Raw genomic sequence first — 110,215 nt, 5'->3', positions numbered from 1 at the left:
TCCCTTTTGCTTTCCTCCCCCATCTTCCCCTCTGGTAACCACCAATCCAATCTCTGTCTCTATGTGTTTGTTGTTGTTATTATCTACTTCTTAATGAGTGCGATCATACGGTATTTGACCTTCTCCCTCTGACTTATTTCACTTTGCATTATACCCTCAATGTCCGTCCATGTTGTCACAAATGGCTGGATTCTTAACATAATAAAAAGTGAAATAATTTTCTTTTAGGGAAGCCAAAACTGTAGATGAAATATTTGGATATCAAAGAGGATAATATTTTCTTTTCTTTTCTCAAACATGATAAAATAACATCACTCAGCTAAAAATTAAATGTATTACAAACAATGCTGGTCATTTTTCACTTGTCAATGAGCCATTAGACACTGCATTATTTTATTAGAGTCTGTTGTTGTTATTCTATGGTACTTAGGTTCCTAATAATTCTTCTTTGCAGTTGACAGCTAGTGCCATCATTCTCTGAAACAAATGATAATTGTAACTCTTTGGCAACGAGTGTATCGTGATCATACTTATCCTTTCTCCTGCCTTTCATTAACATACCTCTCCTCTGCAATGCATTAGCAGAACACAGAAGAAGAATGACCTGATGTTTACAGAGTGTAACTTGAAGGACAATCAGATCTACTTGTGACGTATTCAGCACTAATTGAAGCTACAGCAAATTCTTCTTATTTGGAATGACATTCCTACTGTTATATAGGGCAAACTTTATTGTAGTTAAAAACCACTCTTTTTATCAATAAAACCACTCTTAAAATATACAAGATGTTATGGAGTATCTCAAGATCATATTTTAATAGCTAGAAGCTAACAGTGAAAATAGATAGTGCTAGATTATGAGATTTTTTGATGCAGCAATGAACATTCAAGTATGAAAAGGAGACTTTGGAGTACAAAATTCTAATATCAGAGTGACTATAGAAGATGTAGGAGGAGGATCAAATCAAACAATCCTTAGTGTGAGGCAACAATATGGGACCAAGAACCACGGTAGAGATATGAAACGCACCTAGAAAGGGAGTTTAGATAAGCAAACTATGACAAAACAAAGAGGTCTGGGCCACATAATAAATAAATAAATATAAACTAAACAGTCTAAAACATTATGAAACAGATGAACTTTAAAACACACAAGCAAGCAAATGTGCCTTGTACAAAATAAATTCCAAATTTAGAAATTGGATTAAGTACAGGGCACGTTTAATATCAACAAAATGTTGTATGCTATAACAAAGGTCCAGATGCATTTCTAAAATGCAAAGAGAAAAATTTTGAAATGCCATTTTGTCTTTAGCTCTTCATGTTAGGCTAACCATGCTTATGTTTTCATTTGCTTTTAAAAATCTCATTTGCTGAGTTATATACATTGTTTCATTATTATGACATACTATTCTATTAATTTATAATAATAGTTTAATCAGTAGTCTCCCAGTTGAAATAGAGATAAATTTTACAATAATTTTTTTAAAAAATAAGGAAAAGGAAAAATGAAAAAAAAATCCATATACAATGAGTTTACTCTCTGGTGGGGAATGTGTATGTGTGTTTCCATTTGAAAAGCATCTATAAATGCTCCAATGTCTTGTATAACATTTTACTACAATATGAAGGTAATATAAGATCACTATAGAAAATTTGAAAAATATGGAAATAAAGAGAAAAAGCACACACATTTCCACAATCTGAAGTCTGTCAATCTTTCATTGTTTTCCTGTTATAGTCTTCTAAAATAATTTAGGAAAACTCTCAAAATAGGGAAGTACAAGGCACAGGAGAGCCACATAGACGAAGTCACCTCTCCTGACTGAAAGAACTTATGAATGCTGAAAAAGGAGACACACAAGCTGTGCCTTGATACCTGGCAGACAGAGGAGGGATAAGTCCTGCAGCCCAGAAAAAAAGTGTGAAAATATCGAGGCAGAAGTAATATTGAGTATAAGGCAACTATAATTACTTCATTTTGCTCTATGTGTAATCTTCATTACCAGAAGGAAGAGTAGTGATGGAAGTTTAGGTATGAAAGGAAGATGATGAATACACACACACACACACACATGTGAAAAAATATGTGGAGGTTTGTGTTTGATCATAATAAGTAAATCTTTTCTAAAGATAGATATTTTTATCTTAAAAATGCAGAAATAAAGTCATATAAATTTGGAATTTCGTTGGGTAACAGGAATATATACTGAAGAAGGACTATGAACAGAAATCCACTTAAACAGTAGACAGAGAAACAAAAAAACAAAGATAGAACAACCAGAGATGGAGGAAGTTGACTAGAATTTTGGAATATTATGGAAGCCAAAGAAAGAGAAAAGATTAGAAGGAATGGAATAATGAACAATGTTAAATACCACAGAGAGATCAATGAAGTAAAGTAAAAAAAAAAAAGTGTCCAAAGAGATTGGTAATATTCCAGGTTTTTGGCAACCTTAGCAAGAACTGTTTCAGCACAGCAGTGAGGACAGAAATCAGGCTGCAGGGGGACATACAGAGAATAAAATGTTATGAGGGAGAAACAGCAAAGCATAGTACTTGCTGAAAAAGCTTGGTTTTGAAGGGAAGGGAACACATAATTCATTCATAGGAATTCACAAAGGGTCACTGACACGTTTACATCAGTAATAGCAAAGAACAACTGGAGAGGGAGAAGTCGAAGAAAAGACTGACAAATGATAAAGCGAGGATTTCCAAGTGATAACAGAGTTAAAAGGAAAAGCCTTGAAAAAAGGCAGGTATATTTATCTAATTGAGGCAGGATAAATTTAACATGAATATGTGGAGGCAAATATATCTGAGGAGAGTAGAGAGAAATTAAAATATTGTGTACCATATGAACAAGAGAAAAAGAGAATTCCAGAGATAATCTCTTTCCTCTTCCTGATACGTTACATTGCAGATGTTATTTCATCTCTCATAGGTTTCTAAATTGTAATTAAAGGCTGATTAATAACAGAGGCTGAGAGAGGAAAGAAACAAAAATCTAAGACTTCCTTGTTTCATAAGATCGACTGAACCTTAAAAGACCCAGAGTAGAGAGCAATTTAAAAGGGCAGATAGAGGCCCTGAAGGCAAAATCACTAAATTGATATCAGGTTGGCTTGGGATCCCTTAGCTCTTTTCAGATTCCATTTCCAGCTGAACTTAACATGTTCATTGTATCACTATTTCCTTCTATCTTTACAAAGTCCTTAATATGTTCTCAACTTGACATTCCCTAACTGACCTACAATTGACATCTGCTGGGACATTCCTGAATGGAGCAGCATTTGATTATTACATGTTTCGTCTTCTTTTTTTTAAATGCTTATTGTGTGTACCATCAAAATGAAGTGTGGAGTAGATGTCTTGGGGCAAATAATACTGGATGCTTGGACACACTTGCCTTTGTACAGATCCAAGTTATGAGCTTGTCTCTTGAGGAAAAAATAAACCTCAGTGAACTAAGACACTATAAATTGAAGACACATGTCTTAAAATGAAACTGGATACCTTATGTTTAAAAAGGTGTACGAAATGTGTTGTGATACTTAAGAGTGATGGAATGTCAAAACAATAAAAGACCTTTTAAGTCCACATTTTCTAGTAAAATATTAATAATTATGTCATCTTTCCTTCTTTCCTTTTTATCTTCTTTCTCTATTTTTTTTCTCTTTCTTTACACTGAGGAAATCAAATACTCAGGATTTCATCAATTGTTCTAAAAAGATTTAAAAAACTGGGTTTTCAAAAATATCCAAATAATATGCCGTGCCAGTCTGACACAACAGACGGACCCCTGATTGAGCTTGGTACCTATCCAGAACGTTATGCCAATATGCTTTTTTTGTGTCTACTTTACACAAAAACCGCTTCAGAATATAAATAAAAATTATACTAGGCTTTTGTGTCTTTGCACTTTGTTACAGTTATATCATCTATGACTTCAGCAATTGTGGCCAAAATGACATCAAACTATCTTACTTTTTAGATTTGAACTAATAAGAAGAAATATAAAGTTCTGTATAAGCCAAAGACTATTCTATGGTCTTGATATAATCATTAGAATTACATTTCAACCCATGATGTAAAAGAAATGCCCTTGAATTAAATCACAAATAATGATAGAGAAAATAAAATGTTAATAATAATTAATATGGAACTTTTAAAACAATTGAAATGAATCAATGAATCAGAGGAAAACAAAGAATAATATTTGAGATGAAATTTGTATGAATCTAGATCACATTTTTAGGTAAACTATGGTTTACCTAAATGATATGGTAAAACATATCAGCATATGTTTTAACATGTTTACAAATTAGGTAAAACATGGAAAAACATAGAAAAATGTAAATCTTTTATTAAATATAAAGGTTTATCTTGAATTCCCTGTTGTATCTTAGATTTGGCCTTCATATATGTATGCAATTTTTATAAAAATGATTATACTAATGAAATTCTATTTCAGGTGGTCCGTGTTTACTAGAAGCATCATCTGCTAAGCTCAAATCAAAATCATATGATAACAAACACAAATAATGCAATTAGGTATCATGAATCAGATATTGCTCTCCTTAGAATTTTTATATAATTAATAAAAACAAATATCCAAGATTAAAGACAATTATTTACTTAGTTGGAGGTCATACTGTACCAAGTATACACTCATCAAATATCAAGGCTAATCTTTCTTCTGTATTTTCTCCGACTTTCATTAGGCACTTTGCTCTTGTAATTTTGACTTCTCCATGCGTCAGGACTTTGTTGAGCAGAATGAGCTGTGTCTAGCTTTAACACTGAACATTAAGCATCAGGTTGATTTAAATAAATGAATCTATTTCATAATATTCTTTTTCTTTGCCTTATTCTGTAGTGGTTTGTCTGTTTTTGTGTAAGGGTTTGTTATACTTATTCTTCATGCACAGCAATAAATTACTTGAGGACAAGGATTCTATTTTGTAACCTCTGATTTATGTAGTCTTAGCAAAATTAGCAGCTCATATTTTTAGTTAAATTTAAGTCCATTCCTTTTAAATGGGAGAATTATGACCTTTTGAACTGCCAGCAAGCATTGTATTAAGTAATTTTTGTATCTTGGGCCCCTCTAGGATGCAATAATGCAGAAATGAACAACTGCAACTATTTCTCTGAAGAAACTTACAGTTAAGGGAGGTACGCCGAAAAAACAACAACTAACCTATAACTAAATGTTATCAGAGTTGAAGTAAACATATAAAATATACCGTGGGAGAACAGAGGAGGAACTGCCTAGTTTTCCTGCAGGACAAAAGCAGACTTCCTTGAGGAAATGACTCCTATCCTGAGACTTGAAGGATGAATAGGAGGATGCCAAATAAACTAAGATAGCACAAATAAGGAAAAAGCTTGTGTAAAATGACAGAAATGTGAAGCAGGATGCAGATGGCTCAAGATAGTTTAAAATATATCAGACTTAAATAATAGTTTGAAGCCAGATGATGATTACCTTTGCATGACATGCTTAGGTATTTGGAGTTTAGCTCATGCATCTAACTCCTGTTCCATCCCACTCCTCCACAAAAATTGTTGTCTAAACAGTCATTCTGCAGGATTATAGTAGCTGTAAGTGGAATAAAAGCGATTCTGGGATTGAACATGTATGATGGAGTGGAATTCTATAATATTAGTATTTACTACCCCAAAACAGACTATCCCTCAACACACACACACTCCTATCTCCTGGGGCTCTGTCTGTGTCATTTGGCTACTTGCATACGGAAAAAGTCTATTAATCCTATTCTTTTTATACATAATGAAGACATGATTGGTAAAAAATAAACAGTAGTAAGCAGGAGGAAATAACCAGTACTTTGGTAGAAAAAGTTTATTGCTATTTTGGGGAGATAGAATGGAGAGGAGGAGGAGATAAGGGACTTACACAAATAAAGAATTACTAAAAGAAAAGAGAAGAATTCCGGGTCCACAAAAGACACTTGACTATAGATTCTTTGTTCCTGATAAAACTCACAGGACTAACGAACAGGAAGCACACTACAAAATACTGCCATAGGAAGTTAGAGAGGCGTCCTTGAAGGGCTTTAAAGAGTAGAATAATCTTATCTAATCTGTGGTTTAAAAATTTGAAATACGAATGGATAAGAGGGTTAAATTTCCAATAAAATCCTTAAAATAGCAACTAATTACATTTTAAACCTCTTTTAGATTATTTTTTCTCATCTACCGTAATATTAGAAAAAAATATTGGAAAATTTCTTTTGCAGGTTGCTTTTCTAGGAAGCAGCCTCTAAGAGGAGTTAGTGTTAAGGGTATTCATTAAGTAGTTACCTCAGGATCAACACCAGGGGAAGGGAAGGGAAGGGAGGGAGGAGAGTTGGGCAGAAGGAGAAGCTGATTGCAATAGAGGCCCAACACTTGCCTCAGCTGACCCCACAGGGAGCTTCAAGGCTAAAAGAGCCTATGACTCTTGTCATGTTGGGCAGAAATGGCCAGCACTTCAGACCTTTGTCTTATTGGTCAACTGAATATGGGCTCTCCTAGACATAGTGTGACTTTGAATGACACTGCTCTTTGCAGCCCTGGCAATCTAGGTAGAGGCTGACTGCTGATGGCTTTTTGCTGACAGCATTCCTGAAAGCTGTAGAACAAGACATTCCTTGAAGGGAGATTTGAATGGAATACCATTCTCATCTCATTACCCTCTAGAAATTTCCTCTTTAATTAGTTGAAGATAGTTACTAAATTACCCAGAAGTCATATTTTCTCCAAAGCAAGTATTCATATCTTTTCTATCCCCTTTGCCTTTTGTATCATTCTTGGTTATGTGTTCTAAAATGCTTTTCACTTACCTCTTCAGTTTAGAGGCCTAAGCCTAGACAAACAATTCTATTAAAAACCAGATCATAAAACATGGTGTAGAAGGCCACAGAGGACATTCATAAAATAAACATTTAGCGTTAATAAACTCTCTTAAGAGATACATATAGAAAATTCCTAAATGAAAAACAGGAAAAAGCAATTATTTACATTGAGCCTAGCCTTTTAAAGATATTTAAGTAGACAGAAAAGATTGGGTTCTTTATAAAAGAATTTGATTATTTATTTCTGGAAATCTGATCCTTGTAAATTCCTTTAGCACATAATCTAGTGGTAGGGCTCTGAAATTAAACAGCCTAGACAACATCTTATTTTAAATATGTGAGCAAAAACTACTGAACTAAACTTGAGAATAAAGTCATGGATCTAAAGAATATTTTCTATGGGATCATATGCTATAGAGTTGGTTGGTATGGTGTTATAGGCAATTTTCCAGAAAAACATATAATCTGAAGCACTTTCCTGTCTGAGGTTGGGCTATATTTATATTACCACTGGCCTTTCTGCAGAACATGCCATCTGCCATTCTGCAGTCATGTAAAAGCTCTGGAAAGGCTTAGCATCATCAAAGCAAAGAAGAGAGGACATTCATAAATTATGTTACCTTTTGATCTTTGTTTTTGAATGTTTCTGGCACTATTTTTTCTCTGCTTATCTGAACTTCTAAAATAAGATGAAGACTTTACTCAAGCTTATGCATGTGATAGAGATTGCTAATTCACTGAATTGGTCAACCCTAACTGTACATATGCTCAGCAGTTTACACAAGTTGCTAGAGACTGCAGCCATAACCTATTTCATCTATTAAAGCACATGACACATGATCAAAAAGGAAAAATACATAAACCAAATACAACTACTGAGATCAAAAACCTTATGTAGTTATCTTCCTCATATTATCTGAACTTTTTTTAATACATCTGGTTTCCATGCCAGCTAAGGGAACAAATATCTGCAGGTGTATCTTTATATTATACATTCAAAAATAAAACTCCAATAAAAAGAAACATGGTTTTCTGCTGTGATTTAAACTTCCCTTACCTAAGTATTTATACCAGGTTTTGGAGACAGACTCACTAAATTTCAACAGTGAAAAATAAATGAGATATGTATCTCTATTTGGTTTACAATCTAATTTGGTTATACTGTTTGGATTTTTAGACCTCTTTTTGAATATAAAGCTTCTGGGTCTAAAAAGCAATTTTTAGAAGTTATAATCAGTAAACAAGGAGATTTCTTCATTATGATGTCACTGAGTCTGGTGATAGTAAGTGAATTCAGTCTTCTTTAGTTCATTTTAGTGCTTTATGGTGTGAAACTTATCTGTCCTCCTCTAATGATAGCTTGACTGCTACACTGGTCTAAACACGTACGTGTAGAAGCTACGGACAAACTGCCATTTGTCATAGATAAAAGACACAACAATGAGTTAAGGATTGTTCACTTTGCCATGATAAATATCAAATAATCTACATGACGAATGCATTCTGCTGAAGTTAAAAATTTCCAATATGATAGAACGGATGGGCTTATTAATGAAAACCAAGAGGATAATGGATATTCATTAATATTTTTATTATTGTTTTCTAGATGAAAAATTCTGGTCTTCTCCAATATTTGCTTCTTCCTTCCATTAATGAGAGAAGCCACTAATCAGCTGTGCACTCTTCCCCAGTAACCACAGAATTAACCCCAATCTCTTTTCTAATCTGGCCTCCACCAACTGATCAGAATTAGGACAAGATTTAAAAGCTATTTTCTATCTTTATTCTACATAATAGCAATAACCAATTTAAAACTGTACTTTTGTTTGAAGCTGGCATATGCAAAATTAGAAAATGAAGTTTATAGCAATTTGTGATTTTCTCCTACCCTTTATCATACAGATTTATTTTTAGCATAGTTAATCTTAAAATTTCATTCCTGTCTCCTTCCATATATACCACTTGGATATCTCTGCTTTTATCACCTGCTTTTTCTAGCTGGTAATCACCATGTCAAATGCAAGATTGCTTATGGAAGTGGCTACTTCAATCTGGGTACATTATAATCACTAGAAGAATTTTATAAAAATATGTATTCTTAGGCCCCTGTCTCCGAAGATTCTGATTTGGCAGGTTGGGTTCCACAAAAAGATGTTGAGATAGAGCTTGCATGCAAGAAAGATATGTGGCAATGCTCTTGAGAACGATAGCAGTAAGGAAGGGAGGGAAGCAGGATGGGCAGAGGGAGCAGCTGAATGGATGCTCTGTAGTTGGTACAGCCCTTCAAAGTTATCCCTAAACGAGGAATGGCACTCCGCCTTCGCATCCCCACAATGACCGGGGATGCTGGCTGTCTCAGGACGGGTCATAACTTAAGGTGAAGCAGCTCCTTTGCTGAGAGCAGTTCCCAGAGTTTCTGATCCTCTCCATTGCTGATGTCTTTCAACCGGTAACCATGATAATTTGGTCTGTTGGACAGAATTGTAATACACAAGAATCTCAAATACTTCGGGTCAGGAAATGAATTGTTACCTTTGTTTCAGATCTCTTAAGATTTGTGCCTATGTGGAGCATAATGTGCCTATGTGGAGCATATCCTGAGGACCTGGGCATAGGGAACTAACTGCCCAGAGCTATCTTCCTCAATTAGGGGCAATGGTTTCTGAAGCATTCGGAACAACTTAGACTTTTCTCCAAGACATTCAGCAATCAATCGCATATAACTAAAAATAATTCTTAAAATGCACATGACAAAAGAAAAGAAACTATTTTTCATCTGAGATGATACAAAAAAATGACTTGGAGTCAAAGATATATTTTCAAATGGCTAGGCCAGTTTATTTGTTCATTCATTTAACAATTATTTATTGAGCACCTATTGTGTGCCATATATGTTACTAGACACTGGGGATACAACATTGACAAGAACAAGTATACAGACAAACCCTTCATAAGCTTATTTCCTAGTGGGATATATATTATTTAAATATGTTGAACCTTAATTTCCTCATCTATAAGAAAGGATAGCTACTTTGCATGGCTAATTTAGGGAGTTATATGTAAAGTACTCAGCCTCTGTTCCTAGTTGCTCCAAGAAAAATTCCTTTAGAGACATTTTTGGTCACATGTAAAAAAAACAATAATAGAAACGACCATTCTCCTATGGAGGAATGGGGTGTTCAAGATTAATGTATACCTTTATAGAAGTACATTTTTTTAAGTAAGCTAATTGCAATTTCCTCTATGTTCTGAGAATCATGGATGGGATATGGGAAATGTGATCTTGCTCAGGGACTAAAGAGAAAGAGGAAATGTATATTTAAAAGGGTCTTTTTCCCCCCCTCAACTCATGATTCTCATACACCAACTCATCTCCTCTTGGCTAAACTGGTGGAATTTTGGAGGACAGAAGACAGCTGGCAACCAAGGGTGAGACTTCTCGAAGATATCAGAGACACTTGAGCTAACAGAGTCAAAGCAGCATCTCAGCAAAGACGAGACTGGAAATAATACAGGGCACTGGCCTCAGGTTTTAAAAGTAAGAAGTAAAGACTAGCTCTTGATCATGCTAAGAAATTTAGAGTTAGAACATTTTTTTTTTTATTTAGGAATAGTGTTTTTAATTTAGCTAAATGATTTTCTTGATTTCTTAGGATCAAACAACAAAACAACAAAATCAAACTATGCTTAATGAAGGTATGAGCTGTGCTGAATTTTTTCTTTTTTTTTTTGTAAAAGTGGAATTCTAGCTTTTTATAGTATCAAGTTTAAGAACACAATCTTCAGGTCAGTCTGACTTCGCAGCTGCTCCTCTTACCGACTGTGTGACCTTGAATATGTTCGGTGACTGTGAACGTTACTTCACCTCTTTAAATCTCAGATTTCTCATTGCACAATGAGCATTTATACAACAACCGTTATGAATGTTGTGAAAATTAAATCAGGTAATTTAAGAGTTGTGAATAACCCAGTTAGCGTCCAACAAATTCTTAGCTATTGCTTTATTACTATTATTATTAATAGTAGCAGTTATTTTTATTAGTATAGTTACTGGGTTTATCAGTTTGTTAAATAATAGTTAGCATATGATTTCTAACTACATTTAATTTATTCCAAATTTGGTAAACACGGAAAAAATAGAAATCCAACCATTTCTATTTTTCCAGCCAATTCTTCATTTCTCTTAAATAAATGGAAAAAGGATATTTTTTTGTCTTTTGTGGAGTTTTCACCCTGCAAAGGAGAGAGAATTATCCAGAAGAGGAAATATACTGCGGCCCCATGCAGTGGATCTGCCCAGATGTCGTGAGTGCTCATAGGGATAATAGAAGAGCGTGTCCTTGTTTTGGTCCTTATCTGAGGTTTTAATAAGTATGTGGTTTAAATAAGCTTGTTCTCTGTTCAATATACTAATTGAGTAGATGATAAAATGCTGTTCTGTCCTTCATGATATGTTTCAAATTCAGAAAATTATTTGTTTGTTTATGGAAAAATATTTGTCTTCCCAAAATAATGAGTCTGATAGCCTTCAATATTCATTCATTATTAAGTCAAAATACCAAGTTACAGAATAAAACTCTGTTTTAGAAGAGAAAGCTAATTACTGAAACTCTAAAGCTTTCTGCACCCAGCTAGAATACTTAATGTCTAATATTCGAGTTTCTCTCTCAGAAAATAAGATAACTGGTTTTAAGTCTCCTAAAAATTCCACCCACAAATGCTTTCTAAATTAAACTATAATCTTTGCCAGCCCCCAACTATTTCTCTTCTTTGTAGAATTCTAAGGGGAACGTTGCTGCACTTACACATGCTAAGATATAATTTTCCAAAGCCTGTGTCCCGTCCAATTTTTCTAATAGCTCTGAGAGCCTAATATAGTTCCTATATTCAGGGTATATAAAGCCTGTCAACATTAAAATTGTCTCTTTATTTCTCTGTCTGCCTCCTACCCCAATCTAACCTCCCTCTCCATTCTTATTTTAAAATGTATCTAGATCTTAGGACATTTCTCAGACTCTTATTCTTCTTAGTATCTGAGAGCCAAGAATTTAGCTCTTCAAAATATTAAACTCATTTAACTCACATTTACTTTGCATTTTAAAATAAATCACTGAATAATATATTTAGATTTCTTTTGATTAAAGTAGAATATTGAAGATGTTTCTCTTTATTAAATTAATATAAACTTTTTAGGGTACTCTGACTTCCATCCTGCTGTATTGATAAATATCTTTTTTGCTTCCTTAAGTTGCCCTCAATAAAAATATATTCTTATAGTATATAATTAATACCAAACATATTCTTTATGAAATTTCATAGGAAAAGCTTCCATAAGTACAAACACACATATTAACTATAATGATTATTTAAAAATATATCTTTACATTTTTTTCTTTTCTGGCTTTCTTTTGTAGTACCAAACAAAAAATGTCAACATATTTTTTCACTAAATATTTTATTTATCACACACTTGACCAGCAATTCCCAATGTCATCCTTTAACAGAACAATAGTGTCAAGAGATGCACTGCAAAATACAAGTAGCATGATCAAGTAAGTGTGAGAAACACCTTTGAATTGTGTAATGCACATTGGCATTATATAGGCTTTGTGAAATATCATAGTCATGACACTAATTTAATCTTGTTTAAATCAGTTTTGTAAACTTATTTAAAGATAGTTGACTTTATTAATTTATCAACAACTAATATTTATTTATTGAACCAATATTTTTAACAATTACTGTGTGTCAAAAAAAAATATGATTCTGGTCCTCAGAAGTTTATACTCTAATAATAATAACAAAAAGGGCTCTTCTTAACATAAGTACCATCAATTAATCATTAAAGCTCAGTTTTAAACATCTTAAAAGACACCTTTTTTTTTTTTTTTTTTTTTTTTGCTGAGGAAGATTTGCCCTGAGCTAACATCTGTGCCAGTCTTCCTCTATTTTGTATGTGGGTCGCCTCCACAGCATGGCCGCCTATGAGTGGTATAGGTCTGTGTCCGGGAACTGAACCCTGAAGCAGAGAGATGAAGTATGTAAATTCTCAAGGCAACAAATTTTATAAGTAATAGAGCTAGGGTTCAAAACCAGATGTTCCACTCCAAACCCTGTGTTCCTAAGCGTTAGACTGTAGCTGCTTACAGAGCATGCCTCTGCAAATACCCCAATTGATTGTAGGTTACTTGAGATCAGAGGCCTGTTCTATCTTGTGGAAAGTTTATCGCTTCTTCCAAACATATTATATTATCAAAGACACTGCCCAATAAGTGAATGAATAACTGAACCAACATATGTTCACTACTGGTCTAAAAGACGAGTAACTGCTGCTTGGTTATTGCTTCCTACTGCATAGAGACGATCAGGTCAAGATTAGCACCTTTCCTATTCTTGCTTTCCTCTTTTCCATCTCCAGGCCTAAAAATTTATCTAAAAACACATTGATTATCAACTATTTGGTTTTAAACGCAAAACCTGTTCAAGACCAATCCCTTTACCCATTCCCACACACAGACCCTTGACCATTCATTACTGTCTTGCTCTTCTTAACATTGACTAGTTCCTCTCTATTGGCTCTACTCTCTTCTCAGTTCACTCCAAATCTGAAATCATACTTCACTGTAAACTCATGTTCTTCTTAAAGGATAGTTCACAATCACCACCTCCATATTTCTTTCTCTTAACTTCCATTTCCAATCTAAACTAAAGTAGTGATGATTTCACATTTTTAAATATTTTACAATTTAATCAGCATCTGTTCATTCATTTACTCAGTTTATCAAACAATACTCTTGAGAGTTTCAGTCCTTCCTCTATCTCACCCTTAGATGAAATAAATAACCATCTATGTAGATTCTCTCTCTCTTTCTTATTAAATCCATCTACCTCTCTGTATTTTCAATATTTGATTCTCTTTGAAGCTACCCTTGTTTCTCTCCTGGAATATTGCCATAGCCTCCCTACTATTTTCATTGCCTTTTCTCTTTCCAGTGATACCCCTCACCCATTCTTCTCACTCTCAAGAGAAGGATATGTGTGGGAATGCGACTGAGACACCCCTGCTACTATTCCTGTCAGAGGAACATGCAGAAGGTATAGCTACATTGTAAAAATAATTCAAAATTGCAAAGCACCATGCTCCATATGGTCCTGTTTCTGGTGCCAGACCCATTTAATCCACATCAACTTTCCTACTAAACCAAATTTGTTTGGGCTTCTGCAGGAAGGAAGAGAAGGAAATTGTCATCTTGAGAATATTTCATGAGGCATTAATACTTTTCCTCCTCCTTTCCCATAAAAGGACAGTGGAATCAAATGCTTCCACCACCTCTGTAGTCTCTTTTACTCATAAATTGAGAAAACTCGACTGAATTTTGATGAGCCTTCACACTGCTGATGGGTCTGTTGCAATAGGGGCATGTAAAAGGAAGAAGAGACACAGTAAAGCTGAGAGTACAGCCCTGTGATTCCCACTTCTTGGTGTGACAAGGGTAGATGTGTTTCTCTGAGGGGCAGAGAGGGTGCAGGAGCACGGAACACTTGCGGCAAGTGGGTATGAGATAGGAAAAAGGTTATAACTTGCAAGAATGTGGTAATATTTAAAATTCAGTGAATATTTGTCCAAAATGAGAGTGTTTTAGAATGTGAAAAATTCATTGATAGAACTACATTTTTTGATAAGTACAGAGATTCCATTAGTCGGCACATTTAAGTTCCCTTGTACCTACTACGCACTTAATGAAATTTCAAATATTAAAGTTGATCTTAGTTACTAGTTTAAATACTATGGCATCCCTGAATTGAGATTAATTAATTAATATCTGTTAGCTCTTCTTTAAAAAAGCAAATATGTATAATACATTCCCTTGCTTATACATCTTCACTGGCTTCCTATTGAGGTTGTGATAGAATCTAAGCACATTTTGTCTTAAAGCCCCTCCACAATTTACCCCATGCCTTTTTCATAAGCTTCATCTTCCTATATCTCCCACATGTTCTGCATGTTCTAACTCTATTGATTTCTAAAAGTGTCTTGAATAGGTCTTGTCCTCATGCCCGAGGCTCTCACATATACTCTTACTTTTGCTTAGAATACTACTTTTTATCCAGCCCACTCTTTTCCAATTTAAAGCTCTTTTCTTATTTTTACTTACACAAAAAGGACGTCCCTGAAACTCCCAGCCAGTTTAGTTCCTCCTTTTCCGTTCTCCTATAGAATCAAGTACATAGCTATTTGTAACAGTGATCATATTTGAAATTACTATTGCAACATCTTTCTTCCCAACCAAACAGTAAAGCAAAGGAACAATGTCAGCCTTCTTTATTATTAAATTCCCACTGTCTAGCACACTGATAGATTGTAAACATTTAATTAATCTTCTGTTTAACAAATTTATTAACTGTGGGAACTTGACCAGTGCTGGTTAACTTGGACTATCAAAGACCGTGCACAATGCATGCTGAAACAGAAAACAAAACAACCAAACACAGCCATCAGAGACCCACTTATCAGGAGGCACCCAGTGAACATACATTAAAGCAACCTCACAGCAAGAAGAATGTCCAGATTTCTTAATACAAAGTGTCATTAATCTTCTCAAAATGAAGGTCTAGAGAGGCACTAGCATTTTGTTGTTGTTGTTTCAAAGGATGTATAAGAAGAAAATGTCCAAGTCATGCTAACTTCTGGGGAAAAATGAGATCACAATAAAAGAAATAAATCAAGTTTTCCTAGATCTTTGTATACACACACATAACAGAGATTAGGATAATGTATAAGATTAGGTAGTTATATGTATATGATTTTGGAAGCAACATCACAATGCCCTTCTAGTTCTCTAGATTTGCCCTGTGTGCCAGAATACAAAATCCTCTAAAAGGCCACTTCTTCCCAAGACCTAGATGTAAATAGATATCTAGAGATACTTATTGTGATAACATACCAAAGAAACCAGGACATATCTGAATCTTAGTTTTACTCAGCTGTAATTACTTACCACATTGGAAATGTTAAATTTATAAACTGCACACAATCATATAGATACGATTAAAAATAAATATCCAAAATGTATTTATTGAACCACAATTTAATGCAAAAAATAAGTCTTCACTGAAAATAAATATCAAAGGAAATATTAGCTAAAGATAATTTTTTCTATTGAATGCTGGGTCTAATCAATCTACTTTTCTGACATGTGGCATTCATATAGCTTTTCTGTCTCTAAGATACTATGTCAAAAGTTGAGATAAAAAGCAAACATCCTCTACCACAGAGTGGAATTAACAACTACCAAGTACCACTCTGCATTTAGTATTCTGGGGGCACTTTACACAACAATGCAATGAAATATTTACATTTTACAAATGAAGAAACTGAAGCACACGGGGTTTAAATCCCAATATAGAGGGAGCCAATTCTACAATTCTTCCCAACATAAGTGAGCCAAAATCGTTCCTACAGTTTATCTTCCCAAACTACAATTTTAAGACCAGTATTTGATTAACATCCACTTTTCCACTTTTCCCACTTAGAATCAAGTGGAAGAGAGCTGATATATACTGAGGCTACATCACACTTCTTTGAGGAAGAAGTTGAAGGGGCTTAAGCTTGATTGCTCTTAGGACATACTATTCAATGCCCTGACCAGGGCCCACTCCACCCAATCAGAAGTATGCCCAATTCTTGAGGATTTGACTTTTTTCCCCTGATGAGTACAGCTGGGAAAATGGTAAGCCCCCAAACTACTTGCCCTTTAAAGGTCCAATAATGTTATAGATTTTATGGCCTGTTATGCAGAACTTCACATCTCAAGAGATTTTCATTGTCTTTTTTGGTATGCCTTATCACCCCTTCATATCACTTTTATGGAATTTTGAAGTATTAATGAGAATACTCAAGATTTGGTCTATTCCTTCGTATCATACATGGGCGTGTGCATGTGTGTGTGTATATGCATGTACAGGAAGGATCTCTGTGTCCTTCATTGTTACAACTTCTCAAAGTTTATGGTACAAAGTCATCCCCCTTTCTGGATTTTGTAACTACAGATTTTTTTGGTAGTTCGTTTTATTTTGTTTTTGTTTTTACCTTCATTGCTGCGTGTGTGTGTGTGTTTTATTATTTATTATGGAAGGAGGATTCAGTCCACTATCTTCACACTTATTGAAATTACATAGAAGACAAAGAATAGAAGAAATGGAAAGAAACTCAGAAATAACTTTGTGGGAGAAAGGGAGAAGCGAGGTGGGAGGAGGAGAGGGAAGGGGAGAGAGAGTGAAGAATCCCTTGTATAGCCAGTTTAAAACCTATTTATGTTCTAGAAAAAAATAGTGAATAATGTCTTTAAAAAGTCACTTTATTTGGCCAATAAAATAGAGGAGAGGAAAATGCTGAGAGCCTTGAAGCTATTATTAAATAACTGCAGGTTATATTAACAAACTACCCAACTATCCGAAGAGAGGTAAAAGGTAAAAGGCCCTTTATTTTGTGTGTGAACAATTAGATTTATAAAAGAGTCTTTCCTATTAAAAGGGCCATCAAAGGGGAGATTTACTGCTAACATGTAAATATGCATAGGAATAATCCCTGTTTCAGCTTGTTTCTGAAAGTCAATTTTTCCATTAGAAAAAAAAAATAGAACTGGGGAGTTGGTATTCAAGTTTTAAATTAAGGATGGTCCAAATGTAGCTTAATGCCTTCCCTCAGTAAATTCTATGGAGACTGTTTAAACAGTTTTTTAAAAGCTTTAAAAACTTTTTATATCATTTTAAATCAAAATTTTTCTTAAAACACCAACATTGTCTCTAGCCAGGACCCACGTAGGTACCTGTCATGTTTGTGAAACCAAAGAGACATCTAAGAATATTGGAAATTTTTAATATAAGACTTGAACCTGCAAGAATACCAGTGTAATGTAACTCAGTTAATCTAAACTAGTCAAATGGTTTTGTTTTTGCTATCTGCATATGTTAAATTCCATTCAGTCATGAATTCCAACATGAAAAGCATACTATTCTATCTTTAGAGAAAAAATAGACATGGTATGGATATTAAAAAAGGAATTATATGAACCAAATGCCATTGTGTGTCATCTTCACAAATATCCTCTTTAATATCTTCATATTATCTTTTTTCTCGTGGTATCGATATACCTATAGCCAAAATTCCTTCCCAGAAGTTTGTAGGGAAAGTTGAGTAGAGTGTAGATAACGTGAATAGTTAGGTTGAATATGAAACTCTACACCCTCTCTGCCTCTTTGTTACATGAAATGTTGATATCATGGTTTGCTTCTACCTTGCAGCTTTTAACTCCATTTGAGATACCAGAATAAACATCTTCATTCTAGAGAGAATTCTTGTCAAATTCAAATTTCTTGCCAGACATTTTGATGATGATGATGATGACAACAACAGTGATAATAACAGTAATAATAAAGCTAACATTTATTGAGTGTTTATTATGGACCAGGACTTTACATATATTATGTCATTGGATCTTCACAGAAGCCTCATGGAAGAGAGTTCTATTGTCATCATTTTAGCGATAAGGAAACTGAGACTCAGGGAAGTTGATTATTTGGATCATAATCACAGTGCTACTAAGTAGTGAAGCTAGAATCTGAAGTTACATAGTCTGATTCAAGACCCTATGAGCCTAACCATTATCCTCATGCCTCCCTATATTTACCAGCCCTAATGCACTTTTCTAATGTATTTTGAACATTGCTAATCACAGAATTCTCAATCTGGAATTTTACCAAGATCTCTTTATACTGACCTGCTGGAAACTTTTGACTGTTACCCTTGCTTTCCTCCCTCTCATTATCAGTCATATGTAAATACCATATCCCGAAAGTCTCTTGTTCTACTAACATGAACCAATATATTAAGTTGCACAAAGCCTTGCCTTCCCCCATCTCACCCTGTGGGTTCAATATTTCCAGCTTTGATAATTTATTTGCAATATAACACAGAGGATACCTATCACTATAAATACTAAAGGTATTTTGATATTACATACAGTTTTACTTTATTTTTAGATGAAAACATTCAAATGACATTACTCATCCTTATTTTAAACATGCAACTTCTAAATGCAACCACTGCAGTATTTGTATTTGTCTTTCAAATGAGTAGACCATATTATTGTTACATGAGAAATCAGTAAGGTAACATAAACTTTGTCTTAAACTTTCTTTATTTAATACAGAGTTGAGAATTGGTAGCTCTGCAGTGGCCCTCAACATAAGGTTTTCAATAATAACTCTCTTCCTTTATTTATAGAAAATGTCCATTCAATTGCTATTGCATTGAAGTTCTAAAGCATAAACCCAATAAGGAGCATTATGGCTTATTAATTTTAATTCAATCCCTTTCACTTTTGATGAATAATACAACTTCTTGTCTACTCTAACACATATAAAACAGAATCTGAAAATATTACAACAGTGAAGTTTAATTCTTCTACTTTATCAGATTTTTTCTTAATTTATATTTCCCCTTCATTTATTTTCCTTTGTTCATTTATCTTTCTAATGCTGCTGAACAGAGTTTTAAAGTATTCCAAAATTGATGCTTCAGTCAAAATCTGTGCTTCTTTCAGCTAATGCTTCACACGTACAACTTTCTAAACCAGCATCCTTTTGCCTCAACTGTCACATTTTAAAATAAATTAGACTCACCATCCACTGGCTGTTGAAGTTCATGAATTAATTGACTTGAATGTTTCGGCTTTCTTTGATCTAAGCTATTTTCTGAGTTATACTGTGATTTACCTGACATTAAAGGGCAAGCTGAGCAATGAGTTTCTGGAACTACACTCGTATAAAATGGCACCAGTATACCAATGAATGGCATTAATTGTGCTTAAGATATTTACATGGAAAGAAGATGCTAGAGATTCAGAGTCAAGATGGCGGCGTAGGCAGACTCTGAACTCACCTCCTCCCGTGGACACAGCCAATTTACAACTACTCGTGGAAAAATTACCCCTGAGACAGAACTGAAAACTGGATAAGAGGAACTCCTGCAACAACGGACAATCCTAACTGGGGTAGAAGAGGCAGAGACTCCCTTCTGGAGAGGAAAAACGCCGCCTTCACAAGCCGCCAGCGTCACGGCCGCCGGGAGCAGCCCACAGGTACGCAGCCTCCCTGGAGGCGCGGGGCCCTGAGCCGGGGAGCGCCCCCGCTGTGGGCATTTTGTGGACCCAGCACAATTGAGACCAGCGGCATAATATCTGACTGTGCCTGCTACTAAAGCATTGGGTAGCACCCCCAGAAAACCCGGTTCACAAAGAAACTAAAACTGGCTCTTAAAGGGCCCGCGCACAAACTCACCCGTTCCAGAAAGCATCCTAAAATCACCAGAAAGAAAGGTGCACAGTGCTTCGGTGACAAGAGACTCACCTAATAGGCCCTGAGTGCATCTCGGTGAGGGGTGAGACCTCTCCAGGGACTGGGACATTGGCGGCGGCCATTGTTGTGGCCTGGTGTGAGCGTGCTGACACAGACGCCATTGGAGTTCTCCCTGAGGCCTGCTAGCCCAGGGTCTGCTCCACCCGCTAGAGCGCCAATCTAATCCAGCTCAGCCAGGGCAGGCAGCCCACCCTAGAGACTAGCCCCACCCAACAACAAGCCCTCAGGCAACGTGTGGGCCTGCATAGATTGGTGACTGGATTCTCTGCAGCCTGGCAACTGAGCTGACTTGAGCGGGGCAGGGTGTGCACAAGGAGCGGGTGGAGAGTGTCGGGCGGTGGCAGAGTGTGTGGGGCTCCCGCCCTGGAGAGACTGGGTCCACTTGGGGAGGTCGGGGCGCTCACATGGGGCAGGACTGTGTTGACTGTGTGTGTGGACCTGTGGGCGGCAGGGCTTCTCAGCCGCAGAAGACTTGTGCTTCTCAAAGACCCACATAGGAGGTTTGCTCCACCTTCCAAAACCTGAAACAATTGGGTGCTCCTGTGCCTGAGGCCAGCCCCACCCAGCTGCAATCCTCAGAGAGCTGACAAGAGACCTAATAGGCTAGAGGCTTACAGCAATTGTAAGGCCCTGAGCCTAACAACCTGCCACGCTGGGGGCCTACTCACTTAAAAGAAATACTGCAACACAAATGTGGTATTAGAACTTGCAGCCAACTGTGCTGGGGCTCCCCACACCTGATAAAGAGACTGAAGGGCCCACAACAACTACAAGCAGCTGAGCATTACAACAGCTGGCCAGGAGCATAACTCAGCCTCCCTGGGCGCCTACAGGGAGAGCAAACAGGCCACAGCAGAAGGATACACGTAGCCCACATAGGGGTCACCCCTGGAACATTGAGAACTGAGGGAAGCACACTGGAAGCCTCCTAAGCCATCACTTACATAAGGTCACCTATCCAAGAGCAGGAGACATAGCTGACCTACCTAATACGTAGACACAAGCACAGGGAAAGAGGCAAAATGAAGAGGCAAAAGAATACATTCCAAGTAAGGGAACAGGACAAAACCCCAGAAAAGGAACTTAGTGAAACAGAAATGAGCAACCTACCCGACAGAGAGTTCAAACTAAGAGTGTTAAGGATGCTCACTGATCTGGGGAGAAGAATAGATGGACTCAGTGAGAATGTCAACAAAGAAATGGAAGATATAAAAAAGAACCAATCAGAAATGAAGAATACAATACTGGAAATGAAAAACTCATTAGAGGGACTCAAAAGCAGAGTAGAAGATACAGAAGAACGGATCTGTGAGCTGGAAGAAAGACTAGAAGAAATTACCCAAGGTGAACAGGTAAAAGAGAAAAGAATTAAAAAGAGTGAGGACAGTCTAAGGGACCTCTGGGACAACATCAAGCGCACTAACATCCGTGTTATAGGTGTCCCGGAAGGAGAAGAGCGAGACAAGGGGGTAGAGAATCTATTTCAAGAAATAATAGATGAAAACTTCCCTAACCTAAGGAAGGAAACAGACATCCAGGTACAGGAGGCACAGAGAGCCCCAAACAAGATAAACCCAAAGAGGCCCACACCAAGACACATCATAATCAAAATGTCCAGAATTAAAGATAAAGAGAGAATCCTAAAAGCCACAAGAGAATGTCAAGTTACATACAAAGGAAACCCCATAAGGCTATCAGCTGACTTCTCAGCAGAAACCTTACAGGCTAGAAGAGAATGGCATGATATATTTAAAGTGCTAAAAGGAAAAACTTACAGCCAAGAATACTCTACCCAGCAAGGTTATCGTTCAAAATGGAAGGAGAGATCAAAATTTTCCCAGATAAGCAAAAATTAAAGGAGTTTGTCACCAAGAAACCAGTGTTACAAGAAATGTTAAAGGGACTGATTTAAGGGGAAAAGAGAAGACCACAAATAGGAAAAATTATCTATTTCCACGATTAGAACGTAATGGATACAAATGCACAAAAAGAGGTTGGATATGATATCAAAAACATAAAAGGAGGGAGGAGGGTAGTTAAAGAGTACAGCTTTCAGACAGAGGTCAAACTAAAGTGACCATCAATTCTGTATAGAAGAAGTAAGGAACAGAGAAGGACTACTAAAACACTGAGGAAAAAAAAAAAAAAAGTTAAAAATGGCAGTAAGTACATACTTATCAATAGCTACTTTAAATGTCAATGGACTAAATGCTCCAATTAAAAGGCATAGGGTGGCTGACTGGATAAAAAAACAAGACCCATATATATGCTGCATACAAGAGACACACTTCAGACCTAAAGACACTCACAAACTGAAAGTGAAGGGATGGAAAAAGATACTCCACGCAAATGGCAATGAAAAGAAAGCTGGGGTAGCAGTACTCATATCAGACAAAATAGACTTTAAAACAAAAACTGTAAAACGAGACATAGAAGGGCATTACATAATGATCAAGGGAACAATCCAACAAGAGGATATAACACTTGTAAATATCTACGCACCCAATGTAGGTGCACCTAAATATATAAAGCAATTATTAACAGACATAAAAACAGAAATAGACAGTAACACAATAATAGTAGGGGACTTTAACACTCCACTTACACCAACGGATAGATCATCCAAACAGAAGATCAATAAGGAAACATTGGCCTTAAACGACACACTAGAACAGATGGACCTAGTAGATATATACAGAGCATTCCATCCAAAAACCGAAGAATACACGTTCTTTTCAAATGCACATGGAACGTTCTCCAGGATTGATCACATATTAGGCCACAAAACAAGTCTCCATAAATTTAAGAAGATTGAAATAATACCAAGCATCTTTTTCTGACCACAAAGGTATGAAACTAGAAATCAACTATAGGAAGAAAATCAGAAAAGCCACAAATACATGGAGATTAAACAAAATGCTACTGAACAACGACTGGGTTAATGAAGAAATCAAAGAAGAAATCAAAAAATACCTGGAGACAAATGAAAATGAAAATACGACATGCCAGAATTTATGGGATACAGCAAAAGCGGTTCTAAGAGGGAAGTTTATAGCAATACAGGCCTATCTCAACAAACAAGAAAAATCTCAAATAAACAATCTAACAATGCACCTAAAGGAACTGGAAAAAGAAGAACAAACAAAGCCCAAAATCAGTAGAAGAAGGGAAATAATAAAAATCAGAGCAGAAATAAATGAAATAGAGACCAAAAAACAATAGAAAAATTAATAAAACCAAGAGCTGGTTCTTTGAAAAGATCAACAAAATAGACAAACCTTTAGCTAGACTCACCAAGAAAAAAAGAGAGAAGGCACAAATAAGTAAAATCAGAAATGAAAGAGTGGTTACAACAGACACCTCAGAAATACAAAAGATTATAAGAGAATACTATGAAAAACTATATGCCAACCAATTCGACAATCTGGAAGAAATGGATAAATTCTTAGAATCATACAACCTTCCAAAACTGGATCAAGAAGAAGTAGAGAATTTGAATAGACCAATCACCAGTAAGGAGATCGAAACAGTAATCAAAAACCTCCCCAAAAATAAAAGTCCAGGACCAGACGGCTTCCCTGGTGAATTCTACCAAACATTCAAAGAAGACTTAATACCTATCCTTCTCAAACTCTTCCAAAAATTGAGGAGGGGGAAGCTCCTAACTCATTCTACGAAGCTGACATTACCCTGATACCAAAACCAGACAAGGACAACACAAAAAAGAAAATTACAGGCCAATATCACTGATGAACATCGATGCGAAAATCCTCAACAAAATACTAGCAAATCGCATACAACAATACGTTAAAAGATTATACACCATGATCAAGTGGGATTTATTCCAGGTATGCAGGGATGGTTTAACATTCACAAATCAATCAACGTAATACACCACATTAATAAAATGAAGAACAAAAATCACATGATCATCTCAATAGATGCAGAGAAAGCATTTGACAAGATACAGCATCCATTTATGATAAAAACTCTGAATAAAATGGGTATAGAAGGAAAGTACCTCAACATAATAAAGACCATATATGAGAAACCCACAGCTAATATCATCCTCAATGGTGAAAAACTGAAAGCTATCCCTCTAAGAACAGGAACCAGACAAGGATGCCCACTGTCACCACTCCTATTTAACATAGTATTGGAAGTCCTAGCCAGAGCAATCAGGCAAGAGAAAGAAATAAAAGGGATCCAAATTGGAAAGGAAGAAGTGAAACTGTCACTATTTGCAGATGACATGATTTTATATATAGAAAACCCTAAAGAATCCACCAGAAAACTTTTAGAAGTAATAAACGAATATGGGAAAGTTGCAGGATACAAAATCAACATACAAAAATCAGTTGCATTTCTGTACACTAACAACGAAGTAGCAGAAAGAGAAATTAAGAATACCATCCCATTTACAATTGCAACAAAAAGAATAAAATACCTAGGAATAAACTTAACCAAAGAGGTGAAAGATCTGTACACCGAAAACTATAAAACATTTCTGAAAGAAATTGAAGAAGACACAAAGAAATGGAAAGATATTCCGTGCTCTTGGATTGGAAGAATTAACATAGTTAAGATGTCCATACTTCCTAAAGCCATCTATAGATTCAATGCAATCCCTATCAAAGTTCCAACAACATTTTTCACAGAAATAGAACAAAGAATCCTAAAATTTATATGGAACAACAAAAGACCCCGAATAGCTAAAGGAATCCTGAGAAAAAAGAACAAAGCTGGAGGTATCACACTCCCTGATTTCAAAATATACTACAAAGCTATAGTAACCAAAACAGCATGGTACTGGCACAAAAACAGACACACAGATCAATGGAATAGAATCGAAAGCCCAGAAATAAACCCACACATCTATGGACAGCTAATCTTTGACAAAGGAGCCAAGAACATACAATGGGGAAAAGAAAGTCTCTTCAACAAATTGTGTTGGGAAAACTGGATAGCCATATGCAAAAAAATGAAAGTAGACCCTTACCTTACACCATACACAAAAATTAACTCCAAATGGATTAAAGACTTGAATGTAAGACCTGAAACTGTGAAAGTTCTAGAAGAAAACATAGGCAGTACGCTCTTCCACATCAGTCTTAGCAACATCTTTTCAAACACCACATCTGACCAGGCAAGAGAAACAATAGAAAAAATAAACAAATGGGACTACATCAAACTAAAAAGCTTCTGCACAGCAAAGGAAACCATCAACAAAACGAAAAGACAACCTAACAATTGGGAGAAGATATTTGCAAACCATACATCTGATAAGGGCTTAATCTCCAAAATATATAAAGAACTCATGCATTTCAACAACAAAAAAACTACCAACCCAATTAAAAAATGGGCAAAAGACCTGAACAGACATTTCTCCAAAGAAGATATACAGATGGCCAACAGACACATGAAAAGATGTTCAAAATCACTAACTATCAGGGAAATGCAAATCAAAACTACAATGAGATATCACCTCACGCCCGTCAGAATGGCTATAATTAACAAGACAGGAAACAACATGTGTTGGAGAGGTTGTGGAGAGAAGGGAACTCTCATACACTGCTGGTGGGAGTGCAAACTGGTGCAGCCACTATGGAAAACAGTATGGAGATTCCTCAAAAAATCAACGATAGAACTACCATATGATCCAGCTATTCCACTGTTGGGTATTTATCCAAAGAACTTGAAAACACCAATTTGCAAAGGTACATGCACCCCTGTGTTCATTGCAGCCTTATTCACGATAGCCAAGACTTGGAAGCAACCTAAGTGCCCATCAAGGGACGAATGGATAAAAAAGCTGTGGTATATATACACAATGGAATACTACTCAGCCATAAGAAACGATGAAATCCAGCCATTTGTGACAACATGGATGGACATTGAGGGCATGATGCAAAGTGAAATAAGTCAGAGGGAGAAGGTCAAATACCGTATGATTTCCTTCATTAAGTAGTAGATAATAACAACAATAAACAAACACATAGGGACAGAGATTGGATTGGTGGTTACCAGAGGGGAAGGGGGGAGGGAGGAGGGTGAAAGGGATAATTGGGTACATGTGTGTGGTGATGGGTTGTAATTAGTATTTTGGTGGTGAACATGATGTAATCTATGCAGAAATAGAAGTACAATGATGTACACCTGAAATTTTTACAATGTTATAAACCAATGTTACTGCAATAAACAAAAAATTTAAAAAAAAAAAAAGAAAGAAGATGCTAATACAACGTTTCTACTATGTATCAAATGTCAGATATTATTATCGGTATTATTCCAATGCAAAATATAATCATTTGGTTCTATTAAGCAGATGTAGTTAACACCTACCATATTCAGGCATTTGGGAGGATATCGGAAAAAGTCTATTAAGCATACTTGAAGATGAAAGTGGATATACTCTGATTTTAGAATACACCCTCTTCTACTTCCTTTATTATAGTGGGAAAAAGTTTTGATATTCATCTTTTCAATTTGAAATTAAAAGGTCAAAAAATGCAAATAATTTAGAAAAAGAATTAATCTTGGTTTAAAATAACTGAGTTTTTGCTATTATAATTTCAGCCTAGGTAAACAGATGTGGAAAATATAATTCCAAATATCTGCCTGTGTTATTAAGAAAATTTTGATGCACATATGTGTTTGTAACAGAGCACTCACTATGCCCCATTCCAGATTTACATATCTTTCTTAGATATTCTCTTGCTTTCTTGTACAGTGTTTTTCTCTTCCTAATGGAATATACGACAGAAGTATTCACTATCATTACTCTTGCACCAAGACCACAAAGAAAGCATTTAAACCTACTTGTTAAATTAATTTCCTTTGTGTCTTTCCTTATAATATTTTGGTATTTTATATTTTCTCTTTATTTCACACTCCAAACTGTGGCAATTACCACCTCCTAAACTGTATTTGTCCACATCCATCTAGAAGTCTGTCTTCTTAATATAAGAGCCCTATCTAAGGATCTCTAATTGTGAGAATCATAAAATAATGTTAATAGATAGAGGATGAGAAGAAAATAATTCCAAAGAAAACAAATCCAAACTCCTGTTCAATGAGTACCTTAGGCTGACCCAAGCACGAGACATAGCGGGGGTGGGGGTGGGGGGCAAGCAAATGAATAGAAACTAATGTCCGACATGTGACCTTATAAGAACAAATCAAAATCTTTTTAAATGGATTAATATGGATCGAATCAAGAGCTTCTCTCTTTCTGAGATCATGAGCTTGAACATTATGTAAACTTGCTGACGCTAAAGGCTACATTTGTAATCTTAAAATGGAAACCTGACAGAATTTTTCTAACGCGGAGAAGAGCAGAACTGATAAGTGAAAAAAGAATGACAGATCTCAAGTTCATTGTTTGAAAACCTGGACATAGCTGCACCTGAACCCCTGAACTTTTAAATTAAAATAAGCCAATAATTTTGTTGTTGTTGTTGTTTTAGTCACTTTTAGTTAGGTTTCTATCCTTTGCAAAGGAAAACATATTGACCAAAATGAGTTGAATGGGAATGCGGTAGGTATAGGAAGTGAGGTAATTTGTCATTAATACCAACGAGACAAAAGCAACAAAGAAAGCATGCAGCTTCTCTGAGCTACTACATCCTAGATCTGGGAGCAGCTGAATTTCAAGCTTCAACAGACACGGGATAGGAACGAACTATGGATAAAACCTTTTCCTCTGTTGAGATGTGCACAGTAAGTGTACCGTGACGTGACCTAAAGCGAAAATCGTCATGGTTTCCACGATGTGAGAGACTGCCAATTCCTACTCCAATAGGACTCAACTTACGCAGGTTGGCATGCTCTCTACTACTCATAAGAGCAGCACTCATTTCCCGCACATTCTCTCTTGCATTTTTAAATCCTAAAGCATTCTTTTTCCTCCCAGTCACTTAGCAAAATTCTCCTCATTCTTCCAGTTTCAAGCGCAGTCTAGTTAAACTTTATTCTGAACAGTATAGTTTACAATGATCACTCTTTATGGTCAAATATTTTTCTCATAATCACAATAATAACTGACACATAGTGCATTCGGGATCGGATATTTGTGCTAAGCGCTTCACATTTAACTCATTTAAAATTCGCAACTGCCTTATAGAGAAAAACTTTATAATCAACACTACAATGTTTAAAACTTAAGGAAAAAACTAAAGCATAGTAGTTACATTTCTAGAGACACATGTAAGCTCCTTATGGAGGATTTATGTAAATTATAATCCTTTCTTTCAATTTCTAACTGACACAATATTGGGCATATAAAAGACATTAAAACAACATTTCAGATTATACTTTGATCTAAGAAGTATAAGTAAAAAGTACAATAAAAAGTGAGTCTGGGGATACTGCTTCACCAGGTATATTAGTTTCACATTGCCAACATAACAAACTACCACAGATTTAGCAGCTTAAAACAAAAAATTTATTATCTCACAGTCTCTTTACATCAGAAGCCTGGGTACAACGTGGCTCACTTGAATCTTATGCTTCAAATTTGAAGGCTGAGCTCAAGGTGTCACAGACCTGTGTTCCTTTCTGGAAGTACGCGGATGAATTGCTTCTAAGCTCATTCAGGTTGTTGGCCAGTTGGTTATAGGAAAAGTAGTCATCATTTTCTTGCCGGCTGTCAACTGGGGGCCCCTCAATTCCTAAAAGCCTCTTCCCAGTTTTTGCAAACAGAACTCCACATCTTAGAGCCAAGAAAGTCGGGTCTTATCTTTCTCACGCTTATAATCTCTCAGATTTCTTCTGCTCCATCTCTTCTGCCTAGAGCTGGAGAAAGTTCTCTGATTTTAAAGGCTCGTGTAATTAGATTGGAGCTACCTGGATAATCCAGGCTAATCTCCCTATTTTAAGGTCTATAGCCTAAATTACATCTAAAAAGTCCCTTTTCCCATGCAATGTAATATATTCACAGGTCCCATGGATTAAGGCATGGACATTTCGGGGGCACCATTCTGTCGACCACAACAGGTAATCTATATTTGTTTTCTCTAACTCATACATTGCTAAAAGAATTTTTTTTTTTTGAATGAGCATTGGAGCATATGTCCAAAACAGCTATAATACTACAGAGTACACGGGAGTGAAAGTAGCTATTAGTAAAGAATACACATAGTATCTCCACTATGTGTTCAACTTTTTAAAAAGTATTTCTGAGAAAAAGAGATAGTATTCCAATTAAAAAATAAAACTTGTTAAAACATTCAGAAAACATTCTCTTTGTAAAGAAAGAATGCCAAGTGGTTAATGGCATTGTAAGAAATTTTTCTAAAGGTCTTTCTCTCAAAGTAAAAACATATTGAATTAACTTTTACAAATAGAGTTCAGTTTATTTTGACAAACATTTATTAAATCCCCTAATTGATTGTAGTGAAGAAGGGAAACATTAACATTTATAGACATTGCTTTTAATAAACTTACAATTTCCTTATAACATAAATAGTTAAAAGGAAGTCAAACAAAAAGCCATTAGGGCCTTAATACCAAAGGATAAAATATTCACTTTATGCTTTTTAAATTTCCCTAAGCATTCCTTTCTCCTCATTAGAAGTGGATTTACCATCCTCGCCCCCTTTTTCTTATTGCACTATTGGCCCTTCTCTGTAAAGTTAACAGCACAGAATCTCAGAGTCAGCGAGGCTTTAGATCTGGCAGGTCCAACCTCCTCAATTTACAGGGCATGACTGCACATTTTTTTAGCTTTTAAGTTCTTTAAAGAAAAAGTACCTAAGAACAAAAGATTTACCCAACCTAGTGAGAGTCAAGAGCTATGTAGCACATTATTACATCTCTGAAAAAGTGATTTTAAAAGAACTTGATCCCACTTCACAATTTCTATATCAAAATACATGAGTTATGTCTGTGTCCCATGTTCCCTTAGTTATCCACTAAGTTTCTAAATTTCAAAACTTTGGGAAGATGTTATTGGATGAAGGTACCATATTCTTTAATTTTAATTCAGTGTATAAGGCAGCATTTAATATACATTATGTTAATTTTAGTCTTAACAGGCTTCCATTTAATTAAGGAAATTAAGAGAAGTTGGGAAACTAAGAAAATTGAGAAAGCAATTCTTCCTTATGTTTCTGTACATTTTATAGAATATTTAGCTTCTCTGGACCCCACTCAATAAACATCACTATGCAAAAAATGCATATGCATTTTTGCGAAATGCAAAATAAGAAAGAAATAGTGACCTATATATTTTTCTGAGTTCACAGGTGGATGGATACTAATAATATCAATTGAGAATGACTGGAAAGGAATCAGTCTGTGTTTTACTACTAACAATTTAGAATATTTTGTCTGAACAGAGAAAAATCTAACTAATTCCAATGTTTATTTAAATATGTCACTGGGGACAGAAACTAATAAATAAGATTAAAGTGGGTGCATGTGACTATTATTGCGAATCCAGGTTTTCAGCTGGGCAAAACACTTTGTTTAAAGCTGCAATGTGACTACAGAACAGTAATTCCCCATTCCAGAAACATACTTCAAGAATGTCAATTATGGCAGCCTAGATATTATTATGATGTTCTTTTTTATCTACTCTTTTCATATAAATTAACAGTGAGGACAGAGCTGAAGTTTCTAGAAATGAGATAATTAGTTCAGTTTTTTTATGGTGAGCATATATGATTTTTAGTTTCTTGGCTTTTATTCACATCAAGTAGGTGCTTGCTCACTTGACAGATAGTTCTAGCATAGCCGCCTATTCACCACACATGATTTTGAGAATCAAGATTCAAGATCATAATGAAATCAATCACAAGGCTGCCTTTCTACTGAACCACCAAGCTGATAGCCTAGGGCAAATAAAATCCTAGTAAATGGATTGATTTCAGAGCTGGTCTAAAGGCCAAGTTAGCAGGTGGTAGTTTTTTGTTTTGTCTTGTTTTGTTTTGTTTTGTTCTCAGCTGCAAGATTGAAAGTTTATTGGGGCTGGTGGCAGCCAGGTTATTATAGTACCAGATTGTTCTTACAATTGTTTTCGCTTTGTGTGCATGTGTGTGGGCACACACGTGTGTGTGTGCAGAATAGTTTTAAGATCAATTTTCTTTAAGACTTAAGTCTCCAGCTTAAAGATCATTTTTCTTAACGGAAATGAAAGACCCTGAAAGTCTGCTTCGTCAGTCACGTCTCAACAAAACAGTATCTAGAAAGAGTTCTTTTTTCAATCATCAAATAAAAATAAACAAACACAACAAAACAATTTTTGTTGGCATTTTTTACAAATCCCAGTCCATTCTAATGCCTCTTTCTTCTTAACGTTATTCTCTGGAGTTCATGTAAATCTTTGGATAAATCTTTTTACTTCTCCATGAATCTTCCTTTTTTTAAGTCTCATTAAAAAAAAAACCATGCTCACCTAAAAACCTCTTTCCTTTCTTTCTCATTTGCATTAATGTTGTCAAGATTAATTTAAAAAACCCTACATACTCCATGAGTCACAATGTAAAAGGACTTTTATTTTTAGCTTAATTCCATCCAACAAGAAAAGAACTGGTGGTAGACAGGGAAGTCATAAGAGATTTTAGTGTTTGAATGAAGCTTTGATATTATCTAGTTGAATCCATGCATTTTACCCATAAGAATATGAGTTCAGAGATTAAATAACTTGTATAAAATTACATAGATAGCATGTGGACTTATGCACAGCTTTTTAATTCAACATTTAATGTTATTTCTGATGAAAAAATTGTTATGATTGAGTCTCTAATAGGGATAGAAGGAAATATTAGCTACAGTCAGAATTTAGAAAATCATATTTTACAAACTTGAGAAAACATATATAAATAGAAAGATCTTATGTCTGCAGATAAAAGTAAATATGCAACTGTGGGAGATCAAAATTTGGCCACCCTGAAATATATCTCTTTACCTTGATTGTTTTCTCTGAAGGACATTTGACCTCCCCCACTAACTGCCTAAAGAATTTGACATGGTGGCTCCTTCCTGGAACAGATCTTCTATCATGATGGCTATAAAGATAATGTAAAATAGATGTTACAATGGGAGGGGCACCAAGCCCCTTTTATCAAAAACTCTGTCTCTCCCTGACCACATTATCTATAGATGACCCCGAAAAGAATTGTCCTCCTGCCCTCTGAAGTCCCAGGCCACTACCCACCGCCAACACGCTCCTTGCCTTTAGCTGCAATACTTAAGCAAGCAGCTTAGACAGAGGGAGGAGTTGCTCATTTCTGAGTTTCTCCCATGTATACATGTTATTAAACTTGGTATTATTTTCTCCTGCTAACCTGTCTTGTTGATTATTTGGCCAGCCAGAAGAACCTTAAGGGAAAGGGCAGAAGGAGATTCTCCCTCTTCCCCCGACACAACCATTAGGTTGTCATTCACAAAAATTGGGAGAGAAAATTAAAGAATTTTATAAAATGGGGAAAGAGATTAAGTGTACCAGTTTGAAAAAAAGAAAGAGAGAGAGAGAGAAACCAACATGGTTTGGAAAATCAATAAAAACAAGTTTGAAGATCTATAGATCTATTACAGAAGTAATTCCACAAAATCTGGCTATCCTTAAGATCTTCCTATGTAGACACAGTTTGATATAATTTTCCAGGCCGGGATTATGTCTTTAAAGCACTTAAACTGAACTAGACAATTTCATACACTTGCACACTTGATGAAACGGAATTCCCATTTGCTTCTCATTACCTGTGACATGAGCACATACAGCTACAGGATGTCTATTGTAATTATAATTAGGGTTTAAAAAACAAACAAGAAAAATTTCCATACTAACTAGGAAATGCAGAAAAACCACATGCCACAAAATTTGAGATGTTTATCATTTTTAAAATAATTACATTGAAAATTCAATCCAAAAACCTGTGTTTGAGACAAAGGTTAGTCCAAAATTAAGAGAAAGAGCCCTCTTTAGAAACCAATTAAGCAGGTCATAAAGTGGTTTTAGATCATACATAGATTCCAGTATGATCTTTAAGAATCTCATCAGAACCCAAAAGCTACATAAAGTGGGGAAGCCATGGGAAATTTACTCCAAGTTTATAGTTTACTTGGGCAGCTACAAGAGAAAAAACTGGAGCAAAGCTATAGCTCATTTTGAACTAGGAAAACTGAGCCAGGCAAATAATGAGATCATTGTTTCACCTAATTGGTGTATCCGTGACAAACAAATAAGAAAGATGTTAAAAATCAGGACTGACTGATTTCAGCTCTGACTCATTCTTTGATCATCTGCAGGTTAATGGATATCTGGATTAACAAAGTCTAACCCAGTAAATATAAACATTATTTTGGTTTCTGTGATTGGAGCAAAGTATTGGAATAAGGATCTGAAAATCTCAGCCTGTATTCCAAATTCTCATACTGAACTATTTATAGACAAACAGAGAAAATTTACCAACTGTATAAAAAAAAAAAATTTTCAGATGAAAGGGCCACTCTGAAGTCTCTAAATGTATAAAAAAACAGTGGAAAGATAGAAGAAAGCTTCTATGACCTGAAGAAACTCTTACATCTTCAGATCAATAGTGTTCAACTAATGCAAGAAAAATATAATAAATAAATTAACAAATCCATTCATGTACTCATTCATTCAACAAATATCCTAGATGTTGAAAATATGTCAGTGAACAAAATAGATCAAATTTCCTACCCTCATGGAGCTTAAATCCTAGTAAAGGCAGATACTTTTAAGATCAGGGAAGATCTTAAAAATGCAATATAGGGGCTAAGGCTAAAAAATGTGATGGAAGGGCCCTGTAATACCTAGGGCAAAGTATTCCATTATAAACATATAAACTTAACCTGTGTTTCATTTCAAAATATATAATCCTATCGTAAGGTTTTTAATATCAATGAAAGATAAAGAAAATTATAGATAAACACAGGCAGAAAAGCAGAATTCCTAACAAAGGGTAATGCAAAACATCAAACTCTCTTCTCAAGTACAAATAACAGAATACCATAGAACAATATTTACCAAGTCTAGAGGAGAAAAAGTTTGTGGCAAAAATTCTAACTGAGCCAAGAGTGTCATTTATGTTTGACAATACCTGAAAGTCATTTTTGCTCATGGTTGAGTTCAGAAATTATCCGATTTAATATATTATTTAAAACATACCAAATATATATTGAAGAACAGAGATTGGAAGTTGAATCTAATGAAAGATGTAAAGAAAGGAAAACTTATAGTTTGGGGGAAAAAGAAAAACTTTTGTAAAAGTTTGAAACAATGTTTCATTTTTTGACTAAATAACCATTGTGAATACAGTTATATAACAATGTCAATGTCAAATGATTTTTAAAGGTAAAAAAGGTTTATTTCTGTTGTCACTGGGTTCTCTGGTGGCACTTATTTATGGGTAATATTTCCTTATGTTCCCGATGATCACTGTCTTTGTTAGACTTTGTATTTGAAGAAAGAACCATATTTTTTGAATAATTAATTGCTTGTTTTAGTAATATCTTGCTTCAAATAGTAATTTCATTAAATCCTATTTGGTACAATATGTTACTACCAGTCTTTGCCTCCTTAACCAAATTTAATGCTTGAGATTGCTTGGACCACACAGATAATTTAAAGTCCAAATGACAGGAAGCTAGAATGCTAATCCTTGCAAGGACTACTTTATCCTCTTTGTCTTACCCTCACTCTATGCATAAACATACACAACACACACACACAACTATACATAAATACATATAGACATATACATGTATATATATCTATTGTCCCAGTACCAAATTACTACAAATTTAGTAGATTAAAAAATACACAAATTTGGGTCCAGCCCAGTGGTGTAGCAGTTAAGTTTGCACACTCTGCTTTGGCAGCCCAGGGCTCCCAGGTTTGGATCCTGGGCGTGGACCTGTGCCCCGCTCATCAAGCCATGCTGAGGCTGCATCCCACGTAGAGCAACTAGAAGGATGTGCAACTGTGACATACAACTATCTACTGGGGCTTTGAGGGGGAAAAAAAGGAAAAATGGAGGAAGATTGGCAACAGATGTTAGCTCAGGGCCAATCTTCCTCAAAAAAACAAAAATTATAAGAACAAGAAAGTTCATGGGAAAGAACTATTAAAAAAAACATCAACACCAAGTTATTACCTTACAGTTCTTGAGAACAGAAGTCTAAAATGCATCTGCAGAGATGCATTCCCGCTGGAGGCTTTAGGGGAGAGTCCATTTCCTGCATTTTTCTAGTTTCTAGAGGCTGTCTGTATTCCTTGGCTTCTGGCTTCCTCTTCCATATTCAAAGCCAGCAGCAGAGCATCTTCAAACTCTCCGACTTTGCTTCTGTTATCATACCTCCTTCTCTGATTGACACTCACGCCTCCCTTTACAGGGACCCTTGTGATTACAATGGACCCATCCAGATAATCCACATTATGCAGGAAAATCAAGATCCTTAATTTAGTTATAGCTACAAAGCACTTTTGCCAGGTAAATTAATATATATTCACAGGTTATGGGGATTAGGACATGAACATTTTGGGACTATTATTCAGCCATGTGTGTGTGTGTGTGTGTGTGTGTGTGTGTGTGTGTATCAAGCCATCCTGGTTGCAGTGCAAAAATGCATCAAATTCCCTTTTTTTTTTTTTTGTTATTGGGCTATAGCCTATTTTACAGATTAAAAATCATGTGACCGTTAATTTCCTGTTATCTTGGGAAGAACTGCCACTAGAAAATGCATATGGACAATTTCTCAGTGCATATAGACAATTAGCTATTCTATATAGAATGCAACAATTTACAAATTTCCATACCCGAGTTAAGATAGATATATACAATACCCCAACTTTTACCTTTAAAAGAAGTAAAAACAGATCTATGTAATAAAAATCACTGGCAGTTTAGGGAAGAATTTATCTGAGACAGAAGATATAAAAATTTCAGAATGGATTTTAGGCTTTTCTTAGCTTTTAGAACCTTCCAAATCCCCTCCTAGCATGCAGAAAGTGCTCCTTGAGCAATTTCAACTTCTGAGGTGATTTCACCCAGGAGAAGTTTGGGGAGATTTTTGCCTGCATGCATTAAAAGCACTAAATCCTGTAATACAAAATACCACCTATGCTTCTGAGCTTCCCACCACTGTATTCAGGAAGCTCTCTCATTGAGTAGCATTCTAAAATAACTTTAGGCAGGACGAGATATTTTAACACATATAGAAATTGCTGTTTTGAAAAGCTTTCGAAAGCAACTAACTCTAATTACCAACACCAGCAAAGTAAATACTACGTATAATCATGGAGACGATCTGTGAAAGGAAACAGTCCCAAGACAAATACTGCTGTAACACAAGGGAGATGCAGATGAGAGGGCACAGGAAGCTATGGTTTAGTTGGGTATCCTCAAACACATGAAGGGAGTTACTGGCATCATCAGGATTGATGGTGATGTTACAGATCACTTTCCTGAATGACAATTTCAGACAATCATGAGCTAGAACCTGAGAGCTTGACAGCTCTCTGCAGGCATGTCTAGTGAGTTGTGGAGAAGGGATACTGAAGCAATCGCCTGCATTGTGAGGGCAACACTGCTGCATTCTGTATATCATCATGGGCTGATGGTGATCAGTAGAGGTTGGGGTGCAGGTGCTGGAGGAAAAATAAAATTAAAAAAATGCATACTGATCAAACAGTATGTCTGCATTACAGGCATCTTTGAGGGGAAGGCAGAAGATTATTAGAAAATAGTAGTTAGAAATGAATAAATGTGTACCTGTAGATTTTTCTTTATATATGGCAAAAGAAATCTTACATTTTTTTTTCTTTTTGTAGAACACAGGAGGGAAAAAAGCCCAAGGGCAAGCAGAATAAATGAGAAAAATGAAATGACAGAAAGAATTAAGTCTCAAGTGGCTTGGCTAAGCAAATTTAAAAGCCTGGCTGTGTTCTTAAAGAAAAAACAAAAGATTTAGGTTTGTTTTCTTTCCTTGGGATTTTGGTCAGTACTCGTTATTTATTTTCTACTATTGAGCACAGTTTTTGTTTGTTTATTTTTGTTTTCATTTAAACCAGCGAATCCTTTTAGAGGCACTCTACGGAGACTTACATTCATATGTCCCATGGGGCACAGATGACTTTTTTCCTAGAGCATATTGGCAAAGATGACCAGCATTTTCTTTTTCTTTAGGTCACTTAATAGCTACCTTGTAGAACTAGATAGTTCTTCACACGTTGTTTGGCTCTCACAATGTCATATAGTTACACATGAAATGATCTGGGATCTGTCTCTAAGAAAAGTGGCTGTCAAATTACATTCTCCTAAGATGCTTCTTATTCGTTTTACAGTTTTTGCCCTCAATTTTTATCACAACCTTTTCTAGTACTGGTAAGTGTGGACATGAGAATAATCTGACTTCCTACTCATATGCATATCATCCTGACACCTGCTTTTCCTAAGGAGATTCCAGATTGCACAAAGCTGCCATGTTATTATAGTCCTTCCTGAAAGATTGCCTGAAGTGATGTCACAACATCAGACACTCAGCTCTAGTTGACACTGAAACATCACTTACAGAAAATGGTTGCTTTGGGCATATTTTTATTTGAGCTGTGACAACTCCATCTAATCATCTAAATGACATACCTGTAGAAATAACATTAATCAATATCTTATTCTATTACTCTTTCTATTTATTTAATTATTCATTACCTATCCAGTTTTTTACTTCATTTTTCAGATTGCCCCTTTTCGTATTTATACTGAAAATTGATACAGAATGATTTCATTCTTTATCTTTAATAGCAGAGTAATAAATAATCTTCATTTTCAAGATCAATACACCTACCACGTGAGAGAATTTTGAAAGCTTCCTATACTACTATAATCTAAGTCAACAAACTAGCACACATTTCAATGATCAAAAATAAATGTTTGCAAGAGCAATATACAGGATCAAAGAGGAAATTTTAGGGAAGACAAATCAAGACAGATGAAGTGGAATAAAATTTTAAAATTAGCACATTTATTTATATACTGAGGTAATTGCATTTACATCTCTTGTCATTACTATAAAAATACAAGGAAAGTCAAGGCAACACTCATGAATTATTGGTCTCCCAAACCGTTTCATTTTTTTTTTTTTTTTTTTTTTGTGAGGGAGATCAGCCCTGAGCTAACATCTATGCTAATCCTCCTCTTTTTTTGCTGAGGAAGACCGGCTCTGAGCTAACATCTATTGCCAATCCTCCTCCTTTTTTTCCCCAAAGCCCCCAGTAGATAGTTGTATGTCATAGCTGCACATCCTGCTAGTTACTGCATGTGGGACACGGCCCCAGCACTGCCGGAGAAGCAGTGCGTTGGTGTGCGCCCGGGATCTGAACCCAGGCCGCCAGCAGCGGAGCGCGTGCACTTAACCGCCAAGCCACAGGGCCGGTCCTCCCAAACCATTTCTTACCAACTTTGTCTTTGTTTCCTTCAAAAGGTATTTTTCAACGACTCTGAAGTGTACAGCTGTACCAGTTCTTACCAAAAAAATTTTGAGAATATGCCAGTCAATATTGTTTCTTGTGATTGTATTATATATCTTCTAGGTGAAAAGCCCTTGACCACATTATTCTAAGAAAGAGAAAAAAAGTTTCTGACACCCTTATCACTATCTCTCTTTCTGACAGTCCCAATAGAGCCTCAAACTGCTGCCTGATTTTCCCTCTTGACAACAAGCCAAGACAGCCACCAATTCAAGTGACAGATAGGGAGGTTGAGGGTGGGGGGAAGAAGAGTGAAAGACTAGGCTTAAACAGCAGCTTGAAAATATTTCTCATAGCATAAAATACAATATGTCATATCAAAGCAACGTATTCTAAATGTTTTGGCTAAAATACCTAATTCTAGTCAACCCTAGACTAATTCTAATTATTATTCCTCCCTCTTACCTCAGATCATCTCTTCTTCCACAGTTGTATAGAATTCTACACATTATCATTTGACATTACAGATATCGTTACTTCATTTCAGAAAAAAATAAATTATAGGATGTCCTAAAATTTGTACCCTAAAATGGAATTTTAATTTATGGAGGTGACTGAGTGATGACATTGAGAGGCCAATGCCATTGAAAGAAGATTTTTATTTAATATTCACACTTCCTGAGAAAAGGGAGCAAACTACACCGTACAGGGCCACACAGGGATGCGCCAGGTTTGGTCCGGAGGCAGAAGCAGGAGTGAGGGGAAACCCAGGCCAAAGCTTTTATGAGGGTTTCCATGGAATTGCAAGCCAGGGCAGGGTATACAGCTTGGGACTGAATAATTTGAATATAATAATATCGTAATAGTTTGAATAATTCTGCCAACTTTGGGCCATAAAAGTGGTCTCTAACTACCTGGTACCTGGCCCTGGGATGATTTAGAGACTTGGTGTGTAAGACCTAGATAAGGAGATAAATGGGGTTATAGACTCAGGATTATTAGTTTGCATAGAAAAGGCTTGCTTGTAGGCAAGTTGTTACTATCTTTAGGAATTAGCTAGCCCTGGGAGGGAAAGTCTGTCTGTAAGGCCTCCAAATGCCAGAGCATCAAGAATTCAGAAAACATAGTTAATATAATTGGTCCTGTGATGAATGGATGCCAAATAGACAAATACTGAATCTAAGGAATTACAGAACACTGGGATTTGTAAAAAATCAGATATTGAAAAGATCACTATGAAAGGCAGGTTTTTGATTAGTTAAGACAGCCAAATTTGCTGGTTCCTCCAGTGATAAAATTTCAGTGTAATACCAGGCAAAATAAGAAATTTTTTCTTTTTCATACTTAAAAGCGGCACAAGTAAAAGAAGAAAGTCCGTGACCTAAAAGAATTTGCCTATATTAAATGGTGACAACTGGAAAACATATGTATTTCACTTCATAAGTACATTGAATAAAGCCGTGGATGCAGTCACACACATTTACAGGCCTTAAAAAAAGAATAGTACTGTACAAACAAAAACCTTTACACTAATCTCTGAGATTAGGACTGCTAATACACCTTAGGGAAAATTGTTTTTATTTGTTAATAATGTGATAATGATTTATAAAGTACTGATCCCCTCTGCTTTCTGTTTTTCTGGTGTCAGGCCTGCGGCTATCTGCACATGCCCATTGGTTCTTGTTTCCTCTCTTCCATTTTAGAAAAACAGGTAGCCCTTCATTCCAAAGCAACCTCCACTATCTATGCTCTGATCTCATCAGGATTTTTCTCTGGTGATAATTCTCCCTCTATTCTGAGTCTCATGTATTATTCATATACTCTACAAATATGTATTCAGCACCTATTGTGCTATTGGCTCCACCCAGGCTTTGGGGACGCGGCATCTGTAGTCATTTGAATCGTAGTCCCCCAAAAGATATGTCCACTAGAAGCCTGTATATGTGACCTTATTTGGAAAAAGTGCCTTGACAGATATATTTAAATTAAGCATCTCAAAATGAAATTCTCCTAGATTACCAGGATGGGCCTTAAATCTAATAACAATTCTTTTTATAAGAAGAGGGGAAGACACAAACAGTGGAGAAGACGACCCAGAAGGGAAAACCAAATGAAGGCGACAGAGATGGGAGTTATGCTGCTATAAAATGAGGGACACTGGAGCCACCAGAAGCTAGAAGAGGCAAAGGAGGATTCTTTTCAAGGGCCTTTGGAAGGAGTGTGGCGCTGCCAACATCTTGATTTCAGACTTCTGGCTTCCAAAATTCTGAGGGAATAAATTTGTGTTTTTTAAGCCACCAAAGTTGTGGTAATTTATTTCAGCAGCCACAGGAAACTAATACAGCATTGAATAACTGTCATAGAGATCATATGTAACAGCCTAATGATATACAAGAGAAGATAAGAATTTGATGTGTTGAGATATGGGAAGTGCAGGATATCATGAATATTAATCTCTACATTTGTTGTTTAATTCCATGCCTATATATATTATCAACTATTTTTATCATAAAATTAAAACATAATAATTATTATTATAAACAAATAATATCAGTAACAAATAGTACAAAATTATCGATAATCTTGGAGAGAAATAAAGGTAAAGAGTTCTTCATGTGTATCTATTTTATATCCCCAGTTTCTCTGCATAGGCTGATACTGCTTAGCACAGCACCTGTATTGGTCCTGGGGCTGCTGTAACAATGTACAACAAATGGAGTGGCTTAAACAAAAGAACTGTGTTATGTCAGTTCTAGAAGGTGTTTGTCAGGGCCGTGCTCTCTCTAAAGGCACTAGGGAAAGATCTGGTCTACGTCTCTTACCTAGTTTTGGGTAGTTCCTTGGCTTGTGGCAGCGTAATTCCAGTCTTCACATAGCATTCTTCCTGTGTCTGTCCCTGGGTCCAAATATGGCCTATTTATAGGAAACCTGTCATATTGGATTAGGCTTCACCCTAATGACCTCATTGTAATTTGATCATCTGCAAAGACCCTCTTTCCAAAAAAAGTCACGTTCACAGGTACTGGGGGTATTAGGACTTCAATGTCTTTTTGAGGAACATAATTCATCCCATACCAGTGCCCAAATCAATAATTGTAATTGAGTTGTAAACAGTCCTTGTCCATGACAAGGAAAGAAGGTGATAAAGACATTTTGGAGAAGTGAAAAGATATTGAGTAAGAATGTAATTTCTGTTTAGGTAGAGTTTTCAACGTACAAAAATATTGTCACTGTGTAGCATAAACAGCAGAATAATGTATTTACACGAAGTAACTCCTCTATTTTCCATGACTGACCTAGTTTTGCCTCTTGAGCTTCTGATCCAAGAGTGTAGCTGACTGGAAGAGAAGAGGGAAACTGAAGATTTACAAGGTTGTGAATTAGTGGTATCTTTGATTTAAGACAGGCTCATTTGGGTGATTCTGTCTTCCAGAAGCATTCACTCTGTCTCCAGTTTCCTTCCTCTTCCCTATGCTCCTCCCAAGATCTGAGAGATGTGGGGTAGAGTTCCAACACCTGTGGCAGAAGGTAGGGAAGAGAAGGACCTAAAATTAGTGTGCTGGCTAATCTCTGGTACCTGCTGCAGCTTGACTGGTCTGGCCTGCAAGTGTGTCCACTGATGAAGATTGCAGTTGTTGAAATTGGCATCTATTCTTTTCACTGAATGCAGGACAGTGGTCTTTCCTGTGACTTGTCTCCGTATTTGCCCTTGTTGGTGCCACAGACTTCTCTGAAGCTAGCCGCGTTCTCCGTCCAGCCTTTAGCTAGTTTATCTCATCATGGCATCTGTCACTACGGCAAACCTTGGCAGGTCTTCAGGCTCTCAACTTAGCCAAATCTTGTCTCTACTGTGAGCCATGTAGAAATTTCTCACTCCTTTCCTGCCAAATGAGGGCTAAGGGGTCAAAGAGAGCAAATTCAGGCCCTTTGTGGCCCTCCATAGTTCAGTGCCATTATTTACTATGCTGCAGCTTTCCTACGTTTGCGTGAAACCAGCCTGCACAATGTTATCCACATACAATTCTAAACAGGGAAAGGAGCACAAATCCTTTTTGGCTTTTGCTCAGTATATTCAGTTCTGCCCCATCCCCCTGAGGATTTAGCTAATAGAGGCATTGTGACTTTGGCGTTCTGCTGCCCCTCCTCATTTATCTTCTTCCCAAACGTACCAGTAAAGAAGTGGTGGTATTTCTTTTACTCTACTTGTCTGGCTAAAATGCCTCTTAGATTATATCTTCTTTCTCTGAATCTGAGTTAATGTCATGGCCTAGTCATAATTGATAGGAGTATTGTTTACACACTAAGAAATTAATTCTACATCTGTTTTCATGAAAGTTGACTCTTGATATGGAAGAATCTGGAAACTTCAAACTAGGGATTATCAAAGATAAAAGTACATCGGTTTGATCCTCTAGAATGTATTATTCCCATTACTTCCAAATAACGCCAAAGTTAGTGGCATAGATAAAATCATATTTATTTTCCTTAAAAAATTATCTCATGTTTATAATATTCATCCCTGCATTTTTCTCGCCTTGCTTCTACTCTTACTTCTTTCCCTTTCACATGTGTTTGTTGAACACATATCAAGAGATTCTTATAAGCCAGGTACTGAACTAGATACTGAGGATACAAAATAAATAAAGCATATCATACACCCTCAGATATTTCATGGCTGGTGTGAGAGTTAGACACATGATATTTTAATTAAATTTTATTTCAGTTTGGTTAAGTATCTATATTTAGTCACCTAATATTCATATATATTCACCTAATCTATTCACCTTGGATATTGGCTGATTTAATCTCTTTGTTTTTCAGGTTTGGAAAAATGTGTTTGCATCAGGAAAATAAGCTATATAAATTAATTAACTAAGAAAAGATAATTAGCAGCACACAAAACAAGACTTGTTTCTCTTGAATTATAATCTAATTTTTTTCCATAATGTTGCACTTACTCTAACAATATGTGAGGTCTCTGTGTGCCATACATATATATATGATATATATGATATAGGCACTATTTTAATTAAATAATCGTTTTGCCTAGAAGACCTGAGATGATTCTGGTTAAGATAATTTGAAATATTTCAACACAAAATCAACTAAAGTACTTGCAGAAGTGTGACATGATGAATAATGAAAAAAACAACTCATTACCATTTGGTAAATGCCATTGGAAAGCAGCTACTGATAACATATATGTTATAGTCTCTCTTATTGATATAATGCCATAGAATTAAGAAAATAGAAATTATTGAAGAAGGGAATCAGTACAACCCAAATGAGTAACAGGGATGATTAGTGCTCCCTATTTTGCTGGAAATATTTCAGGTCTTTTTAAAACGAGTTCAGGATTCAGAGACTTAAGGACTGAGATAGAAATAGTACTCAGAGGAACTTAACTTACAGATTGAATTTTAAATTAGGTTATATTCTTTATCTTTTCTCTATTAGTAAGTTGGATAAAGTACTGGCTCTAATTTTGTCATCTTAGAGTTTATATAACCATCGTCCATTTTACGTTAAAGAAATGAAATCAAAGACCTCTCCTCTGGTTAAAATATGAAATAAACAAAACAAAAGCACACATAAATTTCTTTTGGAAGTTTTCTTGAATGTGAATTTCTTTAATTCCATTATAATTTGCCAAATTCATTACCTCAATAAAGTTCCTCAATTATTTGCAGGAATAGAAAAAAACACAATGGCACAAATAATTAAAAATAAAGGATTTGAGATATGGGAACTCTTAAGATGTTGTTTACCACCAGAGCCAATTTTAATAAACAATGTAATTAACAATGTGCATTTCTTGAGGTGGACCTATAGGAAATTGCTGATTTCACCATTTTTTTAACCTAAAGAAATGTCAATTTCTCATTACTTGAACCCAATACAGGCTCACAGAACTCTAATTTTATTGGCCTTGGCTAGAGATATAAATTTTGGACTCATCAGGCTATATAAATACTATAAATAGAAACGGAAAAATACATAAAATGAGAAGAGAGTTGGGAAACATAGACATTTAACATGCATGCAGGGGAATAGATAAAGCTGTCTGGGAGACTGAGAAGAAGCTGTCAACAGCGTGAGTCAAAACAATAATAATATAACCGACTTAACCAGTCCCACAAATAGGTTGAAATAACATGGGTTTCAAGGTTATTCCAGCTGTCAACAGCTTATGTGTATTATATAAGGAAGAAAATTCAATTAACATATTTTACTATGAACCAAGGACAAATTGTGACAATACAGATTAGCCTATTTTGCCAACATAAAAAGGAAAAACAATCTATGCATAAAATACCTTTGACAAAATCAAAAGTGTATTTTTGGAAGATATTACTTATTTTAGGCAAGACATGTATTCTTTTAAGATATAGACCACCATATGTCAAGTAGTGTGCCATCTCACATGTGATTATGCTATTGACACATCAATAAAGATGGTAGCTAGAAGCTATTCTTTCGGTAAGCTCTCTCTCGCTTCCTCTTACTCTTTTTCACCTCCTTTCTAATAACCACCCACCCTCTCCACCAAAGTTGATGATAAACCCACCTTCTGAGGAATACAATACATTTAGCCAAGAAGTGAAATAAAACTATAATATCATGAAGGGAGATTTTAAAATATATAAAAGTAAAAGTGATTAAGTACTTTTCACATTTTATTTCAAATATATTTTCATTAGTTATTTTTATAGTACGATGTCTACATCTTAAAGATGTTATACTTTTTAAATAAGGAAAAAAGTTTTGAATTATATGTTGTCATAAAAGCAACTGTTAACATAATTCCAGCAAGGTTACTAGTTTTCAGGTTTTGAAATGGGAGTTTGAAAGGTTGAAGAGTTAATGAAGAATGTTTAAAGAAAAATTGTCGGAAATCATTAGGAAGCAGCTGGAGAAAAATCCCAGAGATAGTCACAGCTTTATAGGAAGGGTTAATAGAACGAACAAATAATAAAAACTGTCTCTTACAAGCTCACAAATCTACAAAAGGAATTAAGGAGAGAAGAATCTCCCCTCACCACCAAATGGGAGCTATAAAATTACAGAATTGTTTCAGGTTTGATGCCACAGACAATTTGTCTCTATTTTCTCGATTTTTCTGTTGTGGAATTTCATATGAATTGAACCATATAATATGTGGTCTTTTGTGTCTGGCGTCTTTCACTATACATAATGTTTTCAGGGTTCATCCATGTTGTAGCATGTATCAGTATTCCATTCCATGTTATGGCCAAATAATACTCCATCATATGGACACAGTGCATTTGTCTATCCGTTCTTCTGTCAATGGATACTTGGGTTGTCTCCATCCCTTCCCTATCATAAATACTGCAACCAAAAACATTCACACACGAGTTTCTGTTTGGAAATATGCTTCCATTTCTCCTGGGTGTTGTCCTGGGTACATACCTGGGAGGGGAATTGTTGAGTCATATGGTTATATCTACGTTTACTCATTTGAGGAACTGCCGGACTGTTTTCCAAAGCAATTGCACCATCTCCTACGTTCCCACCAGCAATGCACAGGGTTCTGATTTCTCCATATCCTTACCAACATTATTGTTATGTGACCTTTTTGATTCTAGCCATCCTGATGGGTGTGAAATGGCATCTCACTGTGATTTTTATTTGCATTTTCCTGGTGACAAATGATAATGAGCATCCCTTCATGTGCCCATTGACCATCTGTATATCTTCCATGGAAAAACGTCTACTCAGATCCCCTTGTCCATGGTTTAATTGGTTTATCTTTTTATTATTGAGTGGTAAGAGTTCTTTATATACTTTAGATACAAGTCCCTTATTAGATATACGATTTGCAAATATTTTCTCCCATTCAGTGGGTTATCTTTTTACTTTCTTGATGTCCTTGGAGACATAAAACTTATAAATTTTGTGGAAGTTCAATTTATCTACTTTTTGTTACTTATGCTTTTGGTGTTATATCTAAGAATCTTTTGCCAAATTTAAGGTCATGAAATTTTAAGCCTATCTTTCTTTCTAAAAATCTTACTGTTTTTGCTCTTATATTCAGGTTTGTGATTCCTTTTGAGTTGATTTTTACATGTGGTGTGAGGTAAGTGTACAACTTCATTCTTTTACATATGGCTATGCAGTGTTCCAGGACCATTTGTTGAAAAGAATATTTTTTCCCCTTTAGATGGTCATGGTACCCTTGTCAAAAAATCAGTTGATCATAGATATATGGGTTTGTTTTTGGATTCTTAATTCTAATCCATTTATCTTTATCTCTATTCTTGTGCCAATACCACCCTGTCTTGATTACCATTTCTTTGTAGTAAGTTTTGAAATTGGGAAGTATGAGTCTTCCTATTTTATTCTCCTTTTTTCAGGAATTTTTTTCTATCCTGGGTCCCTTGTAATTCCACGTGAATTTTAGAGTCATCCTGTTAATTTGTACAAAAAAAGTTATCTAGGGTTCTGATAGGGATTGCATTGAATTTGTAGATCAAGTTGGGGCATATTGCCATTTTAACAATGTTAAGTCTTCATATTAATGAGCACAGGATTTTTTCCATTTATTTATATCTTTTACTTATTTTAACAATATTTTGTAATTTTCAGAGTATAAATTTTGCACTGCTTTTGTTAGATTTATTCCTAAGTATTTTATTCTTTTTGATGTGATTGTGAAAGGAATTGTTTTTTTCTCAATGTCATTTGTGGATTGACCATTCCAAGCTATATTTTTATACAAATCCCTGAATTATAATTATGAAATCCATTATTTCAGTTATTTATATTTAAAAAACATGATTGTTAGGAAAATATTGAAATAAAAAAATGAATAACATCTTTTTATCTTTTGATTCCAAAAGTAATACATATTAATTGGAACATTTTATGAAATGTTACAAAATAATTAACTTATTGTCTAAAAGTAACTACAAACATTTTGGTGTAATGTCATTGAGTTTCTTGGCATAGAGACAAAATATAAAAAGAAATATATAGATGTAATATATAGAAAAATACATAGATATAAATGTTAATGTACCTATATAAAACTTTATATCCTGCATTTTGACTTATTTTTATATCAGAGCATCTTCTCATATTAAGTAATATTCTTTAAAAATGTCATTTTTGAAGAGAACATACTACTCCATATGGATAGGTGGCATTTAATCCTTCACCTACAGGAAACAGTTAAGTTGCTTTCAAATTTTACTATTACAAATAATATTTTAATGAAAACCCTTTTATTTTTTATAGCTTTATGGAAATTTCATTTTTTTTTTTTTAGCATGACATAGTAGAAGTAAAATTACTGGGCCTAACATAAAAATAATATTTTCTTCTAAAAAATGTAGTTTTCTCTATATTTAATTGAAATATACATTCCTTCAACTTTAGCTTAGCTTTAAACACTCCTAAAATCCCAGTTCACAGATGGTTTTTTCCAGAAGTTTCTCCCTCATATACCCAACAAAAATAACATATCTATCATTTTCTATATATTTATGACACTTTCTTGTATCATTGCTGATTATTTCTTCTTGCTATATTGTCTTTGTCCCATGTTATATCCTATTTCTTCAGAGCCTATTTCAAAAAGACACTTCTTCTACAAAATTTTCCATGATTTTCTTTGCTTTGAATAACCTATGTAACCCTTCTCTCTCACTCTCTCCTCTGGCCGTGAGTTATTGGGGTCTATTTCTTTTATCCCCTACTAAACCATGGTTTCCATAGTATTAGTATCATTATCAATGCATATTTTCTTTATGCATAAAAGAATCTCAAGTACTTGTTGCACAAATAAATTAATTACATCTGTATGTTACACAAAATTGCAAGGGGTTTTGATCTTACAGCACTTCCTACTTGTGATAATTCATTCTGCAGCAAGTAAACAACTTGCAAAAAAGAAAAACCTGTGAACTGATTTTGTTAATTTGAACCATGTGAATCTTAGTACATGTTCATCGAATTGTGTGTTATGATGTTCTCAAATATCAGGACACTGTGAAATCAAGTGTAGCAATATGCTCGGTATTTAAATCTCACTAATGATAGAACTTAGTTTTGCAATTATGACTTATTCATCTTTGAATATTAATTACATTTGATAATAATATCTAATATCTATATTGAGAGCAGGTTAGCGTATGCATAATTAATTGGGGAGGAGGTTAGAAATCAATATTTATAAACTATGATGTTCAGTCTTTCTCATTGTAAATATCACTGATAAGTTTATAGGAAATCCATTTTGGACTAATGTTTTGAAGGAGAAAAAAAAAATTCATCCTTATTATTTCACTCCCTAAAACTGGAAATTGTTTTGTTTTCAAGAAAATAAAGGATTTTTTTAAATAAAGCTTTCATTTATGTACACTTTTGTTTTGGGTTTTGCTACATCAGTTATTCCTCTCGAACCTCTATTTATGGAGGTTACCCTCTGGTGGAATGAAGTAATTAATTTGAAGAGGAAATACATTCAAAATCAGAATGTCATAAGATGGAAAGCTTCTTTACTCATCTGTAAAATTGCTCCCTTTATCAAAAAAAGAGAAGGGGTGCAAACAATCCAGGAGACAGCTCTTCTGGGGAGTGAAGACAGTGTATAGAATACATATTTAAAAATAAGCGAGGAAGAAAAAGTTTTTGCCACCTGTAATATTAACAAGCCAAATATATTTGAGGACACCAAATGGCACAAAGAACATAATTTTCCTGATTGCAGTTTTGTTTTTGATTTTTACTTCCTAACTTCTGATTCTTATTTATTAGACTCTTCCTTTTACCCTATTTTATACTTCTAGGATAAGAATTGCTATGTGTAAATGGAATAGCAGTCATCTTATGCTTGTTTTGTAGACTGAAATTCCATTTCTTCCCTTCCGAGCAGGCACAAATTCATACTAGTTCGTTTGTTAAAGAGAGGTGATGGAAAAAAAGAACACACACACACACACACACACACACACACAAAGCAAAATTGTGTATGTTATTGGTAAAGGATGTCCCTGTACTCATATCTGTTTGACTCCAAAATGCCCAATGGACAAATGCAGAGCCCTTCTCTGTAAAATATATTATGTACAAACTTTACCTTATGTATCTCCTTAAATCAAAATGACACAGATTGATGAATATCGTTTAGATTTCTCTCTTTTAAAACACTGTTGGGTGGCCAGCCCAGTGGCGTAGTGGTTAAGTTTGCGCACTTCGGCGGCCTGGGGTTCGTGGGTTCAGATGCCGGGCATGGACCTGCACACTGCTTATCAAGCTATGCTGTGGCAGCACCCCACATAAAATGTAGAGGAAGATGGGCAAGATTTTAGCCAGGGCCAATTTTCCTCAGCTAAAAGAGGAGGATTAGCAACAGATGTTAGCTCAGGGTTAATCTTCCTCACCAAAAAGAAAAAACATAGTCAGGTCAAGTGATGCCAAATCTCTAATGAGTAGTAGTTCACTGCAGTTTTTATCAAGGTCCTGAAGGTTTTTGTTGTGGTGGTTTTCTAATAGTGCATCACTATGAAAACTTGGGCATTTATTTGAGATGTACATTTAAAATGTCTATGCTTTATATCCGTGACCTTGGTCCCACTGAGTCAATGAATTTTAGGTTTCACAATGTATTTTATATAAGAATGAAATCATCCTAAAAGCCTTTAATAAGTATAATATTTACCACACTATATTTTATACTTCTGTTTTCTTTTCTGAGTTTTACAGTAGATTATGAACTCATTGGTGGAAGGGATTATACCTTTTACAATGTTGAATTGTATGACTTTGCCAATTTTCAACTATTTTTTACTTACTAAAAATAACAATATCATATGACAACTTAATATACTTACCTCTTCAGTGCCTAACTCTATTTAAGGAACATAGTAACTATTCAGTTGTTTGATGGGTAAATGAAAAAATGAATGGCGACATACATTCTAAGAATTCTTTTTTTTTTTTTTTTTTTTTTTTTTTTTAAAGATTTTATTTATTTTATTTTTTCCCCCCAAAGCCCCATTGGATAGTTGTGTGTCGTAGCTGCACATCCTTCTAGTTGCTGCATGTGGGACTCGGCCTCAGGATGAACGGAGAAGTGGTGCCTCGATGCGCACCCGGGATCCGAACCCGGGCCACCAGCATCGCAGCGCGCGCGCTTAACCACCAAGCCACAGGGCCGGCCCTAAGAATTCTTAAACAACCTGAGTGTGTTTTCCTACTCTTTTGTTTCCTTGTTCTTATTCACTGAAGAAGAAAAATAGAAAACAGAACTCTTGCTTGCCAGGTAATACATAAAAAAACTGTCCATCTGCTCCCCTGATACCACACACACACACACACACACACACACACACACACGCACAAACACAAACAGCCACACAGCCCAGGAAATCTCACAGGCACTTCGCATAGATTATTTTCAGCATACACTCCACCTTGCATGCTGCACCGGGAAGCTTGGATCTTGTCCAGCCATACATGTGAACACAGGAGAAATAGATACATATGTATCTCCTCATAGTAAGTGCCTGGTGTCTGGATCTTCTTCCTGATTAGAGCTATGTGACTAAGTGTGGTCCCCTCTGACTCAACCTTCCACTATCCTCCACTTTCTCAGAAATTCTGCTCCTGCAATCAGTAAACTGCACTGAGTCTTCAGCTTCTTTCTTCTGTCCACTTATTTGCTTTAACCGAATTCCAGCCCCTACTTGGAAGCCCTCTCTGGGGTGGGGGTTCAACCTTTCACACTTCTCTTATATCAAAGGTTTCCTCCTAGTATCCCACTACCACCCCCCGCCCATGTCTAAACCACTGTGTCTTCACCCTGTGGAACACCCCTTGCTGTTTGGAATCTCACGCCATCCAGCACCTTGGCATGAGCTCTCCTTTCATCACTCACACTTAGCAAGCCCAAGTCATGGATAAACGTAAATATCTGCCTTCTCCATGTCAGCACTCTGACAATGCTAGGAAAAGAAAAAGCATATCCAGGAGAATCGGTGTTAAAGTCAAGATTGCTGATCTCAACTAGACACCTGGCACTGCTGGCAACTTCTTATGTTCAGTTTCTCCCACTTTGAGAACAAATTTTCATACATGGGTCACTCTCCTCAAATCTGTTCCCTCATTCTCAGCTTGATAACATTCTGCCTTAACAACACTAAACCTTTAAACATGCCAGCATGTTCTATCTTTCCTTGTTCCTTGCCTCCTCTTATAATAAGAGCCGTGTTCCTCTTCACATCTAAGGTCTCCATTCTCTGCCTGAAATCCTCCTGAGCTAATCTCATGATTTTATCTGCACTCTATCCACAGCGTCCTTTCTTTTCACCACTCCCTCTCCTATCCCACTCTGATGATCCTTTGGCCACGCCAGGATCACCAATACACTGTCTCTGAAGCCTTCATGCGCTCTCTTCCCTCCTTATGCAGCTTAAATTCAGGGCCAATCATTGAAATCATACCCTCTTGCTTATACATTGACTCCTTTACCCTCTTGCTACAGAGTACTTACTTGGTGAAACCACAAACCTGGTTACATCCAACCCTCAGTTTGTTCTGAGCTTGCTCCCTGCAGCTGAACGTGGCTGGAGAAAATTATTGAGTCATGCAGACTGTGCACAGTTTACATTTTTGGCATGAACCACAAATGAAACTTTAATGCTGCATTCCAATCATACTAAATTTACTTAGTCCGTACACACCCCCATGCTTGAAAATTATTTGCTCCTAGATAAATGTTTTGCCATTCTCCTCTTTTCTCAAACATCCTTTCTAAATTTCTCAGAATACAACCACTTCTCATCATTTCTGCTTCTATCACGCTGGTCCAGGACCCCATCATCTTTTATCTGGATACTGTTGTAACCTCGTGTCTCTTTCCAATGGCTATGGTCTGATGTTTGTTTCCCCCCAAATTCATATGTTGAAACCTAATGCCCAATGTGATGCTATTAGGAGGTGAGGCTTTTGGGAGGCGATTAGGTCATGAAAGTTCTGCCCTTATAAAAGATGTCCAAGAGAGTTCTCTTACCCCTTCTGGCATGTGAAGATACAGTGAGAAGTTGGCAGTCTGCAACCCAGAAGAGGGCCCTCACCAGAAAACAACCATGCTGGCACCTGATCTTGGACTTCCAGCCTCCAGAACTGTGAGCAGTATACTTCTACTCTTTATAAGCCACTCAGTCTGTGGTATTTTGTTATAGCAGCCTGAACAGACTGAGACGCCAACACTTCTCTCAAATGTCTATTCTCAACACAGAAGATATGAATATAACACAAACATACATATAAATTACAAATATAAATTTGATAATATCATTCCTCCAAAACCATTTAGTGGTTTTCCATTTCAATCAGAGAAATATTCAAAGTTTTTCAATGGCCTACAAGGTTCTATATAATCTTGGCCCCTCTTTATTTTTGTGCCATGTCTCCTACTCTCAACTTTGTTCTCTTTCTCTATCTCAGGTCCTGCCTAAGGACCTCTGTCATAGTCATTTTCTATTCTTGAGATATTCTTCCCTCAAACACTTGAATGGCTAAATCTCTCACCTTCTTCATGTTGTCTTCTCATTGAAGGCTGACAATGACCTAATTTTAAATTGCAAACCCTACTCTCAGCTTTCCTGATCCCCCTATGTGCTTTATTTTCCATAGCATTTTACTGCTTATAATGTGCTGGTGTTTTACTTGTTTATTATGCTATTACTGATTTTACTTGTTTCTTTACCGTCTTCCATTGATAGAATGACACCTTTTCTGTTTTTTAACTTTTACGTCTGAACTGCCTAGAACAGATCCTCACACAATAACACTCAAATATTTGATGACAATGTAGACGAAGTGATAAGATCGGTCCCTCCACCTTCTCTCACAATTCCATTTATCTTATCTACTGCTGAGGTTATATTAAACCTTGTACTAAATCTTACATCTGTTTCATCCTGTATCTTCTACTTCTCCCTCTGTCCTCATCCCCATTACCATTTATAGCTCAAGTATCCATGATCTTGAAAAAAAAAAAAAAAACCCTTCCTCAGTCCTAAGCCAACTTTATCTTTAGTATTAGCTTTTTTCTATACTTTCAAGTCAAAATTCTTTAGAAAAATAGGAATAATTATTGACTCCATTTCCTCATCCCATTTAAACCTCTACTCCTACTTCTTGCTCTGAACTTCATCATGCTTACTTAGAATACTTTTTCCCGCTACTTCTAAACCATAAGTTCTCTTGGGTTTTCTTCTACCGCACTCCCATCCTGTTCAGCGGAAGATTCCTATAGTAGACTGTTAGTATTTGAGCCCCTCAAAGATCTGTCCTAGATCCTCTTACATTGTCACTCCTCACTTTTTCCCTGGACATCTCGTCCATTTCTACACCTTCAATTGTTCCCAGATACCAACATCTTCTGAATTTACATCTCCAGCCCAGACCTCTCTCCTGAGATCTGGAACCACACTTTCCATATAAATGCACCAAGGGCATCTAAAAATATGTTACACTAATTATTCATCTTGTCTCGCAAATCTCTGCTCCTTCCTCCATGTTTCCTATCATTGTGTACCATATCATGAATCATTTACTCTAACACTCAGGCAGTGAGAACTGTCAGTTCTACATCTTTAATTATTTTGTGACACTAGTCTTTTTTTATTCCTCAATCTTCACTACCACTGTCTTTCTCTGTGACTGTCATCTCTTGACTGAATAATTTTTATGTTTTTCTCACTTTAAGTCATTTTCCAATTCTACAAAGAGTTATCTTACACATCCAAATCTTATCATTACTTTCTCTGATTAAATTTCTTAGTGACTCCATGTTCCCCACTTGGCATAATGTAAAGGACCATTTAGATTAGAATCTGGTCTCTGCGTCAGTTTCAAGCCTCATCCTTCTTAATTACCTATACCCCTCCCCGGCATTCCTCCTGCACTGAACTACTTGCAATTCCCTGGATGTAACAGATTTCCTCTCTCAACTCTGGTCCATAGTACCTCATCTTGCCTCATATGAACTGCATTTTCCTCAACACATGAGCTCCACTGGTACTCTCCATCTACATTTTTATTGACATGACACGTTTTCCTTCAGGTCTTAGTCAAGACAGCCTTTTATTTGTGAACTCTAGGTGAGTTTTTCCTCTTTATGCTACTGTTCATGTTGTACTTCTGACTTCTCACTTCTCACACTAATTATAATCAATTTATGAGATGTATTTTTTCTCCACCTGACAAAGCAGGTAGAAAACAACACTTATGTATAATGCCTAATATATTACCTGGCACATTTACTTTTTATTTTTCATCAAAAAAATTAATATGGTGATTATTATGCTTCAGGTGTAATAAATTAACTAATCGTCATAAAAATTCTGAGTTAGGTGGCAGTGTTATTGCAATTTCACAGATGAAAAAACTGAGGCTGAGAAAAGTTAACGAATTATAAAAGGTCAAGCAATTAAGTGGGTAGATAAGGTTAACTATTATTTGCTCACAAATATTATTTACTCTATAAATAAAAAAATGGATGACTTACGGCATGAGTGAACAAAATTTCCCTTTACTCAGATTACTAAATATTTGATACTAGAGACTGGGGTACACTTTTCAAGACTTGGTCTCTCTTCCCTATGGATGATTTTTTTTTCCCCAGGAAGTTACTCAGTCTCTCAGGCAAATATATTTCTGGCAGTCCACCTGCCAGTATGTGTCTTAATCTGAGCAGTAAACACAACAGGCAAAATTGGAACATTGGTTACATTAAGTTGAAGAGACCCCTTAATTACTGTAAGAGACCTTTTCCTGTGAATAGTTGTGCAGACTGTGTCCAGAACAAGGGCCTCTGGCCAAGGGGGCTAAAATCCAGCCCAGAATGAACTGTCATTTTGGAGGAAGAAATGACATTTTTAACTAATTAATTTTCCCAGCAAGCAGGGGCATGTTTTCCAATTAGTCTGCCAGACTGGGTGTTTTTTGTCTTCCAATTTTATTTTCCTTCTAATTTTTTACAAGGCACCATATATGCTAGCAGATAGCCTGCCCAAGAGGGCCTAGATATTTAGGTGTATATTCTTTTCCAAGCCACAGGTCCTTGAGAAAGTTCCTTAAAATCAATTTTCTCATTTGGGGAATGGAGGTAATATAATATCTCACTCACAGTATTTGCTAGCTATCACCAGCTAATAATATGTTAAAAACATGGAATGATATAATGCATACAAAGGGACCAACACTTTGTGCTACATATAGTAACTACTCCATAAATATTGGCTCTTATCTTTAATATTTTTATTCCTTTAATGTCATTATTATTATTTTCTTTTAAAATTTTTCTTATAGGCATTGAATTTTAGCTTTGGATTGTGAAAACTGATAAAGATTAATGAGATAAAGCACCTCTGAAGTTTTGATAAAACAAACATTGAGACAGCAATCCCTCTCTAACACCATTCTCCAAATACTAGTACAGTACAAGCAAAAATTTGTTTTTGCATGTCCATTCTCTACTCAGAATTGCTATTAAACTGTCAAACAAAATTAAAAAATTTAGCATAAACAGTAGTGAAAAATGAAGGTGCTTTCTGTTCCTAAATTGGCAAATTTGGATAAATTTCTGAGCAATATGTCACAGACCATTCTAGACCAAGGGTAGCTATCAAGAAGAACCTGAAACAAGGTCTCAGGCGTATGTATCTGCAATGTGTGGTAGGCTGAATAATAACACCTCAAAAATGTCCAGGACTTAATCCCTGGAATGTGTGACTATGTTACTTTACATGGTAAAAAAAGATTTGCAGTTTTGAGTAAATTAAGGATCATGGGATGAGGAGACTATCCTGGATTATCTCGATGAGCCAGATGCAGTTACAAGGGTCCTTACAAGTGGGAGGTAGGAAGATCAGAGTCAGTAGAAGGAGACATAACAACAGAATTAAGAGAATAGAGTGATGCGAGGAAGGGTATCATGAGTCAAGGAACGAAGGTGACCTCTAGACACTGGAAAAACCAAGGAAACAGGTTCTCCCCTAGTGTCCCCAGAAGGAACAGCCCTGCCAACATCTTGAATTTAGTCCAATAGAACTGATTTTGGATTTCTGACTTCCTGAACTATAAGATAATAAATCTGTGTTGTTTTAAGCCACTAAATTTGTGGTAATTTATTACACCAGCAATAAGAAACTAATATAGGAGGTGATCCCAGACAGCAGAGTAAGTGAGCTGGGAAGTGAGACAGGAAAAGAGGAAAAATCAATATCATCATCAGTCAAGTTACTATTGCATATATCTGATACTTGATTCTTTTGGATAAATCTGGGAGCAATGTAGAATACATAGCTCTGAGTTTTCTACTCCCCACGAAGTTATGAAAAAGCTGGGGGTTTTATGCACAAACATCCATCAGTCATCTGTTGAGGGGTGATTCTGAAGGTATTAGTTTCCTGGCACTTCTGGACTGCTATGTGGGCAGGTAAAGCAGGCTCTACTGGCTAGAGAAAGCCCATGGGTAAGGAACTACAGGCGTTGGTATTTGGAAGTCTACCTGTTGTACCCTGAAGCATAATTAAGAGAATGTTAGCAGGGCACTGATAGCGTCTACAAAGGTTTCTAATCTGTGTTTACTTGCTGTAAGCCAATGAACTGGATGAACTTAGGAATTGCTCATATATTTTAGTGTTGCTTACACACACACACTCTCATAAATACATATATATACACACACTTATTTGAAATATAATGCTATTATGGAAGGAACTCCTCATGAATTTATCAAAGTTCTCACTGATTGGTGAAACAAAGTACACAAAAATAATTGTAAAAGTGAACTTTATGCCTTTTAGCCTTACAAAAAATGGGAAGATGATTTCAAATAGTAACAGAGTATGTCTACCTGTGTTTACTCCAAAGATGATAAGCTTTGCATAGGAGGTAATGTTATCTTTTTAAAAAGCATAAAACTCTACATACATGAGTAGTGGATTGTGAATCACGACTTGTGAAAAATCAAGGAATCATGCAGGCAGCCATATAAAGACAATATGATAAACTAAAAGTAAGCCACATGGCTCTTTTCAAAATTAGTAACCTAAAGGGAAAAATGAAATATTCATCCTTAATAAAACTGAACATGATCTAATCCATCTGAAATCAAAACATTCAAGGAAGATTAGCCAAACATATAATCATGTACACCTTATCAGAAATATGAACCTAAACTCAGAACATTTTATATTAACCTTTTTCCAAAGTACCTCACAGAAAGCAAACTACCAGCATATTGTAAATATTAAATTAATGTTTATGTGGTGGTAAAATATGTGCATTAATATTATACCTACTTAACTACTATGGGTTTTTAACCCACAGTTGAATGATTTATTGATCAGTCATTCAATATTCAAAAAATATATATATTTTTTTGTGAGGAAGATCAGCCCTGAGCTAACATCTGATGCCAATCCTCCTCTTTTTGGTGAGGAAGATTGGCCCTGGGCTAACATCCATGCCCATATTCCTCTACTTTATATGGGATGGCTTGACAATCAGTTTGTTGGTGCGCACACGGGATCTGGGCCTGCGAACCCCAGGCTGCCACAGCGGAGCGCGAGCACTTTAACTGCTATGCCACCAGGCCGGCCCCTCAAAAATTATTTTTTGAACACATGTTATGTACCAGACACAATTTTAGGCACTGGAGATATAGATCTTATATTATAGAGAAGACAGACAATAAAGAAATAAGTAATTAAACATATAAAATGTAAAATGCTGGTGCATTAAATGGAGAAAGATAAAAGCATGACAGTGGATATAAAGTTCCAGGGGCAGGAGGAGATATGAAATTTTTAAGTGTTGTTTGGAGATGCTTTTAATGAGTGTAGTTCAGGGGAAAATTTGAGATTGGACTTACACATTTTATATTTGTCAGTGAATAAATGTTATTGAAAGCCACAGTTGAATTGAGTGCAAATAGAATATGATACCCACGGACTGGGCTCTGAAGCAACTCAAGGTTCACAGGTCAGGGAAGTGAAGGAATCAACAGCGAGATGGGGAACAGCAGTCACAGAGGTAGGAGGAAAACCAATCAAGTGTGGCATCCTTAAAGCCAAATTAAAAATGAAAAGAGTCACAAGTAGAAGTGAGAGGCCACTGCTGTGAAATGCTGCTGATTTCTTACAAGTGATGAAGACTACTCAATGTATTTACCAATGTGCAGTTTACTGATGCTCTTGAACAGAGCTGTTTTCTTGGACAGAGTAGGGGCACAGTCTTACTGGAGAGGATTTATTAGAGTATGAGGAAGGGAATTGTACTTCAGTTCTATTTTTCTATTCTTTATCATAATTTCATTCATAAGTCTCTTCTCCATTAGACACCACGTAATTCAGGCCTTATTTTGGAGACAATTTTGTCTGTTTCATCCGTCTCTTTTCTGAGTTCTATCAGTTATCATTTTATATCTTTCTGATTTGCCATATCTATTTTGAAATTATGAATTTCTGATTCCAGTCTTCTTTCCTATCTTTGGTGTCAAATTACTTTTGATACAAATGGGTATGAAGATCCAGTTTTCCTTTCCTTCACATGTCAGTGTATGTGTGTGTGTTGGAGCAGGAGTATTTTCATCTACTGAAAAGTTTTGATTCTTTTTTAATTCTTGCACTATTTTTTAAAAGAGAGCTCTGTTCTTGTTTTCCATTCATGTTTATTTTCATTCGATTGTCCTAAGACAATAGGCAATCAAAAGTAGAGGGAAGTGTAGAAGTTGTGCATGATTAATTTGGTTCTTAGTTTGTGTACATTCTATTCTATTTCCACCTGTATGTACGTTTCATTAAAATATGCCCTCATCATCTTGGTAGTTTTCTTCAGAATCTTTGATATCACATTTTGGTAGCACTCATACTTTACCACCGTGCTTATGAGGAACACCTTCCCTCTAAGTTTCTTCTTCTTTTCCCAGAAATAGTGCCTATTCAACCGCACTGTTGTCTGTTATTTGATCCACTAGATCTCAGAGCTATTTTTGATATTTTTACAGTGAGTATGAAAACTTCTGTCTCTTGGGATAACCCTGGTTAGTATTTTCTGTTTTCCTCCCCCATCATGATTCTGCTGCTCTCTCTCCTGCCCAATCCCTGCCTACTCTCCACTCTGGCTCAGAATCAACAGAAAATTCTGCTGGTCAGAGATCTGTATTTCCCCACAAACACAGAAACTAAAGTTTGCAGTATTCTCTGCCTTTTGGATAGGATAGAGTATAGGCTATAGGTGGTTTGATTTTACTTATTTTCTGTTTTGATTTGAGTGTGAGGTTTTTTTTATTTTTGCTTTGTTTTTTGAGAATGTGTGAAGAAATTTGTCAACTTCTCTTTAATCCCAAGAGAAGTTAAAATTCCCTCCTAATGTAGTACTATTATTCCTTTCTCCTATTGATATATATTAATATAGAAAAAACCTTTGTCGAATAAAACCTGGCTGGACATGTTTGTGACTCATTAATGATTAAATTCAATTTGAAATAAACAAAATTTGGGATCACTATTCCAGTTATAGTCTATGAATCTAAAGGATTCAAAGGAAAAGTTACAAACTAAAAGATAAACAACTTATATATATAAATGCAAAGAAACAACTATTTTATTCAGAAAAATGGAGATTATCAGGACAACTGAAACTTCTGTGATATATTAAAGAATGTTACAAAGAATTCAAGTTAATTTTTCCTACTAATAAATTTTAATAATCTGCAAAATATAATAATGATATATTTGATATAACGACTGTAGGGAGCAATGTGGAATTTTCATTTCTGGAAATCATCAGAAGCTAAAGTAGTATTTCTTTCTTTGTTTTTACGGAAGACTTGAATGAAGTATTTCCTGACCAAGATGAAATGAGATATTTGACCTCTCAGTGTTGCTTTCAGCCATAACGTCAGTTTCTATGAACCAGCTGTATTTCTCACCTATTACACTGTGTTATCTTTATTCTTTTTGGTAAATTTCCCTTCCAGTTTCTATGGTGACAGCAGAAACGTACCACTTGGTGCTCCTTATATCTTTCCATCCACTACTTTTGCCAAAAAAAAAAAAAAAAGTTGAAGGAGGTGGGAAATACTACAGAAGTGTTGAGCAGCTGGAAATACAAGAGCAAAATTTCCTGCAAATGTGGCTTCAATTTCATACTTAATTTATCTATACGACTCAACAAAATCACTTAACTACACAGAAATACTTAACATTTGAAATTGGAAAATTACTGCACTAATATCATTAGTAAGAACTATCATCAGCAACATAGAAAACACTCAAATATCTTTAATCCAGAAAATTTTAATTACCTAACCATGCTAAAAGGAACAAAATCATTTACCCAGCTGCTTTTCTCTTGCTTATAAAATAAGCCCTTGAGTACAATGATAAGTTAAATGCTACTTTTGTATTCATGAAAAAGGAAGCAGTCTGAAAAGAGAGCAGCTGCCTCAATACTTTCAAGAAAACCTTTTATCTTTTGCAGAGTCACACACACATTCACATGCATGCATGTGCGTGCGTGCACACACACACACACACACACACAGACTTGAATAGGTAATAACAATTTTTATCCTGCTTTACATTCTACTAAAACACACTTTGGTGTATCAACTGATGATCGATAAATTGACGGAATGGAAATAAAACTTTCCAATAAAGAAATTCTTTTCTGATGATTGTATAATTTTAATATTTGACATCATTTTTAAGAAGTTCAAAAGACAGCAGTTATTTTTATTCTAAGTATAATGAGGTGCTATGAATGTAGTATTTTAAGGCCTCATCTAAGTTGCACTAGTATTTTCACTGCACTCAACTGAAAATAATTAATTATCATTAGAAGCCTACTTATATTCATCTGTCGAGTTTTAAAAAAATGGAAATATTGCTGATATTGTTGCTGTCCAAGTCTATGAAAATACCTCAATTTTTAGATATGAACTTAGGATGTAGTGATAGTGTGTTTTAAGCATGTTACTTTTGGTGATTCTTTGTATAGAAAATTTTCCAATATCTTGTCCTAATAAAATTCATCTGTCAGACAGCTTTTAAGTTTTATTTAAAAATAATTATTATTTTTCATCTCATCTTCTTGATAAAGAATAAAAAATTTATTTATATACAAGCAAAACATATCTAAGAAATTACTTGTAACTAAAAAATTGGTTATGTAGCTTTAAGGCTCTATAATGTTTACTACATTATGAACATTCATAATTTCATTCCTATGGAAATCCTCTCCTTATGGGAATTCTTTGTTTTATTTCCTCTTTAACTTTTCTCAGTGTTTTTCTTCAGTTCCTTTACTCTGATTACTCGAGACGTTTGTGTTCTTCCTTTCTCCCTTCTCTCTTGAACCTAAGTATTTTTATCTAAGCTCATAGCTTCATTTTCTCCCCAACAAATCCTCCTGCTCATAAATAGATTTACTTGGTGTTAATAAAGTTTAAGCTTCTGAAACCATCATTTACATAGGCCCCATTTACAGATATTTTGCCAGATATTGTATTTTAAATTTAGATTTTATAAAAAGGCCTCCAAAATTGTACAAGTTTCTGGCACTGTAAAACTTGCATCAGCCCCTTCCCTTGATCGTATACACTTAAATTGAGTCCCAAAAGCATACTTAGGATTTCCTTTAGACATTTCCACCTAGATATGCTTTCCAACAGGGGGGAATTCACACAGGTATCCCAAACTCAGTATGTACAGTCTGAATTTCTATCTATACTCTAACCTTCTCTTGTGGTAATCCCTATACTAGTAATTTAATTTTCACCAAGCTAGTCACCCAACTAAGAAATGTGCCTAGCATCCCTAATGTCCCATATATTTCAGCCCAAAAGAGACACGATGAAACTCATTTTAAGCATGATACACAAAATCCTGAATATGACCTCTCCTGCTCATTTGCCTCTCCTGCTCAACTACCATAAATGTTCTATAAACCATCCATATTATATATAGATCCATTAAACCTGTAAGACCTCTCTGCCTTTGAATTTAGTATGTCTTGTGCTTAAGATAGTCTTTCTCCATCTTTCCTTCTAATTTAGTCATCATTGAAACCTGGGCTTATACTTAACATCACTTTCTATCACTTTCTAAGTCTTTTTGAAAACTTCCTTCATCGGTATTTACCCATTCTCTTGGAATGTACACATTTTCTCTTTCATGACAGCATTGTATTTTGAATCTCTTTTAGAGCTCTTTTTAAATCAAAATTTATTAAAATGGATTGTGTTCATTCTTAGCTCAACCAGAGGACTTCAATACCCATGATGAAGACACTATTTTATTTATTTTTATATCCTTACTGTCTAACACAATAATGGCACAAATAATAGGACCCAGTAAGTATGTCGAATGAATGGGTTTACTGGTTTATTTTAGATGAAACTTTTGTGTACCAATCTAGCACCAAATCCTCCACTTGTGCCCATGACCCCATTCACTCTTCTATTTATTCAGGACATCGTTTGAATAATTGTTTCGTCTGTCTCTTGTCTCTCTTGTATCATTTTTTTCCTCTCTGCTAGATTATTTCCATTGGCATCAAACTTGCCCAATATTTCTCATCTTTAAAAAGTCCACCCCTCACCGTGCTTGTCCTCTGACTATCACTCTATTTGCTCCTTTCTAAAACAAATCTCTAAGAAAGAGTTGCCTAAACGTGTCTCTAATTCCTTTTTTGTTATTGTGGCTTGAATCTTGTATATTCAAGCTTTATTCTCATTTTCCACTCCATCATTTCTGTTCATGTCAAGGGCACCAGTGAAATCCATTTTGTTAAATATTCACTTTTTGTCTTTATCTTCTTGGACTTATTAATGTATTTGATACTGTTGATGAGATTCTTCTCCTTAAAACACTTTCTTTACTTCGTTTCTCTTCCCACCTTATTAGTTGCTCTTTCTTAGTCTTCTTTGCTCTGATTCTCTGCCCTCTTAATTTGGAAAAATCCAGAGCTCTCTGTTTGGAAAACTTCTAGTATTTTGCGTGTGTGTATGTATACATGTTATCTTAAGCAGTGTCATGCTTTAAATATCACTCATATGGCAACATTTCAAAAATTTGTAAATCCAGGTCAGACTTCACTTTTGAGCTCCAGACATATATCCAAAAGCTTATTTGACATGTTCCCGCTTCTATCCAATAGACATCTCAACTTAACATATTCAAAAACTCTAAATTAACTTTTCCATTCAGCTGCTCCATTGGTAAAGAGTAAATGTTACTCCTTAAGTTTCTCAGCACCCAACACCCGGAGTTATCCTATGCTCTACTCTTCTTTCATGTTCTTTCTCTCAAATGCCATATCAGATGATCAGTAAATCCTGTTGATTCTACCTTCGAAATGTATCCAGCATGCAATCACTTCTTATTTCCCTTACAGCCATCATCCTAATCCAAGCCACCATTGTATCTTACCTGGATTGTTGTAGCATCATCTAAAGTGCTCTCCCTGATTTTGTCTCTGTCCCTCTAAAGTGTACCCTCAATTCAGCAGCCAAAATGATCCTTTGCAAATTAAATCAAATGAGATGAATCTGCTTGAAACTCTCCCATGGCTTCCCCCCTTTTACTCAGAGTCCAGCCTTTCTTTCCCTACACTGCACTGCAATGCCATAGAAGATTTTTTTTGTGTCTCAAAATGCCCTCCATCTGTTCATTTTCTGACCTTATATCTTACTATTTCCCACCTTTCATTCCATGCCAACCACTCTGCTCTGGTTGCTAATTCTCAATCATGCCAAGCATGTGCTTGCCTTAGGACCTTTATACTCAGTTTCCTTTGACTAGAACTTTCCCCCAGGTGTGATACAAGGAACAGTTTCTTCAGCTCTCTGCTCAAATATTACCACATAAATGAGACTATTCTTTAACATACTATGTAACTCTCCCCTCCTCTCGCATTAGCATTTCCTATCCCATCTCCTTCCCATAGATTTATTTCACAGTGCTTATCACAATCTTTCTCAACAAATATTTACTTTATTATTGTCCCTTAGATAAGATTAGCCAAACAGATGCAAAGAAAAATCTTCTTCCCTAAATACTATTCTCAGACATTTTTGAGAAGATCTGATTCTACCTGAATTAGTTTATTAATTTTTTATGGGTTTTTCCCCTGATATTTATTTCTAGCCATAATTATTTACCTTTAAAACATATCCTTACTCTCTGCATTTCCAGATATTGAAGTTAAATTTTACCTATTTTTTTTTCTATTGTTATTATATTTTCCTTTGAGAATATGGTCACTTTATTGATTCTCTTACAATATTCAGTTAAGTAACTCTCTTAGGCTTTCTCAGATTTGAAAAACTGCAGTTTATAATCCTTTCTTTGATTAATTCTATTGCGATTTTAGTGTTTTGTTTAGAATGTATAAAGGATACTATACTGGAAAACACTGTTACATTTAAGTAGCCTCTAGCCATTCCGTCTTGTTTTATAGGCTTTTTCAGGGCATATATTAAAAAAATATACGTGCACATGCATGTGTGCACAAATGCACCCACACAAGGTAATTTTTGTGAAAGGAACTTTTGACTTTCCCATCATGCTATGTTTCTTAAATTTCTTCTACCATAGGATTTGACAACTGCCCTATAAAATGACAGCTTAATAGAAATGTTCCTGATGATTATATTTAATTAATTTCTACCAAAACCACCCATCATTATTTACTGATGTGGTTTTAAAAAAATGTATTTCTGGGGCCGGCCCCGTGGCTTAGCGGTTAAGTGAGCGCGCTCCACTACTGGCGGCCCCGGTTCGGATCCCGGGCCCTCACCGACACACCGCTTGTCCGGCCGTGCTGAGGCGGCATCCCACATACAGCAACTAGAAGGATGTGCAACTATGACATACAACTATCTATTGGGGCTTTGGGGAGAAAAAGGGAAAAAAAGAAGGAGGATTGGCAATAGATGTTAGCTCAAGGCCGGTCTTCCTCAGCAAAAAGAGGAGGATTGGCATGAATGTTAGCTCAGGGCCGATCTTCCTCACACACAAAAATATATATATATTTCCTGGCCGGCTTGGTGGCACACGTGGTTAAGTGCGCACGCTCCGCTGTGGCAGCCCGGGATTCGCCGGTTTGGATCCCGGGCGCCCAGCGACGCACCCCTTGTCAAGCCGTGCTGTCGCGGCGTCCCATATAAAGTAGAGGAAGATGGGCATGGATGTTAGCTCAGGGTCAGTCTTCCTCGGGAAAAGAGGAGGATTGGCAGATGTTAGCTCAGGGCCGATCTTCCTCACAAAAAATAAAAATAAAAAATAAATAAAAATAAAAAAATGTATTTCCACATGTAATGATTTGACTACCCAATCAATAATTGGTACAATGGAACAAATATACAGAAAAACCAAATAAAATAAGATGTAGAAATATCAAATAAAATAATAAAAACCTTTGTGTAAAATTAAAATTATAACCAAATTTGTGGATAAAAAGTGGTTATAACTAATAATGTATTACATGCAGTCAATAGCAATTTAGTGTATGGCTAACCACATAATGTTAGTCACTGACAGAAAGATTTCTAAAGGAAGAAATCCGAATAGCTTTAATGGGTGCGTAAAGTATGAAAGTAGAAATATATGAAATGTTAAATGTCTTCATTATATTTTACAATGTGCTTTAACACTATGTTTTATTACAGCAATCATTCTAGTCTTCATTTAATTCTATACTGAGTCAAAACAGTGGCTCTGTATAGAATAAACAACTTTGAATTTCACTCAGGTGAATGCTGGTCTTTATTCATCATGTGTTAATTCCTTAATATGACGTTGTATTTCCATAGATAAAGTGCAGGCCTCTTTCCAAATAGAGACCACATGTTTGTGGAATGTCCAGGCCATATTCCTGTGCCACGGGTAATAATTACAACAGCATTTATCAAAGTGGTTGTCTGCAAAAGAGCCGTGTGTACTTTCTCCTCTCCAATTGTTACAAATAGAAGGAGACTAGAAAATTAAAAATAAAATTTCAAGGATGAAGGGGCAGAAAAAAATATTAATCAGTTTCCAGCTGAGTTAGTGTAACCACTAAGTCTTACTTTGAAGCAAGAAAAGAGCCTATCCTTGGGGAGAAAAGAATGAACACAAAGGGATCATTTTAAAAGTCTCTCATCTTCTTTGGAATATTTGTTTCTTAAATTACCCATTCTTCTTAGTATTAGAATTTAAAGGCTTCCAACTAGGCTTTGAAACTGATGTGCTCTTGAAGTTGTTAGGCTGGAGTGGAGGAATTGACATCTTTATTAAAGCATGTTTTGATGATAATAAACAATTTCTATAAATTGGTCTGGTACCTCTATAACCAAATATCTCCAAATATGTTTCATTTCTTTATCTAAAACATTTCCCTGCCAAAACATTTATGTTTAAGTTAAATATTGGTCTTTCATATCAAAAATTTTAATTCAATGTCTAATGCCAAGATATATAATATTTTTATGTGTAGATTATTGAATTAGATAATAAAGCATTCAGATTCATCTATCTCGTTTCTCCGTTTACAGTGAAGTAACTTTTGTTTTTGCTCAAAAAATGATGCATTTTAAAAATTGCTCTACCTTTTGAAACCTAATTTATTGGGAAAATAATTCTACAGAACTACTTTTAGCTGATTCTAATTTTTATTTTTAATAAATTGCACATAAACTTTACTGTAAATTTATGACAAACACACATAAACCCAGTGATAGACACTTAGTGCTTAATCTCTCTTCTATTAGTGTTTTATATTACCTCCGTGATATAGCTTGCATTTTGATACTTAAAATCATATATTCACTCATACACACACACACACACACACACACACTTCTTTATCCTATAATTGGAGCTAAAGTAATCTAATTATACTATCAGACTTAAGTAGATGCATTTTCTAGCAATGAGACTTTGAAAGTTCAATTATAATTGTATGAAATATTCATTCCCATTTTCATCAAATATTAGCAAAGTCCTCTCATTTGAACGATGCTCCTATTCAAAAGAGAAGAGGCAGCCAGGGAACTGCCCCGTAAGAGGGTAGGTGCTCTGTCTCCTAACATCTCTGTGGCTTGTTGAGTTGAGCTAGATGAGCATTGGTATTAAATCAACAGAAATCGCCATATGTATTCAACTTAACTAAGACTTTGGACATTTATTAAACACTTGCCCAATTTATGAAATAAAAAAAGAGGTTTTTTTAACATGTAAAATTATACAAAATTTGCTTTCACTTTCTTTTTTATACAATAAAAATAATTTTCAAGTAGGTTAGTCTGGATTTCTACATGCAAATATTTTATGCTGTTTACAAACTTTATAAAATCCTACATATATGTACTTTTTTTTCTTATTTCCTCTCCTTCTTCATCTATAGAAATCTTACTCTTAGGTGTCAATCTTATAGTCAAAAAAGAAAAGTGAGATTGTTATATGTCTCCATTTGATTCCAATTTGTCACCTCAGGCGTGCTGCATGATGTGACTAAGCCTTAATTACCTCGGCTGCTGTGTAAGAATATTAATACCCATCTGTGTAAAAAAATGAAATACCCCTTAACAAATTAGGATTTTTAAAAAATATTTGCCGTGTCACAATCAATCTTGTTCCTTGAAAAATGGTGGAATTAGTAAATTTTAACTGTTGTTTTCAAAGCCAGGTACAGTAAGACTTTTTCCATTCCTTCCCAACATGTCATCATTATTGAAATACCTATGAGAACTCACTTGGTGCAGTAATTGTGCTTGCTTGCAATTTTGTTATTTCTATATAAATAATAGGAAAGATGGGGAAATAAGGATTCTTAGTGCCTTGAATGAAGTGCAAAATATTTGTCACTAGGGCCATCCTTTCTCCCTCAGTGGAGGCAAGAAAAGAAATCAGATCACCTTCCTGATTTTAAGGATTCCCAGGTAGTCATCATGGAGTTTGGCTATGAAAAGCACACATTGGTCCTGAATAGTTAGACATTTGGGACATTTGGAACAAAAAAACAGAAACATCGTAAGCAGAAGGCTATAGGTAATGTTTGAATATTGTTTAACATTGTCTCAGGTAGAAAATAAAAGGGATAGCAAAATGACCTCTTTAAGGGTCTCTTCATGGCAAGAAGCTTTTATCTCATTCTTTTAAAAATAATCCATTTAGATTTAACTCAGAGAAAGACATTTTTTGTTATTTTTCTCATGGTTTTAAAACACTATCTCCTAGGGTTCTTATGAATATCTCATGAGATAATATAAGTAAAAACACCTAACTTATGCTCGACCCGTAGAAGGCACTCCAATATTAGTTTTTGTCTCTCAAGATGAACTACTATGTACATATTTTTGTACATTCAGGAAATATTATTATATTTTATGATTTATTTTAAAATATACATCATCATTTTATTCTAGAGTCAGAATGCACCTTGAAACTGTATGGTTTGAGCCAATAATTTTACTAAAAAAAAAAAATTCAAGCTGTAAGGGCACGAAATCTAAGTAAACAAAAGGGGAACTCTGACTTAGCACACCCTAGTTTTTTCTAATTTTCAGCCTGTGTTCTTTCAATCACTTTTTAGCCTGTCTCTTTACCTTGATTTATCAACATCATGACAGCAGGAGCTCTGTCTGTGTCTGGACCTTCCACAGGATCTCCCAGGGTAGGAAATGGGGCATCATGTCAATTTGAAAAGAAAATAGTATTTCTGTCGTCACATTGTGAAATTACATGTATTATTTAGAAATCTGGGTAGTCCTCTTTATATTTTTTTAGTAAATACAAATGTGTCTGTAAATAATACAACCAGAATAATTCCTATACCACTCTTTTATAAACCACAAACAAATGAACTAAGGCAAATATACTAAAGTTTTTACTAGATCCCCTGCTTGGTCCTCGTATATAATCTCCCATTGTTTCTTTTAAGCCCTCAGCATGTTGGCTGCCTTGTTGGTTTTTGTATAATAGAAAATATTTAATTAAAATCATCATGATCAAGAAAAAGATAATTCAAGCCTACTCACCTATATTGGCACCTGTATAACCATTATTTTATACCCATTGAACATTAAACATTTTGACTTAAATCACTTTACATTTTTTCTAGTAAATAGCAAAAATAGCAATCTTGCTTTAAATATTTAAAACAAGTCCAAATCATTTAGTGAGTTTGCAAATTCTTTGAGGTTGAAGGGTTTCATAAAATTCTTCTAATGGCTCCACTAGTTGGAACAAAGTTATTTTCTAAATATTCAGCTATTAGAGGACAGTGGAGATTTCCAAAGAAATAGATGCCAATATTCTGATTCAAATTGGTGGGTAAAATAACTTCTGCTTTGAAAACCATGCCTAAGTGATTAGGGGAAAAAATGGTATTTTGTATTCTTGGCTCTCTGTGATCATCCCAAGTGAACATATGGAACTGAATATGGGATTAAATCAGATACTGAATGCACTAACTCTCCTCTACCTCAGTTTTTCTCTTTCAACTTATTTTTTTTCCTTTTAACCCATATCGAATCTCTCCATATGTTGGCTCCCGTTTAGAACAGCAACAATTTTCCCTGGATTGCTCTTATATTACATTAAAAACCCTGTGGTAAATGTCATTAACTGTAGTTTCTGCCATTTGTCTCAGCCCATCATTATACAATTGACGTTCCATAAAATTTTCTCTGTATGTATAATTCTAACTAATTCAACTCTCAGTTTGGGAAACTTTTCAGAATCCTTTAAGTGTAATGATTTATCTTAAGCAATATAACCAACAAGGGAAAATTTGAAGTAGTAATAGTTGAAAGTCAAGCCAAAAATTAATTTTCCTACTTTTATCTTTAAAAAAAAAGCGACAACAAAGAATTTATGTTTGAATAAGAGTTACATCTCTGTTTAAAGTATGGAAGTCTGTGAGAAGAAAGTAAATATAAACAGGCAACATGACAGGGAAGAAGAAAAGGAAAATATAGCTACTTTGAATATTATATATAAAAATAGATCATATAACATGAAACAAAGTTAGCAATTTTGAAATTATTGTGTGAATACATAATTTTGCTAAATTAGTGTAAATATACAGATTATATATTTATATATATATGTTATTAACAATACTTCCTTCTACATATTTAAATTTGAAATAAGAAATATTTAAAAAGTATACTTTAAATGTTTAATACTATGAAAAACACTTGCAACTATCTCCTTAAAATGAAATACACGAGTCTTTATAAATTTAAGTCCTTCCACAGGTGTTAAAAGGGGACCCAGATTTCAGGGTTCTTCCACAAAAATCATTTCTCTCTAGGCCTCAGATCCTGTAAATATCAGCTCCCAGGAGCATAGAATAAAATAAAATCTATTGAAATACCAGACCCAGAGAGCTAACTAGAAAAGTTTTATGGAATTTGTTGCTCAAACAAAGGCACATACCGACATAAATATCAAGCAAACAGTCAAACTCGCATGAAATATTGACAGTAAACAAAATGCATGAACTTATTTGGCAGGAAATGACAGATTCTTTAACTGAATAAATAAATTATTCTAGAAGGTTCATTCATTAGCTAAAGGAATTGGGAATAGGTGAAGCAGTTTATCCCACTCTTCTTTAACCCATCTGCATAGGCCAGTCAAACTGAGTACTCAACACCAGACCCTTAACAAATAAACTCTGGCCTACACCTGTATACAGAAAAAAATGTAAAAGTGTGAATGAACACATATCTGCTTCTTTTATTCTCGATTTCTTGATCCAAAGGCAAGAGATACTCAGGGTTGACTGTAATGTTCTTTACAACTGAGATCTGTGGAAAACAGTGACATGTTAACAATGTGAGGTTAATGGCATGTCTTGGAGCATAACTTTACTGCTGCTGTGGCCTCATTTTTCAGGAGCTCACTTTGCAGTGATTGAGTTAGGTTAATTTTCACCATCAAAATTTACGTGTTGCACCCCATAGCTGCTCCGTTTCCTGACCAGAGCTCAGCCCTCGTAGATTTGTCCCCCTCCTCTCTGTCAGATAAGGCACTGCCCCCATTAGTTTATATCCCCCGATGCTATTATGCTATCACCTCTGCAGGAGCCCAGACAGTCTTCTCTTTGGCTTATTTACTCTGAAAGCACACTCAGAGGAGCAGACTGCATAGGTGTCTGTGTGCATCTGTGTGTCTGTGTAAACTAACTGTATTCAAATGTTTTTACAATCCTTAAAGATAAATTAAGTAATTCTTAAATATCAAAAGATTTTTATAACCAGGAAATTCTACCTAGTATTAAATTAATTCTAATTGTAACAACCCATTACCAAAACACACCGGCATTCCAATATTAATATATTTAGTATGTTTTTCATTTCCAAATTGAAATGGTAATAAATATTGTTCTGTTAGAATTTATCTGTCCCTAGGTTGATATTAGCATTTCTTTTCTCACCTTCTAAGGTGAGATCATCAGAAGGAGAAGTTGAAGGGTTTTCCTATTTTAATAAGTGCACTTGGAAAAATAGATAAAAACATCACTTTTTAATAAGTAGATCAGGAAAATTTTCATAGAGAAGATATGCAACTCCTTCTAGCACACTCAGCTAAAGTTTTAAAGTTAGAGGCAAGTTTTGAGAGGAAAGTAGGGCAAATAGGAAACAGAAGAACAAAACATTAGTTCAAAAGGATCCACTTTGGAAACCTAGAATTACTGCATTAAATACTGACCCTTGGGGTTTACGAAGTATACTTTTCAGAATTCTAAATTACTTCCACTCTCTCTATATGATGAAACTAGCTTATCACACAAAGCCATTCTAAAGACAAATAATAGAATAGATGCATTTTGTCTTATGGCAGGTTTTTCTTTTCTGATCAATAAATGATTATAAAACCTTCATCATGTTCTTACAGACGCCATTAACAATGCTGAATATTTTAGAATCAGAAGAGATTTCAGGAATCTTTGCACCATTTCCCTAAATACATTCCAGAGTAGTTGTTCTGCAAAATACTCTAAGCAAAAATAATGATGGTGGTGGTAGAAGAGTTATATGGTCAAATACATTTGAGAAACTGCAAATTATATCTCTCTATTGACAATTTATAAAGCATATTAGTATATTAAAGGCAAAAATTTGTGCAGACGAGAATGTTAAACACTTAAAAAACAGTGTTTAACAAAATATTTTCCAAGTTTATCTGCCCACAAAACAACATGTGATCATTCGTATCTACCCCAACTGTATTTTTCAAACAATTTGTCCAATGTTTTACTCAGTGGATCCTGACTTCAAAGTTAGGACAATCGTAAGTTGCGGTAAGTCTGTCACTATAAGTGTTAAAAAAATTGAAGGCTGTGAAAAATTTACCTCAAAATATAAATGAGTAAAGCAGATTTTAGGTTTCCCCTTCAATATAACTCACACGTTTTCATTTCTGTGTTATATTCCAAGTTGAAGAGAAAGGAATGAAGTGACATCTGACTTGTAAATTGGGCATAGTCTTCCAGCCACTCACTGGCACGGTTGAGAGAAGGTTTTGTGTTATGGAACATTAATAGTCCTGTGTGTTATTGAAAAGCCAAAATTGAGAACTCTGGTTCCAACACCTAAGTTAATGGTCTGAAAATAAACTGTATTTCATATGCAGACATTTACACACTTTTTAGAATTGTGTATGGCATATGAACCCTATTGCTGGGAATTATAAAAACATGCAAAAAATTTTGATAGTTTCTGGAAAGACATCCAAGGCAGAGGGATAAGCAAAGCAACTCTTTTCTCCAAGAAAACCTTAACCAGAATTACCTAACACTACTTGAGGGCATACTAATGAAATTCTAACTGGTGTGTACAATTAATCTAGGTGGTGTTGCTGAACTTTGAACCTTTCCTGAGTGTTTACTAAAGTTTCCTTTAGTAACTTTTAGAGTTCTTCTTCAGAATTATTTCTAAAAATATTGCTTTTACTATATGTCCAGCTTGCTCTTAGTCAACAACATTTATACTATCCTGAAGATGAATAAGTACAAATCTCGTTTAAAATCAGTGTTTTACTTGTTTTAATCACAAAATGGAATGTTCTACACTTTGAAATTTAATGATTTTTTTTTTCTAGTAGAGTGAAAACTGGACTTCTTGGTCTCTTATTAGACACAGATGCATGCACGCGTGCATGCACACACACACACACCAATCTATAAACATGTATTACTTTGTTTTATATGTCTGTGTGTGTGTAAAATATGTATATGCATGTATGCATTTGTGCTTATAGATGTGGATCGTCTCTTTCCCCGGCTCTGCCGTCTTGATCTATACATACCATTGTAAACTGGAACCAGGATATTTAAATGGCAATTAGCTTATCTAAGTCTAATTTAATAACCAGGCCTTGATCTATAGTTTAGTAACTGTATTTGATGTTAAGAGTTAGAGACAGAGTAAGGCTTAGATGTTTGCCATCAAACTTTGCCCCAAAATATATGGTTAAAACGTTTGTTGAATAAATGAGAAAAAAATAAATAAATCAAGCAGTTGTTTTCATTTTGATCCAAATAAACAAAAGAAAGAAAAAATTATTAACATTTTGATCTCTTTTTCCTTTAATTTATTCTTCATTACACAAATTAAAAGGTAAGAAAATTGACCCTAAAGTTTTATTAATTAATATCAAAATAAGTAGAAATAGACTGTTAATGCCAAAAATCCTTCTGGGTATTTTATGTTAATAATCACCAAAAAGATATGTGTATGTATATGCACTGTGTATTTGGGGATAGCGCATCTATATTCTTAGCAGGATTATTTACATTTTCCTATATGTATAGCTAGTTGCTGGGTTAAAAATACAATCCACATGGTAATCTAAATACAATCCAAAAGAAATAGATGAAATAATATATTTAGTATACATGATATATTGAACATAATATATTGAATATGTATTTGATTGAATAATATATTTTAATTTACTTACTATACCGAAAATATTATCATTTCAATGTTCAATCATATAAAGTGTTATTAATGAGATATTTACAACTGTTTTTTCACACAAGGTCTTAGAAATCTGGTGTGTCTCTGGTGTGTGTGTATGGCGACAACACATGTCAATATGGAATAGGCACATTTCAAGGTTTCGACAGCCACTTGTAGCTAGTGGCTACCAAATTGGACAGCCCAGCTCTGCTTCTCAAAACTATCTATTTTATTTACACACTTTAAAATTTTAAGGTGACAACTTCTCCTACAATCACATTAATTTGTTTTGATAAGTTGAAAGCTTGTGGCTTCACAAATCTTTCTAGAAGTTGATATATATTTTTTAAATTTTTAATTAAACTTATTGCACTATAATTTTTATATAATAAAAAGCAGAGAGTACAGTTCTATGAGATTTGACCAATGTATACAAGGCATGTAACCACCACAAAAAGTTCTTTTGTTTATCCTTTCAGTCACCTCCTTCTCCAAGTCCAGACAACCACTTATATGTTTTCTGTCACTAAAGGTTAATGTTGCCTGGTGTAGAATTATATATAAACGGAATTATACATTATGTGCTATTTCTTTCTGGCTTATTTTGCTCAGTCTAATGCTTTTTTGAGATTCTTTCAAATTATGTGTAACAATATATTATATAATATTGAATAATATTCCATTATATGAATATCTCACAATTTTTTTATTTATTCACCTCCTGTTGAACATTTGAACTGTATCCAGTTTTAGGCTATTTATGAATAAACCTGCTAGGGACAGTCTTATGCAAGTATTTTTGTGGATATACATTTTCATTTCTTTTGGATAAATACCTAGGCATGGGATTTCTGGGACACGCATTTTCCAAAGTGGAATCTGTTTTCTAAAGTGGTTGTATCGTTTTACAAAACCAAGAGCAGTGTATTTCTCTCGTGTGCTCATTTCATCAATTGAGTTGTTTCTTTATAAATTTTGGATATAAGTCACTTACCAGATATATGTATTGCTAATATTTTCTCCCAGTTTGTAGTTTGTCTTTTTTTATATACTTAATGGTGAATGCTGTCTTTCAGAGACTAGATTTTAAATTTAACAAAGTTCAATTTATAAATTTTTCTCATGTCATGTGCCTTTTGTGTCTTAAGAAATCTTTGCCTATTCTAAAGTATCAAAGATTTTCTTCTATGTGTTTTATATTTTTAACTTATATGTTTATATCTATGATCCATTTTAATTTAATTTCTGTCTTTGGCATGAGGTAAAGATGTAGATTCTTTTTTTATTTTTTTTCCAAATGTTCATTTATTTTTTTATCTTTCTTTTTTTTTTGTATTTATCTTTGTGCTTCAGTTTAGGTATTGCTATGAACTGAATTGTGTCTTCTCAAAATTCATCTGTTGAAGTCCTAACCTCCAATGTGACTATATTTTGAGATAGGGCTTATAAGGAGGTAATTAAGGTTAAATGAGGTCATAAGGTTGAGGCTCTTATAAAATAGGATTAGTATCCTTATAAGAAGAGACACCAGAGAGTTCATTCACTCTCTCGCTCCATGTGAGCACGGAGGAAAGACCAGGTGAGGACACAGCAAGAAGGTGGCTGTCTGCAAGCCAGGAAGAGAGCTCTCACCAGAACCTGACCATGATGGCATCCTAATCTCAGACTTCTAGTGTCCAGAAGGAAAATAAATCCATTTCCTGTGGGAAAATAAATTTCTGTTGTTCAAGCCACCCTCTATAGTATTTTGTTATGGCAGCCCAAACTGACTTAACACAGGTATTCTCAATTGTCATTTCTTTGAGGTTACTGTTAATTTGACCTTCAGTGCCTAATTTGCTACTATCTTCACCCAGTGAATATTTTAATTTAGATATTATATTTTTTATCTCTAGAGATTCCATTTCTAAGGAATAATAAGAGGTTCTTATTTATATATCTTCCATTTCTGTTTTGCATTATACTTTTCTTTAAAATCTTGTATATTTAAAGTTTTCCTCATGTGGTTCACAATTCTACTTCTTTGCATGGCTAACGATTGTTTTATTAGATCTCAGACACTGCATATGCCATGTTGTTGAGTGTTTATATTTTGTTGACTTCCTTTAAAAAGTATTGAAGTTTACTTTGGGAACAAGTTAAGTTATATAAGGAGGTTTTTTTTTGAATTTTGTTAGGGCAGTTCTGGAGTAGGTTTTACTTAAGGGCTAATATAGCCCTACCACCCAGTTGTAACCCTTCAAAGATTTCTATTGATTGTCCAACTGTTCAACAGGTTTCTTTACTCTTTCTGAACAAAATATGAATGTCTTCCATCCCCATGTATGGCCTGGGAATTAGTATTCTTGTAAATTGCCAGCAGATGGTTTTGCTTGGCTTTGTGGAGTTCCACCCTATGCATATGCAGATTAATACTCAGCCGAGAAAAAAGAGGACCATTATATGTATTTTTCTCCAAGCTCCTTTCTTTCTGATAATCTACCCTGCAAATTCCATCTGCCTCAGTCTCCCCAAACTCCAATCTGTGTCTCTTCAACTCAACGAAACTCTCATACTTTGCTTTGCTTCTCTTTTCTTGCGCTGTAATCCAGGACTTGCCTCTCTCCAGACAGAAAGACAGAGCAATTGGAGGGCTCACCTCCTTTTCTCAGAAAACATGATCCTGTAATTCCTATCCTTCCAGTGAGTGAAAACATTGTTTCTTACATTTGTCCAGATTTCTGATTGTTTCCATTGGGAGACAAGCTGCGTACCAGTTATTGTTTTATAGGATTTGCAATAAGCACCCATTAGGGAAAAATGTAAAGTAAAGAATATTTATTTCTAGAAATTTTTTCTCTTTTTAAGAAACAAGATTAATGTTGGATGGAATTGAGACAACAGGCATGAACATGAGAGGAGGAATTTTCTGAAAGGTGAGAGAGTTATGCCTTTAGTACGTATCTAAGAGGTGGACAGTTAAGAAGTATTTTAAAATAACAAGATAAGGATTAAGAAACAGGTGGCTTATGCATAGGCATTAACCACTTTTTCTCCCAACATCCCACTAAAATTATGGTACGGGAATATAAAAAGTACAAGACTTTACAGGAAAGGAGGTAAGAGCAGACAAAGATTTCAATGACTTTTTGAATTATTCAAAGTGGTAGAATCATTAACTAATTTAAAAGTAAAGAAGGGTTTAATGTAAATACATTTTGAGAGGGATAGCTTCAAACAACCAAGCTTATTTATCCTGTTGAATCTCCGAGAAGCTCAGTACTTGGAGAGACCATTTCAAAGATGACAAAATCGTTGAGGTCAGGTTTATGTTAATTTGTCAGTTTCTGTTATAGGAAAGACATTTAAATGCATTTGGGCAACTTCTTTAAATAAAAATGTAACATTTTACTTCCAAAATCTACATGCAAAATTCTCGTTTGTACAAAGAACTTGATATTATATATTGCTACAGCTGGTGCACATATTTTCATTTTCCCTCAGACTTAGCATATATATACAAACTAAGAGATAATTCATGTAATTGTTGCTGTTTAGAAAGATGTGTGGGCGAGTACTAAAATGTTTTCTAGTTATTTTCTTTGATATTGCTAAATTAATATTTACTTGTTTTCTTTTTATACCATGCACAATTTCGTTTCTTGGAGGAAGATGGCAAGGTATCATAATATTTGAATAACAGAATTATCTTCACAATCAACCATAAAAATGAATATCACTCTACTGTTTTAGACTCATCTTAAAAGATACCTGGTTACCTCTGTGTGAATGATTTGTCTTTGACTGAACATCAACCAAATGACGTAGAACTGGATAGCATTGTAAACATGGAAAAGAAGCAACTATTGAATATAGTGGAACATAAATATTGTGGTTTGCTCAGCAGTGTAGCAAAATAAGGTAACTAAGATCATAAAATGTAGAATTCTTTTTGTAAGAAATTTAAAAATATCTCACAAGTATTATATCTTGTAATCTGGGGGAGAAGAATTAACATTTCATAAAGTATTTAATAGTTATAATTGTATACATAAACAAAGACATTTAATTGTTCCTATTCAGTCCATCACATTTCAAGCAATAGCAAGATTTCATGAATTAAACAATTCAGGCTGATCAAAGAGCACTGTAAAAGCCTGGCTTTAGCTTTTTAAAAATATTTGACGTCCAACTCACGCCATCAAAAAATGAATACCAAAGCAAATGGTTATTAACTTTGAAAACCTATGTCTCATGTTCTCTTTTGAGATGTAGTTGAGAACATTGGTCAGAGGAAATGTCTCATAGATTGAGACAATTTGTCCCTATTGATAGATGTTTATAGCTGTACCCAGCAGAGTCAACTCTCTTCCCCTTCTCCCACCTAGAAAGGAACTGAAAAATATTTCTCTAGCTGCTATAAAATTATTCATTTATAGAAACAAGAAAGTTTTAATATAATGCTGTTGTCAGAGTCCTGATGGGTGAAATACTGCAATGAATAGAACTTCTGGTGTTTATAGTAATAAAATCCCTTGGAGAGGGTCCAAAATCCATTCGCCTAATACTGAATTGCCTGTTTCTAATGCTGTTATAGTGGCATTTCAGTCTATTCCGGAATAACAGATGCCCACTCTTTTGGTTTTGCAGATTTTCACAGGAGACTGGCTATGTCTACTCACTAAATGGCAGAACAATTTGGAAAATATCTCTGGCCATAACTTTTTTGTTTAAATTGATTGAGCGCAACCTATATAGTAACACAATCAGAAGTATATTTAATTCCAGTCTTTCCAAATTGTGTTGCCAGGTTGATGAATAATCTGAGTTAATTTGACTAAAAGCCAAAATCAGAATTATTTTCTTAGTATTTTATTCAACCATGCATGCCAACACAATTTAATTTTCATTAATTTTGATACGTATTGAGAAATAGATGTTAAAACTTAAGACATCTAAAGTGTCACATTTCTTTTTAAATCTATGTTATGTTTTTTTTCAATATGTCAGTGTTCAAAATAATGTTTTCATGCAACTATAATAGTAATATTTTCTGATTTAAATATCAAAAGACAATATATAGTTAATTTTTATTTACCCATCAGTGATAGAGTAGATAGATACAAAGATTCTGCTAGTAACTTGAGACTTTGATTCTAATCCAAAAGAAGGGCATATATCTGTTGGAAGCAGCAGTAGCCCATCGTGATATTTCATTTATTGCTCAAAGAAGTTGAAAAACACTGCCAAACTGATCATTACAAATTCAATTCGTTTCAATTTCAATTGTGTTCTTGACGCTGTTTATCAAGCCTAAAATTAAGGTGTTTTTGATTCCCTAATTAATTCACCACATGGAATTTTCTCTCTTCCCTCTTCAATGCCCTAAGCTGATAATGACTCATCCTTCTACCCAATTTAAAATACTAGGAAGACTACACAATTTGGTTTCAGAAAATCAGGGTTATAATGAAGATTTATCATTTATTAGCTGTTTCGTTTTGTTTAAGTCATAGCACTGTGTCTCTCTGTTCTTATTCATAAATAATAGTAGTGCCTAACTCACAGGAATAATGTGAAAAGAAAATGTAAGTACATATGTTGCAGTGTTATGTTTAGCCTGTTGTGAATAAATCACTGTGTGAGACAGTGGTTCTCAAAGTGTGGTGCTGGGAAGAGCAGCATCAGAATAATGGGCAACTTGTTAGAAACGAAAAGCAATTAAACCCTATCCCAGACCTGCTGAATCAGAAACTCTAGGGGGAGAGCCCAGTAATCTGTGTTTTAACAAGCCTTCCAGGTGATTTTGGTGCTTAGCAAAGTTTGAGAACCCTTAGTATAAGGAATGCTGCTTGTCTTTCAACTTGGCATCAGAGTCTTCCTGCTGTAGTCCTTTGACAACCCCCGTGTAATTTATATTTAATGATTTTTCAAGGGGTCATTGATAATGACATTGATCTTTCACATATGGCTGCATGACACAAATTATTAAATATTTAATATGTAATGAAAATTGTCTCCAGATGTGATTTTAAACATAATTACATAAAACACAATATAACTCATGTAAATATCTATTTTGATATTAGGTTTATATTTCACCTACCAATGGAATTGGTAAAGATAACATACAACATGTTGTGTTAGGATCTAGGAAATATTACTGCTTTGCTCCAATTTAGATTTCTCTTCTTATATTATTCAAAATTCTGGTGACTTCCTTCCTTCCTTCCTTCCTTCCTTCTCTCTTTCCTTCTTCCTTCCCTTCCTTCCTCCCTCCCTCCTTCCCTTTTTCTCTCTTCTTCTCTTCTCTTTCTTTTTCTTTCTTTCTTTCTTTCTTTCTCTCTTTCTTTCATAAATGTCATATATCATCTTCTGCCATGTTTGCTTTCTTTAAATGGTGCTGTTGGTACTATTGCAACTGCACAGAATGTCTTCATGCATTTGTTTTTAATTCACTTTAGATAAACAATTTCTGTTAGATAAAGAGAAGTAAAGAAGAGCAGAGAAGAGAAAACAACTAATAAAGGTATTATTTAATGAAACTTTTGTTGATTTTTGTGTGTGCCTACGTGTGGTTGCAACATAGAGTATTTTCTTACTCTGGGTTGAGAGAAAAAAACTGCCTTGTATAACGCCTGCCTTCAATATATTTTTATTCTCTTTTTCTCTGTCTCAAATTTCTAATACTTCCACGTTCTGTCTTCTGCCAACAGTGGTTTAATGGTTTTATGTTTTATGTTTCATTCCTTTGGGGAAAAAGAGTAAATCCAAATTGTTTACAAGCTAAAAAATAGACTCCTATCAGAAAGAAATATATCTTTATTAAAGATCTCTGGCTGTAGTTGTTCAGGGTTTTACTACTTAACCATTCCTATACCATTGCTTGTTGATTTGCAAAAATATTCTCACACTAGAAAACAGTATGAATTTTCTTGTAATTCTATCATTTTATCTCCTATTTTAACAGTCTTGTTGATAATAATATCATGATTTATTATAAGCATAATGTGATTAATAAAATGACTTATGTGCCAGGCAAAAGCTGTACTTGCTTTAACTCATTTAATATTAATTATAACTTTATAAAACAAGAACTATTATTATCCCCATTTTACAGATGAGTAAAATGAAGAAAAGAAAGTTTAAATGACCTGTTCAAGATCACATAATAGAAGTGGTAAAGCAAGGCTTCAAATGATGCTGGTCTTATTACATAGCCGTTGGTTTTAGCTGCTTCAAGATAATACCAAAGACAACACTTGAAAGAGTGGGCAGTTTTCAGCAATTCCACTTCAATCATCTCAATCTGTTTTTATTTTCTTTTTAGCAGGGCGAGGGGAAAATGTCAGCATTAGCCTCTAGGGTTTTACATAGTTTTGAATTTCAACTTTTGAACATTTGAGCAAGGTGAGAATGCAAGACTCATCTCTTGATTGTCAAGTTACTATTTGTGAAGAAGAAATGTCCACTTTGCATAAAGAGCCCCAGGAAAAGATAAAGAGGGAGCTGGCTTACTTCTCTCTTACCCTCTCCCCACTCCCAGCTCAGCACTCCCAGCGCTCAGAACCCCACACTGGAAAAGGGCCTGCCGGGGATGCAGAGAGAACGCCCGTTTATATTCATTGTGATTGAGGATATATTTGATCTACTTTTTCCCTTTAAAATATTCATAGAATTAGGAAATTTTATTTTGCGTGATTTTCATAGTGTTTTTTTCAATTAGTTTGCCTTTGAATTCTTATCACATTTTATCTTCTCTTTTTTCATTCTTCTATTCTATGATTTTACATCTTTCACTTCTTTTGCTTCCTGTTTTCTGTTTCCTTAATTATTCATATTTATTTTAAAAGTCTGATGCTTTTCAGGCAGGAATGAGGTTAAGGCCAATGAAGTACCTGCCTTCAGACACAATATTTAAGATGGCACCAAAACTCAGTAATCAAGATATTATTTTCATGCAATATTTTTTAAAAATCACCAGCAAACTGTGGTTCATGGGCTGCTCATCTTTTTTTGTAAATAAAGTTTTATTAGAACAAACACCTGGATTAGGTGAGGTGAGTGAGGCACAGTCATACAAGTGCAGAATCAAATTCTGTCTTTATTTAAAATTTTGCTATTTTTATCACAAGTTTTTGCATTGTTTTTATTTTTAAAAAATACTGCATTAAAATAGTATTTACACTGATTATGCACTTATTTTGTATCCCCTTGAGTTTTCCATTCTGAGTCAGCTGTCTTGCTCACATCACCCTAGTCCCAACCTAGGAAAGGGAGGGTTTTGTGTTGTTTTTTTTTTTTTAAGTAACCCTAGAGCCCATTTTCATACTGCAATTATTATTTTCTCCATGAGATCCACAAGTGAAAATCTTTCCCAAAAAGTAACGATCTCTTTTTATAATAGCACATATGGATTAGTAGACATTTATGAAGTACTCAACATACCTCAGGCTATGTAAAGCACGGCCTACTACACAAATTCAGAGTACAAGTTCCACACATTTCTTTTATTTTTCACATAAAACATAAATCTTTCACATACCAAACTGGGATGAATCCCAGTATCTAACTCTTGGTATGCTTTTCAAATTTTCCAAAACTATGGAAGGTTATGGAATCCATAATGGTGACCTGAATGACTTCCACATTTAAACTGGAAATAATGTGCCTAAAGAATAAAAATCACTGAACTTTGCTTTCTTGCCTTTGCTCCTTGGTGCCACACCATGCCCCTGTTGAACTCCAGTCCACCACAGAACAATAGCCATTGCTAGCCCACTTTATAATAATGTTCTCATGGTCTGAGACCTAGCACAAATTGCCATAATCCTACACAGCAAAGAGATCTTAACTCTTTCTAGGTCAAGCTCAATTACATTTCTTTGTGTTGGCCTCCATTCTTTATTTATTTTCCTATTCTCACCTTTTATTCTTAGAACTCAAGCAATGCACTAGGTCTTTTGGAAAAGCTTCTGGCATAAGCCTCATGCAAGGAAGATGGTAGTTATCCTCCAAAGAATCTGTACTGCTTGTCTTGAGATTAGTTCAACAGCCTAGACTCCCATGCCTTCAGGTGATTTGGCATCAGGACTCTTGTTGTGCTTTTATGCTCTGAGCCACTCTGCCCACCAATACAAGTCTCCTAACTTTGACTTCCAACGATCAGGTGTGGAATACTGTTTGTTTCCCTCTAGGAAGGCACTTAAATTTTTATGTACGTGGGATCCCCTTCCTCTCTTATAATTTATTTTCGATTCTAGCAATGCCAAGTAGTGGGTAGTTATACAGAGTCACAAAGGAACCAAAATTCTAGAATAGTAGTTATCGATAAAGATTTAGAGGGCCAAAAAGGTAAACGTTTTCAAAAGGAACGAATGAATAAGTTAATTAATTAATAAAAAAAATTTTTTTTCCTGTAGTCGAAGAATATTTATTTTTTCTTCCACTGTTTACCTACCTCAATCCACAGAGAAAGAAACTTTCTATGTTCTGTCCTCTTGAGGACATTCTATTTCTTGAAGTAGGAAGAACGTTTCAGCCAACACAGGGTCTGATACTGAGCCACAGTTTCTGGAGGATGTCAGGCACAATGAAAAAGTCTCTACTTCCACTTGCTTTGGTCTCCTGCTGTTTTGTCCTTTCCTCCACACAGACACAGTTGGCTCCCATTACTAACTCTTTCCTTTTTATCAGTCTTCAAGTATTTGGCATCTCCTGTCTGTCTCCACCCTTCCACCCCCTGCTAATCTCTCTTTCTCTGCCCAGATTGTAAGGACCTTCAGTCCTGCATCCAGAAATTTAGGTTTGTGGCAGGGATCAAAGCCAATGTGGGGGGAGAATCACAGGTTCCTTTAGGCTTCACATCTAAGGCACAGTTGCATTTATGATTTTATAAGGTATACATTTGGCCATTAATACAGCTAATATATTGACTACCATTTATTTTTCTATTTTTAAATTGTCTCTATTGGTTAAATCCAAAAAAGGAGCAAGAGAAGGGGGTTTTGTCTCATAACTTTCAAAATGTTATAATATATGACCACATATATAATCCTCATAACAATTCCATGGATTAAGTGATCAGTTTTTTCTTAAGTGAGTAATTAGAAGCTTAGAGAGCGTAGATAACATTTACAAAATTACATGGATTTGTAGAGCTAGGATTTGAACCCAGGTTTCTTGAGTCCAGGTGCTGGCTCTTAATCACTGTATGAATGGCACACATCAGCCTCTCAGAAATTCCTGCAAGGTTCTCTGACACTTCTGCCTTACTCCCCCATTTCATTGCTCCATATAGCATTTCACTCCCAAGACAGGTTCTGAGTTTGGTCAAATAAAAAGTGGGTGAAGATTTTAGGATTTACGAGTAAGGATCTTTCCCTTTTCCTCTCTTATTTGTTCTCGAGAGCAAGAATCAGATGACAATCAGGGTCTGTGCTACAAGAATCATTGTGTACAATTACACCTTTCTCATATGGCAGTATTATCCACCAAATGTAATAAGAAAGTGGCCAATTTTCTGAAATAGTTCATTTACGAATAGTGTAAAAACATACTATTGATACTAAAAACACAGGGCAAAAACATGGGATACACGAAAAGAATCAGGGAATAATCATTCATCTCTAGGTTAAAGAGGTCCTTTAAGCGATAATTTTGCCTAAACTTTAATTATTTTTATGTCAAATTTCCATGCCAGGTAGAAGCAGCCAACAACAATACTCACATGTCGGAAAGTTATGCCAATGTTTCCTTACAATTGTCGTCAAAGTCAGGATCTTTCCCTGTGGAATAATCCAAAATGGCACATTGTCTAGCACAATCAAGGTGAAGTTTAGCCAGTAAGAACAGAAAACTGTAGGTTTCAGCGTGGCAACATTTGGGTGGAGATAATTCTAACATTGCTGCACAATGTCGTGAATTTGATTGATTTTCCATCACAAGTATGAGAACACGTAATTGATCTAAATGAAAAAAAAAAAATAAACACAAAGGAAAGGGCTAAACTTGAACTCTCTCTGGTCACTGTCCTGTTCTGTGGATTATATCAATACTGTTTCAATGTAGGATAAAGAACGTTCCTCCTAGTGTAGGTTTTTCTTTATAACTCCCTACAAACATAAGAAAAAAGGCAACAATCATAAAACCACCTCAAAAAAGTGACAAAAGAAAGTGATCCACTAATTTGCAAATACTAAATTTCTAAAGATTTTCCTTCTAAATAAATTAAATGTCAAGGTAAGTAAGCCACTGCACAAAATATTACCATGTGCCTCATACCCCACCACTAATTAATACTGAACTTTGCCTTTCGATTTGAAAAACTACACTACACCTGTTTTCTTTACTTCTGAAAACAATTTGCTAACCACTGTCATCAAGAAGTTTGTTTTCCTTTTCATGAATCTTACACAAAGAGTAGTTTGTTCTGGTTTCCCAAGGTCTACAAATATTTTGCTGCTGCTGCAGTTTTGGCATATATTATTAACAGTGTTTCAATATGTAATGATGTGTGGCTCTGTACTGACACTGACCCCACCGTCATTATCAGACTAAGCCAAATATATGTACATGGAGAGGCAATAAAAATGTTTCACTTTTTTTCTTTGCCTTTTTGAAAATAGTGCCATCCCTCAAGAGAAAGAATTGTTGATTTGTTTTGTAATTTTAGTGAAGAATACAAGTTTTCAACTACTTTTTAGTCTTCATCTGCTATGTAGGCAGTGATAATATAATTCAAGAAATATATACCCCAGATATTTATATTCTATAAAAAAGAAATTTTTTTAATGAAGTCAACTAATTAGAAACTTTCTTAGTAGGCAAAGAACTTCACATTTTAAAACCTGGGATTTAGTCTCAATAGCCATTTAATGCTCTATGACATGGGCCAAATCCAGCCCACTGCCTGTTTTGTACGGCCAGTGATCTAAGATTGTTTTTTACATTTTTAAGTGGTTGAAGAAAAATCAAAAGATTAATATTTAGTGTCATGTTAAAATCATACAAAATTCAAACATAAATAAATAAAATTTTATTAAACACTAGTTTGCATAATGTCTATTGTTGTTTTTGTACTACAAGAGCACAGTTGACTAGTTGAAACAGAGACCTGATGATCTGCAAAGCCTAAAATGATAACTATCTGGCCCTTTACAGAAAACGTTTGCAGACCTCTAGATGAACTGAGTAAGTGATTAACACTTCCAGGGAGTCTCCTTCATGAGTTAAATGGAGACAAAATCTCTTCTCTAATTGAAGTAGGTGGTCACTATAAAATATCTTGGTTTAGATGAGGTTCTTGGATTAATGAAGCTAAAAGTGGCCATCACACATTTACCCAATCAATATTTCATTTTATATATGAACGACTAGAAAATTTACCTAAGTTTATTAAACTTGATAGCAGTTGTGAAATACTAGAAACCAGATTAAAAAGCTAATAATTGCCAGTTTTATATGCTTAACACCTGTTGGCCCTTGTGCCAAAATTTTATATACATCTTTGTATTTAACCATCACAATTTTGCATGGTAAGTCTTTTTTTTTTTTTTTTTTATTTTATTTATTTTATTTTTTCCCCCCAAAGCCCCAGTGGATAGTTGTATGTCGTAGCTGCACATGCTTCCAGTTGCTGTATGTGGGACTCGGCCTCAGGATGAACGGAGAAGTGGTGCCTCAATGCGCACCCGGGATCTGAACCCAGGCCACCAGCATCGCAGAGCACGCACTTAACCACCAAGCCACAGGGCCGGCCCTGCATGGTAAGTCTTATTATCACCATTTTATGGCTTAATCCTGAGCCTTGCAGGAGTTAAGTAACTGCCTCATTGCTTAAAGTTAGTAAGAGGTAGAGACATTATTCTAACTTGGGTGTCTCTGGCTTCTAGGATTTTACAGATTACAAACGAATTACAAATAAATGGTTCCTTCCTTAGACAGAAATCTTTATTCCATTTTACTAAAGTGATAAGAAAATACACATTTTGTGAGAGAAATGAGTATAGTCCACAGATGATAATCCCTTTTGTATGCAGGAAAACAATGTTTATTAATGCACAAAGGGAAGATGTTTCAGCACTATGTGCAGTAGCACTGCTTGTGCATTTGTTGGTGAAAGGTTCTGAAACAGTACTGAACAGTAACAAATAAAACAGCTGGAATTAGGCATATTCACCTCAACTTCAAGGTGTTTTTCAAGAACATCTTTTTTGTGTCTCAGTTTTAAAAACATATTGTTATGATTATTTTATGTGACTTTGATTTTTTCATTTTATGAAAAAGACTTTCACATATATTTTATTGTATCTTCGAAGCAGATAGTTGGGCATTTTTCTTCTTCATTTACACATGAGAAAATGGGAGAGAAAAGTAAATTAATTCCCAGAGAGTAATGGGCAGAGGTAGAGCCAAATACATGGTCCCAAGTACTAATTCTGGGCTTGTTAGTGTGTTCCTGGCAGAAGGCCACTGGCTACAATACCATTCTTTTGCCAGTGACCAGAAATAAAGAGAACTGTCTGGGTTTGAAGAGAAAAGAGGCAAAGAGATTTTTTTTCCTTTCCCATATTAATAAATAAACTTCACTAACATCTTTTAAGATGTAAAGCATGGAATACAACTGGTTGTTATTTAGGGCAAATTTACTATTGCGTTTATATTTTTATGTTTTACTTCGGTTTATGGTTGGAGTTGTTTTTTTCTTTTTAATTTGTTATTTAGCGAATAATTCTACTGTTCTTATTTATTTTATTCATCTGAAAAACACAAGGAGGAGATTAAACCAAAGGTGACAGATCTATTTTTCCTCCATTAATTCAATAGTATGATTTATTCAAAGATGCAGGCAATGAACATTTTTGTGAGTATTTACTTTTCATGCCATTCATGAGCCATTCTCATTAAAATATGAACATTTTCAAATGCAAAACAAATATATCTTTGATTGACTAGCTGAATTCTATAGAGAGAATTTCATAGAACAGGCCATGTCATTTTGTGTTGTTGGGATGATCTGATGAACACCATTGTTCCCTTTATTCAAGAATTGGCTGGCTTTCCCGAGAACAAAGATGCTATGACTGCAGCTACAATTTTATTTTTAAGATTACATATTGTAACCATCCTGTTACGCTGTCTAATATATTATATTCAAATAGGCTTCCTTGCATAATACTTTCTATCAAGAACGAGTGAAAAAGTATTTCCCTGAATGAATTCAAATCATGCTGAAATTACACAAATGTGGAATTAGTTACCAAATTTTTCTCTCAAGCACCCGGGAATTGTAGCCTACTTTAACCCTGTACTGGAACAAGAATCAGGGCCATAAGTTAGCATTTTAGAAGTTTTATCCATGAGAGTTCCTATTACATTTTTAACCTTATTCTTCACATAGATGCTAAGGTATATGCTTACACCTAAGAAATCTAACATGAAGAAATTAAAAAATTATTTTCTTTTTTAATTTTTTGTGCTTTCTTGCCTTTCTAAAATTAGAGTCAATAGAATTAGCAATACCATTCTAGAGTCATAGAATCACTATGTCGGAGATTTAAAAAAATACTACAGAAATGTTTAATTCATAAAAATAAATATTGTCCAGAAGAGAACTGGATTCAGAGAAGAAAAATTTATTCTAGTGGAAAGATATTGGAAATCTTGGAATATTTTTCCTCAAAAGAATGTTCTGCTGAGTGAAATCCACATTTCGTGTTTCCAATGAAAGGAATAACAATAACAAAAAACAAAGCTATCAGTTTATAAACATATTGAAGTCTCTGAAAGTCAGGGATATTTGTCAAAAGGCACTGTAACTGGCAGTTAAGATTTGTGCAAGTAGCATGTATTAATAGGATTTTTTTGTACGTTTTCTCTCTGAAGCAGGAAGCAAGGTGACCTCGTGAGAGAAGAGCAGGATTAGCAGGTGTAGGAGAGGAGAAAAGGTTTAAAATAATTATTGCTTTATACACACCCTCTGCACACAGTGAATGCTGCCCATTGACTTGAAACCAAAGATAGCATTTACAGAAACTAAGACTATTTGTGATCCTGCCATTTCAACTGAATTATTGAATCAATTTGGTCAAACATCATGTTAATAAGGTCAAAAAGCCAGTCAAACTGCTTGTCTGACTTGAATGATTGTGTGACTAAAGTGATTAGTGGAAACAGCCTTAAACTCACATTCATCCTCAAACCTTGTCTTCTGCAAAGCTATCCTGTTTCTGATGCTAAGCTCTGTCTGTGTAGTCTTTCTGTCTACACTAATGTTCCTCAACATTTTAGAGTCCACACTTCCTGTTGAAAGCATACTCAATTTTACGCCCTCTTTTAAAGTTTTTCAAATTCAAAACAAATTTTTTAAAATGCCAAAAAGCAAAAGGACTTTTAATTCGTTTTCAGAATAAAGATACCTTTTCTTTGCCGTGGTATGCATCTATGTCTATTTTACAGGAAATTGTCAGTTCAACAGTGGCTTTAAAACTTCACTCTGTTCCATTATCTCCATATTCTCATCAGGGAAACTGTGTGCTAGTAAACATCTTTTAATAATAGAAACCTTCCTATTTTCCAAAATCTAATTTTTAACTTTACATTGATACTTACCTTTATATATTGAACTCACTGGGTATTAATTCTATGTTTACCACACACCATGCAACACAGTTATTGTTAATGCAGACATGGTGGAAAGTAGGTCACAGCATTTATCAACTTCACTTAAGTCACAGGAGTCTCATTTGTGGCTTCCCACTGTTTACATATTAAAATCAATCTTTGTATTTGGATGATAGGATAAATCAAACTCAGATCTAGACTCTCAGTAATTTATTGTTTTAGAGATATCTTTGTAGGGCAAATAGGATCTACTTGAAATTCTATTTTGGTAAAATCGTTAACTAATTGAAAAGACTCAACGTAGTAATACACAAAATGATATCATACCATGAGCATCTTTCAATGATCCCTTAGTAACTTTGCTGAAAAAAGAAATTCAAAATTGAAATTTCACAATGTCCATAAAAGCAGATTAAGTTTCAGCATCTTACTCTTCACTCCTATGCATCATACCCATCATGACCCAGGTGACCTCCCATTCCCTTTTGCCTCATCCAAGAGATGTACCTAATGCTAAGTGTCCTTGAGGACTTTAAGAGTAAGAGAAGAATTTCTCCCCCCTCTCTCACACTACAAGAAGTGAAGGCAGTCAGGATGGGTGCAGGTTGGAGATGGAATAGTGTACTAAAATAGGGAACACCTACTAAGAAGAGAATACTTAATGGGTGAAAGATCATGAGATCAGTATTACATTTAATGAATTCAAGGTAACTGGGAGACAGCTAGTGTAGATGTTGAGTAACCAGTTGCATATGAGAGTTGGAAGTTACTAATAGTATTTTGACTTGAAAACATAAATTTTAGAGTCCTCCAAGTTATTGCCATCCATGGAGGACCACTGTTAGAAGCTATTAAGTATCACTTAGTGTCCTACATTTCCTTGCAACAAGCTCTGTTCCATTGAAAAATCCTGGTCTTATAACCTCCAATATTTTCAAATACACCAACTTCTCTCTATCTCCCAAATCAGAACGTTGACCTCTCTCTCCCAGTCTCCAGAAATAGCCTCCTTTGCTTCTAATTTCCACTCTTGCCTCCTTTTCCAAGCATAGCTTCATAGTCTCCAAAAGATATGTTTTCCTCAAGAATGGGACCTTATAAATCATGGTTTTGATCCAGTCACCCTAAATGCTATACTTAAAATTCACTGTTCATGAATTGTTCAGAGTAGCCCCTAGGCCTTGTATAGGCTAGTTCTAGCCTATATTTCCCACCTCATCTTGTTACACACTCCTTCTGTGCTTCAGCAATATTGCTTTCAGTGCTCGTACTAGTCTCCTTCCCCTGCAGAGATTTCTGTATATCTTGCCTAGATTAGTTATTCCATCACCTTCCCATAAAATATGGCCCAGTACAGCTTCCTCAAAACCATCACTTTAAGTTACTACATGCATTCTCTGAAGTGCATTGTATACAGGGAAAAAAAAGGGAAGAGTAAATAAGAGGTAAGTGGCCATTCAAACATGAATGAAAGAGTCTGAGTGTAGCCACAAAATAAAATGAAATAAAACAAAATGCTCTGGAAAGATATTTCTAACAGTCTAAAAGGAAATTATAATACTCAGTTACATTTTTTTAGGAGCACTTATTTTTCCACTAGGGAAAAATAATATTTATTTTTGGCTCAATTATCCACTTTTATTAATCTTTTAGCCTTTAAAATTTAATTTTATTGGTTTTGTGTCATGCATCACATACTATTTTTCTTATTATACTTGACTTGAAAAAGATCTTTATTTCATCTAATTTAAGACAGTCTTTTCTAATAGAAATAAAGTGAATGTTACTTTTATAATTATGCCCCTTGGTCTTTAGGTAGACAAGTAAAATGATTTCTAGGTTACTTTAATGAGCAAAACTAGATGTAATTAAAGAGATCAGATTTTTTTAAAAATCTGAGCTACTTGTGTATGCTTCGTGAATTTCATGTGTCTAAACGGACAAAAGGTTCTTGAACCATTTGTTTTTCTAATTCGGGAGCTTTACAGGTTTCTTACCTTTTTTCTTAAGTACTAAAAGCCTGTGCTTATAAGTTTTATGAATAAAGTCTAATTTTCAAGCTAATAGTTTCAGGTATTTCAGGCTGAATATTTGAAATATAATTCCAGTATACTAGATAGATAATAATATGCAAATACCTGGTAGGATTCTTGGAAGCATTTTCTCAGAAAATTTAGAATATATATTAACTATGATAATACTAAATTTAGGATATGTATTGATTATGACAATTGGATAGATTTTATCTATCCAAGAAAAAACAATATTGGTTATTTATTGCTTTTCCTACACTTTTCCCTATTTTACTATGTATCTTCAAAATCCATTAATTAGAAATTAGTCATTGAAAATAGAAATAGAATTCTAACATATCACTATTTTTATGGTGTTTCTAAGTCTCCTGAGATTCTAATTATATCTATCATCTATCTGGTAATGTTAGCACACAAAATTGGGGTTCTCTTGCTCAATGCACATTTAAAAAGCCCATTATTATGGCATCAGCTTTTGGGAAAAGAAACGTAGCTTTATTTTGCAAAATCTATCTACAAGGAGACAGGGGGCATGTGCCCTCAGATCTGTCTCCCAAATCCAGGGCTTGGGGCACAATTTATGGGATGAAGGGCAGGGCGATCTGAAGTGTGGAGATAGATGATGGGAGATATGAGGTAACTGATGATCTGCGCAAGCGTAGTCAAGCTTCGTGCCTCCTCATAGGACATATGTTCACAACACTGGTCCTGGAGGGTGCGCAGTTACAATAATTTATAACTGACAGAAAAATTTTCAAAACTGTTTTCCAAAGCTGCTTTACCATTAGGTGCAGACCTTACAATCACATGGGAGGCACAAGGTCTGCTTTTGCTCAATGTTGCGCCCACAGTACCTTGCCCACTAGCTGAAAATTATTATTAAAAGGGAACTGAATTATTTATTTTGCTTAATTGCCTATACCTGATGTAGCTATCCAGGCAACCAACAACAGGATAAAAATAAAGTATCAACGTTATTTATATCTATACATGTCTATAGCTTTATTTGGAGCAATATTTAAAGAAGCAGCTCTTCATCTTATGGAAAGAAGAAGATGACAATATAAACTTGATTTTCACTTTCTAAACAAACAAATATTGAAAACATATTTGAAAATAGTCACTGATTGCCGTTAATAATTATCTTAACCTGTGGATATAAAAATAATGGTTTCTCAGTCCCAGACTAAAGTGATTTTTAGTGAGCTCTTCGTACATTAATCTTTGTTGATGATTTAAAGCTCATAGTTTTATATATATGAGAAATTAGTAAAGTATATGCTCTTAGAATATTTTCTGATGTCATCTGGCAATGAACTGAGTGGCTTTTTTCCCGCTGCCAAGTATTCAGCAGCAAAACAGGATGAGCATAGTTTATGAGGCCATTAATAAACATTTCAGGATACTTCCAAATGCCTGAGACAGCCCTGGGCCTTTTATAAATCATCCCATAAAACACAATCTGAAGCATCTTTAGGATATTATAACATGACCATTTAAGTTAGTCATTTAAAAAGAGAAGGTAATAAAATTTAAATTTATTTCTGTGATAAATAAGAATAAATAAAATACACATATAAAAATAAAGAAGAAGGGAGTTCCAACTGCTTTTCTTAGTCTTGTCCATTGGACATTCTCATAGTCATTTAAAATTAGGGTAAGGCATATAATGTTACATTTATATAATCAGACTTATTTTGAAAATAAGCTTTGGGTTTCCTTTGATAAATTTGAATCCTTATTTCATTGGGATGGTTGTTCTTTTCAATTACCCTTTTCTGATACCAAAGCTTTTTTTGACTTTTATTTTGTATTGGAAAAACCCAGTTCAGTCTGGTAGTGACAAACAACCTATTAAAATCAGCAAGCCATGTGAAGCTTGTGTTTTTTTTTAAATGCAAATTACACAATATGAATCTTCTGCTTAAAATCTTTCAGTAGCTTTCCACTGTCCTATGGATAAAAATTCCTAATTACTTAAGCTAGCTCTTAAGTATATCTGAACCTTGCCTGCCTCTCATTCTTTCTCCTTATCCTCCAGCCACATTGGCTCTCATTCAGTCCCGTTACAAGGCATTCCACATACACGTTTCCACTTTCTGCCATACTTCATCTGGAATTTTAAGGTTAATCTGTCACGATGCCTTCTAATACCATTTCCCTCCTCCCATTTAGTCATTGCTGCCATCTAAGAGTGGGCACCATGAAGGCAAACATGTTATCTCTTTTGTTCACCAGAATATGGTCAGAACTTAGCACAATACTAGGAGATCAACATACAGTAATTAAAGGAATGAATGTACTAATGAATAATGCTGGCAATACATCATTTAACCTGGTGGCATCAACAGCAACTGCATTAGCATCTTCATTGCTGTCACAGGTACACTTCTCTCATGTCATTTGGTAAAGTTTACAAAGCCCTTTTGCATATGCTGCCCTATTTTGATCCTGACAATAGTCTTTGTGAGGGCAGCCGTGTTTTCCTTATTTTTTCAACTTTAGAGTTGAGATCTCAGGTAGTAGGAGAGGTAAAACAAAAAACAAAAAGCTAAGACCCAAGCATTCTGAGCCTGAATCCAGCCATTGTTTCATTGAACCACACAAAATGTGTTTATTATTTATTTCCTTTACTTGTTAAGCATCTGAGACAGAGATCTATAGACTGTGACAACTATTTTTCGTTTTTGGATTATATGTAATAAGTATTTCATAAATTCAAAAGAATCACAGTTTTCTCTATACATTATTAAATCTACCATTGATTATTTTTTTCTGTAACTTGCCTGAACTTCCTCTCCTTTTCCTTGTCTTATTCCTTTTCCCTAATAATTGCTGATGGCATGCTCAATTTAATATGGATACAATTTTCAAATGATAAAAAGATACTAAAATGAAAATTGTACTCTATGACTTAAAAAACTAGGCCACAGTCATTGGTTATTTGAACTGACTGCTACCATTTAGATATAGAGGAAAAGAAAACAAGTTCAACATATAGCTCTTTCTCAAGCTCACATTTCTGCAAATAAAACGGAAGACAGATGTTGAATATTTAGCTAATGTACTCCATAACATAATATTGCTGCCTTAGCATCCATTTTGTGTGGCCAAGCTTCTTGGGGGTGGGGTGGGAAAAGGGTGGTTAAATTGACAGCACCCCCTCATGCAAGCCCCTAGACAACAGCCTACACAGTTACCAGCAAAGGTAAGTTCCTGATATAACCCTCCAAATGCCCTTGTGATAAGCATTCTCCCCCTCAGACCCAGGTCTTTCCCTCTGTGCAACCCTTAGATGAGACACCCCTCCCCCAAGCTTACTAAAATCTTGCTCTTTTTGGTTTGAATTGACCAATCGGATCTTACCCTGGGAACTCCAAAGCACTCCACCCTCCTACCCTAATAAAGGCATGTGCCCCAGATCCTAGTGCTCTCTCTGCCTGCACCCTGCCTTGACTTCTCTTGGGGGGCCCCTCGAGGCATGGAGTGTACTTCCTCCAGGACTTATGAGTAATAAATTTCTCTATTTGAATTCCCTTGTAGTTTTTTTTTTTTTTAAAGGGTTTTGCTCCATTTTTTATTCATCTTTTACTGTCTTTCACTTTGTGTGTGTGTGTGTGAGGAAGCTTAGCCCTGGGCTAAGATCTGTGCCCGTCTGCCTCTACTTTATATTGGACGCCACCACTGCATGGCTTGACAAGCGGTGCATCGGTGCGCGCCTGAGATCCGAACCTGTGAACCTCTGGGCCACGTAAGCGGAGCGTGCAAACTTAACCGCTGTGCCACCAGGCCGGCCCCTCCCTTGTAGTCTTTTGTTGAACATGCTCACCATCTGACACACTGGGTTCTACTTAACAAATGTTAATTTAACAAAGTCAAAACAATGGATTATATTACATTTCTATTATATATACCCTAATTTCTTTTGTGCCTACTTACATGGTTAAAATTATTTTCTTTACAAAGTATAACTAGACACAGTATTTCATGTTAAGTAATTCATGATTTGGGGGACAGGCAAAATTAAATAGAAAATATTGAATCAATTTTGGATTTACAAATTTATTATGCCAAAAACATTTACAAGATGGAAGCAATAAAAGGAGACTCTTAGAAATGCAATGTATAGTGATTACCATACTTGATCAAATCTAAGTCATCCTCAATTGAAAGATGCATCACTCTCCCTTGTAGGGCCGCAAAAATAACAATAATAATACTGCCAATTAAGAAATGATATAATCCTTAATGATCCATTCTCAAGATGTCTCACGTCAACCTAATGTTTCAAAATTTCTTTCAAAAGTTTTCAGGAAATTTGTCAATCTCTTCGCCTCCAGTTTTATTACCCAGCATGTTCCATCCAATCGCCTAAGAAGTATGTCAGTAACAAAACACACTATGATTTCAACTACTTCTGGATATCTTCCTTTCTAAGTCCGCTAAACCACATTGTTGCTGTGCAAGTAAATATGGAATTGTAGTTATTATCCATGGGCGTGTATTTTCTTTCCTGATATATCAAATTACATTCTGCTGCTTTTTTCCCATACCTTGACAAATACTCAATAATCGTTTGTTTGAATACCCAGTCATGGCATCGTTTTCTATAAGACAATTGAAGAGCAACTAAATCCAAAATTGTTGTAAAAACTGCAAGTAAATTAATTGAATTGAAAAAAGTATGCATATATTACAACTAATTTCATACATGTACAGGCAATTTCAACCATTTCATAATGGCTGCCCAGCAAAAAGCAATTCTTAGATGTCACCAATTGTACATGTCCCAAATTCAGATAATTCAGAGCTATTAGAGAGAGAGAGAGAGAGAAGTGTGGTTTGAAAAAGTTAAAACATTACATTAAGCAGGCGAGTGGATATAAAACCCAGGGCAGTAGTGTTATACTCATGTCCTATAATGTTTTTTTCTTCTTATGCTAATGTTTTCAATTAAAATGTGAATAACAAATGATAAAAATAAATATTTCAAACATTTGTTTTCGTTTTTTCATGACATATGTAGGAAAATAAAAATGATTTGAATTGTTGAGCTAATGCATATATATAATCACAGATTTATAAACAAATATAAATTTTACAAAAATACTAACAGTAATAAACAATTGCATCAACTTTAGCTTTCTAAACTAACTGTCTATATTTAGCTCATAAAATGTACAGGTGCAAACCTTGCATAAAATTCAAAATCTCATCAGAAAAAAATTGATAAAAAGGTACAATCCAACATGCTAACATACTTTTTTTCTGAAGGGCAAATATGGTCTTCAAATATGCAAATGCACATTGCTCTGATTACTCTGTTGTATGTTCACTGAAATAATTTATAAGGCAATTAGGGTAACTTGTTTGCATTATTCAAAACTCAACACATATGACTAAACTTGAGCGTATCTTTGATTCTAAACAGATTATTGCCTATTGATGGTGAATGATTGTAGAGCTTTATGTAGCAAAATAGGGTGAATGTTGCACACTATACTTGCTGATTACTTGCATAAATATATTTTTTTAACTACAAAATCAACTCTTTCAAGAGATAGCTTCCTTTCATCCTTAACTATGTCCTATAAGTCACACCTATGCTTGCCTGTCTGAGAATTACTGACCTGAACTCTCTCTTTTATTAAGTCTTCAGTGACATAAAGTGACTCAAACTTAATATTTCATATCTCTGTGAAATAAGGTGATAATCTTACTATTTATTCTGAAATATGTTAAATGTATTCCATTGCCAAGAAAGGAAACAAAGTCCTATTTCTTAAAACATGGTATAAAATTGCTTTTCTAAGTGCTTTTGGAAAGTATGACAAAGCTTAACAAACAATTTAAAAAATAAACCTTTTAATTCTAGAATACTTCTCTTTTACTACTTCCTTTTAGAATATCATACTTACACTCTTGCAAAACAATTTTGCTTATATTTGAATACACTTGCTACAACTATTATTTGGGGGAAACATTATTCAAACTCTTCTGTCCAGTAGATCAGAAATATTAGCAAGCATTGAAAAATGATCCAGTATCAAATAATTTTTGAAAAATATTTATTAACCACAAGAAATGAATTCTTTACCAAAATACTTTCCACACTTAATATTATAATATCAATTTTAAATATATATAATGGGGATATTATGATGTAACATTTCTGAAAAACTGTTGCCCACATGATCCCTTTTTCATTGGCAAATCGCATGCACAATTTTTCTTTGTAGTGTGGTATAGAAACATTAACATATGAGTTATTTCTGAAATAGTGAACAACTTCTAAAAGTAGATTATACCATTGATCATCTGTGAAATCTAGTCAAACTTTGCAAAGACTTTTATAGGAAACTTGAAAGGAAAATTTATTTTTATTGTTTTCAATGAGTTATTTCAAGAGTTCATTTTGAATCATATTTATCAGTTGAATAATAAGTCATAAGTTTCATAAATATTTAACAATTTAAAAAGTATATATAGTAAGAAAAATAGCAGGAGAAAGCCTGAGAGATTAAATATATCTCCAAGAATATTGAGCAAAAAGGTAAGTAAATGGCCAAACAGAAAAAATGTAAAAGGAGTAGAGAACAACGCTGTAATATGTAACATAGTTAAAAGGAGTACCGGAAAGAAACAAGTGGTAAAGGTAGATTAGAAAAATCATCAAACAAACAATAAAAGAATATTTTCCAGGCCGACCCGGTGGCTTAGTGGTTAAGTGCAGGCACTCTGCTACTGGCGGCCCAGATTCGGATCCCGGCGCGCACCAACGCACTGCTTCTCCCACCATGCTGAGGTCGCGTCCCACACACAGCAACTAGAAGGATGTGCAGCTGTGACATACAACTATCTACTGGGGCTTTGGGGAAGGAAAAAAAGGAGGAGGATTGGCACGGATGTTAGCTCATGGCTGATCTTCCTCACAAAAAAAAAAAAAAAAAAAGAATATTTTCCAAGTTATAGAAAGACTTGAATCTTTAGAACATAAGACAGACTGGCTCAAGCAAGATCAATTAAATGAGACCAATATTTTCTACATATTGTTGAATTTTCAGAAAATCCTCACATCTCTCAGAGATGGGAAAAATGTACATACAAAAGAAATAAGAATCAGAGTGGCATCAGACCTGTTATCAGACAAACCACACATTAGAAAAATAATGAAATAAAGATCCAAAAGAAAATTATTTTGAACTTAACAGTCAATAGCCAGCCAAAATAGCAATCAAATATGGGAGAACAAATCAAGATATCTTCAGACACGTAAGGCTCAAGTAATTAAATTCTAAAGGGCGCTTTTCAAAAAGAGAGAAAACTGCAAAGCAGAATATGTGGGTTACAAAATATAAAGGACCTAAGCAAAGAATGCAGTGAAATCCCAGGATGACAGCTTTGAAATAATCATTCAAGTAATCATTATAAATTAGAACAAGAATATAATGGACAGAGAATTCTATTTAAAAAATGTACAATAAAATGAATTGCATTGACTAGATGCACTAAAGTCACATTCTGGAAGATCTTCATAATATGATGAAGAAAGCAGATATTTGTTTTCTCAACAAGAAAAAAGAAAGTCAACTGGAACTCCACAGGAGGACAATAATTGTACTACCAAGTTCTGGTGCAAATATAAAGCAAATAATATATGGCATGGTTTTTGAGGTATCGAGTGTTAAAATAAATGGATATATTATTTATACTTAAAACTTAAGTACCTATTTTGAACTTTTAAATTCAATATCTAGAAAAAGAAACTATGGTAACTGAACCAATTCAAAAATATTGTAATTACTGACAATAAAAAAGGTATAGTGCATTACTATACTTTTAGCCTTTGTTGTTATTTCAAATTCACATAACCATTGAGGGAAGCTACCGATATTGCTTAAATAACATTTTATATGTTTGGGGTGACTCTTATAACCACCAACCTGATGAACTTAAGTCCTCTTCCCAGCCACCCCCTTGCCATCTTTCCCTAACCTCTCTGTAAACTCCTTTGGCTTCTGTGACCTACTGCAATGTTCATCCTTTGTACTAATAATGAAGTTACGTTATACTAAACAATTATGGTACATTGAGCACTAGAGACTTTTCATAACACTTATAAAACAAAGAAAGATAACAGATTTTTCAATGCAGTGTTGGAAATCCTATGATAGATACAAGCACATATTTGAAAGGAAATGTATAGAAGTGGTCCATACCTCTATTTGACACCTCTATAGAAGGGATTATAACTTCCATTTATTCAAGTAGCCCATAACCTCCATAATTTCCATTAAATCTCAATGGAGATTTAAATATCAACCCAGTCACTTATTGCATATTTCATCCTTGTCAGCTTACACATTCTCTGTGAGTCTCAATTTCCTTCTTTGGAAAACAGGCTAGCTAGTTAGCAACAATATAAAATTTTCAGGAAGATGTTATTAGCTAATGGCACCTACCCTACTGTCTGGCACAGAGGAGATAATTCACCAAATATAATTTCTCTTTTCTCCACTATAATTATTAAGTAATTATAAATTATAGGCATAAATTGAAGAAGAACATTATTTGGTACAATGTTATGCCATTAAAAATAGTATTTTTGTGTGCTACATTATGCAAAAAACGCTTAATATACTTTTCTGTTTATTTGCCACCATCAAGTTGTGAGGAAGATTTTTTTAATCCGTAGATCCAAGTATAGCATGAGTAAAATGTTTGGAGCAATATAGAATACTTTGACATGATTGGTTAGGTTTTTGTACGATACCTGCATATTTCCCATTACCAAACAAAGACAAGTGTGACTTAAGTTGCATAATTTTTGGCTGATATAGCATTATCTTGACAATTCTATCACTTTTTCAGAGTTAGGTTTACTTATCCTCCGGGAGGTTAATGGAAGCATGTGTGCACCCCTGTGGTTCCCCTACTTCAGCTGTTTTTCCTGACAACATACTTGTGTCTGGTGCTTCTCTGGCCAGGTAACAAGCCAGAATGCCATTGAGTCTCTCTTTAAAAATTATACAAAATGTAATAGTATTCTGAAATCTCATTTTTAACATATGTCAGTAGTAGGTTTAATGAAAGAAACTAAACATAATGAGAAGGCATAATGTTCAAGTCGTGTCAAGATGCATATGTTTCTATGCATTTTTAAAAATCTTCCTGTAGTTCAAAAATGAATGACGTCTTTCTCAAATATGTATTTTAAACCTTTTCTGCTTTGGCTTCTCCTGTGTCTGATGTGAGACCAGCCTCTTGTATAGTTGACGTCAGGGGGCAATGGATATGTCAGGGATGTCACTATGATGTTTTGACACAAGTGGTGAAAAGAGAAACAACACCATGAATTAAGATAAGTGTAGAGACAAATATACAGTTTTCATTTCTGTAATAGTCTTCTGTTTTATTTCACGAGAAAATATCTGTGTTTTTATGTAAAATGAAGTAGTTTTTTATGCACTTAAAGCAGAGCTGATGTTATTACTAATTAAAATATTAAGAGGCTAATAACTCATTAGAGGTCAAATATATAATATCGACACTTTAACAAATTAAATGTGAATAGTTAAATCATATTAATAGAGAGATTCAGGGGGTGAAAATGAATGGATTCAGAATTTCCTGATTTTTATAGCGCACAAGCACAAATACACACAAAACACTGATGTTCCTTTTTTTCTGTTGGAGGAAATAATTTTTACAAAGAACAAAGAAATAGTTATCGTTAAAAGTATTGTCTGAAATAGCACTCCAAAATACTTACGAATTATAAACAAAAAGAAAAAAATATGCCAAAATACATCAGTACAAACTATCCTGACAGTGCACTTAATGTCAGAATCTGGAAAGTATTTTCACTAAATATAAAAATGGTGCCAAAATGATAGTTAAAGGATTTATACACACTTTACTCTATGAAACAGAATAAGAGTTTAAGTCTAGAAACAGATAAGAGGTTTTGTCACTTCAAATGGTAAACATGTAGTGAAAGTAGGCCGAAAGGCTATACAGATTATAGGAAATGATGGCAAAAATCAAAAGTGCATTGAGACAATAATAATTAAAATAATTATAAGTATAAATTTTAGAATCTTTCCCACAGTGTAGAGAAATATTACAGAGACTATTCTTAAGGTTTTTCTTGAGAAATGGATGTCACCCAAAATTTTATGCCTAAATTTCTCTTATTGTTTGAAGGCTGCTAAATTACACATTTAGATACTTAAGGACAAGAGAAATACGCAATTTTTCTAACCTTTAAAAAAATGTTAAAATCCTAGAGCTTGAGAGACAATGAGAGTCTATAATAGGTAGTCTCTAAGAAGGTCCCCAGTATTCCTTGCCTGCTGGTAGTTATGGCTTGTGTAATCTTCTCCCATCCAGTGTACACGGCACTTACTGACACACTTCTAATGAAAAGAATATTGCAGGTGTAATGTTATATCATTACCAAGATTAGGCTAAGAAAGACTGTGGTTTCCATATTAGGAGTTCTCTAAATCTTTCTTGGATCGTTCATGCTAGGGAAAACAAGCTGTCATTCTGTGAGTGGATCTCAGGCTGTGGAGAAGCCCAGGTGGCATAGTGAGGAAGCGAAGAACTGAGGTCCTTGGTCCAAAAGCCTGCAAGGAACAGACGCATTGCCAACAACCATGTGAGTGACTTTGGAAGCGAATTCTTCAGCTATTGTCAATCTTCCAACGGCTGCAGACTTGGCCAACATCATGAGAGATCTCAAGCCAGATGTACCCAGCTAAGTCGTACCAGCTTCCTTGTCCACAAACAGTGTGAGATAATAAATGCTGGTTGTTTTAAGCTATTAAATTTTGGAATAATTTGCTATTCACCAATAGGTAACGAATACAGGGTCCCATAAGGGACTCAAAATTGTGATTGTTTTTGAATAAAATATTTGGTAGTAAATGTTAAAACCAGTTAAATAATACTAAGTCTAATTTGTAGTAACAACGGTAATTAAAAAATTAAAACAAATATTTCTGTTAACACACATACTCCCCCACCGATGCTTATGGGTTGTGTGGAGATATGTTGTTAATCATTTAAGTGGTTCTCTTTAAAATTCTTACGATGATGTAATAATTGAATTCTATTTTAATGAGCAGTTTTCATCTTTATGCATGTGCTTTGTTCTTGAGAGATTTTCGTATTTTTACTACTTTATTTTTATGGACACTATAAAAACATGTGGACATATTTATATAACACACATACACATACAAATATATATGCACATAGATATTTGTAATGGGACAATACTTCTTGAATTTGGTTAAATGATCTAAACTTCAAATTTGAGGTTAGTAATAATGACCATTTGGAAAAGTAACTCTCTATATCTTCTTTTTTTTTAATTGAAATATAATTGACATACAATATTATATCAGTTTCAGGTGCACAATAATGAGTGGATATTTTTATACATTACAAAATAATGGCCATGATATGTCTAGTTATCATCTATCACCATACAAAGTTATTGCAATATTGTTGACTATATTCCCTATGCTATACATTACATCTCCGTGACTTATTTATTTTATGACTAGAAGTTTGTATCTCTTTGTCTATTTCACCCATTTCCTCAGCCGTCCCCACTCTGGCAACCACCAGTTTGTTCTCTGTATCTATGAGTCTGTTTCTGTTTTGTTTTGTTTTGTTTGCTCATTTGTTTTGTTTTTTAGATTCTACATATAAGTGAAATCATATTGTATTTTTCTCATATCTTTTTAAATTAGGAATGTTGTAATCATTTAGTATTTCACATGGAAAGATATTAAGTATATTATCTTAGACTGCTGCTTTTCTGTTAGTATATATGAATAACAAAATTGCAAGTTTTTTCAAAATTCTAAAATACACAGTATAAAACTCCATGATGCAGTCTATACAGAAGCCAAAATATAATGATGTACACCTGAAATTTATGCAGTATTATAAACCAATGTGACCTCAATAAAATAAAAAATATTTCCTTTTATTTTTCTGTTCTATGGTAGAGTTTATGTATGATTGACGTTATTGCTTTTTAAATGTTTGTTTGAAATCATGAGTGAAACTATTAGGGCCTTGAGTTTTCTTTATGAAAAGTTTTTTTTAATGGTTTCAATTTCTTTAATAGGTTTGGATTAACCTTTTTTTAATTTGTTAATGCTGCTTTTCTAAAAATGGTCACTTTTATCTAAATTTTCAAATTTATTAGTATAGTGTTCAAAATATCCACTCATAATTTTTAATGACTGTAATATCTATAGTGATGCTCTCCTTTTCTTTGATATTATTTAATCACTCTTGCCAGCAGTTTTTCAATTTTTTTTCAGTCTTTTAAAAGAATCAATTTTAGTACTGCTATTTATTCTTTCTGTTGTATATTTATTTTCTATTGTGTACATTTCTGGTTTTATCACTATTATTTTCTTTTCTTCTGGTTTTTGGTTTCATTTACCATTTGTGCTTAAACTTTTATTCAGCTAGATGCTTAGATAGTGGAATTTTACACTTTCTTCTTACAAGTATTTAAGGATATAAATTTCCTTTTAAGCAATTTAGCCACATTTACTAATAGCTATTGTTACTTCCTCTTTGATCCAAGAGTTATCTAGAAATGTATAGCTTAATTATCATTTTGCACTTGTATTCTAGCTCATCTGAATTGTCATCTTCCAAAATATTTACTTTGTCTTGTGATGAGCAATTACAGTAGAGACATATCTCCTATTTCAGTCTGAAATAAAACGATTTTGAACATTGGTTTGTTTCTTATTTTTTATTGCTCCCTCCTACCATGTTTCTCTATGGATATACTTGGGATTTTTAATAAGACTTTTCTTCCTTGGCTTGACATCTAATTTTTATCTAATCAGGCCCATGTGCCATCTTAGCGGTTGTTTCCTGATTGATTCTTACCTTATTGGATGCTTATGAATTGGATAATGTCTTGAGGAAAAAGGTAGTGCAGAAAGTTGGAATAACTGGACTTCCTTTCTCTCAAGAATCATGGCCTTTCCCCAGTAGTCATGAACACTAAGTTTGTCTCAGTCCTATGAGGCTGCTGCAAGTTCAACTAAGTTTCTTGGTCCCTGTGTGCTACTTTTTAGTCACTTGGTCCCATGCCACATTTAATTGGCAAATACCTTGAGGAAAATTGCCATAGGATGTTGGGGTCACCTCAGTCTGTTTCCTTATTGATTGGGACCCTGGTTCCTCAAGTCCTGACTTGCTTGCTTTCTTCAGGCCTAAAACACTACCCCACATACTTGATTCTGTCCTTCTGGTTTCCAAATAAATGTTAATACTACCTGTTTCTCATATTCAACACATGTTCTTTGGTATATTTTTCCATGTTTTTCTACTTGTACTTGGGGAGAAAGAATGATATTATCTATTTGTGGAAGTTAACTCAGTGGTTTTACCACAAAAGTCTGTAAGGCATTTACTCTACCCTTCAACCAACAGACTAAACAGATTTTTACAATTCTCCATGCCTTTCCACGGTATAAAAGGAAAACTCCCATGGGCAAGTTTTTAAAACCCATTCTCTAAATTTAGATTTATAATTCCAAGAAAATTCTATAAATAGAAAAATAAATTTCTATCAATCCTGAGACCAAAAAATAAAAATTGGCCATAAAGAGAATCTAGGAGAATATAATAAAAATCCAACACTGACGGCACTAACTAAGGAAACTATCAATGGCCAAAAATGTGCTCTATTGGCTCTGTAGGTAGGTTTTCTAGAAAGCAACCTAGTGATTTATGAATACCTATTGGGATTCTTTTGGCATCAGTATTGATTGTAAGTGAGCAAGGACAATCTAGATATCATGTTTGTTTTAAGGACAATCTAGATATCATGTTTGTTTTCTAGTATCAAATAAATGTCTTTTTATTCAAGTATGAATCAAAAAAATGTGTCTTGAGGATCATGTGCTGAAGTTTGATATTATTGTTGTTGTTGTTCCTCTATAAATACATGTACTATAGGATAGGAAAATAATCTAACAAATATTTATTCTTTATTTCACCATCACAGAATACAGCTCTGATGAGAAATATCAGCCAATAGTTGAATCAATGTTGTCAGAGACAGTAAAGAAGAGATGTGATCATTTGTAATACTGCATCAGTATGTAGGAATTTGAGACACTTGAGAAGTGCCAGCACTATAGAAAAAAAATTAAAGTGATAGAAATGATGAAAAAGAATATTAAAATGTAAGAAAAGCAGTTGATAAATATTACACACACAAAAAAAAAATTTTCCCAAAAATAAAACAGAGCAAACACAGTGGATTAACAAGCAACAAATTAGTTGTGAAAGAATTCTTTTGTCAATATTCAGACTTACTTATTTTAAATAAAATTAATTTTAAAAAGTTCCTAGATAAATTATGATAATTACATATATAATTGTATAAGCATCAGTTTAAAAACAGAAGTAACTTTGTTCTTGAATTTATCATCTGCATAATTAAAAATTATATAATTTATAATAATATATATATGATATGATATGATTTTGCTTTGCCTGCCATGATTTCTGTCTCTTCCTTAGGAAGTAGACCCTATTTGCCTAGCCAAAATGTTGACACGTAATTGAGGCTGGGCCAATAATAGTCACTGACATTTCTGTCTTCAGTGCTAGGTTTGGGGAGTATTCTTGACCCAAGCTGAACCATTGCTTTTCACTTCCAACAATTTCAGTCACAGGTGGACACTCAAGATTAGACCATTCTTTATTTCACAGTTCACCACAGAGAGGAGTTTTGGAAACTCCTGCTGTAGAAGTCTCCAAAACTGTCTGATCTCTGTCTTTTGCAATATTTGGCTTAGCTAATCTGTTCTTTAAATCTTTGAGCTACTCCAGGACATTGTTCAATAAACCCTGTACAATTATTTACATTTATTCCAATATATATAAATTTATTTTATTTTAAATAAATTTATCTTAAATTTGTATTTGATTAGATTACATTCTGTTGATCAAAACCAAAGGAATCATAGGTACCTCAAGAGTGGACTGAAGGCAAACCCTCAACTTATTTCTCCTCTTTCTCTCCACAATCTGTTCTGCACACAACAGCCAGTTTGATCCAATTAAAATATAAGTTTGACTACATCAAACCTATCTTCAAAATCATTGTTTCGCTTCTCCTATTACTCAGCATAAAAGTAAAAGGTTTAAAACGCCCAGTGTAATCTGGGCCCTTGTTGTATCTCTGACCTCATCTCTTACTATTACCCTATTTTTGTGTGTGTGTGTGTGTGAGGAAGATCAGCCCTGAGCTAACATCCGTGCTAATTCTCCTCTTTTTGCTGAGGAAGACCGGCTCTGAGCTAACATCTATTGCCAATCTTCCTCCTTTTTTTTCCCCAAAGCCCCAGTAGATAGTTGTATGTCATAGTTGCACATCCTTCTAGTTGCTGTATGTGGGACGTGGCCTCAGCATGGCTGAAGAAGTGGTGCGTCGGTGCGCGCCCGGGATCCGAACCCGGGCCTCCAGTAGCGGAGTGTGTGCACTTAACCGCTAAGCCACCGGGTTGGCTATTAAGCCACTATTATCCTATTTTTTCATCCAATAAAGCCACATTGGTCTTATTGCTGTTCCTTGGAACAAGCCTCAGGGCCTTTGCATAAGCTGTCTCCTCTGTCCAGACAGTTCTATCCACAGTTATCCATGTGGCTTACTCACTTAGTACTTTCAGATTTTTGCTCAAATATCAAAAAGGCCTAATTTGAGTATTCATAATAGTTACAGTCACAAAGTCTTTAGACTCTAACAATTTCTAAATGAAAATTTGCCAAATAAATAGGAGTTCAGAAAGCTTTGAGAAAGACAAATAAACAAAAAATGATAAGAATTGAAAAAAGATAAAAACCTCAAGAAAACATGCATGCATATTTTTAGCCTTCCTTTAGTCTTTCTTGTATCCTTCTCCAAAAAACTCAGATGCTTTATCCCATGTAATTATAAAAGGAAAACTTTAAAAGGTCAATTGGATCTAAGCTTCAAGCTAATATTAATTCCTGGAAGGAGAATTTAAATAAAGTTCACTGCACTGAATGGGCATTGTGAGGAGAAAGGTGATACTTGAAATTCTAACAAAATTTGCCTCATATTAATTACAGTGAGTTTCTGAATCCAGTGTGGTATTTTTATCAATTCCTGAGTGTGTAAGTGGAAAGGGATATTTGGCATATAGCGGCACTCCCACTTTGGCTACTTGACTTCTGGAGTCTAGTCAACTTATGACAGAACGGACACACTCATGCTCATAATAATAAAAACAACAAATTTTGCTATTTTCTCTCCCTGAGGGAGTTGAAGATTTGTGTGAACTTCAAAAACTTGAAAGATGTCTGCCCTGTGATTCATAGCATATCCTTATTCTTATGACTACTTTAATTACCATAAAAGACTAATAAATCTTTAATAATCAACTACTATAAACTTACCATTTAATATGTTCAGCTGTGCCTGTTGTCCAGATGTATTCTGCTTCTTAGAGCATGTAAACATATGCCTTGGCAATCGGTATGCTTTGATTGATTGATCTGGCAATTACATTTTCAACGGGATACAAATTAAAACAGAGTAGCTTGCTTTCACTTGGCTAGAACTGCCATTGGGATATATCAGTCCTCTAGTTCTGTGCCATAATATGGTTTTCAGTAACCTTAACTGATTTACCACGCTGTAGGGTGTCATGCTATTCCACTACATTGTTGATATCATGTTGATAGAACCTAAAGCTATAATAACAATAACAGCAACAGCAACTAATATCTATTGTTTACATCTATTAATATACTCAGTTAACTCTAAGCATAAACCCTATGAAAGAGTTAATATTCTCTTCATAATTGAGGGGAAAGAGTCACAAGGCTGTTAAGTAACTTGCCCCCAGTCACAGCTAAGAAGAGGCTGAGCAGGATTTGGCTCCAGGAAGCGTGATGCCAAGCTGGACACTTACTCACTGTGAATGACTAATAGTGAAGGCAGGATTAGCAAATTACCTTTATGTCATAATGAAAAGACACATGTGAGAAAAAGGAAATATATTTCTTGAAAATGTTAGTACTCTTCAGTGGTCCAGAGCATGTGTACCAGTTTTCTGTTGCTGTGTGACAAATGACCACAAACCTAGAATCATAAAACAACACAAATTTATTATCTGACAGTTTCCATGGGTGAGTAGTCTATGAACGGCTTTTCTTGATCTTCTGCTTAGGATCTCACCAGGCTGAAATGAAGGTGTCTGGACAGCGCTGTGATTCTCATCGGAGGCTCAGGGTCCTCTTCTGAGCTCACTGGTTTTTAGCAGAAATCATCTCCTTGAAGCCATATAATGGATGTCCCTGTTTTCTTGCTAGATGTCAGTCAGTTATCATTATTAGATCCTAGAGGCCACCTGCAGTTCTTTGCCACATGGCCCCCCCATAGGAGGTTCACAATCTGGCTATTGCTTTCCTTCAGGCCAGCAGGCGAGCATCTCTCAAGACATCTTTCTCTACATGCAGCTGGGGAAAACTCTCTACTTTTATTTTATTATTTATTTTCTTTTTTCTTTTTACCTTTTGGCCCCCGTCTACTTTTAAATGACTTTCATGATTAGGTTAGGCCTACCCTTTTGCCATAGAATTAGCATTCTCATATTCACAAATTGCATCCACACTAACGGAGATTATATAGGACATGTACACAACTTGTGGGAATTCTGCTGATCACAGCATGTCTGCATTTTCCCTCCAAAGTGAAGGATGTGTTGTTCCTTAAACCCCACATCCAAAAAAGTTGTCCAACTCTTACCATTTACTCTGCTATTTAAAAATCTCT

The 110,215-nt window shown here is 34.8% G+C and overlaps 1 long non-coding RNA gene across 1 annotated transcript; it reads left to right on the top strand.

The window, feature by feature from the left end:
• The first annotated feature begins 29,237 nt into the window (after positions 1–29,237).
• LOC147915847 (uncharacterized) lies at positions 29,238–81,218 on the top strand. The gene is made up of 5 exons (XR_015553745.1): positions 29,238–29,276; positions 46,772–46,813; positions 77,564–77,631; positions 78,368–78,616; positions 81,160–81,218. It is a non-coding gene; the product is annotated as an uncharacterized LOC147915847 (long non-coding RNA).
• The last annotated feature ends 28,997 nt before the right edge of the window (positions 81,219–110,215 follow it).

This window comes from Ceratotherium simum, chromosome 12 (genome assembly GCF_057802395.1).
Source record: "Ceratotherium simum simum isolate JZ-2026a chromosome 12, ASM5780239v1, whole genome shotgun sequence".
In the NCBI taxonomy this organism is placed as follows: domain Eukaryota; kingdom Metazoa; phylum Chordata; class Mammalia; order Perissodactyla; family Rhinocerotidae; genus Ceratotherium; species Ceratotherium simum.
The sequence above is the reverse complement of the archived record's forward strand: the minus strand, read 5'-3'. Positions and strand labels throughout refer to the sequence as shown.